The sequence below is a fragment of the Somniosus microcephalus genome, chromosome 6 (genome assembly GCF_052327205.1).
Source record: "Somniosus microcephalus isolate GS21.2 chromosome 6, FLI_Smic_1.0, whole genome shotgun sequence".
NCBI lineage: Eukaryota > Metazoa > Chordata > Chondrichthyes > Squaliformes > Somniosidae > Somniosus > Somniosus microcephalus.
Genome location: NC_140992.1, coordinates 130,608,689 through 130,728,763, shown reverse-complemented (window position 1 = coordinate 130,728,763; position 120,075 = coordinate 130,608,689). Strand labels below are relative to the sequence as shown.

The following is a 120,075-nucleotide window of genomic DNA, read 5'->3' as shown; positions in this document are numbered from 1 at the left end:
ACCATATTAACATATTTTAACAAACATGTAGCCTGGTTTTCCCACTGCCTTTTCAGGTCACATAGCTAACATCCCACCATAGCAACCGATCTTGCACAATGGTCTCCAATGTCTTGCTCGTTTGGTTGAGTATCGTGGGTCTGGAGAAGGTTGTTTCTGCTGCTGGTGGAGAAATCCCAAATCTGTGAAGAGAGCAGCATTTCCAAATGTTCCAGCCCATGAAATATCACCGGTGCAGGAAATTGGCGCATGGGGCGTGGGTTCAGGGGTATCTGGCTTCAGGCGGGTACTTGTCATGTTTCTTCACTGCTCCACATTCATAAGAACAGAAGAAATAGGAGCAGGAGTAGGCCAATCGGCCCCTCGAACCTGCTCCACCATTCAATAAGATCATGGCTGATCTGATCCTGACCTCAAATCTACTATCACTCTACATCCCTCCTGAACCCATGTGATCTCCTGGGAGAGGCAAAAAACCAGATTTAAAAAAAACAATAGCCAATTTGGGAGAAAAAAATCTGGGAAATTCCTCTCCGACCCATCTAGGCGATCGAAACTCGTCCAGGAGATCACTGTCCCTATATTTTCTACAGTACTTCTGTAAAAGGTGATCTCCACCCCAGCCAGGAACAGGAATAGAACCATCTCCTGAAATCTAACATAATTAGAACACAAGAAGTAGGAGCAGAACCAGGCTACACGGCCCCTGGGCCCGCTCCGTTACCCACAGGGCCATGACCGTTCCGAACCTAGACTCATGTCCAATTTCCTGCCTGCTCCCAGTAACCCCTAATTCCCTTTACTTCTAAGAAACTGTCTATTTCTGTTTTAAATTTATTTAATGATGTAGCTTCCACAGCTTTCTGGGGCAGCAAATTCCACAGACCTACTACCCTCTGAGTGAAGAAGTTTCTCCTCATCTCAGTTTTGAAAGAGCAGCCCCTTATTCTAAGATTATGCCCCCTAGTTCTAGTTTCACCCATCATTGGGAACATCCTCACCACATCCACCCGATCAAGCCCCTTCACAATCTTATATGTTTCAATAAGATCGCCTCTCATTCTTCTGAACTCCAATGAGTAGAGTCCCAATCTACTCAACCTCTCTTCATATGTCCACACCCTCATCCCCGGGATTAACCGAGTGAACCTTCTTTGTACTGACTCGAGAGCAAGTATGTCTTTTCTTAAGTATGGACACCAAAACTGTATGCAGTATTCCAGGTGCGGTTTCACCAATACCTTGTACAACTGCAACAATACCTCCCTGTTTTTATATTCTATCCCCCTAGCAATAAAAGCCAACATTCCATTGGCCTTCTTGATCACTTGCTGCACCTGCATACTAACCTTTTGAGTTTCGTGCACCAGGACCCCCAGATCCCTTTGTACTACAGTACTTTCCAGTTTCTTGCCATTAAGATAATAACTTGCTCTATGATTTTTCCTGCCAAAGTGCATAACCTCACACTTTCCAGTATTGTATTCCATCTGCCAAATCTCTGCCCGCTTACTTAGCCTGTCTATGTCCCTTTGCAGGTTTTTTATGTCTTCCTCACTCACTACTTTCCTTCCCATCTTTTTATCATCTGCAAACTTTGATATGTTACACTCGGTCCCCTTCTCCAAATCATTAATATAGATTGTAAAGAGTTGGGGACCCAGCACTGACCCTTGCGGAACACCACTAGTTACTGATTGCCAGTCTGAGAACGAACCATTTATCCCAACTCTCTGCTTTCTGTTAGATAGCCAATCCTCTATCCATGCCAGAATATTACCCTCAATCCCATGATTTTTTTATGTTGAGCAATAATCTTTTGTGTGGCACCTTGTCAAATGCTTTTGGAAGTCTAAATACACTACGTCCACTGGTTCCCCTTTATCCACCCTGTATGTTACTTCCTCAAAGAACTCAAGCAAATTTGTCAAACATGACTTCCCCTTCATAAAACCATGCTGACTTTGTCCTATTAAATTATGTTGATCCAAATGTCCTGTTACTGTCTCCTTAATAATCGACTCTAAAATTTTACCAACCACAGATGTTAGGCTAACCGGTCTATAGTTTCCAGCCTTCTGCCTACTATCCTTTTTAAATAAGGGTGTTACATTAGCAGTTTTAGCAGCTGTTAGAATGCGGTAGTGTTCAAAGCAGAGGAGCCCTGCATCTTGTAGTCTCAATAAATAGGGGTTGTTCAGTTTCCACTGAGCTAGTAATAATTGTATAGATGCAGATGGGAGCAAAAGGAAGGTGTTTTTCACGTGTGTCTGGAATGAGTTCTGTTGCTATGTGCGACTAAGAAGGAAAGTGGCTGTAGTGGAATGAAGCAATGCCGCTCAAAACGTCAGTGTTCTTGCTCAGGCCAACATCCCCAGCATCGAAGCTCTGACCACGCTCAATCAGCTCCGATGGATGGGTCACATTGTCCGCACGCCCCATACGAGACTCCCAAAACAAGCGCTCTACTCGGAGCTCCGGCACAGCAAGAGAGCCCCAGGTGGGCAGAGGAAACGTTTCAAGGACACCCTCAAACACTTTTTCAAGGAGGCTAACATCCCCACCGACACCTGGGAATCCCTGGCCCAAGACCGCACAAAGTGGAGGAGAAGCGCGACCAGAGCGGACCTGCGTGGGAACACTGAGCAGCGGCGACTTTAAAACCGGCAGCGAGGCCCGATCAGAGCGGACCTGCATGAGGAACACTGAGCAGCGGCAACTTTAAAACCGGCAGCGAGGCGAGCAGCGAGGCCCGACCAGAGCGGACCTGCGTGGGGAACACTGAGCAGCGGCGACTTTAAAACCGGCAGCGAGGCGAGGCCCGACCAGAGCGAACCTGCGTGGGGAACACTGAGCAGCGGCGACTTTAAAACCGGCAGCGAGGCGAGCAGCGAGGCCCGACCAGAGCAGACCTGCGTGGGGAACACTGAGCAGCGGCGACTTTAAAACCGGCAGCGAGGCGAGGCCCGACCAGAGCGAACCTGCGTGGGGAACACTGAGCAGCGGCGACTTTAAAACCGGCAGCGAGGCAAGGCAAGGCCCGACCAGAGCGGACCTGCGTGGGGAATACTGAGCAGCGGCGGAGCTTAAAACCGGCAGCGAGGCGAGCAGCGAGGCCCGACCAGAGCGGACCTGCGTGGGGAATACTGAGCAGCGGCGACTTTAAAACCGGCAGCGAGGCGAGCTGCGAGGCCCGACCAGAGTGGACCTGCATGGGGAAGACTGAGCAGCGGCGACTTTAAAACCGGCAGTGAGGCGAGCAGCGAGGCCCAACCAGAGCGGACCTGCGTGGGGAACACTGAGCAGCGGCGACTTTAAAACTGGCAGAGAGGCGAGCAGCGAGGCCCGACCAATTCAACAGCGGGGGAGAGTGGTAAAAAGTAATCAAAGTGTGACGTCACCAGGAAGCAGGTAAGGGATTGGTTGGTGAGTATTTCTCTCTTTTTTAAACTTTAACTCTGGTTTATAGTTACTAAGGTCTCTCTGGTGTAGCGGGGACTGTTGGTAAACCAGTTAACTGTAGTGTAATTAGTGGGATTGATTGATTTAATTTAAATTCAATTAATTAAAGGGTAAGTCATGGCAGGAGAGCCCGACCCCGTTGTATGCTCCTCCTGCGATACGTGGGAACTCGTGTAATGATCAGTAACATGTCATTCTAGAATGGTACACTAGATGGAGCCGTAGAGCTGTATTGCTGTGTATATAGTTGTATGTGTTTAAGACTACACTACCCACGATGCACTAGGCTACCCAGAAGGCAGTAGTCAAGATGGAAGCCTGCACACAGAAGCACACATGCGGAATCTCTACAGATGCTGTACCTAGAGAACGTGTACTGAATAAATAACTAGCTAGAAGCTAGCTGTGTTCATAATAAGAATGCCTAGTTATTAATGAACATAACATGGTACCAGGATTGGTGAAGATCTGCTGAAAATTGTGAAAAGCGACATGGAGAATTTGAGGCCACCGGAGTTTTTGAATCTCACGGGAAATGTCGACTACAATTGGCGGACTTTCAAACAACAATTTGAACTCTACATTGCTGCCATCGGATTCGGTACGAAGCCAGACGCAAGAAAAATAGCGTTGCTGCTCACGGTTGCAGGCCCACAGGCGATAGAGGTATTTAATACATTTGTATTTAATCCAGAGGAGAACAGAGAAAAATTAGACGATGTGCTAAAGAAATTTGATACACGTTGTTCTCCCAAAAAGAATGAAACCTATGAAAGATACGTGTTCTGTTCGAGGACACAGCGGCAAAATGAGACTTTTGATAGCTTTGTGACCGATCTGAAACTGAAAGCACAGACATGTAATTTCTCTGAGCTGAAAGCATCCATGATTCGTGACCAGATTGTGTTTGGTATTCATGATGATAAAAAAAAGTCAGGGAATGTCTGTTGAGAGAAACCGAACTAACATTGGAAAATGCTGTGAAAATATGCAAAGCCAGTGAGCTAGCTCGACAGCACGCGAAGACTTTCAGTGAAATCAATAATGATGCGATTGTAGTAAATGCTGCTGTCGGTGCTGTGTCCTATAAGGGGAAGAAACATGGGCAGAACAGAAATGAAAAGCAATCAGAGGAAGGAAATTTTAATTGTAAACGCTGTGGTTACAAACACCAGTTAAGACAATGCCCAGCGTTTGGAAAAATGTGCACAAAATGTCATGGAAAGAATCACTTTGCCAAACAATGCTTTTCAAAAGTAACAACAAAGAAAGGGCACAAGTCAATATGATTGAGGACACTGATTTAAGTGAGACATTTTTTGTACGAATGGTGTCATGTTACAATGTCAAAAATGATACAGAAAATATGCAGCCCTCAGATATGGACAATGCTGAACATAAAATGAATGCAGTAAAAGAGGACAAATGGATGATCCCACTGCAGATAAATGGAGCATTAGTTACATTGAAACTGGACACTGGGGCAAAAGCAAACTTAATCAGTATGAGTGACATTAAAAACATGAAAGAAAAGCCCAAAATACAGAAAAAGTCAGTACTACTGAAGGAGTATAATGGACGAGAAATAGATAGCTTAGGTGTATGCAGACTTAAAGTGACAGTCAAAGACAAAGTGCATCATCTCATGTTTTCTGCTGTGGCTTGAAGGACTTGATTCACTACTGGGTGACAAAGCTTGTGAGTACTTAGAACTGGTCAAGAGAGTATACCGTATAAACTGTGCCATAAACAGACCAGATGACTCAGTGGATTCTGTAGTAAATAATTTCCAGGATGTGTTCAAAGGATTTGGAGTTCTACCATTCACTTACAAGATCCAGCTAAAGGAGAATGCTCAGCCAGTGGTACATGCTCCACGAAGAGTTCCAGCACCCCTGCGTGACCGGCTCAAGAATGAACTGGACAGAATGACCACACTAGGAGTCATCAGGAAAGTCGAAGAGCCAACAGACTGGGTTAACTCCATGGTATGTGTAAAGAAAAAGAACAATGATCTAAGAATATGCATGGATCCAAAGGACTTAAATGCAAACATAAAACGTGAACACTACCAGATTCCCAAGCGAGAAGAAATCACCAGTGAAATGTCAGGTGCCAGATACTTTACAAAGCTCGATGCCTCACAAGGATTTTGGCAACTAAAACTGGATGAAGAGAGCACCAAATACTGTACCTTCAACACACCATTTGGCAGGTATTGTTTCCTCAGAATGCCTTTCGGGATAATATCTGCATCTGAAATCTTTCATAGAGCGATGGAACACATAATTGAAGGTCTGGATGGAGTTCGGGTGTATGTTGATGACATCATCATCTGGGGCTCCACACTGAAAGAACACAATGAGAGACTGACTAAAGTGCTACAGAGCATACGCCAGAATGGACTGAAGCTCAACAAAGCCAAGTGTCAGTTTGGCGTCCAGGAAGTCACTTTGCTGGGAGATAATCTATCTGGTAAAGGAATAGAGCCAGATATGGAAAAAGTAAACGCCATACTCGACATGCACCGACCCACTGATAAAAAAGGAGTGCTACGCATCATGGGGATGATAAACTTCATTGGAAAGTTCATTCCTAACTTGTCAGCCAAGACAACCTGTCTGCGAGACCTGCTACATAAAACAAATGAGTTCGCATGGACAGAAAGACATGAACAAGAGTGGATGAATCTCAAAATAGTGCTGACAACCACACCTGTACTCACCTTCTTTGACCCAACAAAGAGAATCAAAGTGTCAACGGATGCATCAAAAGATGCCCTAGGCGCGGTCTTGCTACAAGCAGAGGGTAAAGATTGGAAGCCTATTGCCTATGCCTCCAGGTCTATGACTGATTCTGAGTGTCGATACGCCCAGATTGAAAAGGAATGTCTAGGCTTGGTAGTTGGACTAGAAAAGTTTCATGGCTACATATATGGACTTCCCACCTTCACAATTGAGACAGACCACAGCCCACTGGTTGCCATCATAAAAAAAAATCTGAATGAGATGTCTCCAAGGATTCAACGACTCATGATGAAGCTGCAAAGATATGACTTTGAACTGATCTACACACCAGGCAAATACATAGTGTTAGCAGATGCACTATCCCGAGCACCCACAATGAGTCAAGTGAGCTTTACTGAAGAAGACGTGGATGTTCATGTGAGTATGGTCACTGCTGCGCTGCCCGGGTCAGACACAAAATCAAAGCAAATAGCAGAAGAAACAGTAAAAGATACAGTGTTACAAACAGTAATAGAGAACATTCATCATGGTTGGCCAAAAGGTTCCTGTCCAAAATATTTTCACATAAGGTCAGAATTGAGTGTCGCAAGTGGACTATTACTAAAACAGAACAGAATAGTCATTTCACAGGCTCTACATCAAGACATGCTCAAAAGGATTCATGAGGGACACCTCGGAATTGAAAAATGCAAAACGAGAGCAAGAGACACTGTTTATTGGCCTGGCATAAATAAGGACATTGAGAACATGATAGGCATATGTGAGACATGTCAGAAACACTAAAACAAACAAACAAAGGAACCAATGATAGTAGCTGACATACCAACAGCACCATGGCAAAAGGTTGGTATGGACCTTTTTCATTTAAATGGTAAAGAATATCTAATAGTTATTGACTACTATTCTAACTATCCTGAGATGGTGCTGCTCTCAAGCACCACAGCAAGCAGTGTCATAATGCATGTGAAATCCATCTTCGCCAGACATGGAATTCCCAGGATTGCCATTAGTGACAATGGTCCGTGCTTCAACTGTAAGGAGTGGCAACAGTTTGCAGCACAGTATGACTGTCAGCACATCACATCCAGTCCTCTGTATGCTCAGTCGAATGGTAAGGCAGAGAAAGGTGTTCAAGTTCTCAAGCAGCTACTGAAGAAAGCGACAGAAAGCAAGTCTGATCCTTATCGCGCCCTGCTGAGCTACCGAGCCTCACCTTTAGACTCTGGTTCTTCACCTGCTGAACTACTAATGGGTCGCAAGTTGCGCACCACGCTACCCTGCTGTGCAAATGAAAAGCAAAGTAAGGAACTAAGACAGAGACTTCAACTGTTAAAGCTGAAACAGAAATTATACTATGACAAATCATCCAAAACTCTAAAACCATTGACAAGGGATGATGTTGTCAGGATTGAGGATCCAGATGCATGGAACAGGAAAGCTACAGTTCTTGAGGAAGTACGACCAAGGTCATACACTGTTAGAACTGAGGAAGGAACCGCCGTTCACTCCTGAAGACACAAGAAACTATCCAAGAGCAGATTGATGACAATGCCACAACTGAATCTTGTCATTTACCACCAGAACAATCTCATGCAAACACATCAGACTTACCCGTGCTGAGAAGATCCACACGTGAAGTAAAAAAGCCTGATAGACTTAATCTTTGAGTATAAATTAAAGCTTTGAAAATGTGTTGACTGTTGTGAAAATGTTTATGTTTATAGAGCACTAGCAAAAGTGTTACTGATATCATCTTTATCGTTTTTCTTGAAAGTTGATTGATATTGATTGATGTTGATTTTGTTTAACCTCAAAGAAAGGGGATGTAATGATCAATAACATGTCATTCTAGAATGGTACACTAGATGGAGCCGTAGAGCTGTATTGCTGTGTATATAGTTGTATGTGTTTAAGACTACACTACCCACGATGCACTAGGCTACCCAGAAGGCAGTAGTCAAGATGGAAGCCTGCACACAGAAGCACACATGCGGAATCTCTACAGATGCTGTACCTAGAGAACGTGTACTAAATAAATAGCTAGCTAGAAGCTAGCTGTGTTCATAATAAGAATGTCTAGTTATTAATGAACATAACATCATGGACACTTCCTGTGTCCCTGACAACTACATGTGCAGGAAGTGCATCCAGCTGCAGCTACTGACAGACCGCATTGCGGCACTGGAGCTGTGATTGGATGCATACTGGAGCGTTCATGATGCTCAGGACATCATGAATATCACATTTATGGAGTTAGACACACCGCAGGTAGAGGTTGGACAGGAAGAAAGGGAACGGGTGACCAACAGGCAGAGTACTAGGCGCAGGCAGGTAGTGCAGGGGTCCCCTGTGGCCCTCCCCCTCTCCAACAGATACACCATTTTGAGTACTGTTGGGAGGGATGGCTTATCAGAGGAAGGCAGCAGCAGCCAACTTCCTGGCACCAGGGGTGGCTCTGCTGCACAGAATGGGAGGAAAAAGAGGGGTAGAGCTATAGTAATAGGGGATTCAATTGTAAGGGGTATAGATAGGCGTTTCTGTGGCCGCAAATGAGACTCCAGGATGGTGTGTTGCCTCCCTGGTGCAAGGGTCAAGGATGTCTCCGAGCGGCTGCAGAACATCTTGGAAGGGGAGGGTAAACAGCCAGTTGTCATGGTGCATCTAGGTACCAAATATAGGTAAAAAGCGGGATGAGGTCCTAAAAGCGGAATATAGGGAGTTAGGAGATAAATTAAAAAACAGGACCTCAAAGGTAGTAATCTCAGGATTGCTACCAGTGCCACGTGCTAGTCAGAGTAGAAATAGAAGGATACTTCAGATGAATACGTGGCTAGGGGAATAGTGCCAGGGGAAGGGATTTAAGTTCCTGGGACATTGGAACCGGTTCTGGGGGAGGTGGGACCAGTTCAAACCGGACGGTTTGCACCTGGGCAGGGCTGGAACCGATGTCCTAGGGGGAGTGTTTGCTAGTGCTGTGGGGGAGGGTTTAAACTAAAATGGCAGGGGGTTGGGAACCTGAGCAGGGAGACAGAGGAAAGGGAAACAAGGATAAAAGCAAAAGATAGGAAGGAGAAAAACAAAAGTGGCAGTCAGAGAAATCAAGGCCTAGAAATTCAGTCTGGACACTTTTGGGGCGCTAAAGTCGGGCGTTCGCTAAAGTTAGCGCCCGCCGGAAAGTGTAGGCCACATCGCCGAAATTCAGTAGAGTTGGCCAAGAGTTTGGCCGAGCGCTGAAACTGGCGTTGCAATGCTCTCTTCAGGCGCTAAGCCGGCGATGCGGCCTGATAACGCCGAGGCCGGGCGCAGCGCAGGTGCGGTCATGTTTTGATTGACAGCAGACACCCTGACGCCGGCCAGCTTTTAAAGGGGGAAGGGTCGACTTTGACTGCTGCCACGCCCTGCATACTGGAGCCCTGCAGCTAGGCCTCAACACTGCTGGTGGGCCAAAATAGCGCCTGGAGCCATGGAGAGGGCCCGTGAACGAGCGCAGCGCTTCTCAGAGCATGCTCTGAGGGTGCTGATTAATGGTGTCGAAAACAAAAGAGAGATCTTGTGCCCGGACAGTGGCAAGAAGGCTCCCAGGAGCCAGTACAGGAAAGCCTGGAGGAGAATTGCCCGCAGGATGTCATCCACCTGTGATGTCCCCAGGAGTGCGGACCAATGCCGCAAGAAGTACAACGACCTCACTCGGATGGTGAAGGTGAGTACCCTTTCCAGTGTCCTCCTCATCCTTGCATGTGCACCTCACATTATGGGCAAAGGGACCTCAAAGGACTAATGGGCAGCCCTCCTCCCGCAGCAATGGCACTGGCATGATCATCAATAGCACTTTCTGCACTTAACACACTGGCCAAGCTATTCGACCATGGGAGGCAGTGCACACAGCAACAGGGCACCACACTGGCCAAGCTATTCGACCATGGGAGGCAGTGCACACAGCAACAGGGCACCACACTGGCCAAGCTATTCAACCATGGGAGGCAGTGCACACAGCAACAGGGCACCACACTGTACTTAGAGGCCGTCCTTTCTCTTGCAGACCAAGCTGGCGCGGAATTTGAGGAGCCAGTCTGCCACCGGGGGAGGCCGTCCCCAGTACCAGCCGCTCAGTGAGCTGGAGGAGAGCGTGGCTCGACTCATGTGTGCCCGGGTGACTGGCCCTGTTGCGATCGGAGATGCGGACCCTGTACTGGGACCCACTGGTAAGGACATGACCGGTTGGACCTCTGTCGTTGCCCTTGCGCTTCAGATCTACATCCTTTCGCACTGACCGACAAATGCGCATAATGCCACCACTCAGGCCTCCCTCGCTGATGCCCTGTCCTCACTCTAAAGCTACTCTTGTGCCTTCCTGCTTTCAGCTGGTGAGGAGGAGGTGGTCCCTGAAGCTCAGAGTGCCAGGCCCTTGGAGGAGGAGGACGACGAGGACCAGGAGGAAGGCGGCACATCGGGGGAACCCTCATCCGCGCCAGGGGATGGCAATGGAGGGGAGACGTCTGGCCTGCAGGAGAGCCAGGGGGAAGTGTTGCAGGGGAGGGCAAATCCTGGGTCCAGTGGGCTCGAGGCACGCGGAAAGGGTCGGCCAGCTCGGCGGCCTTCTCCCCAGAGGGAGAGTCCGCCCTCCTGTCCGGAGACGGTCCTCGCCCAGGAGGTGCGCCTCCTCGATGAGATGTCGGCGGCGTCTGAGCGGCGCCACCAGGAGTTCATGGGGGTTGTGCAACAGATGCCTCAGGCCATTGAGTCCCTGGCTCATAGTGTGGTCGCTTTCGGGGAGTCACAGGCCAGGGGGGTGGAACAACTCGCGGCAGCGCATGACAGGGGTGTCCAGCAACTCGCGGCAGCCCAGGACGCGACTCGCGAGATGAGTGGTGCCGTCCAGACACTGGCAGAGCTGATGCGGGCACATACCAGGGCAGTTCGGGCACTCACTTCTGCCACACTCGCTGTGGCGCGGAAGCATCGCTAGGGCACCCGCCGCCCTGCTGCAGCACAGCGGTCTGGCCTCCACCAGATTGCTGCGCTTGCTGCATTGCCAGCCCGGCCGAGTGCCAGTGTCTCTGGCGAGCAGCGCGCGCCTGCCATCAGCCAGCTTGCCCCCATTGGTGCAGCCGACACTGCCACTCCCCCAGCCAAGGTGCGACGAGCTGCTGCTGAGACTGATGCTGGCCAGCCACAGCTGCAGCAGTCAGCAGCCGGCCCCTCCCGGGCTGGGCCTCGTCTAGGCCGACCCCCAAGGGCATCTGCCGACACGCATTGTGGCCCTCATGAGCCTTCCCCCAGCCTTGCCACACACGCAGGGCCCAGGTTGAGGCGGAGCAGCAGGTCGGGCAGGGGCCAGAGAAGCCTGTCTAAGGACTCGCCCTCTCAGCACACCCATTAGAGTGTGGTGATAGCGGTTTTTTTTATATTGGGGGGCTTGTGTTCTGGGGGGGCATTATTTTGGTAAGTCCGAGGATCAAGGCATTTTTTGTTTTTATGGGGGTGTTTGTGTTGTGGAGGGGGGGACTTATTTTTGTAAGGCCGATGATGAAGGCCATTTGGATGGCCAAGTTTTGTTAGTCCTCCCCAGGTTTTGGGAGTGACAGATGTTTTTGACTGTTTTTTGGGGGTCTTGTCTGTTTTTCTGTTTCATGTGGGAAGGGCCCTGAGTTTGTGAAATAAAGCTTTTTATTTATTCAGCATGTCCACGTCTCAGGTTTCAAGTGGTTGTTGCGTTAACCGGCTGAGGGCTTGCGGTGCGGCTGCCTTCAGGTGCGTTCATTGCCACAGCCCATTCCCTGACAGGGGGGCCTAGAAGTGTCGATCAATAAGCCCCCGGCGGACGGCCCTTGGACCTTGTGGCTCCCTTCTGGGCTGGTACTCCTCCTCCTCCTCCTCCTCCTCCTCATGGTCCTCCTGCTCGTCCTCCTGAGGTGGTGGTGCAATGTCAGGTGGCAGTGCCTGAGTCCTGCGGATAGCCAGGTTGTGCAGCATGCAGCACACGACGACGAACTGGGAGACTCTATCCGGCGAATACTGTAGAGATCCGCCGGAACGATCCAGGCAGCGGAACCGTTGCTTGAGGACGCCTATCGTTTGCTCTATGATGTTCCTTGTGGCTTGATGGCTTTCGTTGTATGCCTCCTCCGCTGGGGTCCTGGGCGCGCGGAGCGGGGTCATGAGCCATGTACACAAAGGGTAGCCCTTGTCCCCGATAAGCCATCCCCTTGGTGGAGGCTGTGCCTCGAACATGTCAGCCACAGTAGTCTGGCGCAGGATAAATGCATCGTGGCTGCTTCCTGGGAAGCGGGCATTGACAGCTAGGATGCACTGCCTGTGGTCACACACCAGCTGTACATTTAGGGAATGGTAGCCCTTCCGGTTGCGGTAATCCTCGGCATTGTGGATAGGTGCCCGCATAGCCACATGCGTGCAGTCAATGGCGCCCTGCACCATGGGGAAGCGCGCGATCCTGGCAAATCCGACTGCACGCTGCTCCTGCCTCTGTTGGGTCATGGGGAAGGAGATGAATTGGTGTCTCCTCGCAAAAAGTGCATCGGTGACCTGCCGGATGCAGCGATGCGCGGCGAACTGGGAGATGTTCGCTATGTCCCCAGCAGCGGCTTGGAAGGAGCCACTTGCATAAAAGTTCAGAGCCACCGTGACCTTCACTTCCACCGAGAGAGACGTCCTGCACATCAGCTGTGGACGCAGATCTCTGTGAAGCAGCTGGCAGATCTCTGCAACCACCTCCCTTCTGAAGCGCAGCCTCTTAACACAATGCGCCGCAGTCATGGTGAGATAGGACACCTGCTGCCGGTATTGCCTGAGTGGGTAAGGCCTACGTTGCCGACGCCTGATGGCCCCTCTGCGTCTAGGCATGGCTGGCCCTCTCTCACAGCGTCTGCGAGCCCTTCGCACATAATGCTGCAACTGAGGGTTGGACCCCCATACAGCCCCCATAATAAAGTTGAAAACAGTGAAATCAAATGAATCAAATGTCAAAGCACTGGCCAGAAGCCAAAAATACCCCTCCTATGTTGTCCCAAATCAGTAAGCTCTGTCCCTTGGTCTCTGTCCAGAAATCCAAAGCAGTAAAGTCATTGCAGCAAAATGGCTGGGCTTTATAGGTCAGTGTAAGTGCCCTTTAATTAGCGCTCCCCGAGGCCCACAGGGCCTCTGTTGCGTTCCACTTCACAGTTCTTAGCAGCGCCACGCCCACATTGGGCGGGCGCCACTGAATTTCCGGTTTGGGGCGCACAAACAGCGTTGCACGACGAGATGACGTCATAAGCTGCGCGCGCAGCTGAGCGGGCGCAAACACTTTGCGCCGGCGCTAAATGTCAACTGAATTTGGGCGTTGGCGCAGATCGGTCTGCGCCCAGGCGCTAAGTGCCTAGCGCTGGAAATATACCCCTCTTATGGCGTTACCGGCTGGCGCAACCAACTGAATTTCTAGGCCCAACGGTTTAAATCAAACATGGCCACAGTAAATAATCATTCTAATAGGTCTAAGAGCATTAAAAAAACAAGCCTGAAGGCTTTGTGTCTTAATGCGAGGAGCATATTTAATAAGGTGGATGAATTGGCTGTGCAAATAGAGGTAAACGAATATGATTTGGTTGGGATTACGGAAACGTGGCTCAAGGATGGCCAAGACTGGGAACTCAAAATTCAGGGGTATTCGATATTCAGGAAAGATAGGCAAAAAGGAAAGGGAGGTGGGGTAGCATTACTGGTTAAAGAAGGGATTAACACAATTGTAATGAAGGATATTAGCTCTGATGATGTGGAATCTGTATGGGTAGAATTGAGGAATACTAAGGGGAAAAAAACGTTAGTGGGAGTGGTATATGGACCTCCAAACATTAAGGCGGAGGCTGGGGATGGCATTAAAAGGGAAATTTAAAGAAGCGTGCAACAAGGGCACAGCAGTCATCATGGGTGACTTTAATCTACATATAGATTGGGCCAACCAAATTAGTAATAATACTGTGGAGGAGGAATTCCTGGAGTGTTTACGGGATGGTTTCCTGGACCAATATCTCGAGGAACCAACCAGAGATCAGGCCATCTTAGACTGGGTATTATGTAATGAGAAAGTATTAATTAGCAATCTTGTTGTACAAGGCCCCTTGGGTCGGAGCGATCATAATATGATCGAATTCTTCATTAAGATGGAGAATGAAGTCGCTGAATCAGAGACTAGGGTCCTCAATTTAAATAAAGGAAACTACGATGGTCTGAGGAGCGAGTTGGGTAGGATTGATTGGGGAATGGCACTCAAAGGGTTGATGGTGGATAGGCAATGGCAAACATTCAAAGACCGAATGGATGAGCTACAGAATTTGTTCATCCCAGTTTGGCATAAAAATAAAACAAAAAAGGTGACTCAACCGTGGCTAACAAGGGAAATTAGGGATAGCATAAGATCCAAAGAGAGGACATATAAATCGGCCAGAAAAAGCAATAATCCTGAGGATTGGGAGCAGTTTAGGATTCAACAAAGGAGGACAAAGGGATTAATTAAGAAAGGGAAAATAGAATATGAGAGTAAGCTTTCAGGGAACATAAAAACTGACTGTAAAAGCTTTTATAGATATGTGAAGAAAAAAAGATTGGTGAAGTCAAGCGTAGGTCCCTTGCAGTCAGAATCAGGGGAATTTATAATGGGGAACAAAGAAATGGCTGACCAACTAAATACATATTTTGGTTCTGTCTTCACAAAGGAGGACACAAATAACCTCCCAGAGATGCCGGGGAACATAGGGTCTGATGAAAGGGTGGAACTGAAAGAAATCAGTATTTGTAGGGAAATGGTGTTAGGAAAATTGATGGGACTGAATGCCGATAAATCCCCAGGGCTTGATAATCTACATCCCAGAGTACTTAAGGAAGTGGCCCTAGAAATAGTAGATGCATTGCTGGTCATCTTCCAGAACTCGATAGACTCTGGAACAGTACCCATGGATTGGAGGGTAGCTAATGTTACCCCCCTATTCAAAAAAGGTGGTAGAGAAAAAGCGGGGAATTATAGACCGGTAAGCCTGACATCGGTAGTAGGGAAAATGCTAGTGTCCATTATAAAAGATGTAATAACAGAGCACTTGGAAAGCAGTGACAGGATCGGACAAAGTCAACATGGATTTACAAAAGGTAAATCATGCTTAACTAATCCACTGGAATTTTTTGAGGATGTAACTGGTAAAATAGATAAGGGAGAACCAGTGGATGTGGTGTATTTGGACTTTCAGAAGGCTTTCGATAAGGTCCCACATAAAAGATTAGCGTGCAAAATTAAGGCACATGGGATTGGGGGCAAGGTATTGACTTGGATAGAGAACTGGTTGGCGGACAGAAAGCAAAGAGTTGGAATAAACGGGTCGTTTTCCGAGTGGCAGGCAGTGACTAGTGGGGTACCGCAAGGATCGGTCCTAGGACCCCAGCTGTTCACAATATATATTAATGATCTGGACGAGGGAATTGAATGTAATATCTCCAAATTTGCAGACGACACAAAGCTGGGTGGGAGGGTATGCTGTGAGGAGGATGTCGTGAAACTCCAGTACGATTTGGACAGGTTGGGTGATTGGGCAGAAACATGGCAAATGCACTATAATGTGGATAAATGTGAGGTTATCCACTTTGGCACAAAAACAGGAAGGCAGATTATTATTTGAATGGCAATAGATTGGGAGAAGGGGAAGTGCAAAGAGACCTGGGTGTTCTTGTGCACCAGTCGCTGAAGGTAAGCATGCAGGTGCAGCAGGCGGTTAAGAAGGCAAATGATATGTTGGCCTTCGTAGCAAGAGGGTTCGAGTACAGGAACAAGGATGTCTTGCTACAGTTGTACAGGGCCTTGGTGAGACCGCACCTTGAGTATTGTGTGCAGTTTTGGTCGCCTTACCTGAGGAAGGACGTTCTTGCCATGGAAGGAGTGCAGCGAAGATTCAGCAGGCTGATACCTGGGATGGCAGGAATGACGTATGAGGAGAGATTGTGTCGATTGGGCTTATACTCACTGGAGTTTAGAAGATTGAGAGGGGATCTCATCGAAACCTATAAAATTCTGTCAGGCCTGGACAGACTAGATGCAGGAAGGATGTTTCTGGTGGCCGGGGAGTCTAGAACCAGGGGTCATAGTCTAAGGATAAGGGGTAAGCCATTTAGGACTGAAATGAGGAGGAATTTCTTCACCCAGAGAGTGGTGAACCTGTGGAATTCTCTGCCACAGAGGGCGGTGGAGGCCAGTTCATTAAATATATTCAAGAAAGAGTTGGATATATTTCTTAAGGCTAAAGGGATCAAGGGATATGGGGAGAAGGCAGGGACAGGGTACTGAATTTGGATGATCAGCCATGATCTCACTGAATGGCGGAGCAGGCTCGAAGGGCCGAATGGCCTACTCCTGCTCCTATCTTCTATGTTTCTAAGCATCCGGGAAGGCGCTGAACACCTCGAGTCTCTTCACCGGGAGCAAGCGGAAGCCAAGTGCAGGCAGCGCAAGGAGCGCACGTCAACCCAAGCACCCCACCCGCCCTTTCAACCACCGTCTGCCCTACCTGTGACAGAGACTGTAGGTCCCGCATTGGACTAATCAGTCACCTGCGAGCTCATTTTTAATGTGGAAGCAAGTCATCCTCGGTTCCGAGGGACTGCCTAAGAAGAAGAGGTTCCTTTGGTGGTGAATCAATTTCTCATTTTCTTTTAACTTTCAATGTATTGATGCCTTTAAAGTGAAACTGTCGAATAATCACAGGAAACAAACAAACAAACAAGATCCCATTACAAAAATCATGGCGTCATTACAATGCAGGGGTGGGCTCAGTACTACAGTGTTGTTTAGAGACACGATTAGATAAACATAGATATACTTCCCTCCCGCAATGCTATGGAGTAAGAGATGGCAACGGTCATTGATGGGATAACGAGAGCATGCAACAATCAGAGCCTGTGACTGCTGGTGAGATTCTTAATGATCGAGAAGTTATGGGGACAGCGAGCATCAGGGAAAATGCAGAGGTAGCTAGGATCTGGCAGCGCCCAACTGTGACCCACACAACACACTCGGGTTCAGGCCGCTGAACACTCCTGGCTCTCTGATCAGGTGGGCAGAGCTTGTGCTACCTGTCTGAAGTCAGAAGTTAAAAATTCTGACTCTTCGGACGCACTCCGCCACTTTAACAGTTTCCAGTTTCCTGGCCCCAACCGCTTCCTTTTCACCATGGACTTACAATCCCTCTACACCTCCATTCCCCACCAGGATGGCCTGAGGGCGCTCCGCTTCTTCCTTGAACAGAGGCCCGACCAGTCCCCATCCACCACTACCCCCCTCCGCCTGGCTGAACTTGTTCTCACATTGAACAACTTCTCCTTTGACTCCACTCATTTCCTCCAAATCAAAGGTGTTGCTATGGGTACCCGCATGGGTCCTAGCTATGCCTGCCTTTTCGTGGGATATGTGGAACACTCTTTGTTCCAGTCCTACTCGGGTCCCCTCCCTCACCTCTTTTTCCGATACATTGATGACTGTATCGGTGCCGTTTCCTGCTCTCGCCCTGAACTAGACAATTTCATTCACTTTGCCTCCAATTTCCACCCTTCCCTCACCTTCACATGGTCCATCTCCGACTCTTCCCTTCCCTTTCTCGACTTCTCCGTCTCCATCTCTGGGGATAGGTTATTGACCAACATTCACTACAAGCCCACTGACTCCCACAGCTACCTGGACTACACTTCCTCCCACCCTGCCTCCTGTAAGGACTCTATTCCATTCTCCCAGTTTCTCCATCTCCGCCGCATCTGCTCCGATGATGCCACCTTCCACACCAGTGCTTCTGACATGTCTTCCTTTATCCTCAACCGAGGATTCCCCTCTACCGTGGCTGACACCGCCCTCTACCGTGTCCGTTCTATCTCCCGCACTTCTGCCCTCACCCTTGCCCCTCCCTCCTGCAACCACGACAGGGTTCCCCTTGTCCTCACCTTTCACCCCACCAGCCTCCACATTCAACGGATCATCCTCCGCCATTTCCGCCACCTCCAAAGTGATCCCACCACCAAACGCATCTTCCCCTCCCCTTTCAGCAGTCCGTAGGGACTGCTCCCACCGAGACACCCTAGTCCACTCCTCTATCACCCCCAACACCCCTTGCCCTTCGCCTGGCACCTTCCCGTACAAGTGCAGAAGATGTAACACCTGCCCTTATATCTCCCCCCTTCCCACTGTCCAGGGCCCCAAACACCCGTTCCAGGTGAAACAGCGATTTACTTGTACTTCTTGCAATCTAGTATACTGTATTCACTGCTCACGATGTTGTCTCCTCTACATTGGGGAGACCAAACGCAGATTGGGTGACCGCTTTGCGGAACACCTCCGTTCAGTCCGTAAGGGTGACCCCGAGCTTCCAGTCGCCTGTCATTTTAATTCACCGCTCCATTCCCACTCAGACCTCACCGCCCTTGGCCTCTTGCATTGTTCCACGGAAGCTCACTGTAAACTCGAGGAACAGCGCCTCATCTTCCGATTAGGCACTTTACAGCCTTACGGACTTAATATCGAGTTCAACAATTTCAGATCATAACCTCGGCCCCTATTACATTTTTACTTATATTTTTTATCCACACCTTTGTTTTGGCCTTTCCCCCCACCCCTTTTTTTTCCTCTCCCATATGGCAGCTGTCTCCCACTCTGCCAGTGCATTTCACACCTAATCTAGAGCTGTCTTTTGTCTCTACTAGTCCTATCTGTTGTGTCTGTGTATAATAAGACACAGACTGCAGGAGAACGGTACAACAGGTGTTTACTCAACGTGGCTCACACGGGAACTGATCTGTACAGATTACTACTCAGTGCTATATACAGGTGTGGTCACTGCCGGTACTACAGTATACATGAGCTGTAAAAGATAGTTCCCCCCTTAAAGGTATATACATTACAATTCCTCCCCTTTTAGATTAACCGTACCATAACACTCATTTAACAATTAAATATCAAACTAATTACAATTAACACTTTTAACATGCAACATTAGCTGAAAATAGTCTATTTATATATTCAGTCTTTGGGGAGGCTTCCTGATCCTTTCTGGATATCGCCTTTCCCGAATGTCTTGCTCTTGGTGCGGAGGCGATTCTGGCCCCCTGTCGTCGGTTGGTTCATCAGCTTCCGATGCTACTGTTTCTGGGGTAGATGCGACCTGTACGTCGGGTTCATCACCAGGTACGTATGGGCGAGGCATGGGGTTGACTTGTTCCTGTGACTCTAGGATCTGGTCAGCATGGCGTCTCACGATGCTCTCCCCAACGTCCACTGTGTACATTAGTGGGCCCTGCCGTGTGCATATCGTTCCTGGCTGCCATTTTTCTGTTCGGTAGTCGCGGGCCAAGACTGGTTGCCCTACATTGAAGCTCCTTCTTGGCTTCTCATGGATGTGCTGGAATTGCTTACTCTCAACATCTCTTCGTATGTTTGGTCTGAGCAAATCCAGGCGAGATCTTAACCTTCGGTTAAAGAACATCATGGCCGGGGCCTGGTTGGTGACTGCATGTGTCGCATTCCGGTAGGCGAACAGGAAATTATCCACCTTGTGCTGCAGCGGAATGTTGTCATTGTACATAGCCTTTATTGCCTTCTTAAAGGTTTGTACGATCCTCTCAGCCAATCCATTTGTGGCTGGATGATACGGGGCGGATGTGTAATGCCTTACCCCATTCTTTTTCAAGAACCTCCGGAACTCTTCGGACACAAACTGTGGTCCGTTGTCAGAGCAAATCTGTTCTGGCAAGCCATTCCTGGCAAAAATGGTCCGTAGGACTGCAATAGTTTTCTCCGTGGTGGTGGAGGACATTTTGATGACCTCAGGCCATTTCGAGTGCGCAACCACGGCTATTAAAAACATTGAGTCCATGAATGGACCAGCAAAATCAATATGCACCCGTTGCCATGGAGATGAGGGCCACTCCCATGGGTGTAGAGGGGCCTGTGGTGGTGCATTTTGGACTTTCTGGCATCCTGAGCAGCTCTTGATCAGGTCCTCGATTTGTTTACCGATTCCCGGCCACCACACATAAGCCGTGGCTAGGCTTTTCATTTTTACCCCTCCCAGATGACCCTCATGAAGCTCATTGAGCACTCTATCCCTTAACTTGGGTGGAATTATCACTTGGGATCCACACATCAAGGTCCCCCGGCACACTGACAGCTGTTCTCTACTTGTCGAGAATGCTGGCAACAGTGAGTCGCCATGTGCTGGCCATCCCTTCACCGTCAATTCATATACCCGAGACAGTGTCGGGTCATTTCGGGTTTCCTTTTCGATATAAGCGTTAGTCACCGGTAGGTATTCAACTATAGTCGAATGGAATATTTCGACAGGATCCACTGCTGGTGCTTCCTCCGCAGTAGGCAGTGGCAGGCGTGATAGCCCATCAGCATTTCCATGCTGTTTCGTGCCCTTATATTCAATCTCATAGTGGTGCGCCCCTAGAAAAAGTGACCATCTTTGTAGTCGTTGCGCAGTCATCACCGGAACGCCCTTCTTTGGATTAAAAATGGAGACAAGAGGCTGGTGATCAGTCAGCAAGGTGAATTTCTGCCCGTGCAGATAGTGATTGAACTTTTTCACTCCCCACACTAGGTTGAGGGCCTCCCTGTCAATCTGGGCGTAGTTACGCTCGGCTGAGGTTAGTGATCGTGACGCAAAGGCTGTTGGCCTCTCTGAGCCGTCCGAGAATTTGTGCGATAGCACCGCTCCAATGCCGTAGGGTGACGCATCACATGCCAACCGAATTGGTAATGCCGGGTTGTAATGGGCCAATACCTCTTTCGATGTGATTAGTGTTTTGCTCTTCTCGAAAGCTCGTCTACATTCATCACTCCACTTCCATGGCACCCCAGTTTGCAGTAGGGTGTTCAGTGGGTGTAGTATTGTAGACAAATTTGGCAAGAACTTATGGTAGTAGTTTACCAGCCCGAGGAACGACCTCAGTTGTGACACATTTTCCGGTGCTGGAGCCTTGACTACTGCCTCAATCTTCTCTGGGGACTTATGTAACCCCTCTTTATCGATAACGTGGCCACAATACGAGATCTGTTTTCAAAAAAACTCGCATTTGGGGCGGTTAGCTCGGAGCCCATATTCCTGCAATCTAGTGAGCACCTGCTCCAGGTTGGCAAGGTGATCACTGTCATTTTCGCCCGTGACCAGGATGTCGTCCAAATAACACTGGGTCCCTGGGATCACTTGCAGGACTTGTTCCATTGCCCTCTGCCAAATAGCCGGAGCTGATGCTACCCCGAATACCAGCCGGTTGTATTGGTAGAGACCTTTATGGGTGTTGATTGTGAGGTATTTTTTTGATGCTTCTTCTACCTCCATTTGCAGATACGCCTGGGCCAGATCAATCTTAGTGAAGCGTTTCCCTCCAGATAGCGAGGCGAAAATATCTTCAATCTGCGGAAGTGGATATTGTACGGTGTGAAGGACCGGGTTCACTGTTACCTTAAAGTCCCCACAGATGCGAACCTTCCTTGGTTCCCCAGGCGTTCTGCTCAACGACTTTTTCATCACAGGGACGATGCGTGTAGCCCACTCGCTCCAGTCTACCTTGGACAGTACACCTGAACATTCCAGACTCTCCAGCTCTGCTTCGACGGCTGGGCGGATCGCATAAGATACTGGTCTGGCCTTAAAAAATGTTGGGCTTGCGTTTTCTTCCATTTTAATCATCGCTGTCATGCCTTTTAGTGTTCCGAGTCCTTGCTGGAACACTTCTTTCGCGTCAATTAGGATCTTTGACAGTCGCCCAGGTGTGACGTCCTCATCCTTTTTGTCAGCCACAGTCAGTGCCTGTATGGAATGCCAATCCAGTTGTATTTTCCGGATCCATTCACGTCCCAGTAATGGTGGTCCTCCATCTTGCAATATATACAGGTCTAGTTTTGGTGTTTCCTTACTGTTATATATAACGGTCACCCTTATTTTTCCTTTGGGGTAGACTTTTTGCCCCATGTACGTCTTCAAAATAATTTGTGTGTCTCTCAAGGGTATGTGTGAGAATAGCCGCTCGTACGCCCGTCAGCTTATGACTGTTAGGGCTGATCCTGTGTCCAATTCCATCTTTACCTGGACTCCTGCTATCTTGAGAGTGACCCAAATGGTTCGGTGATCCTCCATTGTGATCACATTATGTAGTTTCAGACAACTCAGTTCCCTGCTTTCGGAGTCGTTATGTCTCTTTTGTTCATCTGAACTATTCTCCGTCATCTTATGTACCTTCTTGTACTTTTCTTTGGTAGGTTTCTTATTGCTGGTTTTCTTTCCCGACCTGCAGACTCGTGCTATGTGTCCTACTTTTCCACACTGTCTGCACACTTTGTCTTTGAACCAGCAATCATTCTGGTCGTGTGTTGTTCTGCCGCAGCGATAGCACTTCTCTGTTCCATATGACATTTCGTTTGTGCCATATTCTTGCAGTCTCTGTTGTATCTCTGCAGCGCCCCGTGCTGCTGCTTCATATGATACCGCAATGCTGAAAGCCTTTTCCAGCGTAAGGTCCTTTTCAGATAAAAGCCGTTTCTGGGTTCCCTCACTTTGAAGCCCACACACAAACTTGTCCCTTAAGGTATCTGCCAGTCCCGCTCCAAACTGGCAGTGTTTTGATAGTTTGCGCAGTTCTGTTAAATAATCAGCATTGCTTTCATCCTTATGCTGGTTCCGTTTGTGAAACTTGAATCTTTCTGCTATTAGCACCGATGTGGGGTTTTAATGTTCCTGTAGTATCGTTACTATGTCTTCAAAACTCTTTTCCATTGGCTTTGTTTGGGGTTACTAGATTTCGTAATAAACCATATGTCTTTGCACCCATTAAATTTAACAATACTGACGCTTTCTTGTCATCTAACACCTCATTTGCCTTGCAGTACACCTCTATTCGTTCGACATATGTAGTCCAATCTTCGACTTCATTCTCAAATGCGGTGATACTGCCACTCTTCGGCATTTTGGGTGTGGTTTAAAATGGCGTCTCCCAATGGCTTAAAATGGCGTCTCCCGTGCTTTCCTTCCTCCCCCGCTGCTGCCAACGCCGCTCTCGGCGGTCCTCGTGGCAATGGCGGCGCCCTGTAGGTTTCGCGCGCTTCTCCTGCGCTGCTGCCAACGCCGCTCTCGGCGGTCCTCGTGGCAATGGCGGCGCCTCGCGGGTTTCTGCGTGTCTCTCTCTCCCTCTCTTCGACGCTGCTCGGCCCCTGAACACTGGCTGCGCCCTGTGCGCTCTGCCCTCTCTCTCTCTCTCCCCCGTCGACGCTGCTCGGCCCTTTGCTGTGCCGCTCGGTCGGGCTCTAGCCCGCCGCTGTCCGGGAAGGGTCTGCGCACTATCTGTTACCAGCCCGTTTCGCTGGACCACCTGGACTGGAAAGCCAAGCCTGGCTCTCGACAGCCTCCCCCGCAATTCTCGAGTCTCTGCTGGATGACTGGGCGGTTGCCCGTGGGCGACGCCCGAGTCTCTGGCCTTGACCTCCAATCCACTGACCTCCAGGAACGAATCCCGGGAGGTGATGCAGAGTTGCAGGTAGGTTCGAACTTACCTCGTCGCCAATGTTGTGTCTGTGTATAATAAGACACAGACTGCAGGAGAACGGTACAACAGGTGTTTACTCAACGTGGCTCACATGGGAACTGATCTGTACAGATTACTACTCAGTGCTATATACAGGTGTGGTCACTGCCGGTACTGCAGTATACATGAGCTGTAAAAGATAGTTCTCCCCTTAAAGGTATATACATTACACTATCACCATCTCGTCTCGTTTTGAACACCACTTAATGTCTTTTCTCTTTTATTCTCTCCCAGCCTGGCCCCCTAATCCATTTCATTTCCTGTGCTTCTTTAGTCTTGACAAAGGGGTTTTCACCCGAAACGTTGACTCTATTTTCTCTCTACGGATGTTGCCTGGCCTGCTGAATTTTTCCAGCATTTTCTGTTGTTATTTCGGATTTCCAGCATCTGCAGTATTTTGCTATCGTACTAGTATTTGGTTCACTGCCACACCTCTTCTAGGAATGCCCACCTTGAAGAAGTTCTGCTCTTCTCTTCAACGGGATCTCCATTTGACTCTTCAACCTTGTTCATCTTCATTACTTTCAGTTTCCCTTCTCGTGTTTGATCAGGTATTTGCCAAGACTCGGTTTCACAGCCACATCATTTTCCTCAGCAACTGTCTCCGGTTCCAACTTATTCCACGTGGATTCTAACTAAACGTCCACCCTTCGTGTTTCGGATCCACCCAGGATTACAAATATCTCCAAGATATTCATCGTTCCTCGAACTACTGCTCTCGCTGCATCTTGAGATCCACGCTTAACACCATGCGGCGCCACATGAACACTCTCGACCTCTCTCTTCAGCAGCACCGACGCACTCTATCTCAAAGCTGTCCAGGTCCACAATTCCATTTCATCCTTCGACTCATCCGACGCTTCAACAAAAAACTTTTTTCTTCCTTTCCGATGTCAAGGATCGCAAACTTCATCAACTCTTAAACACCAACCCCCCTCCGGAACCTTCTTCCCCATCACTTTCCTCTGACCCCCCTTCAATCAATCTCACCCCCTGCCGCGTTTTCACTATCCCCTCTGACCTTCCCCTCTCTGACCCCGAACGATCAGTCCTCAACATAGGCCTGAGCTTCATCCCCTTACGTCCCCACCTCAATTAATTTCGAGCTCGACACGATGTTGTGCTCTTTTTCCGCCATCTTCGTCTCCGTGCCCACTTCTCTGGCCAGGAGTCTTCCCCCCGCATGGCTGACACTTTCACCCGCTTTCAGAATTCCCGTTCTACCTGGACCCCTCCCCCTAGCCTCTTACCCTCTCTAGATCTTTTCATCGCTAACTGTCGCCGTGACATCGGCCATCTCCATTTCTCTGCTCCCCTCACTCACTCCAACCTACCTCCCTCTGAACTTGCAGCACTCCATTCTCTTAGATCCAACCCTGACATTGTCATTAAACCTGCTGACAAGGGTGGTGCTGTTGTTGTTTGGCGAACTGACCTCTACCTTGCGGAAGCTGAACGCCAGCTCTCCGACACCGCCTCCTACCTTCACCTGGACCATGACCCCACTACCGAACATCAAACCACCGTTTCCAAGATTGTCACTGACCTCATCTCCTCTGGAGATCTTCCCCCCGCGGCCACCAACCTCATAGTTCCCCAACCCCGCACAGCCCGCTTCTACCTCCTTCCCAAGATCCACAGACAGGACTGTCCTGGTAGACCCATCGTTTCAGCCTGTTCTTGCCCCATGGAACTTATCTCTTCCTATCTCGACTCTATCTTTTCTCCCGTTGTCCAGTCTCTCCCCACCTATGTCCGCGACTCTTCGGACGCACTCTGCCACTTTAACAGTTTCCAGTTTCCTGGCCCCAACCGCTTCCTTTTCACCATGGACGTACAATCCCTCTACACCTCCATCACCCATCAGGATGGCCTGAGGGCACTCCGCTTCTTCCTTGAACAGAGGCCTGACCAGTCCCCATCCACTACTACCCTCCTCCGCCTGGCTGAACTTGTTCTCACATTGAACAACTTCTACTTTGACTCCACTCATTTCCTCCAAATCAAAGGTGTTGCTATGGGTACCCGCATGGGTCCTAGCTATGCCTGCCTTTTCATGGGATATGTGGAACACTCTTTGTTCCAGTCCTACTCGGGTCCCCTCCCTCACCTCTTTCTCCGATACATTGATGACTGTATCGGTGCCGTTTCCTGCTCTCGCCCTGAACTAGAAAATTTCATTCACTTTGCCTCCAATTTCCACCCTTCCCTCACCTTCACATGGTCCATCTTTGACTCTTCCCTTCCCTTCCTCGACTTCTCCGTCTCCATCTCTGGAGATAGGTTATTGACCAACATTTACTACAAGCCCACTGACTCCCACAGCTACGTGGACTACACTTCCTCCCACCCTGCCTCCTGTAAGGACTCTATTCCATTCTCCCAGTTTCTCCGTCTGCGCCGCATCTGCTCCGACGATGCCACCTTCCACACCAGTGCTTCCGACATGTCTTCCTTTTTCCTCAACCGAGGATTCCCCTCGACCATGGTTGACACAGCCCTCGACCGTGTCTGTTCTATCTCCCGCACTTCTGCCCTCACCACTGCCCCTCCCTTCTGGAACCACGACAGGGTTCCCCTTGTCCTCACCTTTCACCCCACCAGCCTCCACATTCAACGGATCATTTTCCACCACCTCCAAAGTGATCCCACCACCAAACGCATCTTCCCCCCCCTCCCCTTTCAGCATTCCGTAGGGACTGCTCCCTCTGAGACACCCTAGTCCACTCCTCTATCACCCCCAGCACCCCTTCCCCTTCGCCTGGCACCTTCCTGTACAAGCGCAGGAGATGTAACACCTGCCCTTATACCTCCCCCCTTCCCACTGTCAGGGCCCCAAACACCCCTTCCAGGTGAAACAGCAATTTACTTGTACTTCTTGCAATCTAGTATACTGTATTCGCTGCTCACGATGTGGTCTCCTCTACATTGGGGAGATCAAACGTAGATTGGGTGACTGCTTTGCGGAACACCTCCATTCAGTCCGTAAGGGTGACCCTGAGCTTCCGGTCACCTGTCATTTTAATTCACCGCCCCATTCCCACTCGGACCTCACGGTCCTTGGCCTCTTGCATTGTTCCACGGAAGCTCACCGTAAACTCGAGGAACAGCATCTCATCTTCCGATTAGGCACTGTACAGCCTTCCAGACTCAATATCGCGTTCAACAATTTCAGATCATAACCTCGGCCCCTATTACATTTTTACTTATATTTTTTATCCACACCTTTGTTTTGGCCTTTCCCCCCCACCCCCTCTTTTTTTCTCTCTCCCACATGGCAGCTGTCTCCCATTCTGCCAGCGCATTTCACACCTAATCTAGAGCCGTTTTTTGTCTCCACTAGTCCTATCACCATCTCGTCTCGTTTTGAATACCTCTTAATGTCTCTTCTCTTTTGTTCTCTCCCAGCTTGGCCTCTTAATCCATTTCATTTCCCGTGCTTCTTTAGTCTTGACAAAGGGGTTTTCACCCGAAACGTTGACTCTATTTTCTCTCCACGGATGTTGCCCGGCCTGTTGAGTTTTTCCAGCATTTTCTGTTGTTATTTTGAAGTCAGAAGTTACTCAGTTTGTGTTGAAATGGTGGTATTTCCAATAGTCGAGGCGGGGCATTCACGTGAGGTACCTCAGTGAGCTAGCCTAATACTTTTATCAATCTGTTAAAATGTTTGTGTTTAACACCCCACACACAGTATTTTCATATATGCTGGCACAATTAATTTATTGCAAGTACCACCACACGGAATTTCAGCCTATAAGTTAGGTAGAGTCCATGATAGGGCAAATTGTAACGTAATCATTGAAATTTACAGCACAGCAGGAGGCCATTTGGCCCATCTTGTCCGTGCAGGCCAACAAAGAGCTATCCACCCTAATCCCACTTTCCAGCACTTGGTCCGTAGCCTTGTAGGTTACAGCACTTCAAGTGCATATCCAAGTACTTTTTAAATGTGATGAGGGTTTCTGCCACTACCGCCCTTTCGGTCAGTGAGTTCCAGACCCCCACCACCCTCTGACCAGTTACTTTAAATCTATGCCCCCTGGTTATTGACCCTTCTGCTAAGGGAAATATGTCTTTCCTATCCACTCTGTCTAGGCCCCTCATAATTTTATACACCTCAATTAGCTCTCCCCTCAGCCTCCTCTGCTCCAAAGAAAACAACCCCAGCCTATCCAGTCTTTTCTCATAGCTAAAATTCCCCAGCCCATGCAACATCCTCATAAATCTCCTCTGCACCCCTCTCGTGCAATCACATCCTTCCTGTAATGTGGTGACCAGAACTACACGCAGTATTCTAGCTGTGGCCTAACTAGTGTTTTATACAGCTCAAGCATAACCTCCCTGCTCTTATATTCTACTACTCGGCTAATAAAGGCAAGTATCCCGTATGCCTTCTTAATCATCTTATCTACCTGTCCTGCTACCTTCAGGGATCTGTGGACATGCACGCCAAGGTCCTTCTGATCTTCTGCACTTCTCATTGTCCTACCATTTATAGTGTATTCCCTTGCCTTGTTAGCCCTCCCCAAATGCATTACCTCACACTTCTCCAGATTGAATTCCATTTGCCACTGTTCTGCCTACTTGACCAGTACATTGATATCTTCCTGCAGTCTGCAGCTTTCTTCTTCATTATCAACCACACAGCCAATTTTTATATCATCTGCAAACTTAATCATACTTCCTACATTCATGTCCAAATCATTGATATATACCACAAAAAGCAAAGACCCAGTACTGAGCCCTGCCACACTCCACTGGAAACACCATTTGACCCTTTGTTTCCTGTCTCTGAGCCAATTTTGGATCCAACTTGCCACTTTGCCTTTGATCCCATGGGCTTTTACTTTCGTGACCAGTCTGCCATGCGGGACCTTATCAAAAGCCTTGCTAAAATCCATATAGACTACCATAAGATGTTAAATGTAATGGTCCTAAGGTGCAATATTGTTGACATCAATTGGATTCTCCTGAAACCATGTACCTAACATTTATCCATAGCACCAACCCCTATCTAGCCTGTCTTGTCCATAACCACATACATTGCACAACCACTACCCGGTCTCTGACTCATCCATTGCCCAATATACACCTCTGAGATCAGTTCTCAGCCACTTTCTTTCAAAATGTTTTTCCAGTCTGTCCTCATAACTCCGTCCCTCACACTGGGGATCAGTCTCCTAGAAGTAGTATGTCTAATCATAGCATTGTTCAGTTAAGCATAACTTCTTCTGACTTATAGTCAACTGTTTTGACTCCATGTATCTACTTGTTTTGGTTGGTGTTGTGCTGTAATTTGACTTGCTAAACCCCAAATCCACTAAAACCTCCAGAAGCCTTTCAGCTTCTCTCTGACATTTCAACACCATTCAGGGAGTATTTATGCTATCCATTTTTTTTACCAATGTGAGTATTGACTCCTGAAGTTCTTAGAAAAGCCTGGATCTCCTGATGAACCATGGAAGTGCCAGCTGCAAGCAGTGAGTGCTCGTACTTAAGAGGGACCTTCATAATGCTTTGAAAGGATTAATAATGGTTCTGGAGGGGGCCAAGGATGCCACATTACAAAAGTGTTTTCGCATGACAGCAGAAATGTTGCAATGTTCAGCATGATCAGTGCCATTGCACAAACCAAAGAACTTATGAGAAAGCAGTTTGTGTCTTCATAACTGAGTCAAAGCCTCATTAGCCAATCTTTACTATAAGCATCGCATTTTGCAAACAAACTTGCATCATGGAAAAGCAGTTTGAAAAATTAATTGCATTCATATACTTCCCTAATCCAAACCCTTTCATAGCCAAGTATTTTTGAGCTGCTGTTGTGTAAGCAATTTGCACACAACAATGTCCCTCAAGGGATCCATAAGGGAAATTGCTGCAGTCATCAGATTTCTGTATTTTTTGACTTTCTAGAAAGAAAGAAAGAATATATAGAACTATGGAGTCTTTCACTGCTTCACAGCCAATGGAGTACTGTTGTGATGTCAGGAAACTTTATTGATGTTTTCTGCAATTCAAGCAACTATTTGACTTTGGGTGTCCATCACCATCTTTTGGAAATTAGAACAGGTGATAACTTAGAGTGTGTCAATAACTGCACAGAAAACATTGAAACCTGCAGTTATAATCTAACAAAGAATACATTCTGAGATTTTGTAACAGGAGCAAAGAGGAGAATGGTGCTAAAGTCTGCGTGGATTCGTTTTGTCAGGGAGCAAGAAAAGCTTCAAATGTGTATGAACTCCCTAAACAGGGATAACCTAAAATGAATGACTTTGATATATATATGGGAAGGAAATCCTAGACAGAATAAAAGGGTTCAAAACCAATAAATCCCCAAGATGTATGGTATTTACACCCCAGAGTGTGGAGAGACTAGGGAAATGATTACTAAGGCATTGGCAGCATGAGTCATTGGACACTGGGGAGGTGCCAGCAGATTGGAAACAGGCTAATGTGGTGGCCATATTCAAAAAGGGCAACTAAACAGAGACAGGCGACTACAGGCTCAATAGTCTTTAATTCAATCCTGTGTAAAGTAATGGAGTCAATGATAGGAATAAACTTGTACAAGAATAACTTGGTGGTAAACAACAGTCAATATGGCTTCACCAATCTTAACTTCTTTGAGGAAGTGACAACCCAAGTAACTTGCAGAAAATCCTACGGGCTGTTTTACCTAGACTTCCAAAAGGCATTTGCCTCACAGTAGGAGATGCCTTCATGGTTGGATTTTTGCCATGATTTCTTATCTTCAGCAAGTTGTTCCCACTAACGGACCTATATTTTGCATTGTTTCAGAGTTGCCTTTAAGCAGTCTTTATATCTCTTTCGTTGACCACCACAAAATCACTTTCCAGTTGTTAATGCGCCATAAAAGATCTTTGGGATTCATTCACAAGACATTTGCACCACATGACCTGACCATCATAGCTATGATCAGAGCATCAATACTTGGCATGTCAGCTTTTTTAAGAACTTGGATCTTGCCAGAGATCGGGGGTCAGGAATCTTGTCTTGCCAGCTGATCCTTATTAGTCATCACAGGCAGCGTAGGTGGAAGTTTCTCGCGGCAGTGCCCATGTACTGCACTCACTTTCGGTGCTAGATAAGAGCGTCATCGGCCATGTACTGCACTCACTTTCAGCCATTGGCCTTATATAATAGTAAGAAGTCACACAACACCAGGTTATAGTCCAACAGCTTTATTTGAAATCACAAGCTTTCGGAGCGCTGCTCCTTCTTCAGGTGAAGTGGAGAAATGCATAAAGACACAGCTTATATAGTCAGAGAATCATGTCAGATGTTTACAGGTAACCTGAAGAAGGAGCAGCGCTCCGAAAGCTTGTGATTTCAAATAAAGCTGTTGGACTATAACCTGGTGTTGTGTGACTTCTTACATTTGTCCACCCCAGTCCAACTCCGGCATCTCCACACCATTATATAATAGTGTCATCTAGCGGCAGTGCCCATGTACTGCACTCACTTTCAGCCATTGGTCCTATAAAATAGCATCATCTAGGAGCAGTGGCTATGTACTGCACTCATATTTAGCCATTGGTCCTACATAACTGTTGCCATCTAACAGCAGTACCACTGCTTTCTGGAGCAGTAAGCGATAATTTGTTGTGAACTGGGTGTCTGAGTGAGCGGACCTACAGGAGGAATGGAGCCAGGGATAAAGGCAGCGTGGAGCAGAGGCCTGGGAGTCTGAGTGAGTGGACCTGCGGGAGGAAAGGAGTCAGAGACCAGGGATAAAGGCAGCGCGGAGCAGAGGCCTGGGAGTCTGAGTGAGTGGACCTGCGGGAGGAAAGGAGTCAGAGACCAGGGATAAAGGCAGCGCGAGCAGAGGCCTGGGAGTCTGAGTGAGAGGGCCAACTGGAGGAACGGATTCAGAGACTGGGGATAAAGGAAGGCAGCGTGGAGCTGAGGCCTGGGAGTCTGAGTGAGAGGGCCAACGGGGGGACCAGAGTCAGAGACCGGGCATAAAGGAAGGCAGCGTGGAGCTGAGGCCTGGGAGTCTGAGTTCTCTGCTGCGGGTTGCTGCGGCCAGGTATCTAATGGTAGCTGCATGTTTAGGTTTTAAAAAATTTTGCGTGCAAGTTGCTGAAAGTGCGAGCTGGCAAGCAACTGTGTATCTCCTTTACCAATCAGATTGAAGGCTTCTGAAATTAACAGCACAAGGACCGAGAAGGAAGTGTAAATTACAGTGGCTGAATTCATAGAATCATAGAACGATACCCCACAGAAGGAAACCATTTGGACTATCGTGCCTGTGCCAGCTCTTTGAAAGAACTACCCAATTATCCCACTCCCCTGCTCTTTCCCCATAGCCCAGCAAATTATTCCTTTTCAAGTATTTATTCAAAGCCCTTTTGAAATTCAATGTCAAATCAGGTAAAGAGAAATAAAGAAAGAAAGATTGGATTAAGAGAGAAAAAGAGAAGTAAAAAAAATTACATTTTTAAAATATCTAAACAATTAATACCTGAAGGAATGAGCCACCACACTTGTAATAGTTAATATTCAGTGCCAGAGGTTGACTGGCAGTAATTGACACATCACATCATTAAGAAGGCACTTAGGCTGAAATGGACAAGACTTAACTTTCTGTGGCAGGTTTAGGTCATATCTACCGTGCAAATACAGTAACTTCACGCCTTTCAATGCATTTCAATGGAGAATGTGCGAGATGCCGTTTTCACGAAGCTAACGGCAGAGCAGCGCAACTCAGACAGCAACTTTTAGATATTTGCATTTAATCACACATCTGCCCTTGCCTGAAGTTGCTGTACCATTTGTGCATGAATAATAGCGAGTGCCATTAGCCTCACCATTATGTTGACAGCAAATTTTGGCTCATCATGTTCTTGAACCAACAAGAGGACAGGCCATACTAGTTTTAGTGACGAGTAATGAGCCAGAATTAGTCAACAATCTAACAGTAAGGGAACATCTAGCCAACAGTGACCATAACATGATTGAATTCGGTACTAGGTTTGAGAGAAGGGTGAATCACAAACCACTGCTATCTTTGAAGGGATTAGGCAGAAATTAACCACAGAAGACTGGGCAGAGCTTTTAACAGATAAAACTACAGATGAACAGTGGGAGATGTTCAAATAAGTATTTGGTACAATACAAGACCTGTAACATAACCCAAAAGGGCAAGAGCTCCACTTGTTTAATCAAACAACCTTAGTCAACAAAAGAGGTGAGAGATAGTATAAAACTAAAGAAAAGGTTTACACAAATATGAAGAATAACAATGATCCTGTGGACTGGGAGAGATATAAAGAACAGCAAAGTCATACAAAGAAAGTCGTAAGAACTACAAAAATGGAATACAAGAAAAAAACTTGAGGGCTATCAAGGGCAATACTAAAATGTTTTACAAGTATATTAAGAGAAAGAGGGTGGCTAAGGGTAATGTGGGCCCCTTAAAGACAGGCGCAGGTGACACTGTAATTGGAAATGGCAGACTTGCTAAATATTTTGTATCATTCTTCACGGTAGAGGAAGAGGATAAAGTACCAGAGATACGAGGAAAACTAAAAATAAATCAAGGGGAGGAACTAACTAGATTCATTACAAGATGGGAAGACTGAAGATAGGCAAATCTCCAGGACCTGATCTTTTAATACCCTGGGGTAGAAACTAAGTAGGTGAGGAAATTGTTGATGTTTTAGTCATGATCTTCCAAAACTCTTGATTCTGGAATTGTCCCCTTGGATTGGAAAATTGCCAATGTCACTCCATTATCTAAGAAGGGTGGGAGAGATAAACCAGGAAATTAGAAACCTATTAGTCGAATGACTGTTGTGGGGAAGTTACTAGAATCTGTTATTAGGGGCTGAGTGACTGAGCACTTGGACAAACATGAATTGATCAGAGAGAGCCAGCATGGATTTGTAAAGGGCAGTCATGTCTAATGAACCTAGCTGAATTTTTCATGGAATTGGAGGCAACCTTTTGCATGGTTAGGGAATTGGGTTGGAGGTAGGAGACAGAGAGTAGGGATAATGGGTATGTACTACAATTAGCAGAATGTGACAAGTGGTGCCCCTGAAGCGTTCTGTACAGGGGCCTCGGCTTTTCACTATATTTATCATTGACTTAGATGAAGGAATAAAGCCGTATATCTAAGTTTGCCGACAACACCAAGTTAGGTGGCACAGTAAATAGTATCCATGGGAGTAGAAAGTTGCAAAGGGACATTGATAAAGTGCGTGGGCAAAACTGTGGCAGATGCAGTTCTACATTTTTCTTAAATCTATTTGCCACAATACTTCTGCTCAATCACACCCTCACCTTTGCTACCCTTGTACCCAGTAAAACCCTCACTCTCACCCACCCTCTTATGTCCAAGGGATGCAGACTTGATCGTTTATGGTGGACAACTGATTTAGTCATTAATTGCCAGATCTGGCTGGACCACATTAAGCACCATCGGGTCCTGCTCGCCAATGGCAAAACTGTTCACTATTCTGCATTCCAGGATGATCCTGGAGTAATGAGCAGTTATCCAGACAAGTTGTTCACTACAGCAAAAGCTTCAATTACCAGGGAACAGAGATCTATCAGTGACTGGCTAAATAAGCCAAGACCTCTTTCTGCTCCCCCCAAAAAATCTCATGTGCAACGAGGCGAGCTTGGCTCAGTTGATAGCACAGTCATGAGTCAAAAGGCTCAAATCTCACTGCAGGACAAAATCTAGGGCAGATCAGCGCAGTGGGGAGGACGCCCTGCATTGCTCAGGTGCTGCCCTTTGGCTGAGATGTTAACCAAGGCCCTGCCTGTTTTGTTCCTGTAGTTCAGCTGACATTGAAGATCCTATGGCACTGTTCAAAGAGGAGCAGTGAGCTCTCCAGGGTGTCTTGGCCAACATTCCTCACCACCAAAAGCAAATTAACTGGTTATTCCCCTATATAAATCCAAGCATGGCAGAAACCAGGCCCATCTTGAAGATGCTGCTGCAAATAAAGCCAGAGACTGCAGGTGGCCCATTCTTATATTTTATTCTTGTCCATTACACGGTTTATAAAACGCGATCCGCAGCTCCAAGAGCACGGATACCCTCCTTCACCATAAATAACTACAACCAAACCTAAATTGGACTTTAAGATAGGTAATAAGTGGGATGAGAGGACCAGGTGTGCACTTGTACACTGTTAATACACGCAGTATACAAACACTGGACATACAGGAACACAATCCCCAGTTTCACTAACATGGCAATGGAGTTTAAAAACTAGAGTTCGTTATGTTCACTCCTTCGTCCATTCAAATGGCAGGTCCACCCCAAGTACAATTCGGGATACAGTGAGGGCACGGAGCATCAATGCATCGATGACTTGCTTTTGTCTCTCAATGAGGCGCAGGCATCTGGAGTTTGGAACTGCAGGCGTCAGACCCGGAGTCCCAAAAGGAAGAGGCTCTTTATGATCACTTTTTGTGCAGGCAATAGCAAACTAAAATCTAAAAACACATTGGGGTAGGTTTCTGCAGATCTCCAGCCATAACATTGAGGTAAAACTCTGAGAAATTAAACAAACGGCTCTTTATGCCGTCTTGCTGGGGATTCCGCCAAAGGCACGACGGGAGATCCCCACGGAAATGCCACCCCTGCAAGATTTGATGCTGGTCAGTTCTTTGCCTGGATGTTACCAACAGTACCTTTAAAAACTGCGGTGTACGTTTCATTTCCCTCTACGTTACAGCTGCAGTTTCCTGGTTACTCCCAGGGCATAATACTAATTTTGTCCACTCTTGGATAATACTGTTCAGTCTTTTCTTTCTAAAAAAAGGTTATACGGGTTGTTGAGGTCCTACACCCATTCCAACCCCCAAATAACCAGCGATCCTCTCGTTTCACTTCGCCCTTTTGCTGTATCCACCTAGTTATTATATCATGGCATTTGTATCAGGCTTTCATTGTACGGGCAGAACAATATGGCTGGCCATATTTCATGGTGTATTGTCAGTCATTTTGTTTCTCTTCCTAACGCAAGGTGTAAAAGCAAAACAATCCGTCTAACTTGCCTTGCCATTTAAGGCTGTACAGAGGATCCATTCAGAATTAACATTGATCCCAAGTTACACAACAGAATCTAAACTGAATGGCTTCCTACTTGCACAATGAAACATTCGTGTACTTACAAGAAAAAAAGCACACAAATTAAGGTGGGACACAGGTTATTATGGTAATTGCTGTCTGCTACATGAAGTGAGGTAAAGAAACTTCCTTTGAAACCAAATGGATAAAACCTGCATCACCAGATCTCAAAGCTCATTTCGTCAACAAATCCTGCTAACGTCAGGGTTTCCCCCAGTTTGTTCAGTAGGAAAGTCCATGTCGATGCCATTAAAGACATTGGCCAACAGCAGTTCAGTTGAAAGACTGAACACAGTTCCCAAGATCTCCTGGGACATGGAGATCCATTGGCGACAGCAACTCACTTGCTGTACAATGGGTAATAGTAATGCTTCTTCAACACGCCTACAAATTCCTGTTCTCTGGAGTACTGACGGTGCGAATCAGAGGGGGGTGGGGTTTAAAATAAAACGTTTTAGGAATCTACCTCTTAAATCTGTCCTTAAACAGTCAGAGTTACACGTTCTCTTCCAGCTGGCCACAGATCATTCATTGCCACTGCCAACCGTTTGGACATGAAGGGTTCAGAGTGAGGGCCGGTAGAGAGGCAGTTTCAGATTCTACCAGGCTTGGAGTTCAGACATCTCATTTTAAATTTCTCTACAATCCAATCCGAGTAACATTCTGGTCCTTTCGCCTTTTGAGTAACACTCCAGGCTGGATCGCCCACAGGAATTGAGATTCCAGGTCAGGAGGCAGTACCTTGATCTCCTCCACCAAACACAGGGTGCAGGAAAACAAAAAGACAGAGAGCCTCGGCATAATCCATGACAGGCGTGACTTGGCTCGATTGGACACAAGTATAAACTGTACCCTTTCAGCAACCCCGCCCTTCAGCATTGTGGAACTGTTCTTTAAGAGACAGAATCACTTCTGCAGGTCTCAGTAAGTTGGAGTCTTAAGAAAGATGTGGGGTCATGTTGCTGTAATCGGTGGCGTTGGGGGAAGGGGAGCGATAATTCTGGTTTAGATTGAGGGATTACTATATACCCAGGAGTAACATTCTTCACATTTGTGTTTTTTTTTTAAATAAAAGATTTTTCACTCCTTTCTTGATCTCGCACCTCACAAATCCTCCCTTCCAGTCAGTCTGAGCTGGTCTTTTCAATTGCTGACCTGAATCTCCTCCTGCAATCTGCTAACAGAGTCAGGTCAGCCTCGCTTCAGTGCAGGGCTCCATCTAACAGGTTGCCGCATATATGAGAAACCTCCTTCGATGGGGCCAGCGAGGTTGGAGTGACTGAAAGAGACAGGCTTCAGAGTCAAGAGACATATTGACTGCGCTGCCAGACTGACCCGAGAGTGAGGAATTCTTCGAATGAGGGTGACCTGACTGATCTAAAGTCTGGATAAGCACCACCACCAACTCCTCTAGCTACTTCCATCTATTCGCTTCATTTTAACTAGCAGCAGAATGTAGTCACATCTTAAAGGAGTGGCTCAGGGAGTGTTATCCACTGTTTAGGACCCTCCATCCTCAATGCATATGATCCACGTTCTTGCACCCTTATAAACGGTGTATTTATTTCTAAAACCATTAAAAAATAATTGACCTTTGAATTCTGAAACAGAACCTGGACAGGCAAGCAAAAGAGATACTGTCTCTTTCACACAGTACATTTCTACTAATACAGTTTGATATACACCATCAATTAACTTTCTCTGTATATAAAGAAATTGTAAAAATATTATAACTTCTAATTAAAACAACAAAAAAAGATATCAACCCCTCTTATTTGGTGCCACCCCTCATGGCGGCAGTGTTAAAAGTAAAACATTTTCAGTTCTGATCCAACAGTGTGATCGAGTCTCGTCGCCATGGCCATGAAGCACTGGCATCGGCAGCCACGGGCTTTCCTAACTGCAGCAGGAAGGGTGTTGTTGGGTGCTGGGTCACAGGGCACTTGGGAAGCCCCTGGAGGTGCCGAGATCCTCACCGCGCTGAATTCTTGCTGGATCCACTTAGCGAATACCTGAGGGAGGGGAAAAGGAAAGAGGAACAAGTCAAAGGAGCAGCTTCAACCCTCTCTATAGATTTCTCATCTACTCATGCAGGTTGCAAATGGCACCCCCTCCACTCCGCCACCTCCCGCCAGAGGGGCTGGCTTTTTCCAGGGTGCACTGTTCAATGACCTAGATAGCAGGCTATTCATCCCCGAGAAGCATCACTGTTAAGCCCGATCCTCGCCCCACAACTAAACGTCTCAGAAGTCACTGAACAGTAATTCCACCCCCGCTCCCAATCCACAAGGTCAGCTGTAGTGCCCCACTACTGCCTTGGTGTAGATCAACCGCCTCAGGATGGGCTGAATATCGGGGTTGTCCCAGTCATTGACTCCAGAGAGAAAAAATTGGACAGAAGAAATGTTAAGTATTGAGACAGCACAGGTTACTAAAGCAGACAATATAAATGGGCTCATGAGATGCATTTCTGGAGAGAGTAGGGATTGAGGGATATGTTGTGAAGAGAGATAGTCTAACAAAAAGCGGCAGGGTTGTTGGTCCCCATGTTCAATCCCTGTTTCTAAAAAAAATGTCTAATCTTTTTGTATATTTCAATAAGAAGGGATCACAGACTCAAAAGTGTCACTGGAGGAATCTGCAAGAAGCCAGAAGAAATGTTCTCTCACAGCGGGTTACTGGCACAGGGAATGATTGACAGCCAGTGGCTAATGAGGCAGAGACTATATCATTTAAAAGGGAATTGGATAAGTATCTGAAAATTAATAAAGAAGCATATACGGGGCAATGCGATTAGAGTAGGCAGCACCGGTTAGTGCAATGGGCCAAATTGACTCCTCCTGTGCAGTGATTTCTAGACATTTTTTTTTAAACTGATGTTAAGATGCCCACTGAAACGCAATTTAAATGCTCTTACTGAAAGCTTTAACATGTATAGTTTCACGGCAGTATTTCAGGATACTAGTTTTAATGGATACACAGAGCACTGCGACAGGATCACCGATGAGACAACTCCATCCTACGTCAATCCTCTAGAGTCAGGGCACTGCGACTTCTTGTGCTCATGGCCACTCTTGCTATCAGTCAGCAATAACAGGACCTTGACTTGATCGGGCTACACCTTTAATGTGGGTCTGAGTGTGGGCACAGCTCCAGCCAAAGGCTGCTTGCCAGGAATTCAGTTCAGGAACCAGTGACCAACTTAACTGCTTAACTATCGGTGCAGGGACTTCAAAAGGGTTTGGGTCATTGAAGGAAATGGAGCATTTTCACATCGATAGTTGATTGGTATAAAGCTAGTTAACCCTTCCATCCCTGTTTACAGCCTGACTTATACTCCTCATTACATCCCCTGACAGACAATTCCATGTTTAATGACTTAACCCTGGAGTACTGTGTACAATTTTGGTCTCCTTACCGAAGGAAGGATATACTTGCCATAGAGGGAGTGCAACGAAGGTTCACGAGATTGATTCCTGGGATGGCGGGACTGTCGGATGAGAAGAGATTGAGTAAACTAGGCCTGTATACTCTTGAATTCAGAAGAATGAGAGGGGATCTCATTGAAGCATACAAAATTATTACAGGGCTTGATAGGATGGATGCTGGGAGAATGTTTCCCTTAGCTGGGGAGTCTAGAACCAGGGGCCACAGCCTCAAGATAAAGGGTAGGCCATCAGGACTGAGATGAGAAGAAATTTCTTCACACAGAGGGTGGTGAATCTTTGGAATTCTCTACCCCAGAGGGCTGTGGAGGCTCAGTCATTGGGTATATTCAAAACAGAAGTCGATAGATTTCTGACTAGTAAGGGCATCAAGGGAAATGGCGATAGGGCCGGTGAATGGAGTTGAGGCAGAAGATCAGCCATGATCTTATTGAATGGCGGAGCAGGCTCGAAGGGCCAAATGGCCTGTGATATACCGATCAATTCCTCCAATAAAAGGCGAAGAGTTACGAAGGTGACTAAAGGTTTTTATTGACTAAATAACAGAGCCCACTCTCGTGGGTGATCCGATCCAAGCAGGAGGAATACCAGCCAGTCGCTCACCTTTATACCTGGCCTGGTGGGTGGAGCCAAGGCGGAGTCGGCAGTGGTCATCCCAGGTATAGCAGTGTGGCAAGAGGCGACCTCGTACCGTGATACAATAGTGGTCAGTGATACAGTTATAACGAACAGTGGTGAACAGTGCTAACTACTAACAGTGATACGATAGTGAACGTGGTTTACCACATTCACCCCTTGTTTAGAATTAAGTCCGGCGGGGTGAAGTGTACTACCAATTCTGGTAGGTCAGTCTGTCCGGAGGCTTCGTAAGCCTCTCCGATCGCCGCAGCGGTGGTGTTGCCTTATCCGGTGCTGGTGCCTTATCCGGTGTTGATGCTGGTGTTTGCGTGGTCGGCGAGGGCTCGTGGGGTTCCGGCATGCCGTCTACCTGGACTGAGGTTGGGGGGGGTGGTGGCGGTGTTTCCGGATCGGCTGAGGGTGCGAGGTCTCGTAGGGAGACAGTGTCCTCCCGCCCGTCTGGGTACGCCACGTAGGCGTACTGGGGGTTGGCGTGCAGGAGGTTCACCCTCTCGACCAGGGGGTCCGTTTTATGGGTCCTCACGTGTTTCCGCAGCCAGACCGGCCCCGGGGCGGTCAGCCAGGTTGGTAGAGTGGTTCCCGTAGTCGACTTCCTGGGGAAAACGAACATTCGTTCATGGGGGGTGGTGTTAGTGGCCGTGCAAAGTAATGACCGGATGGAGTGCAGCGCTGTCGGGAGGACTTCTTGCCAGCGGGAGGTTGGGAGGCCCTTAGACTTTAAGGCTAAGAGGACGGCCTTCCATACCGTCGCGTTCTCTCTTTCCACCTGACCGTTACCTCTGGGGTTGTAGCTGGTGGTCCTGCTTGCTGCAATACCTCTCTCTAGGAGGAATTGCCGGAGTTCCTCGCTCATGAAGGAGGAGCCCCGGTCGCTGTGTATATAGTTCGGGAACCCGAACAAGGCGAAGAGGGCATTCAGGCACTTAATGACCGTGCTACTGGTCATGTCGGGGCAGGGGAAGGCAAAGGGGAAACGGGAGTACTCATCAACGATGTTGAGGAAGTACACATTACGGTCAGAGGACGGGAGGGGCCCCTTAAAGTCGATGCTCAGGCGCTCGAAGGGGCGGGTGGCCTTGATCAGGCTTGCTCGGTCCGGCCTATAGAAGTGCGGTTTGCACTCCGCACAGGTCTGGCAGTTCCTGGTCATGGTCCTGACCTCCTCGATGGAGTAGGTCAGGTTGCGGGCCTTAATGAAATGGTAGAGTCTGGTGACTCCGGGGTGGCAGAGCTGGTCGTGGAGGGTCTGAAGCCTATCGATATGCGTGCTGGCGCATGTCATTCGTGAAAGGGCATCAGGGGATTCGTTCAGCTTGCCTGGCTGGTACAAGATCTCATAATCGTAGGTGGAGAGCTCGATTCTCCATCTCAAAATCTTGTCATTCTTGATTTTGCCCTTCAGCTTGTTATTAAACATGAAAGCCACCGAACGCTGGTCGGTGAGGAGGGTAAATCGTTTGCCTGCCAGGTAGTGCCTCCAGCGCCGTACTGCCTCCACGATCGCCTGGGCCTCTTTCTCGACCGACGAATGTCGGATCTCGGGGCCCTGTAGGGTCCTTGAGAAGAAGGCCACTGGCCTCCCCTCCTGGTTTAGGGTGGCGGCTAAGGCGAAGTCGGATGCGTCGCTCTCCACCTGAAAGGGGATGGACTCGTCCACTGCGTGCATCGTGGCCTTGGCTATGTCTCCCTTAATGAGGGAGAAGGCCGCGCACGCCTCCTCCGTGAGGGGGAAGGAAGTGGCTTTCAGGAGGGGTCTGGCTTTGTCCGCGTAATTGGGTACCCATTGGGCATAGTAGGCGAAAAGCCCCAGGGTTCTCCTAAGTGCTTTAGGGCAGTGGGGGAGGGGTAGCTCCATGAGGGGGCGCATTCTTTCTGGGTCGGGGCCGATGATTCCGTTCTCCACTACGCAGCCTAGGATGGCAAGGCGCGTGGTGTTAAACACGCATTTCTCCTTATTGTAGGTGAGGTTCAGCCGTTGGGCCGTACGGAGGAATTTCTCCAGATTCGCGTCATGTTCCTGCCGGTCGCGGCCGCAGATAGTGACGTTATCTAGGTAGGGGAATGTAGCCTGCAGTTCGTTCTGGTCAACCATCTGGTCCATCTCCCTTTGGAAGACCGAGACCCCATTAGTGACACCGAAGGGGACCCTAAGGAAGTGGTATAGGCGCCCATTCGCCTCGAAGGCGGTATACTGGCGGTCCTCAGGGTGGATAGGGAGTTGGTGGTAGGCCGACTTCAGGTCGATGGTCGAGAATACTTTATACTGTGCAATCTGATTGACCATGTCAGATATGCGGGGGAGGGGGTATGCGTCCAGCTGGGTATATCTGTTTATGGTCTGGCTGTAGTCGATGACCAGGCGGTTTTTATCGCCGGTCTTTACGACTACGACCTGGGCACGCCAGGGGCTGCTGCTCCCCTCGATAATGCCCTCTTTCAGGAGGCGCCGCACCTCAGAGCTAATGAAGGCTCTGTCCCCGGCGCTATACCGCCTGCTTTTGGTAGCGACGGGTTTGCAGTCAGGGGTAAGGTTAGCAAACAGAGAGGGTGGCGGGACCTTGAGGGTGGAGAGGCTGCAGGTGTTACGCGGTGGGCGGTTTAACGTTTGCTGGTTGTTGACTGTGAGTGGGGGGAGGGGTCCACCGTATGCTAGGGTTACGCTTTGGAGGTGGGATTGGAAGTCCAGCCCTAGTAGGACGGCAGCGCAGAGATGGGGGAGGACGAGGAGTTTAAAGTTTTTATACTCCGTGCCCTTAACCGACAGGGTCACGACACAGTAGCCGCTGATGTCCGTGGCGTGGGACCTCGATGCCATCGAGATTCGGCTGCGCGTTGGTAGGACAGAGAGGGAGTAGTGGCTCACCGTGTCTGGGTGGATGAAGCTCTCCGTGCTTCCGCTGTCGAACAGGCAGGTCGTGGCGTGGCCGTTCACTTTGATGTCCATCATTGACTTGGACAGATGGTGCGGGCGGGCTTGGTCCAGGGTGACGGAAGCTAGTGTGTAGCTGAGCGAGTCGTTGTCATCTGCGGGCGAGGCGGTCGGGCGTGGTGAGTAAAATGGCGTCTCCCACGAGGTAGGGCCCCATGAGGCACTATTGGGGTCGGTTGCCTTAATCAAAGATGGCCGCCCCCATGACTCATGTGTGGGGGTGCTGGCCTCAGTTGCCCTAAACGAAGATGGCCGCCCCCATAGTTCGCATGCGGCACTGCTGGCCTCTGAGGATCCGCTCCTGCAGGCCTTGGAGAAGTGGCCTTTCTTCAGGCAGGTTTTACATATGGAGTTCTTGGCTGGGCAGCGCGACCTCGGGTGCTTCTCCTGGCCACAAAAAAAACAGCCGGCGGCCCGATCGCGGATGCCCGATGTCGGGGCCGGTGCCGGGGGTGGCGGGGCCGGTCGGGTCCGGGACGCCGACGCAGAGGTAGGTCCCGGGGGCGGCGCTGGGAAGGGTGCTGTGGTAGGGGTCGGGCCCGAGTCCCAGGGTCGCGAGCAGTACCTGGTGAATGCTTCCTGATCTTGGTGGGCCACTTCCAGGGAGATAGCGAGGGCTTCAGCTTTTTCCATGCTGAGGTCTTTAGCTTCCAGCAGTCTTTGCCGTGAGTACTCGGACCGTAGGCCTTTCAGGAATGCGTCGCGGATATTATCTTCAGTATTTTCGGCTGCCGACACCGATTTAAAGTCACAGTTCCTGGCGAGTGCATATAGCGCCTGTGAGAATTCGGCTACTGATTCTCCTGGCTGTTGCGGCCGTGATCTTAGGAGGTGCCTAGCGTACATGTAGTTTACCGGGGTCCGGTACTTCTGTTTCAGCAGGTTGATGGCGGTCTCGTAGGTAGTCATGTCCTCGATGAGAGTGTATACTCTCGGGCTCAGTTGTGCCTGCAGGACACTTAGTTTGGATGCCTGAGGGACGCTGGATTCTCTCAGGTATGATTCGAAGCAGACCAGCCAGTGTTTAAAGTCTGCGGCTGAGTTTGCTGCTCGTGGGTTCAGGTCCAGGTACGGCGGTCTGAGGGCTCGCAGCCAAGCTGGCTGGTGTGGCTGTGCTCCTGGGAGCTGCGCTGGTGGCTCCTCCGCCGGTTGTGACTCGTTGTCGGACATCATTAAATTTAGTCAATAAAATTGATATACCTATCAATTCCTCCAATAAAAGGCGAAGAGTTACGAAGGTGACTAAAGGTTTTTATTGACTAAATAACAGAGCCCACTCTCGTGGGTGATCCGATCCAAGCAGGAGGAATACCAGCCAGTCGCTCACCTTTATACCTGGCCTGGTGGGTGGAGCCAAGGCGGAGTCGGCAGTGGTCATCCCAGGTATAGCAGTGTGGCAAGAGGCGACCTCGTACCGTGATACAATAGTGGTCAGTGATACAGTTATAACGAACAGTGGTGAACAGTGCTAACTACTAACAGTGATACGATAGTGAACGTGGTTTACCACAGCCTGCTCCTGCTCCTATTTCTTATGTTCTTATGGACAAGAAGGCAGGGAAGCTAATTTACTCCCAAGCCTCTATCAATACAACGCTTAACCACCACAAGCAATGGGTGAGATTGGTGCTTCGGGACTGGGCCTAGGAGAAGCTTAGTTTCTGCTTACGCCCCATCCCCCCTGACTGAGATTGGGAGCTGTAGGGAATCAATTTTTAAACGGAGAAACTGAGGCCAAGGTCCATAGTGCAGGACACCACCAGGTAAATTAAGCAGTGATTAAGTAAGCCATAAACCACAAGTATGACTGTATGGGCCCAGCTTTTACCATCTCAGGAGGGTCAGTGTGTTAGTGCAATTTTATACGTATGAACTAAAAGATTAGAGTTTTGAGACAAATGTGTTTGTGGAGTGCACAGCCAGAGGGAATTGAACTGAAATGCCAGGGGGTAATAGTGAGCTCGTATAAAGCACTGATACAGCCTACCTGCACTACCGTTGTGGTCACTGTACTACAGTGAGGGGATCCTGGCTTTGGAGAAGGTACAGTGCAGGGCAACTAAACCAATGCCGAGGATTAGGCACCTGAGCTATGAGGAGAGGCCAAGGGAACTGGGAATATTTAAAATGCAGAAAAGTCAATTTTCAGGATTATAAGGGGTACAGCTAAACTGAGCTCTAGTAATATCCAACCGGGTGGCATGGCCTAAAACACAGGTGAGGGAAGGTAAGCTGATAATTTAGATTTAACTGCTTTCAGCAAGGATTGGAACATAGAAGATAGGAGCAGGAGTAGGCCATTCGGCCCCTCGAGCCTGCTCCGCCATTCAATGCAATCATGGCTGATCAATCAAATTGAGTACCCTGTCCCTGCTTTCTCCCCATATCCCTTGATCCCTTTAGCCTTAAGAAATATATCCAACTCCTTCTTGATATATTTAATGAATTGGCCTCTACTGCCTTCTGTGGTAGAGAATTCTACAGGTTCACCACACTCTGGGTGAAGAAATTCCTCCTCATTTCTGTCCTAAATGACTTACCCCTTAGACTGTGACCCCTGGTTCTGGACTCCCTGACCATCGGGAACACCCTTCCTGCATCTAGTCTGTCCAGTCCTGTCAGAATGTTATAAGTTTCAATGAGATCCCCTCTCATTCTTCTAAACTCCAGCGAGTATAAGCCCAATCGACCCAATCTCTCCTCATACGTCATTCCTGCCATCCCAGGTATCAGCCTGGTGAATCTTCGCTGAACTCCCTTCATGGCAAGAACATCCTTCCTCAGATAAGGCGACCAAAACTGCACACAATACTCAAGGTGTGGTCTCACCAAGGCCCTCTCCAACTGCAGCAAGACATCCTTTTTCCTGTACTCAAACCCTCTCGCTACGAAGGCCAACATACCATTTGCCTTCTTAACTGCCTGCTGCATCTGCATGCTTACCTTCAGCGACTGGTGCACAAGGACACCCAGTTCTCGTTGCACTTCCCCTTCTCCCAATCTATTGCCATTCAAATAATAATCTGCCTTCCTGTTTTTGACACCAAAGTGGATAACCTTGCATTTATCCACATTATATTGTATCTGCCATGCTTCTGCCCAATCACCCAATCTGTCCAAATCATCCTGGAGTTTCTCGGCATCCTCCTCACAGCACACACGCCCACCCAGCTTTGTGTCGTCTGCAAACTTGGAGATATTACATCTAGTTCCCTTGTCTAGATCATTAATATATATTGTGAATAGCTGGGGTCCAAGGTCTGATCCCTGCAGTACCCCACTAGTCACTGCCTGCCACTCGGAAAAAGACCCGTTTATTCCAACTCTTTGCTTTCTGTCTGCCAACCAGTTCTCTATCCAAGTCAATACCTTGCCTCCAATCCCATGTGCCTGAACTTTACACGCTAATCTCTTATGCGGGACCTTATCGAAAGCCTTTTGAAAGTCCAAATACACCATATCCACTGATTCTCCCTTATCTATTTTACCAGTTATATCCTCAAAAGATTCCAGTAGATTAGTCAAGCACGATTAACCTTTTGTAAATCCATGTTAACTTTGTCCGATCCTGTCACTGTTTTCCAAGTGCTCTGCTATTACATCTTTCATATAAAATGGACTCTAGCATTTTCCCCACTATCGATGTCAGGCTTACCGGTCTGTAATTCCCCGTTTTCACTCTACCACCTTTTTTGAATAGTGGAGTAACATTAGCTACCCTCCAATCCATGGGAACTGTTCCAGATTCCATCGAATGTTGGAAGATGATAAGCAATGCATCTACTATTTCTAGGGCCACTTCCTTAAGTACCCTAGGATGTAGATTATCAGGCCTTGGGGATTTATCGGCCTTCAATCCCGTCAATTTCCCGAACACCATTTCACTACAAATACTGATTTCTTTCAGTTCCTCCCTTTCATCAGACCCTATGTTCCCCGACATCTCTGGGAGGTTATTTGTGTCCTGCTTTGTGAAGACAGAATCAAAATATGTACTTAATTAGTCTGCCATTTCTTTGTTCCCCATTATAAATTCCCCTGATTCTGACTGCAAGGGACCTACGCTTGACTTCACCAATCTTTTTCTCTTCACATATCTATAAAAGCTTTTACAGTCAATTTTTATGTTCCCTGAAAGCTTACTCTCATATTCTATTTTCCCCTTCTTAATTAATCCCTTTGTCCTCCTTTGTTGAATCCTAAACTGCTCCCAATCCTCAGGTTTACTGCTTTTTCTGGCCAATTTATATGTCCTCTCCTTGGATCTTATGCTATCCCTAATTTCCCTTGTTAGCCACGGTTGAGTCACCTTTTTTGTTTTATTTTTATGCCAAACTGGGATGAACAAATTCTGTAGTTCATCCATGCGATCTTTGAATGTTTGCCATTGCCTATCCACCGTCAACCCTTTGAGTGACATTCCTCAATCAATCCTACCCAACTCGCACCTCATACCATCGTAGTTTCCTTTATTTAAATGCAGGACCCTAGTCTCTGAGTCAACTACTTCACTCTCCATCATAATGAAGAATTCGATCATATTATGATCGCTCCGACCCAAGGGGCCTCGTACAACAAGATTGCTAATTAATCCTTTCTCATTACATAATACCCAGTCTAAGATGGCCTGATCTCTAGTAGGTTCCTCGACATTTTGGTCCAGGAAACCATCCTGTAAACACTCCAGGAATTCCTCCTCCACAGTATTGTTACTAATTTGGTTAGCCCAATCTATATGTAGATTAAAGTCACCCATGATGGCTGCTGTGCCCTTATTGCACGCTTCTCTAATTTCCCTTTTAATGCCATCCCCAACCGCATTACTGTTTGGAGGTCTATGTACCACTCCCACTAACGTTTTCTGCCCCTTGGTATTTCTCATTTCTACCCATCCAAATTCCACATCAGAGCTAATATCCTTCCTTACAATTGTGTTAATCCCCTCTTTAACCAGCAATGCTACCCCACCTCCCTTTCCTTTTTGCCTATCTTTCCTGAATATTGAATACCCCTGGATGTTGAGTTCCAAGCCTTGGCCACCCTGGAGCTATGTTTCCATAATCCTAATCAAATCATATTCGTTTACCTCTATTTGCGTAGCTAATTCATCCACCTTATTATGAATGCTCCTCGCATTAAGACACAAAGGCCTAGAAATTGAGTTTGCGCTGCGCCAGGGCTTCAGCGCCGGAAGTTAGCGCCGGCGCTAAGTCCCTTTGCGCGCGCCAAAAATTCAGTAGCGCCGCGCCCAAACGGCTGCCGGCGCTACTGAAGGGTTTTAGCGCCTGAAAACTGGCGCAACGCGCCGCATTGCGGCGCTATGGCGCCCGCTGCGGTGCGGCAGGCTCGGGAAGTGCAGGCCTCCTCCTTCCGTTAAGGAGGAGCTGCCTGCACCCGGCCGCGGCCCGCGCAAATCTCTTCAAAAATGAGCCCGGCACCTCGGACAAGTGCCGGGCTTGCATCTGTTCCGGGGGGGGGGGGGGGGGGGGAGAAGTCCGGGGAGGAAGCTGCGGGCAGGCGGCCGGCGGGAAAGCGGCCGGCCGCCACGGGGCCTTTAATGCGCCGGCGCAAACACAGGTTGGACTCTGTTGCCAGAGTCTTAGTTGCGGCTGCCACGGGCGAGGCGGCCGCAACTGAATTTCGGCGCTGGGGCCCGTCGGCATGGCAACCGGGACGCTGCGCACACCGATGACGTCATCGGTGCCGGCGCAGCGCTACCGGTGCAACGCCGCTTTAGGGCCCCAGGGAATTTTTCAACTGGCCATAACTCTGGCGCTAGTCCCTCTAGCGCCTCAAAAGCGGCGCTAAGGCTAGTGAATTTCTAGGCCAAAGCCTTCAGGCTTGTTTTTTTAACGCTCTTAGGCCTATTAGAATTATTATTTACTGTGGCCATGTTTGATTTAAACCGTCGATTTCTCTGGCTGCCACTTTTGTTTTTCTCCTCGTTTCCCTTTCCTCTGTCTCCCTGCTCAGGTTCCCAACCCCCTGCCATTTTAGTTTAAACCCTCCCCCAGAGCACTAGCAAACACTCCCCCTAGGACATCGGTCCGGGCCCTGCCCAGGTGCAAACCGTCCGGTTTGTACTGGTTCCACCTCCCCCAGAACCGGTTCCAATGTCCCAGGAATTTGAATCCCTCCCCCTTGCACCATTCCTCTAGCCATGTATTCATCTGAAATATCCTTCTATTTCTACTCTGACTAGCACATGGCACTGGTAGCAATCCTGAGATTACTACCTTTGAGATCCTATTTTTTAAATTTACCTCCTCACTCCCTATATTCAGTTTTTAGGACCTCATCCCATTTCTTACCTATATCATTGGTACCTATATGCACCACGACAACTGGCTGTTCACCCTCCCCTTCCAAAATGTTCTGCAGCCGCTCTGAGACATCCTTGACCCTTGCACCAGGGAGGCAACACACCATCCTGGAGTCTCGTTTGCGGCCGCAGAAACGCCTATCTATTCCCCTTACAATAGAATCCCCTCTTACTATAGCTCTACCCCTCTTTCTCCTCCCGTCCTGTGCAGCAGAACCACCCCTGGTGCCAGGAATTTGGCTGCTGCTGCTTTCCCCTGATAAGCCATCCCCCTCAACAGTATTCAAAGTGGTATATCTGTTTGAGAGGGGACTCCTGCACTACATGCCTGCGCCTACTACTCTGCCTGTTGGTCACCCATTCCCTTTCTGCCTGTGCAACCTTTGCCTGCGGTGTGACCAACTCCCTAAACGTGATTGGAACAGATTGGCCAAGAGATGAACAGTGTCACAAAATTCAAGAGGGAGCTGGATAGATTTTTTTTAGCAGAAGATGATTAAAGATCCATTTTTTACATAGAATTATATAGAATATACAGCACAGAAAGAGATAGAGAACCAAAGAGGGAGGGTGTGAGGGACAAAGAGAAAGGACAAGTGGAAGTGGGAATGACCATTAGAGCTATGTGCAGTGGACATGAGCTGCAATACATGACATCCTGCAGCTGTGAGGAATTAATAAGGGATCTAAAAATAGATAAAACAGAGTTGCACAAAGACTCAGTGCATATGCTGTCTGACCACTAAGAATTCAAAGATCATTTAACAGGGATTCACAGAATCCTACCACTGAATGGAACTGTTCAATTAAACACACAACCCATCAAAGGTTTGACTTCTCTATTTCCCCCTATTTGTACCGTACGCAATTGAAAACAGTCACCTAGCTCAAGTTTGTTTTTAAAAAGTAATTTTGATAAACTTCACATTGTACCTCTATCAACAATAATAATTCATACATTAGAAAGCTTCGGTTCAGATCCTTATAGTGGCTAGTGTTTGAGCAATAGATTCAACAGGAAAAGCCGAGATCAGAACTGTTTTTCTCAAAGTAGAATCACAAAGTGAATGGTTGAATGGACACTGGGCGCATCATAAGGTCGTTACAGAAACTGCCCACAGGCACTTCTTACTTAGCCACAACTTGCCCAAAGGTGACGCCCCCTGTTTTACTGCACTTCATCCACCAAGGGTAGGGGAATTTTCCACTTTGGAGGTGCCTTGTCCACCGCAATGGGAACAGTTGGGAGGCTCAGGTACTTACTAACGAAGACAATATACAAATCAAGATGGCACACTCCTTTCACCTCTGGGCCCTCCTTCAAACCACACCAACAAAGAACAGACTTAACATAAGAAGCAGGAGCAGAAGTAGGCCATATGGCCCCTTGGGCCTGCTCCGCTATTCAATAGGATCATGGCTGATCCGAATCTAGACTCGCGTCCAATTCCCTGCCCTCTCCCCGTAACACCTAATTCCCTTATCTGCTAGGAAACTGTCTATCTCCGATTTAAATTTATTTAATGTTGCAGCTTCCACAGCTCTCTGGGGTAGCAAATTCCATAGATTTACTACCCTCTGAGTGAAGAAGTGTCTCATCTCAGTTTCGAAAGGGCAGCCCCTTATTCTAAGATTATGCCCCCTAGTTCTAGTCTCACCCATCAGTGGAAACATCCTCACCGCATCCACCCAATCAAGCCCCCTCACAATCTTATATGTTTCGATAAGATCACCTCTCATTCTTCTGAACTCCAATGAGTAGAGGCCCAACCTACTCAACCTTTCCTCATATGTCAACCCCCTCATCTCCGGAATCAACCGAGTGAACCTTCTCTGAACTGCCTCGAGAGCAAGTATATCTTTTCTTAAATATGGAAACCAAAACTGCACGCAGTATTCCAGGTGTGGCCTCACCAATACCCTGTATAACTGCAGCAAGACTTCCCTGTTTTTATACTCCATCTCCCTTGCAATAAAAGCCAAGATTCCATTGGCCTTCCTGATCACCTGCTGCACCTGCATACTAACTTTTTGTGTTTCATGCACCAGGACCCCCAGATCCCTTTGTACTGTAGCACTTTGCAGTTTCTCTCCATTTAGATAATAACTTGCTCTTTGATTTTTTCTGCCAAAATGCATAACCTCACACTTTCCAATATTATGTTTCATCTGCCAAATCTCTGCCCACTCACTTAGCCTGTCTATGTCCTTTTGCAGGTTTTTTATGTCCTCCTCACTCACTGCTTTCCCTCCCATCTTTGTATCGTCGGCAAACTTGGATATGTTGCACTCGGTCCCTTCCTCCAAATCGTTAATATCGATTGTAAAGAGTTGGGGTCCCAGCACTGACCCCTGTGGAACACCACTAGTTACTGATTGCCAGCCCGAGAACAAACCATTTATCCCAACTCTTTGTTTTCTGTTAGATAGCCAATCTTCCACCCATGCCAGTATATTACCCCCAATCCCGTGATTTTTTATCTTGATCAGTAATCTTTTGTGTGGAACCTTGTCAAATGCCTTTTGGAAGTCCAAATACACCACATCCACTGGTTCCCCTTTATCCACCCTGTATGTTACATCCTCAAAAAGTTCAAGCAAATTTGTCAAACATGACTTCCCCTTCATAAAATCATGCTGACTCTGTCCTATTAAATTATGTTTATCCAAATGCTCTGTTACTGTTTCCTTAATAATGGACTCCAACATTTTGCCAACCACAGGTGTTAGGCTAACTAGTCTATAGTTTCCAGCTTTTTGTCTACTTCCCTTCTTAAATAAGGGTGTTACATTAGCAGTTTTCCAATCTGCCGGGACCTTTCCTGAGTCCAGGGAGTTTTGGAAAATAATCACCAATGCATCCACAATCCCTACCGCCACTTCTCTCAAGACCCTAGGATGTAGGCCATCAGGTCTGGGGGATTTATCCGCCTTAAGTCCCATTATTTTACTGAGAAACATTTCCTTAGTGATTTTAATCGTGTTTAGCTCCTCCCCCCCCCCCCCCCATTGCCCCCTGTTTGTCCAGTGTTGGGATATTTTTAGTGTCCTCTACTGTAAAGACTGATACAAAATATTTGTTCAGCGTCTTTGCCATCTCCATGTTCCCCACCACTAGTTTCCCGGTCTCATCCTCTAAGGGACCAACATTCACTTTAGCCACCCTTTTTCTTTTTATATAGCTGTAGAAACTCTTGCTATCTGTTTTTATATTTTTTGCTATTTACTTTCATAATCTATCTTCCCTTTCTTAATTAATCTTTTAGTTATTGTTTGCTGGCTTTTAAATGCTTCCCAATCTTCTATCCTCCCACTAGATTTGGCTACTTTATATGCCCTTGTTTTCAGTCGGATACTATCCTTTATTACTTTAGTAAGCCACGGATGGCTGTCTTTTCTTTTACTCCCCTTTTTCCTCAGTGGAATATGTTTATCTTGAATTTATATAGCGACTTTCACACCCTCACAATATTCTAAAGCACTTCACAATCAATGAATTGCTTTTGAAGAGCATTCACTGTTATGTAAACAAATGTGGCAGCCGATGTGTGCACAGCAAGATCCCACAAACACCAAGTGAGATGAATGGCCAGTTACTAAGTGGTGTTGGAAGGACAAAGACTCCCTTGCTCTTTGAATATTCCCATGGGGTCTTTTACATCCACCTGAACAGGCATACAGTGACCTGCCTTAGTGTCACATCAGAAAGACAGCAACCCTGGCAATGCAGCACTCCCTCTGTACGGCACAAGCCTAGTTTGTGTGTTCAAGTCCATAGTAGTTCTGACTCAAGAGCTGAGAGTGCCATCAAGTGTGCCAAGCCAACATTTAGGATGAAAGTCTCTTCTCTGACAGCTGTCTGCTCCTGCGTGAATGAGTCTGGACGTTGTCAATCTACCTCCTGTGTTCCCATGGCTAAATCCGGCACCCTTATCCAGACAGTAGTGTCGTTTCAGTACAAACATAAAAGCGCCTTAAAAGATGGAGTGTGTTCCCAGCTTCAGTTTAGCTAGAGACGGGTGAACTGAACAGACAGGTTTGGTGGGCCAACAAGCATGTTGTGTAGGCAGCCACTGGAGGAGACCAGGATTACTTCATGATGAGAATTTTTACTGAGTGGAGTTTAGAGAATTCTTGCAAACCCCATTAAGTGAGTTTAGGTGATCCTACATTTTAAAACTTCTTTTACAGCTGGCAGCTTATAAAATGCAGAGCTGAAATGGATAGAGTGGAGAAAACTGATGGTGAAAAACTGCCCCTTTTCAATTGTGTGCTCTGCCCATAGTCCAGTTACAGCGTGACACCATACTTGATGAGGTTAGCTAGGAACCTACTATTAGAGGGACTGAAAACTTCTTAAACTAAGAGTGTACAGTTTTTCTTAATGTAACGTCAACCGGTTTTTACACTCAGTCGCCAACACCTCTTCAATAGTGCACGTGCAGCCTGTAATACTGCAACACACGTGAAGGAATCAGACTGATACCAAATTAAAATTATACAGAGCACATCATACTTTGTTTGACATTGCATTTGGAAAGTTTAATGGACACAGGTTACTTCCAGTGGTACAAGCAGCTCTGTATAATCCCAACACATCAAAACACTGCAGCTCACAAAAGGTAACGAGGATTCTCTTAATACTGCATGAAAATCTAACGCTCACTCCCTTAATCCTGTGAATATATTCACGCACATGGCTTCCTTTCCGTGTTTCACTCACCTTCGTACCCGCTCCACCATGTGTGCTACCAGTTTATCTGAAATGCCCGGACAGGACTCCTCTGCCAGGTTAAACGCATTCTCCAGCTCTTCTATGGCGCCCAGATTCCCACCGCTGATTTTGTGCTTCTCTTGTAGCTTTACCAAAACAAAACAAAATAAATGGGGAACCTTGCGCCACTGCCAGATGACAAAAGAGCACGCACTCAACAACCTAGCACCTTGTGTTATAAGGGGCAGGACTTCCACTCATCTCTGTCCACCAAGGATCAGAGCCCGTCACATGGAGAATCAGGGTGGGGGGTAACCTTCTTGATATCACTCTGGGAAATAGCACGTTGGTACAAAAACCCGCTGTGCTAAGAGGCTGCCTTGACAAATCTAGTTTGACAACAGGTAGTTAGTTACTCATTACAACTGAAGTCTTTAACTAACAGACATCATACAATGTTAATGGCACCTCAAAAATCCACAGGTGGGTTTGCCAACTAGAAGATAGATCAGAGAAAATACTTATATTTCTTCCTACCCATTTTCTTCCCTAGAATAAGAGTAGAAAATGTACTGAAAATCCAAAAGATGGAAACAGTGCATTAGACACTGACTTTTCTCCTCTGGGACAAATCCAGGTCAGACAGAAGATTGGGGGAAGTAGCCAGTTACAACAATGCTCTCTTACTGATGCAGTTGGGCCATGAATGCAGCCCACGCTGGCGAGATGAAAGCATTTTCTCTCTGCTGACTGTGAGGGTCCCTGTTGAAATTAATTCTTTGATCTCAGCGCTGTGTCATCCATTCAGGACTCGCATAGGGGACAAGCTGCTTTTTGATTGGTTATGCTCACTCTAGTCCTGTAGGTTCCCATACCATACAAATATCTGGGTGGCGGAGGAGCATGGACTTGGCGATGTCAGCAAAGATACACACCGACCAACTCACTCCCTTGTACTTAATTTCTGCTAATCAGTGGGGAAAGAATTTCTTGTGCTCTATGCCTCTAAAGCCAGGTAGTGTAAGCATTTCAGCTGATATATACAAGCAGGCACATACAAACACACTCTGTCACATTCAGTGACTGCGTTACCTCTCTGAACATGGGGTTGACCAGGGTCGTCAAGCACTTTGACTTTGGCTGTCGCTTCATGGGCTCCAAGGGCTTCATTAAAACAAAATACAAAAGAATAGTGAACAAACTGATGGGCAATACTCCTCACCTCTGACCTAAACTACTCTCTCTATGACAGCCGCTCTTGTCTCTATTTATTGCTATGGTCAGTGCCTCTCTGAACTTTACTCTGAGTTCTGAAGGCGCTCTTACCCTTCCCTCCATCTTCACTGTTGATATAAAGAGTTATGACGCTGTTTTGAAACAGATGGAATTCCTTACCTCTTTCTGTATTCCCTTCCTTGTTCAATCTACAGGCTTATAAGACCCCAGTTTGGCGTCACCTACCCGCTACCTAGTCCTCGCAGTAACCTTGCTGGTCTGTACTACTGGCCTTGGGCCATCACCCAGAATATACAGAACATTGTACAATTAACAGTGTGTCATTAGAGTGCTTTTACCCACCTAAAAGCCCATCACAACTCCCACAATTATATTATAACTTAGCTATTTGTTTTAAAAAAACATTTTCTTTTCCCTTCCCAATTTTCTTCTCTCCCTGAAACACTGACTTCTTGTTATGGCACAAAGTCCTTGAACTTGTCACCTCCCAAATCCGTGCCTATTCTTCCTGTAACTCCATGTTTGAATCTCTCCAATCAGGTTTCCATTCCTACCACAGTATTGAAATGGTCCTAGTCAAAGTCACAAATGACACCCTCTGTGACCATGGTGCATTTTCCCTCCTCGTCCTCTCTGCAGCCTTTGACATGGTCGACCACACCACCCTCCTCCGATGCCTCTGCTCTGTTGTCCAGCTCAGTAGGACAGTTCTCGCCTGGTTCTACTCTTACCTAACTAATCGTAGCCAGAGCATCTCCAGCAATGGCTTCTCTTCCTGGAGTCTCCCAAAGGTCTATCCTTTCTATTTCTCATCTACTTGCTGCCCTTTGGCAACACCATCCAATGAAATGTGGCCAGCTTCCACATGCACGCGGACAACACACAGCTCAATCTCTCCGTCACTTTTCTCAATCCCTCCACTTTGTGCTGTCAGACTCCTCTTCCGACATCCAGTCTTGAATGAGCTGCAATTTTCTCTAGTTAAACCTTGGTAAAACAGAAGCCATCACCTTCGGCCTCCACCATGAACGCCGTACCCTCGCCACTGATTCCGTTCCCCCACTCCGGCCACTGCTTCAGGTTGAACTGTTTACAACCATGGCATTCTATTCGACCCCGAGCTGAGATTCTGACCCCATATCTTCTACATTAACAAGATCACTTCTGCAGCATCGACTGCCTCTGCCCTTACCTCAGCCTCAGCTCAGCTGCTGATGAAACTCCCATCCATGCCTTTGTCAGCTCTGATTATTCCAACGCTCTCCTGGCTGCTCTCTTGTCCTGCACCCTCTGAACTTCAGCACGTGCAAAATTCTGCTGCCAGTACCTATCCTGAATCAAGTTCCGCTCACCCATCACCCGTGTCCTCGCTGACCTGCACTGGCTCCTGGCACCCCAATGCCAATTAAAAATTCACATCCTCATGCTTAAATCCCTTCATTGCCTTGCCCCTTCCTATTTCTGTAACCTCCTCCAGTCCTACAACGCCCTCCCCCCCCACCCCAGAACTCTCCATTCCTCAGATTTTCGCCCCTTGTGCATTCCCCCTTCCCTTTGCCCCACCATTTGCGGCCGTGCCTTCAGGTGCCTAGGCCTCATGCTCTGAAATCCTCTCTCTCAACCCTTCCACCTTCCTCTCCTCCTTTAAGACCATCTTTAAAACCCACATCTTTGACCAAACTTTCTACTACCCTTCCCAATACCTCCTCCTTTGGCTCGGCGCCAACTTTAGTCTAATTATGCTTCGGTGGCATTTGGCCTTGGGTTGTTTTTCTACGTTAAAAGCCCTATGAGTCACATCAGTTTGTAAGTGATGTGCCTATGTCCAGTGGGCATTAAAAAACACAGGTGTGAAAATGGAACTTGTATGAAAATCTTTACAGTAAAATATGCTGTAAAATATGGTCATGAAAAGGTGACTACTTCAACCTGAGTAGAATAGGCTGTTCAGTTACAGATTTCCATATCGCAGCACATATAGGGATAGATTTTTGTCTTTAGCACCTGGGTGTAAAGCATGGCCTGAACACAGTGCTTGGAGGAAAGTCAGGCAGGAAAGATTACACTCCTGTAACAAAAACTGCCCGATTTTCCCCTCTCTGCTTCGCCTAGGGACTAAGGATGAAAATCTACCACATTACATTTCATCCCATTACAGCAATAGGAGTACAGGGATGTTACAAAGCAGCTTACAGCACACCCATTACATTCTACTCTGAAAGTTCTCATAAGAAAGAGTGCATCGCCACTGGAAACTGCCTGGACTGCTTATTGCAACAATGCCAGTGAAAGGGTGCTGGAAGTAGACAAATGCACAGACTCACCTTCTGAGAACTCTGTACAGGCATTCCATTCTGAAGCTTGTTGAAGGTGCTGGGACGCACAGTGGGGAAAGTCCAAACTGGGCACTGATCCCGTTCATCTGCATCAGCTTCCCTGCAAACAGATAGTGGGTCCTTGTGAATATGCTCGACATCAATCCCACACAGGGTTCTGCAGTTCATCTTTATAGGTTAGCTTCATTATTTCTAGTCAGTCACACTCCTCTGCTTTCCCTCCACCTCCTCCTAAAGAAAGCTGCTTTGTCTCTGAACTAACTCCCTGGCATCGAACAGTGACTCTTGAACCAACTCCCCGGCATCGAACTGTGACCCTTGGCTCACTGTGGTCCCACTTCACACCAAAGGCATTTACAGACATATAATGGCACTCATGGGGACTTTTAAAGTCAAAGGTCAAGTCACCACTTCTTAATCAATTAGCAGCAAGCTCCCAGGTTCAATTCCAGGTCCATGGCGTGTTAGCTGATGTCAGATCGAGTAGTGGTAGAGGCTGTACAATTGGCCACAGAACCCTGCTGTTAGGAAAGGAGTATCAGAAATAGCTGCACGCCTGATCGCTGTTCAGTCGCTGGTAGTGCGATCGTCAACACTGGGTGAGGATGGGACGAGACTTGGCTGTGATACCCTCCACAGTCGGACAGCCTGCCAACACTCACTGTCCATTCTTATGCAGAAAGGATGGCTTCCGGGACATTCAAATTGTCCATTAGAATTGAAGGAAAAATAAAAAAGAATGAGCTCACTCTAGGAATGCCAGCACTGGAATGAACAACCACCTACTAGAGTTAAAACAGTAAATGTGGCAACCTCCTAGTGATTGCAGCAGCACAGCTAGCCCTTGTCTTACCGAGGGCATCTTTTCCCTCCCTAACTTGCTCTCAATTTTCTTTCCCCCACCACCCCCCTCCCAAAGCCAGTGCTTGGTCCCATAGGTGTTCATCACCTTCTAGGACCTTTCCCAAGCAGACATTCTTCATGTGTAAAACTTGACAGTGAGTATCAACAAGCCAGTTAACCCATGGAAGGGGATGGGGATAAAGACATCCCGGGTTAAGTACAGCTTCCACACACACCCTTTTTCCAGCAGGAATCACTGCATTAGTCAGGACACAGGAATCAGAGTTCATTCATTTTAAAACCACCCTCTTTTGCCTAGTTGTGACCAATTGCCACCCAGTGGAATTCAACTAATTCAGCAGAGTGCGACTTGAAGCAGGGACATTTCTGGTGTGTTCGGCTCAATACCACACGTGGTGCTGCCTTTACCTACTGAATCATCGGGAGAGCTAGAGAACCAACTCTAGTGCTCATCCACACACATCACATTCTCCTTTCACATACCTGGGTGGGGAAATGTGTATATAATGGAAAAACTGGAATGCTGCAGGTGTAGTGTCGAGTCATGGGCTCTTAAAAAACCTGAACAACAAACATTCCCAGTTTGAGGATGATGCAAGGCAAAGAGTAGCATAGACTATCCCGTACTCCTCCCCGAGTGGGGAATGTGTCTGTGATAGGTCAATAGGGAAAGAAAAGTGAAGATGCAAAACAAATACTTTTTAAAAAATTAAAATGAAAATTTGAGTGGTCTGGATGAACAGCCTAATGAGATCAGAGCATTTGTCCGGCAGCACAATTAGCTCAGCCTTCTCTTTTCTAGAGAAAAGAGCCCCAGCCGGTTGAGTCTTTCCTGATAGTTACAACCTCTCAGTGCTGGCATAATGGGCAGCACGGTGGCATAGTGGTTAGCACTGTTGCCTCACAGCGCCAGGGACCCGGGTTCGAATCCGGCCTCGGGTGACTATCCGTGTGGAGTTTGCACATTCTCCCCGTGTTTGCGTGGGTTTTCTCCGGGTGCTCCGGTTTCCTCCCACAGTCCAAAGATGTGTGGGTTAGGTTGATTGGCTATGATAAATTGACCCTTAGTGTTAGGGGGATTAAATATGTGGGGGTTACGGGGATAGGGTGGGATATGTGTTGGTGTAGGGGTTATGGGGATCGGGTGGGATATGTGTCAGTGCAGGCTCGATGGACCGAAATGGCCTCTATCTGCACTGTGGTGATTCTGATTCTTCTGATAATTCTTGTAAATCTTGTTTGCACCTTCTCCGGTGCCTCTATATGCTTTTACAATATGGAGACCAGAACTGTTCACAGTGCTCCAAGTGTGGTCTAACCAAGGTTCAATACAAGTTTAACATCACTTCTCTGCTTTTCAATTCAATGTCTCTAGAAATGAACCTCAGTGCTTTGTTTGCATTTTTATGCCCTTGTTACCTGTGTTGCTACTTATAATGATTTGTGTATCTGTACCCCTAGATCCCTTTGCTTCTCTACCCTACTTAGACTCTTATTTTCCAAGGAGTAGGCAGCCTCCTTATTCCTCCTACCAAAATGCACCACCTCACATATCTATATTGAAATTAATTTGCCATTTACACGCCCATTCTGCAAGTTTAACACGGGTATTTGTCGCGTGTTTATATGGGTTGAGAGGAGTTTGCACTTTGAAACTTATATTTGCTGAGGAAAGAATTATATATTAAAAACAAAATTCTAAACCAACACTCAAACAAAAAGGAGTGGATTACAAAATTATATCAAATGTAACTGTCCAAATAATGAAACATGACCAGAAAGAGGAATTAATGCAAAGCAAAACACATCTTGAAATGATACAGTATCTCTGAGCAGCTACAGCACTTTCAGGTTAGACTAAATACAATAGTCCGATTGCACTGTATCATGGTCAGTCAGGGTGATTCGGTCCGCCGCCCCCCCACCCCACCGGGATCCAGGCATACTTACATGTCAGAGTCTTCGGAGCTAGACTCCTCACCGTGACCCTCAGACTTCCAGCGCTTGTAGCGGTCGATCAGCTCCGTTAGGTAGGAGGTTTTCTTTGTGTAACGCTGGATATACTTGTGTTTCAGGAGCTCCTTTGCTGTTGGTCTCTAGGATTTGAAGGAACAGAAGCTGCAGTAAAGTTTACAGTCCCACGGGATCTTTTTAATCCTCCCAATATCACTTGAAATATTCTCTCTCCACCGGATTACTGTTTCTCACATTCAAGTCACACATTTTTCAATCTTCCTCTTTCTCAGTTTCCGTTGTTCAGAACAGATTTTCTTTTCTCCTTACTCCAACCTCCCAGCTTAACTTTTTCACTCCAAGTTCAATGCTACATACTTATGATGTATGTCTCAGTTGCATCCTTGAAATATATTTTTAAACATTCCTCAGTTGGCAATGTCACCGGCAAAATTATAATTAATTAAATATAATATATAAAGAGTTAGAGGGGAAAGAAAATCCACAGGGAATAAGCTTTGTTCAGAGCACTCGCCATATGACGGCTACCCTGAAAACATATGGGCACACTATCTGACTTCCGGCAGGGTCACCGAGGAGCAGTCTGGATCTTTAGTTAACCAGATGGAACTGTGTTTAATGTGGACTGTCCCTTTAACAGGTATTGCCTGTGGAGAAGTGGTCTAAATAGGTCTGAGGTCAAATGCTACCACCTTTTCAGGGAAAGGCTGTTTATCAAGATCTGGAAAAACAAGCAGGAAATGACTAGCTTTCTTTCTCATTCGTTATATATTTTTGACCTTTTCAAGTATGGCGTCTAAAGTTTGACAGATGTGAGATTAGATGCAAGACTTGTATGCACTCATAAAAAACGTTGTGCGTCTGTCATGTAGGCGACAGGCTTGACGTACACCATGACAATCCGTCAATTCTCCTCTTCCTAATTGGGTAAGTTTTTCTCCTTTCTAATTGGTTACTTTCTACCTTTGTTATGCACCAATCATATTGTGTGAAACCTCTCTCCAATCACATTCCAGCAAGTACAAACTCTTAGACATCCACCATTCACTCGCCCACCACTGTACACTTCTTAAAAATAACATTTTTCACGTTAAAAAAACACGCACTTTGTTGCAACAACTTCACCTGCCCTTCCACAAACACTCGGCGACTACTTCAAGATCCTCACTGAACCAGCTGCCCACACTCCCCACATTAAATGGCCTCATGTAACGGCCCTAGTATAAATAGGCAACATGTGCACGTGAGGGAGTCCACATCTGATGTATAAAAGTGGAGAGAAAGAGAGAGAGAGAAAAAAGAGACAAACCACACTAGTGAGGGGTTTGGCAGGGTGATGTGTTAGCACTAGTTGTGGAGAAGTAGAGAAGGTAAGAGGGCAGCTCTGGCCCTGCTCGGAATTAGAGCGAATAAATATATAAGTTTTGTGTCTAGTACACTTTCCGTTTCAAACTGCCGGTTAGACACACCACCAGTGCTGCCACTGTTAATAAATTGTCATTTTTCTTACTTTACAGAGACTCGCACAGTTCATGGACATGGAGCTATGTGTTCTGCAGAACTCCCTTCATTTTCATTGGGCTCCAACTTTGGATCAGTCTGGAAGCTGTTCCAGAGCCTCCAGACCACAGCAAAACACTCACCACTGACCGATAACTGCCGCTGAAGCAAAACCTAATTAATTTCACAGGAATAAAGGAAGAGTAAGCCATTCAACCCATCGAGACTGTTGCGACATTCAATTCGATCATGGCTGATCTGTACCACAACTCAATTTACCCGCCTTAGCTCCATATCCCTTGCCTAACAAAAATCTATCAATCTCAGTCTTGAAAATATCAATTGACCTGGCTTCCACTGCCTTTTGGGGGGGCGAGTTCCAGATTTCCACTACCCTTTGTGTGAAAAAATTCTTCATGAATGGCCTAGCTCTAATTTTAAGATTGTGCCTTCTTGTTGTGGATTCCCCCACCAGAGGAAATAATTACTCTGTATCTACCCTATCTAACCCTTTTGTCATTTTAAACATCTTGATTAGATCACTTCTAAACTTAGGGGAATATTAGCCAAGTTTATGTAACCTGTCCTCATAATTTATCCCTTTTAGCCCGGGTATCATTCTGGTGACTCTGCACTGTACCCTCTTCAAGGCCAATATATCCTTCCTGAGGTGCGGTGCCCAAAACTGAACACAGTACTCCAGATGTGGTCTGACCCTTTTTGATTACTTTTTGTACATGTGCACTAGCTTTTAGTGATGCTTACATGGACAGCTAAATCCCTTTTGCTCCTCCACAGTTCTGAAAATATTCTGGTTCGTCTTTCTCAGATCCAAAGTGGATGACCTCACACATCCCCACATTGAACTCCATCTACCATAGTTTTGCCCACTCACTTAATCTGTCTATCTCGCTTTGTAACTTCCTGCTCCCAGCTACACAATTTACTGTGTCTTCAAACTTAGGGGACGATTTTCCCAGCCCCGAGGAGGCGGGTTTGGAGGTGGGACAGTTGGCAAAATGGCAAAAACTGAGGGCAGGTTCAGAACCCGTCTCCAAGCAATCTTGTCAGAGGCGGGTTTGATGGGTACGATTCGGTCCCGCCTCCATCAGTCGGGAGAGGTAGTTAAGACCCTTAAAAAGTAGTTAAGGGCCTCTATAATCCTATTTTGACAGGCCTTTGTTATTTTACCACATATTCAGCGTGTTGCACGACCCTCCTAAACCACGCCAGCTAATCCTGGTGGATTGACAAGTGGGTGGCCTCCTCACAGCTGCAGCTCCAGCATTAAAACGGAGCTTTCATCAGGGAGCAGTTGCAGGTGGTAGAACTTTTGTTCCAAAGGTCTTTCAGCACTTTTAGCAGGCCTACCGAAGTCGGAGGTGCTGCAGCTTCTATCTCTCAACTGTGGGACCTCCTTGGAAGACCCTCTCCCCACTTGGACTGAGCGCTTCCCCAACGGAGGTATCTGCCAGCAGCATGGGAACCATTTATTTCCTTTCACCATGGACCTCGGATTCAGATTCGGAGCAGCCACGGTAGCAGCAGAACCAGGCAGCTCAGCAGCAAGAGCCTCAACCTCCTGCTCAGCCACCTGATGCTCCACAGGGCAGAAAGCACCAGCGTTTGGAAGCACGTCGTGCAAGGAATGCACTCATCCTGGCCAGATTTGCATAGGTTGCCCATTGTGGCGCATGAGCTTGGCTCCTTCTTAACACATGATAGACAATGGACATAATTGTCTGGCCTCCTTTCATGCTGACCACCAACCTGACCACGCAAGTGTCGCGGAGCCCGCAATGTGGAGCTGCCTAAGCCGAAATAACAGATGCCATCACGCCAACAGTTTGCCATTTTAATACATTCCCACAGGGATGGCATTTCATCAATAAACAGAATCAATCACCCAATCTACACACAGATCTGGAGGTTATATCCCTTGCCAGCTGGACCCACACAGCCTTGGTTTCTTTGGGAGGCCTCTTCCTCCCAGATGAGGGGAAGAGCACCTCCCTACTAGCTCTCGCCCCCTCAACCAGCATACCCAGTGCCTCATCCGAGAACCTCGGGGAGGCCCTTGCCTTGGAGCTGGCCATTCTTCATCTGAAATTTCTTCACCTACTTCTTTCAATACCCTGGGATGGAAACCATCAGGTCCTGGAGGTTTGTCTATCTTAAGATTCATTATTTTCTCCATATTTTTTTTTTTACTTGTACAGGTAGACTATCCTTTATCCGAAATCCTCGGGACCAGCCGTGTTTCGGTTTTCGGAGAATTTCGGAAGGTGGGTCGGCGGGGGGGTCGTGCGCACGACCCCCCGCCGACCCCGACCCCCCCGCCGATCCCGACCCCCCGGCGGAGCCGACCCCCGCCGACTTACGGTCGGGGTCGGCGGGGGTCCGTGCGCACGACTTACGCTGACGCTCAGCGTAAGTCGGCGGGGGTCGGGGGCGGGGGGGGGGGGTCGTGCGCACGGCTTACGCTGGACTTACGCTGAACGAAAAAACCGTCGGTTTTTAGAGGGTTTCGGTTTTCGGAAGTTCGGATAAAGGGTAGTCTACCTGTATTAAATCCATTAAGTTCCTCCACTTGATTTATTTTTAGGTTCCCTTGTACCGCTGGTATTTTGTCCTCTTCCTCCACTCTGAAAATGGGTATAGTGGACTCAGTTAACACATCTGCCATTTCCTTATTATCCATTACAGTCTCGCCTGCATCGGTCTTTAATGGGCCCACATTTCCCTTTACTACGCTCTTTCTTCAATATATTTATTCAAAGCTTTTCTGTTAGCTTTAATATTTCTTGCAATAGTTTGTTCATACTTCCTTTCCGCCCCTCTTATTGCTTTCTTTGTACCCCATCATTGCTTTTTATAGCTCTCCCAGTCTCCCACATTTCCTTGCATTCGTGCAAGGCTTTTCTTTTGGCTTGATACTGTTTTTTCCCTCATCTTATAGATCACAGTTGCTTAACTACACAAGTTGGGCCATTTTAAACAAAAGTTAGGAAATCTGGTGGTGCAGCAGACTAACTTTCAACACCCATCAGTTGAAAGGAGCTGTTCACAATCAAAAGAAACTGACTGGGTAGTGGGCTCCGCACAGCCCGAGGTACCTAAATGTAATGAGTAACAAGTAAGTCCCACTATCCTCTCCCACCATCATGCACAGCTTCCACACGACCTCCAATTGCTCCCCTTAAGACCCAATGGCCTAGAAATTCAGTTGTTTGCGCCAGCCGCTAGCGCCTTAGGAGGAGGAGAAGTGGGGTGCTAAGCGGCTAGCGCCCAGGCGCAGTGCGATCTGCGCCTCTCGCGAACTTCAGTTAAGATTTAGTGGCGGCGCAAAACCTCTGCGCGCGCAGATCCTGATGTCATTTCGTGGTGCAACGCCCTTTGTGCGCCCCAAACCGGAAATTCAGTGGCGCCGGCCTATTGTGCGCCTGGCGTCCCTAGCGACTGGTAGAGGGGAACGGTTCCCAGTCGCTGCGGGGCGCGCTAATTAAAGGGGACTCCTCCTGCAGTATAAATGGCAGCCATTTTGCACCACTCCTTTGTGAGAGACGGATCTTTAGAGAGAGACAAAGGTAGAGAGCTTTCTGGTTTGTCTCAACACTCGCACAGGTACTTGTGGCTTCAGGCCACAGCTTTGCACTTGTCTTTAACTTCAGAGTCATAGCATTGATTGGAAACATATAATGGGGGCTGCAATGGGTGGAAACGTTGGGCTTCTCCATTGCATTCAAAGGGCTCGGAGACGCCGTGAGAGAGTGCCAGTCATGGCCAGACGGAGAAGGGGCAACAGGCGTCGGCAAAGGAGGCCTTACCCACCCAGGGTATACTGCCAGCAGTTCTCATATCTGAACATGTCTGAGGAGCAGTGTGTTCGGAGGCTGCGATTCAGAAGGGCGGTGGTCACTGAGATCTGCCACCTGCTTCGCGGAAATCTGCAGCCACAGCTGAGGAGCAGGACGTCTCTGTCGGTGGCAGTGAAGGTGGCTCTCAACTTCTATGCCACCGGCTCCTTCCAATCCGCTACTGGGGACATTTCCAACATCTCCCAGTTTGCGGTACATTGCTGCATCCGCCAGGTGACCAATGCCCTTTTCAGAAGGAGACGTCAGTTCATCTCCTTCCCCATGACCGTTGACAAGCAGCAACAGCGTGCAATGGGCTTTGCAGCATTAGCGGGCTTCCCCATGGTGCAGGGCGCCATTGACTGCACGCATGTGGCTTTGCGGGCACCTCTAGAGAATGCCGAGGATTACCGCAACTGGAAGGGCTACCATTTGCTCAACGTGCAGTTGGTGTGTGACCACAGGCAGCTCATCCTAGCTGTCAATGCCCGCTTTCCAGGCAGCAGCCACGATGCCTTCATCCTGCGCCAGACTTCTATGGCAGACATGTTCGAGGCCCAGCCTCACCCACGAGGATGGCTTCTCGGGGACAAAGGCTATTCTTTGTGCACCTGGCTGATGACCCTGCTCCGTGCGCCCAGCACCCCTGCTGAAGAGGGATACAGTGACAGCCATCAAGTAACCAGGAACATCATTGAGCAAACAATCGGCGTGCTGAAGCAACGGTTCCGCTGTCTGGATCGTTCCGGAGGAGCCCTACAGTACTCGCTTGAGCGAGTCTCCCATTTCGTTGTCGTGTGCTGCATGCTGCACAACCTGGCTATCCGCAGGACTCAGCCACTGCCAGCAGACATTGGAGGACCACCAGAGGAGGAGGAGCAGCACAGGAGGGAGGCAGAAAGTGCAAGGGTCGCCCGTCGGCGGCTTATTGCAAGTCGGTTCTAGGCCCCATTTCAGGGAATGGCTTGTGCCAATGGCAGAAGATGAATGTAGCCGCTCCACAAGCCCTCAGTCGAGCAGGGCAACCAGGACTTCCAAAAGAAAGCATGGACAGTGCGATTTAAGAATTTTTTTTACTATGATACCTCTGTGCCCTTCCCACATGACAAACTAATGGAGAGAAACCCCCCCAAAAACACAAATACACCAGTCTCGGCCTTTACAAGTAAAACAAATAGACCAGTCTCGGCCTTTAAATATGAAACAAATACACCAGTCTCAGCCTTTAAATATGAAACAAATAGACCAGTCTCGGCCTTTAAATATGAAACAAATACACCAGTCTCGGCCTTTAAATATGAAACAAATACAGCAGTCTCGGCCTTTAAATATGAAACAAATACACCAGTCTCGGCTTTTATATATGAAACAAATACACCAGTCTCAGCTTTTAGAAGTAAAACAAAACATTTGGCCACACCTTCTACTTTTTCCCCTGCGAGGGTGATCCGTTTCGCTTCCGTGACTGGCCCCTACCCGCCCTGCAGCTCCTCCTCAATGGGACCCCAGTGGCTGCAGCAAGGCTGGGGGAAGACTGCTGAGGGTCAGATGGTGAGACGGCAGATGCCCTTGGGGGTCGGCCTGGACCAGCTCTGGGCCTGAAGGGGCCGGCTGCTGACTGCTCAAACTCTGCTTGGGCGGCAGCAGTCTGTCCAACAGCTGGTGGCAGCTGCAATGGAGGAGTGACAGTGTTGGCTGCAGGAATGCTGCCAACCTGACAGATCACAGGCACTCCCTGGTCGGCTGATACATTGGCACGCGCACAGGCCAGCACTGCAGCATGCGCAGCAATCTGCTGAGGCACAGACTGCTGGGCTGCTGCGGCACAGCGAGTGCCCCGGCGATGCCTGGCCGATCCAGCGAGTGTGGCAGCAGTTAGTGCCCGTGTGGCCCTGGTCTGTGTCTGCATGACAGCAGCCAGTGAATGCACGGCACGACTGAGCACTTGGCTAGAAGCCGCCTGTGCTGCCGCGATGTCCTGCAGACTCCTGGCCTGTGCTGCACTGAATTGTTGCAGACTCCTGGCCTGTGCTGCCCCGAATTCCTGCACACTCCTTGCCAGTGACTCTATGGAGTCAGGCATCCTTGCCACTGCAGCCATGAGCTCAGTGTGCCTGCGCTCAGCCTGGGCGCCCATTTCCGCTAGGAGCCGCACCTCCTCTGCGCTCACCATAGCAAGACTGGAGGCCGCACTCACCCTCCGGGGAGAAGGCCGCTGAGCTTCCCCACCCCCTCCCGCGTTGCTGCAGCCTGCTGGTCCCCGGAGCTTCACTATCCTCCGACCCTTTCCCCCTGCTCCCCTCCAGGGAAGACGTGTCACCATCATGGCCATGGGCTGCCTCGGCTGAGGGTGTCCCTGATGGGCTGGCTTCCTCTTCCTCTATGTCTGACTCGGACACAGTGCCAGCTTGAGGGGCCGCCTCCTCACCTGGCGAGTCACCATCTGAAAGCAGGGAGGCACAAGAGTTGCTTTAGAGTGAGGACAGGGCGGCAGCGAGGGAGGCATGAGTGCTGCTGTGCACTGCATTGGTTCGATAGTGGCAAAGGATGCTGGTGTGAGGCGCAAGTGGAAAGGGAGAGGTCAAAAAGGTGATGACCTTACCATTGGTGCCCAGAACAGGGTCAGCATCTCCAGTGGCGACGGGGCCACTCAGCCGGCCTGCCATGATCCGCTCCACTCACTGCTCGAGATCGCTCAGCTGTTTCAGGTCAGGACGGCCTCCCCCGGTCTGTCGCTGCTGTCTTCTGTTATGTGCCAGCTTGGCCTGCAAGAGAAAGGACCGCCTCTAAGTACAGTGTCAAGCCCTGATCTTGCCTGCACTGCCTCCCATGGTCGAATAGCCCTGACAGTGTCTAAAGTCCTGACTGCGCAAGTGCTTTTCATGACAGTCCCATAGCTGCTGGATGAGGGCTGGCCATTAGGGCTTTCAGACCTGTTTGGCCATAAAGTGAGGTGCACATGCAGGGATGAGGAGGATACTGGAAAGGGTACTCACCCTGACAACCCGAGTGAGGTTGTTGAATTTTTTCCGGCACTGGGTTCGCCCGCCTTCGGTGTTTGCGCCCCGGATCGCCGGCTTAGCGCCTAATGATAGTCGTGCATCGTCTGCTTTAGCGCAGCAGCAACCTCTTGGGGCGATGCAACTGAATATCGGCGAAGGTGGCGCTAAGTTGCGCCGGGCGCAAAAGTTAGCGAACGCCATGCTGTAGCGCCCCAAACGTGGCTATACTGAATTTCTAGGCCAATATATAAAGACACTACTTAGTGCAATACCAAGCCTTGCAGACAAACAGGAACCAAGCCAAAATAGCTGGTGCATTATAGTGTTCCTGTGCTGGAAAGGGTGGGAGGTCACAGAAACAGATCCCTGCTCCTCATTGCTAACTAGTAACTCCTATTGGAAAGTACAGGTGCATGGGCACTGGGTGAGACTAGGACTGGGATACTCCAACTGTGACATGCTCTTGGAAAGGAACTGGAGGGCTGCCAGTACCTGTGGAACCAAACCAAGTGTCGTGAGATGAAAGGGGAAGAAGGGGACTGAAAAATAATCTCCCAAGACTAAGTAAATTTCCATTGTGATTGTCCTGCCCTGATTTTTCTAATACAATCCACATCCCCTTTAAGAAAGATTATTTGTTCATTTATCAAACTGGTTTCTCTACATTTCATGCAAAAACTTCACTGGAATGCACTTCTTTATATGCACAACCACCACACCACTGCAGATCATAGACCTCTTTCATCATTCCCTCAACTTTAAGGTAACAATACTGTGGCTGTTCAGACACCTCCCTATTTAAGCCCTGTTTAACACCACCTTGTGTCAGCCTTGGCTAAGTGGTAGCACCCTTGTCTTGGAGTCAGAGGTTGTGGGTTCAAGCCCCATTCATCTATACATAATCTAGGCTGATGCCTCGGTATAGTGTTGGGGGAGTGCTGCATTGCTGGATGTGCTGTCTTTCAGAAAAGATGTTAAACCGAGTATGCTTGAACCCTCTTCATCTCAGGTGGGTGGAAAGGACCTCACAGCACTATTCAAAGAACAGCAGATGATTTCTCCCCGTGTCCTAGCCAATGTTTCTCCTTCAAGAAATGCCATTAAAACACATTACCTGTCTATTTACCTCACTGCTGTAAGTCGGAGCTTGCTGGTGCAAATTGGCTACCGCATTTCTCTACAACAGTGACTACACTTCAAAAGTAATTCATTGGCTGTGAAGTGCTTGAAGACATGAAAGGTGCTATATAAATACAAGTCATTTCTTTCTTTCTTTCTCCACAAGTATGACCGATGGATGCACAAGTCTGCAAGTGAAGCAACAGCAACAGCTGCACTGAAATTCTGGACCGTGCATACATCTTCCTTCAAAACAGTGCCCTTCTACTTACGAATTTGGGATCCTTGTTTAGGCAGGCCTCTACAAACTCTTTGAAGGGCTTGCTGTGGTTTCCTTCCAGAGTTGGGGGGTTGTTCTTAGGAATCAGGAAAAGAACTCGCATAGGATGCAACTCCGAATTAGGGGGCTCTCCCTTTGCTAATTCAATTGCAGTTATTCCAAGAGACCAGATATCTGCCTGAAAATAAACAAGTCAGAGAATGAGAAACTCTATCCTAAATACAAACACTAAGTATTCAATATAACTCCTGCATTTACATAACATAAGAAATAGGAGCAGGAGTAGGCCAATCGGCCCCTCGAGCCTGCTCCGCTATTCAATAAGATCATGGCTGATCTGATCCTAACCGCCAATCCACTATCACAGAACCATCTCCTGAATCTAACAGAATTAGACACACGAAATAGGAGCAGGATCAGGCTACACGGCCCCTGGGCCCGCTCCGCTACCCACAGGGCCATGACCGATCCGAACCTAGACTCATGTCCAAATTCCTGCCCGCTCCCCGTAACCCTTAATTCCCTTTACTTCTAGGAAACTGTCTATTTCTGTTTTAAATTTATGTAATGATGTAGCTTCTACAGCTTTTTGGGGCAGCATATTCCATGGACCTACCACCCTCTGAGTGAAGTAGTTCCTCCTCATCTCAGTTTTGAAAGAGCAGCCCCTTATTCTAAGACTATGCCCCCTAGTTCTAGTTTCACCCATCATCGGGAACATCTTCCCCGCATCCACCCGATCCGACCCCTTCACAATCTTATATGTTTCAATAAGATCGCCTCTCATTCTTCTGAACTCCAATGAGTAGAGTCCCAATCTACTCAACCTCTCCTCATATGTCCACCCCCTCATCCCCGGGATTAACCGAGTGAACCTTCTTTGTACTGACTCGAGAGCAAGTATGTCCTTTCTTAAGTATGGACACCAAAACTGTACGCAGTATTCCAGGTGCGGCCTCACCAATACCTTGTACAACTGAAGCAATACCTCCCTATTTTTATATTCTATCCCCCTAGCAATGAAAGCCAACATTCCATTGGCCTTCTTAATCACTTGCTGCACCTGCATACTAACCTTTTGAGTTTCGTGCACCAGGACCCCCAGATCCCTTTGTACTTCAGTATTTTCCAGTTTCTTGCCATTAAGATAATAACTTGCTCTACGATTTTTCCTGCCAAAGTACATAACCTCACACTTTCCAGTATTGTATTCCATCTGCCAAATCTCTGCCCACTTACTTAGCCTGTCGATGTCCCCTTGCAGGTTTTTTATGTCCTCTTCACTCACTACTTTCCCTCCCATCTTAGTATCATCTGCAAACTTTGATATGTTACACTCGGTCCCCTCCTCCAAATCGTTAATATAGATTGTAAAGAGTTGGGGACCCAGCACTGACCCCTGCGGAACACCACTAGTTACTGATTGCCAGTCTGAGAATGAACCATTTATCCCAACTCTCTGCCTTCTGTTAGATAGCCAATCCTCTATCCATGCCAGAATATTACCCCCAATCCCGTGATTTTTTATCTTAAGCAATAATCTTTTGTGTGGCACCTTCTCAAATGCCTTTTGGAAGTCTAAATACACTACGTCCACTGGTTCCCCTTTATCCACCCTATACGTTACTTCCTCAAAGAACTCCAGCAAATTTGTCAAACATGACTTCCCCTTCATAAAACCATGCTGACTTTGTCCTATTAAATTATGATTATCCAAATGTCCTGTTACTGTGTCCTTAATAATGGACTCCAAAATTTTACCTACCACAGATGTTAGGCTAACCAGTCTATAGTTTCCAGCCTTCTGTCTACTGCCCTTTTTAAATAAGGGTGTTACATTAGCAGTTTTCCAGTCTGCCGGGACCTTTGCCGAGTCCAGGGAGTTTTGGAAAATTATTACCAATGCATCCACAATCCCTACCGCCACTTCCCTCAAGACCCTAGGATGTAAGCCATCAGGTCCAGGTGATTTATCCGCCTTGAGTCCCATTATTTTACCGAGTACCACTTCCTTAGTGATTTTGATCGTGTTTAGCTCCTCCCCCCCTTTAGCCCCCTGTAGTGTTGGGATATTCTTAGTGTCTTCTACTGTAAAGACTGATGTAAAATATTCAGTGTTTTTGCCATCTCCATATTTCCCACCATTAATTTCCCGGTCTCATCCTCTAAGGGACCAACATTTACTTTAGCCACCCTTTTTCTTTTTATATAACTATAAAAACTATCTGTTTTTATATTTTTTGCTAATTTACTTTCATAATCTATCTTCCCTTTCTTAATCAATCTTTTTGTTATTTTTTGCTGTCTTTTAAAGACTTCCCAATCTTCTATCCTCCCACTAGATTTGGCTACCTTATATGCCCTTGTTTTTAGTCGAATACTATCCTTAATTTCTTTACTTAGCCACGGATGGCTGTCTTTTCTTTTACACCCTTTTCTTCTCAGTGGAATATATTTTTTTTGGAAGTTGTAAAATAACTCCTTGAATGTACACCACTGATCATGTATCGTCTTACCCTTTAATCTATTTTCCCAATCCACTCTACTCAATTCCGCTCTCATACCTTCATAGTCTCCTTTATTCAAGCTTAGCACGCTTGTTTGAGATCCAACCTTCTCACCCTCTAATTGAATATGGAATTCAACCAGGTTATGGTCACTCATTCCAAGGGGATCCTTTACTGGAACATTTTTAATTAATCCCGTCTCGTTACACAGGACCAGATCTAAGGTTGCTTGCCCCCTGGTCGGTTCAGTTACATACTGCTCAAGAAACCCATCCCTAATACACTCAATGAACTCATCCTCAAGGCTGCTCTGCCCAATTTGATTTGTCCAATTAATATGATAGTTGAAATCCCCCATAATTATAGATGTTCCCTTATTACAAGCCTCAACTATTTCCTGATTGATACTCCGTCCAACAGAGTTGCCACTGTTCGGAGGCCTATAGACTACGCCCACTAGTGTTTTTTTCCCCCTTATTATTCCTTACCTCCACCCAAACTGTTTCATTATCCTGATCTTTTGACCCAATATCATTTCTCTGTATTAGTGATTCCTTCCTTTATTAACATAGCCACCCCACCTCCCCTTCCTTCCTGCCTGTCCTTCCTGATCGTTAAATAACCTGGTATGTTTAATTCCCAGGCATTGTCACCCTGCAGCCATGTTTCTGTAATGGCCACAAGATCATACCCATATGTAGTTATTTGTGCCATTAACTCATCTATTTTGTTACGAATGCTACGTGCATTCAGATAGAGAACTTTCAAAGATGTTTTGTGACACTTAGTTCCTGCTTTTGCCCTTTTTATTACTTTACCTTTTACTCCATACCTTCTGCCCCTTCCTGACACGCTCTGGTTTTTAATTTCCCCACTGCTACCTAAGTCTATTACCTTCTCTGTTGTCATTTTTATTATTTGCTCTCTAGGAACCTCCCCCCCACTAGTTAGTTTAAAGCCCTCTCTACAGCCCTAGTTATATGATCCGCCAGGACTCTAGTCCCAGCACTGGCCAAGTGAAGCCCGTCCGAACGGAACAGCTCCCTCCTGCCCCAGTACTGGTGCCAGTGTCCCAGGAAGCAAAACCCATTTCTCCCACACCAGTCTTTGAGCCACGCATTTAACTCTCTAATTTTATTTGTCCTAGCCAAATTCGCTCGTGGCTCAGGTAATATTACCCTTGTGGTTCTGCTTTTTAATTTGGCCCCTAGCTGCTCAAACTCCCTCAGCAGAACCTCCTTCCTTGTCCTATCTATGTCGTTGGTACCAACATGGACCACGACAACTGGATCCTCCCCCTCCAAGTTTCTCTCCAGTCCAGAGGAGATGTCCTTAACCCTGGCACCGGGCAGGCAACACAGCCTTCGGGACTCTCGCTCTCGGCTGCAAAGAACTCTATCTATCCCCCTAACGATACTATCCCCTACCACTACAACATTTCTTTTAACTCCCCCCACTTGAATGGCCCCCTGCTCCACGGTGCTGTGGCCAGGTTGCTCATCCTCCCTGCAGCCCCTGCTCCTGTCCCCACAGGGAGTAAGAGCCTCGAACCTGTTGGACAAGTGCAAGGGCTGCGGCTCCTCCAACACTACCTCCTGGGTCCCCGTACCTGCCTCACTTCTAGTCACACCATCCTGACCCTGGCCACGGACTACATCTGAATTAATTAATCTAATTGGTGTGACTACCTCGTGATACACAGAGCCCAGGTAACTCTCCCCCTCCCTGATGTGTCTCAGTGTTTGAAGCTCGGTCTCCAGCTCTTCAACACGGCCTCCATTATAAGTCAACTCGTAAGATACAATGCAAATCTGAGGTTAGCAGAATTAGTCTAGTTACCTCCATCACCGCTTATGCTTGGTGAATTTTTCTACTCATCCAGGTGATGGCACTGGAGGAGCAGGGAGGCATGTCGCTGTAAATTCACTTTTGTTTGTGAATTTGCATAATAAAAATATGAATATTGGCATTTTTAAAACTGGTACTGTCTCAGCTTTTATAACAACACCAGGCTGCGGAAGTCTTGCAGCAGCAGGAATGCGAGACCTCCCAATGGCGTGGCATTTCAAAATCTACCGACTGTCTTCCATGTCACTCTGGCTTGCTGTTGCAACAAGTGCCTTGCAGCCACTAAATTTCCACATAGGTGTAGACTTGTCAGGCGTCAAACCCAAAGCCTCACACCGATTCTCAACACGCACTGCTGCCTTCAGGCTGAGGTCAGAGCAGAGAAGCACTGCTGATTGTAAAGGACACTCTTTTGCTGCTGTTCCTACTCTTTCCTACTTGTTGCCATCGAATGAATTTAAGCACTGGCCAGAAGCACTGCTACTGGTTTCAACCAACTGCCAAAAAGGGTAAAATGATTTAACTGTTGTAGAGATCCAGTTAAAACCATTATGCAACCTGCCAGATAGATGAATAACAGAGACAGAGAGAGAGCGAGCACACCACAGATACTCAAAGGGAAAAAGAGAGAACCACAGATACACACACAGGCAGGGAGAGGAAGGGATGATGAGAAAGAAACCAAGACATAAGAAACAGAATCAGGAATAGGCCACTTGGCCCCTCGAGCCATTCAATAAGATCATGGCTGATCTAGGGCTCAAAGCCACTTTCCAGCCCACTCCCCATAACCCTTCACTCCCTTATCTTGCAAAAATGTGTCGATCTCCACTTTAAATGTATTTAATGACCCAGCCTCCACAGCTCTCTGGGGCAGAGAATTCCACAAATTTACGACCCTCAGAGAAGAAGTTCCTCCTCATCTCAGTTCTAAAAGGGCGACCCTTTATTTGGAGACTGTGCCCCCCGAGTTCTAGATTTCCCCATGAGGGTAAACATCCTTTCTGCATCTACCCTGTCGAGCCCCCTCAGTGTCTTATATGTTTTGATAAGATCACCTCTCATTTTTCTAAATTCCAATGAGTACAGGCCCAGCCTGCTCAACCTTTCCTCATAAGTCAAACCCCTCATCTCTGGAATTAACCTAGTGAATCGTCTCTGAACTGCCTCCAATGCAAGTATATCCTTCCTTAAATAAGGAGACCAAAACTGTACGCAGTACTCAAGGTGTGGTCTCACCAATGCCTTGTACAGTTGTAGCAGGACTTCCCTGCTTTTATACTCCAACCCCCTTGAAATAAAGGCCAACATTCCATTTGCCTTTTTGATTACTTGCTGTACCTGCATGCTAACTTTTTGTGTTTCATGCACAAGGACCCCTAGGTCCCTCTGAACTGAAGCATTTTGTAATATCTCTCCATTTAAATAATAGTTTGCTTTTTTATTTTTCCTGCCAAAGTGGATAACCTTGCACTTTCCCACATTATACTCCATCTGCCAAATGTTTGCCCAGTCACTTAGCCTGTCTATATCCCTTTGTAAATTCTTTGAGTCCTCTGCACAACTTGCTTTCCCACCCATCTTTGTATCATCCACAAACTTGGCTACATTACACTCAATCCCTTCATCCAAGTCATTAATGTAGATTGTAAATAGTTGGGGCCCCAGCACCGATCCTTCTGGCACCCCACTAGTTACCGTTTGCCAACCAGAAAATGACCCATTTATCCCGACTCTCTGCTTTCTGTTAGTTAGCCAATTCTGATGGACTTCATCCTAGGGTCGTAAAAGAAGTAGCTAGTGAGATAGTTGATGCGTTTTAATTTTCCAAAATTCCCTAGATTCGGGGAAGGTTCCATTAGATTGGAAAATAGCAAATGTAACTCCTTTATTCAAAAAGGGAGACAGAAAGCAGGAAACTACAAGCCAGTTAGCTTAACATCTGTCATAGGGAAGATGTTAGAAGCTATTATTAAAGATGTTATAGCAGGGCATTTAGAAAAGTTCAAAGTAATCAGGCAGAGTCAACATGGTTTTGTGCAAGGGAAATCAGGTTTAACCAATTTATTGGAGTTCTTTGAGGAAGTAACATGTGCTGTGGATAAAGGGGAACTGGTGGATGTACTGTACTTAGATTTCCAGAAGGCATTTGGTAAGGTGCCACATCAAAGGTTATTGCGGAAAATAAAAGCTCATGGTGTAGGGGGTAACATTTTGGAATGGATAGAAGATTGGCTAGCTAACAGGAAACAGAGAGTAGGCATAAATGGGTCATTTTCTGATTGGCAAAATGTAACGAGTGGTGTGCCACAGGGATCAGTGCTGGGGCCCCAACTTTTTACAATTTATATAAATGACTTGGATGAAGGGACTGAAGGTATGGTTGCTAAATTTGCTGATGACACAAAGATAGGTAGGAAAGTAAATTGTGAAGAGAACATAAGGAGGCTACAAAGGGATATAGGTAAGTTAAGTGAGTGGGCAAAGTTCTGGCAGATGGAGTATAATGTGGGAAAATGTGAAGTTGTCCATTTTGTCAGGAAGAATAAAAAAAGCATATTATCTAAATGGTGAGAGATTGCAGAGCTCTGAGATGCAGAGGGTGTCCTAGTGCATGAATCACAAAAGGTTACTATGCAGGTTGAGCAAGTAATTAGGAAAGATAATAGAATGTTATCGTTTATTGCGAGGGGAATTGAATACAAAAGTAGGGAGGTTATGCTTCAGTTGTACAGGACATTGGTGAGACCACATCTGGAGTAATGTGTAGTTTAGTCTCTTTATTTAAGGAAGGATGTAAATGCGTTGGAGGCAGTTCAGAGAAGGTTTACTAGACCAATACCTGGAATGGGCGGGTTGTCTTATGAGGAAAGGTTGGAAAGGCTAGGCTTGTATCCGTTGGAGTTTAGAAGATTAAGGGTTGACTTAATTGAAACATAAGATCCTGAGGGGTCTGGACAGGGTGAATGTGGAGAGGATGTTTCCTCTTGTGGGAGAATCTAGAACTAGGGGGTCACTGTTTAAAAATAAGGGGTCGCCCATTTAAGACAGAGATGAGGAGAAATTTTTTCTCAGAGGGTCGTGAATCTTTGGAACTCTTTTCCTCAGAGGGCAGTGGAAGCGGAGTCTTTGAATATTTTTAAGGCAGAGGTAGATAGATTCTTGGTAAGCAAGGGGGTGAAAAGTTATCGGGGGTAGGCGGGAATGTGGAGTAATCAGATCAGCCATGATCTTACTGAATGGCGGAGCAGGCGCGAAGGGCCGAGTGGCCTAATCCTGCTCAGAGCAGCGGCGGCAGGCAGGCGAGCCTGCGAGGGAACGAGGCGACGGTTTAAAAGCGGCTCCGAGACCAGGTAGTCCTCAGAGCAGCAGCAGCAGCAGGCAGGCGGACCTGCGAGGGAACGAGGCGGCGGTTTAAAAGCGGCTCCGAGACCAGGTAGGCCTCAGAGCAGCGGCAGCAGGCAGGCGGACCTGCGAGGGAACGAGGCGGCGGTTTAAAAGCGGCTCCGAGACCAGGTAGGCCTCAGAGCAGCGGCAGCAGGCAGGCGGACCTGCGAGGGAACGAGGCGGCGGTTTAAAAGCGGCTCCGAGACCAGGTAGGCCTCAGAGCAGCGGCGGCAGGCAGGCGGACCTGCGAGGGAACGAGGCGACGGTTTAAAAGCGGCTCCGAGACCAGGTAGGCCTCAGAGCAGCGGCGGCAGGCAGGCGGACCTGCGAGGGAACGAGGCGGCGGTTTAAAAGCGGCTCTGAGACCAGGTAGGCCTCAGAGCAGCGGCGGCAGGCAGGCGGACGTGCGAGGGAACGAGGCGACGGTTTAAAAGCGGCTCCGAGACCAGGTAGGCCTCAGAGCAGCGGCGGCAGGCAGGCGGACCTGCGAGGGAACGAGGCGACGGTTTAAAAGCGGCTCCGAGACCAGGTAGGGCTCAGAGCAGCGGTGGCAGGCAGGCGGACCTGCGAGGGAACGAGGCGACCGATTGGATGCATACTGGAGCGTTCGCGATGCTGAGGACGTCGTGAATAGCACGTTTAGGGAGTTGGACACACCGCAGGTAGAGGTTGGACAGGCAGAAAGGGAAGGGGTGACCAACAGGCAGAGTAGTAGGCGCAGGCAGGGGTCCCCTGTGGACATCCCCCTCTCAAACAGATATACCACTTTGAGTACTGTTGGGGGGGATGGCTTAACAGAGGAAGGCAGCAGCAGCCAACTTCCTGGCACCAGGGGTGGCTCTGCTGCACAGGACGGGAGGAGAAAGAGGGGTAGAGCTATAGTAATAGGGGATTCTATTGTAAGGGGAATAGATAGGCATTTCTGCGGCCGCAAACGAGACTCCAGGATGGTGTGTTGCCTCCCTGGTGCAAGGGTCAAAGATGTCTCAGAGCGGCTGCAGAACATTTTGGAAGGGGAGGGTGAACAGCCAGTTGTTGTGGTGCATATAGGTACCAACGATATAGGTAAAAACCGGGATGAGGTCCTAAAAGCTGAATATAGGGAGTTAGGAGGTAAATTAAAAAATAGGACCTCAAAGGTAGTAATCTCAGGATTGCTACCAGTGCCACGTGCTAGTCAGAGGAGAAAGAGAAGGATATTTCAGATGAATACATGGCTAGAGGAAAGGTGCAACGGGGAGGGATTCAAGTTCCTGGGACATTGGAACCGGTTCTGGGGGAGGTGGGACTAGTTCAAACCGGACGGTTGGCACCTGGGCAGGGCTGGAACCAATGTCCTAGGGGGAGTGTTTGCTAGTGCTCTGGGGGAGGATTTAAACTAAGATGGCAGGGGGTTGGGAACCTGAGCAGGGGGACAGAGGAAAGGGAAACAAGGATAAAAGCAAAAGGAAGGAGAAAAACCAAAAGTGGCAGTCAGAGAAATCAACGGTTTAAATCTAACATGGCCACAGTAAATAATAATTCTAATAGGTCTAAGAGCGTTAAAAAAATAAGCCTGAAGGCTTTGTGTCTTAATGCGAGGCGCATTCGTAATATGGTGGATGAATTGGCTGCGCAAATAGAGGTAAACGAATATGATTTGGTTGGGATTACGGAAACGTGGCTCAAGGATGGCCAAGACTGGGAACTCAACATCCAGGGGTATTCGATATTCAGGAAAGATAGGCAAAAAGGAAAGGGAGGTGGGGTAGCATTACTGGTTAAAGAAGGGATTAACACAATTGTAATGAAGGATATTAGCTCTGACGATGTGGAATCTGTATGGGTAGAATTGAGAAATACCAAAGGGCAGAAAACGTTAGTGGGCGTGGTATATAGACCTCCAAACAGTAATACGGAGGTTGGGGATGGAATTAAAAGGGAAATTAAAGAAGTGTGCAATAAGGGCACAGCAGTCATCATGGGTGACTTTAATCTACATATAGGTTGGGCTAACCAAATTAGTAACAATACTGTGGAGGAGGAATTCCTGGAGTGTTTACGGGATGGTTTCCTGGACCAATATGTCGCGGAACCAACCAGAGATCAGGCCATCTTAGACTGGGTATTATGTAACGAGAAAGGATTAATTAGCAATCTTGTTGTACGAGGCCCCTTGGGTCGGAGCGATCATAATATGATCGAATTCTTCATTAAGATGGAGAATGAAGTAGTTGACTCAGAGACTAGGGTCCCAAATTTAAATAAAGGACACTACGATGGTCTGAGGTGCGAGTTGGGTAGGCTTGATTGGGGAATGTCACTCAAAGGGTTGACGGTGGATAGGCAATGGCAAATATTCAAAGACCGCATGGATGAACTACAGAATTTGTTCATCCCAGTTTGGCATAAACATAAAACAAAAAAGGTGACTCAACCGTGGCTAACAAGGGAAATTAGGGATAGCATAAGATCCAAGGAGAGGACATATAAATTGGCCAGAAAAAGCAATAATCCTGAGGATTGGGAGCAGTTTAGGATTCAAAGGAGGACAAAGGGATTAATTAAGAAGGGGAAAATAGAATATGAGAGTAAGCTTTCAGGGAACATAAAAACTGATTGTAAAAGCTTTTATAGATATGTGTGAAGAGAAAAAGATTGGTGAAGTCAAGCGTAGGTCCCTTGCAGTCGGAATCAGGGGAATTTATAATGGGGAACAAAGAAATGGCTGACCAATTAAATACATATTTTGGTTCTGTCTTCACAAAGGAGGACACAAATAACCTCCCAGAGATGCCGGGGAACATAGGGTCTGATGAAAGGGAGGAACTGAAAGAAATCAGTATTTGTAGGGAATGGTGTTAGGGAAATTGACAGGATTGAAGGGTGATAAATCCCCAGGGCCTGATAATCTACATCCTAGGGTACTTAAGGAAGTGGCCCTAGAAATAGTAGATGCATTGCTGATCATCTTCCAATATTCGATGGAATCTGGAACAGTACCCATGGATTGGAGGTTAGCTAATGTTACCCCACTATTCAAAAAAGGTGGGAGAGAGAAAACGGGGAATTACAGACCGGTAAGCCTGACATCAGTAGTGGGGAAAATGCTAGAGTCCTTTATAAAAGATGTAATAGCAGAGCACTTGGAAAACAGTGACAGGATCGGACAGTCAACATGGATTCACAAAAGGTAAATCGTGCTTGACTAATCTACTGGAATATTTTGAGGATGTAACTGGTAAAATAGATAAGGGAGAACCAGTGGATGTGGTGTATCTGGACTTTCAGAAGGCCTTCGATAAGGTCCCGCCTAAGAGATTAGCGTGTAAAGTTAAGACACATGGGACTGGGGGCAAGGTATTGACTTGGATAGAGAACTGGTTGGCAGACAGAAAGCAAAGAGTTGGAATAAACGGGTCTTTTTCCGAGTGGCTGGCAGTGACTAGTGGGGTACCGCAGGGATCGGTCCTTGGACCCCAGCTATTCACAATATATATTAATGATCTAGACAAGGGAACTAGATGAAATATCTCCAAATTTGCAGACGACACAAAGGTGGGTGGGCGTGTGTGCTGTGAGGATGTCGAGAAACTCCAGGATGATTTGGACATGTTGGGTGATTGGGCAGAAACATGGCAGATGCAATATAACGTGGATAAATGTGAGGTTATCCACTTTGGTGGCAAAAACAGGAAGGCAGATTATCTAAATGGCAATAGATTGGGAGAAGGGGAAGTGCAACGAGACCCTGGGTGTCCTTGTGCACCAGTCACTGAAGGTAAGCATGCAGGTGCAGCAGGCGGTTAAGATGGCAAATGGTATGTTAGCCTTCGTAGCGAGAGGGTTTCAGTACAGGAACAAGGATGTCTTGCTGCAGTTGTACAGGGCTTTGGTGAGACCACATCTTGAGTATTGTATGCAGTTTTGGTCGCCTTATCTGAGGAAGGATGTTCTTGCCATGGAAGGAGTTCAGCGAAGATTCACCAGGCTGATACCTGGGATGGCAGGAATGACGTATGAGGAGAGATTGGGTCGATTGGGCTTGTACTTGCTGGAGTTTAGAAGAATGAGAGGGGATCTCATTGAAACTTATAAAATTCTGACAGGACTGGACAGACTAGATGCAGGAAGGATGTTCCCGATGGTCAGGGAGTCCAGAACCAGGGGACACAGTCTAAGGATAAAGGGTAGGCCATTTAGGACAGAAATGAGGAGGAATTTCTTCACCCAGAGTGATGAACCTGTGGAACTCTCTACCACAGAAGGCGGTGGAGGCCAGTTCATTAAATATATTCAAGAAGGAGTTGGATATATTTCTTAAGGCTAAAGGGATCAAGGGGTATGGGGAGAAAGCAGGGACCGGGTACTGAATTTGAATGATCGGCCATGATCGCATTGAATGGCGGAGCAGGCTCGAGGGGCCGAATGGCCTACTCCTGCTCCTATCTTCTATGTTTCTATGCTCCTAATTCGTATGTATGTTCTCTATCCATGCTAATATATTACCCCCAACTCCATGAGCTCTTATCTTATGTAGTAACCTTTTACGTGGCACCTTGTCGAATGCCTCTGGAAATCCAAATACGCCACATCCACTGGCTCACCCTTGTCCACCCTGCTTGTTACATCCTTAAAGAACTCCAGCAAATTTGTTAAACATGATTTCCCTTTCCTAAAACCATGCTGACTCTGTTTAACTGCAGTATGTTTTTCTAAATGCCTTGCTACTGCTTCCTTAATGAAGATGTTCGGCTAACTGGTCTATAGTTTCCTGCTTTCTGTCTCCCTCCTTTCTTAAATAGGGGTGTTACATTAGCGCTTTCCAATCGGCTGGGACCTCTTCCAGAGTCCAGGGAATTTTGGTATATTGCAACCAATGCATCCACTATCTCTGCAGCCACTTCTTTTAAGACTCTGGGATGCAGGCCATCTGGTCCAGGGGACTTGTCGTCTTTTAGTCCCATTATTTTACCAAGTATTATTTCCTTAGTGATAGTGATTGTCTTTAGTTCCCCACTCCCTGTGGCCCCTTGATTATCCATTATTGGGATGTTGTTAGTGTCTTCTACAGTGAAGACAGATGCAAAGTATTTGTTCAAAGTCTCTGCCATTTCCCCATTCCTAATTCCACAGTCTCATCCTCTAAGGGACCAACGTTTACTTTAGCTACCCTCTTCCTTTTTATATACCTGTAGAAGCTCTTACTATCTGTTTTAATGCATGAACAGAGAGTGTATTTTTGGCCAATGATCGATGTGGACATGTGAGGTGGCTGTACACAAATGCAGGTTACAGAATATAAAAATAAAATAATTTTGCTCCAGAACATTAGGATTTTCCTCCAGCGGAGTTGGATTAAGACCCATGACCCATAGGTGAAAGGTCAGAGCTCTAATGAGTTCCCATTTTTTTTATTTTTTATAAAAAGGTCAGAAAATTTCAATGCAGCTCATTATGGTGTGCTCACTCATTTCTGATAAACAGTCTTTTTTCAGTAGGTTGGTTTATTTTTCAAGGGGTAATTGCAGAACCAGTAAAATTAGGGTTACTTATTAATGCCAAACAGGAAGGGGGAGCTGCAAACAACAAAAAGCGAACAAAATAGAGAAAGGAGTTTGGATAGACTTGAAGTTGTTCTTAGCAAAGTCAATTATTATTCAGTGTGGATAAATGCAGTGATGAGATCGGGGAAGGGATTTAAATAGCAGAAATACAAGTTAAGCAGGGATAGTCTACAGGACACAACACAAGAGATGGATCTGGGCGTACAGGTAGATAGATTGCTGAAACCATAAGCATAGTAGGCAGCAACTGGAAAGAAACCAAAGATGATCTTGGGGTGCATAGGCAGAGGGATAGGGCATACACTTCTGTGAAGCGCCTTTGCGCTTTTTCCTCGATTAAAAGGGCTATATAAATGCTGGTGGTAGTAATAGAAATAGTAGTACTCGGAGTGATCCTGAGTTTGTGGAGACAATTAGTGCGGTATTGTACAATTCCAGTCAATGAACTACAGACGGTATAGTAAAGGGTGACTAATTTGATACTTGTGGTTAGGCACCTGGGCTACAACGACAGGCTATGGTAGCTGGGAACTGAAGTATTCAGTATCCTAATGGGAGCAGACAAATTCTCAAGGGGGCATCACTTAAGCTCAGAAGGAATCACGAATAGTTTAGATTTAATTACATGACACAGAAGTGGTGAATGTGTGGAATGGACTGCTCTCAGGGCAGGGGCTGATAGTGTTAGTAAATGCAAGGGGTTACTGCATAGATATTTGGTGGGGAAAGAAATTGAAGAGTATGAAATTAAAATGGTGCAATTTTTTGTACTTTATAACTGACCTGATGGACTATGTTGCCTTTCTCAGCCCTGCACTTTCCTAAATACACAAATGTTTGCAGGTTTCTCTCTTTTCTCATTTCCACATGGCAGTGCCAATTCAAGTAAAACCACTCCAGGATGTCAGGCAGAACTTGCCTCCAGACCAAAAGGTCATGGGCTCAAGTCTCAGAATGGATGCACCTTACATCAATCCCTTTCTCCTCTCACCCTGCTCCCCACAGCCACCAATATCTCAGCCGGGTGGGTTCATTCACCCAGGCCCCTAAACAGAGCATCACATGAATGCACCATAGAGTGGGGTCAGGGAGGCTGAGGAATGTTAATGGACACTGTTCAAATGCTGTTCCTGGAATGATACATCCTGTCAGTCAGAGTGCCAGGCATTAGTTGTGTTTGAAGCCCAATCCGTGTTCTTCGTTCCACGTACGCTGCAGGCGAATGTCTGGTCGCATGTGAACAGCAATGGGAGTAAACCTGGTGGAAGTGACGGAACACAAATCTGTGGAGACCGAACTCGCGTACAGTTGCTCACTCACTTTGAAATCGTATGCAGATTGCTTGATGACTTCTGGTGCCATCCAGAAGGGCGTCCCCACAAAAGTATTTCTCTTTATCTGTGTATCTGTTAGTTGGCCAGCAACCCCAAAGTCTGCGAGCTTCACGTCACCTTGTTCTGACAGTAATACATTAGCAGCTGTGGAGGGATGACAAAATAGGGCATTAAGACTAACTGGTTTCTACTGCAGCCACCTTATCCCTGCTTCAGTTAATGTGTGAAAATGAGAGTGCGTTTGTATATTTATCCAGACTTGTAGACAGGTCAGTCAAGGAAAACAAGACTCACAAAAAGAACCCAAAAAATAAACACTCAAAACTGTTCTTTTTCTGTTCCTGTCTCAGTTGCAAGGATAAGTGTGTGTAAAATATATTCACTGTACAAAAGAACTTCTACAAAAAGTGAATTTTTGCACTCACTGAGTTAAGAATCTCAGTGCTGGGGAAAGATAAATTACTACCATGTAAGGTTTTCATTATTCTTCAAATGATAGACGTCCTTCAGAGGTTAAAAATAAATTGGTGCAGGTCCGGGGGCTTAAACAAGGCAGGGGCAGGAGGTCATGAGTCTTCGCTCAGCATGGTGTCACGATGCACATCTTAATGAGTTTGCCCAAAATTAATGAAGCTTGACTAAGTTCCAATCATGTGCGAGAAATGTATGAATGAAGAATGGAACATTTTCCACTTTTTGCCTCATTGTCAAAAACTCTCGAGCCAGCTTTAGCACAGGTTGTGTGACATTCCCCCACTTTGCTTAGTCAAGCACTCCAAGCTCAGCTTTCTCTGGTTACCTCCCCCACTCGCTCTGGATACCTCACTCACTGATCTAGTCCATTTGTATTTTTTCTATCATTTTTTTTTACAAAAAGTCAGCGCATGCAGCAAGATTGCAGCCAATACGTGTCAGGTCAGAGGTGGGTGCGACAGCCGGGTGGGGCGAGGCTGGAACTGGAAATGGGAGGCAGCAAAGTTAACCCACCCCAGCAACAAGGTGACTCTCTTTTTCTTGTGCCATTCCCCAACAACAGGATCTCTCTCTCTTGTTCACTCCTCTCTTCCCAACTCCCTTCTGAAATACCTCGCTTTGCTCAGTTGGTCACTACTCTCTCTCCTGAGTTAGGTGCTTTGGGTTCAAGACCCACTTCAGGACTTGAACATAGAGACTGGAATTTTGCCTACCTCGGCGGGTCCGGTGCGGGCGGAGTCCGTGGCAGGTCGCGACCCCGCTGCCGGGTCCATCCAGCTGGTGAAAATGAACTTACCTTAATGGGGCCTATTAAGCCTGTCCAGCATGTTACCTGGCCTAATTAGATGGAGTGGGTCTGGTGACGTCATTCATGGCGTGTTTTCAACCGGAATCTTTAAAGGGACCATGGTCGCATTAGATTTGAAGTTTAATCTAACATAGTGCTGTCAGTGTACTACAGCATTGGAGTGCTGCAAACACTGACAATGACTGCTCAGAGGCAGAGGGCTGCATCCGATGACTCCCTCCATATGCTTGTGGAGGGAGTCAGAGCACGCAAGGGAGTCCTCTTCCCTTCCGATGAGCGGAAGAGACCTCACCAGGAGACCAAGACAGCCTGGTTGCAGATTGCAGAGGAGGTCACAAGCAGGGATGTGGTCACAAGGACCTGGGTGCAGTGCCGCAAACATTGCAATCATCTCATTAGATCAGGAAACGTTAGTACAAAGCCACACTCAATGTCATCCTGCTGTGCCTTTCATCACATCCCCATCACTCTGCCTTCCCTACCCTACTCCTGCACATCCTTCCTCACACCAACTTACCCTGCACCTCCACCCATCTTTCTCTATCTATCTACATTATCACATCCCCATCTCACTAGCCACCCCTCACACTCACCCTCATGCAATCATACCAACTAGCAACACACAAGGGTAGCCACTTGGGTGTTTTATCCAATGTTTATGTAAAGTTTCTGTTAATGTGGTGTGAAACATAAAAATCTTTATTTTCAACACTTTCAGATTGAGATTTGTGCGCACCTTTGGAAGTGGCTTAGTGAGTTGCAGTGAATGGTGAGACATAATGGTACCCCCCGCAATGGTGATGAGTGTGAAAGGAATGGCTTGGTCATTGTAGAGATCCTTTTATGGTGTTAGTGTGGGGTGGTGCCAACCTGGCGCATCATGTGGCAGCCATGTGGGTGTACAGTGTCAAGTTAACTAAATCTGGCCATGATGAGGCCATCCCTGACAGCAATGTGCTCGGGTGCTGATGCCCTCTGTCTTGTGCAGCATCAGGTGATTGCGGAGAAGGTTGGTGTTGTTGTTGGTGCTACTGGTGTGCCTGGTGATGCTGGTGTTGGGGCTCATCGTGGTCAGATTCTGAGGACCAAGGTGAGACAGTATAAACAGCACCCATGTTGATGGACTAGATGGCAGAAGCAAACTGTCAATGATGAGAGAGGTTCTTTCAATGAGATGACACTGGATGGAGGCATTGCTTGAAAGACTTGCAGCCTGCAGAAAGCTCAATCTGTATTGCAAATGCAGTGAGAAACAGCTTCTGTCTGAGGAAAGTGACCAGCTGTCAGGTGGGAGCTTTTATAGTACATTTCATCCTGTCAACTAATCAGCTGGAGCAATGGTCATTCAACTCCCGCCTCAGGTTTACAGACATGCTTCCCGAGCAGTGTGGTCCCCTTGGGCATCCAGTTAAATTTAAAAGTTAAGTTTAAAAACACTTGTAAGTGTTTGACAAGAAGCTAATAATTGTTTAAATTGGGTCGCCCGCCACTGCTGGTCAGGTCGGCTCCGCGATGACAGACGCACCTAGGGGAAAGGCGCGTGGGAGCGAGATGATAGCGGGTTCCCGACCCGCTGTCAAAAACAACAACGTTCCCACCCGACCCGCCACCGATCTCGCCCGCTACCACCCTGGAAAATTCTGGCCATAATCTAGGCTGACATGCCTGTGCAGTACTGAGGGAGTACTGCATTCTCAGAGGTGTGATATTAAACCAAGATCCTGTCACTTTGAGAGGTTTTTGAGATGTGATAAAGCAATGTCTTCCTTTCCCAATCCTTTCATCAGAAAGAGTTCCTGATGGTGCAAATTCCCTGCTTTCAGAAGAATCCTGGTGTTGTCTCTCACTCTTTCCTCCTCCCCCTCTTCTAAGCAGTAATTTGGAAATCAAAGCACAGTAGTTATAATTTTCCAAAAACGAAGAAGAGTTGCTGCCCTGCTTACTGCAGAGCATCATGCTGGACAATCCCATCCCTCGTGGAGCTCTTACCTTTAATGTCTCGATGAATTTTCCGTTCCGAGTGTAGATAGTCTAAACCTTTAAGGATTTCCCGTAGGATTGTTGCAATGTAAGTCTCCTCCAGAGGGCCTGGTTTCAGCTGCAAAGACCACAACTGTCCGTTAACAAGCTCCCCTGATGGGCCAGGAAGCGTATCCAGTGAGTAACGGAGCTATATTGACCAGAAAGGTCTTCAGTTCAATTGCCAGCCTGCACGGAGTTAGCAGATCTCAACTGGCCCTGGGTTACAAAGGGTGAAAAACAGCCAGGGTCGCCTGGTCATTCATGACTACTGGCCAATAACCCAGCTGCAAGTGCGTGTGTAGGTAGGGGTGCCAGAATCAGACTCGGCTGTGATGCTCCACTGGTCAAATACCATTAATAAACATCATCAAGGTTCATGCATAAGGGCCACTTGCGTGAGGCAGCAGAGGGTGAATACTGCCTGTGGGACCGTACCTCGGCAAGTAGTGAACGTTTTTCCAGGGAAGAGGAAAAAATTGGCAAGAAAAAGGCTTAAGAAAATATAGGGGCAGGAAGAAACTCAGGGAGATTATTTTGAGATTACAATTCTCTCTGCCCAAGGCTGCTCGAATTGTCTCTATCAGGGCCACATGGCGTAAGCGAACTGTTATTTTTAGCTATTCAATATTTTCTGTCAATTTTCTCTTCCCCCTGCTGAAGGCATGGACTTCTCACTGAAATACGGTTCCACAAAGGTCAGGCATCCTCAGGTACCTCATCCAAGTGGCCACTCATCAAGTGCGAGCTTTGACAGCGAGGGTCAGCATTCCATTCAACATCCTACCACCCTGGCAGAGATCAGCCAACTCGGCAAACACCAGGTGTTGAACCAGTGAAACTCCTGGTCTGTTTGGTCAACTACTAAACGTGCAAGCCCACTAAACAATTGAGAAAGCAAACTTTTAAATAGCGAATGTGATTTATGGGGTGGGGGGGGGGGGGGGGGAGGGGGGTAAATGGGGAGGGGGCGATGGAAGTTGAGATTGCAAATGCAGCTGTGGCGAAAATGCACAGCAAATTCAAAGGTCACCCAATAACTGCTCAAATCTATTGCTACAAGGCTGTGAAGCATGCTTAACCACTTCTTAACCAGGCACAAGAGAGCTTTAAAGATAAATAATTGACAATGTATAGTTTATTTAGATCAAGAACCCAGGACTTGCATAGTAGGTAAAGGTAAAGCTGCACTGAGTCTGGGATTCAAATATATATCATCTAGTTGAGAGCGGAGAGCTCCAGTGATGCAGTTAGCAGACTAACGTGGGACTGGGGTGCAAACGAAACTGGGATTGAAGCCCAAATCTGCAGTTTATAGCTCAGTGTCCTAATGTTGTGCTATTTGATTCCTGAGTTAGGACATATTCAAACAAAGTAAAATGGCATTACGATCAAAAACAGTACTCACCAAGTCTAACGCAGAGCCTCCACCCAGATATTCCATGATTATCCACAATTTTGTGCCCTGGAGATTGAACGAACGAACAAACAACATTACTGCAATTAGAAGTCAGAAGCCCTTTATATAACCCACTCAGAGCTCTCCCCAAAATGCAAATGGTCCTTAATACAACTCAACTTCCAAACCTTGTTGAGCCCTGTACCTATCACTGAGCTAATAAACAGTCCAGATTGGGAATAGCAGATCCAGTCATAAGGAACAGCAAGATTAGAAGAGTTTAAGTTCAAGTTAACTATCATTTCTCTAAGGATGTAAATAAACTCCCGGGCACCAGTACGCTTCAGTGACAACAAAATGTCCAGTACCAATGCCCTGAAATCTAGTTTTCCTTACAGACCTGAACTCCAAACTGATGACGTTCGAAGTGTCCAAGAGTATTCCTAACTTTGTGATGAGTGTGATGTGGAACAGGAATAGAGAATTAGTGTGAGCAAGGTGTTTCACTGAAATGATGAAAAGACTGAGACACTAATAATGATGTTTTTGAAAGGATGCAAGACTCCTCCTTGGAACCGGGACGGAGACTGAATGATTTGAGAAGATGCCCCTGTTGTTTCAATGTTTCTTTCTAATGAGTATTAAATGTTTTAAAATCTCCCATGCCATTGCTCACAGTGAGTTAGAGGATACAGCAGTTTATAAGGATAAAAGCTTTGCATCATGCAACACGCAAAGTTGATCTCTTGCTCACAGACAAAAGTTATCACTTTTATCATCATCGTCCTTTTTCCACAGGACAAATTCACTATCTCACAAAATTTGGTTATCGCTAAAGTTATTTTCTAATCTCTGCCTCTCCCCACCTTCTATTGGGAGTCTTAATGCTTCTTTTCCACTCTAATTCTTCATGTCATGTTCTCGGTTGTTGTCTTTCACCTTCTCTCTCTCTGTATGGCTTTTGAACATTTTTTCCAATGTGATGTCTGTATTACTCTGTCCAGCTCTTTTCCTCATTGCTTCAGTCATTCTGTCATCTCTCCTCTATTGTCTCTTTTACGTATTCCCAGTGCTTCTTTGTGTTTCTCACACATGTTCCTTCACTGGTGCAGTCAAAATCTCTCAGCTTTAATGCTTAAGGTACACAAGATGTACAGGTTTGGGGGTGGAAGAGGGGAGGAGGCAGGTGCCTGGAAATGGTCAGGGGGTGGGATGAAATAACCAAAGGAGAGGAGAGGATAGAGGTCAGGAGGACTCAGGAGATGGGGGTCTGAGGGAACTCAGTTGCTGGGGTCTGGACAATCAAGGGCTGGTTAGGAGGAATGCGGGGCCAATAGGAAACACTCTGACATGGGAGGAATACGATTGACTAGGGGGCTTGGTGTACTGGAGAAGAACAGGACACCGTGGAGTATCACAGGTGTAAAGATGAGGGCTGGAAGCACCAAGGGAAGGATGGAAGCACCAAGGGGTCGAGAAGTTTTGTGGGACACTGGCGAATGGAGCTGGAAGCACTCAAAGAGGCTTAAAATACTTCTGCATTCTGTCCAGCAGCTTTTAGTTTAAAAAAAAATTAAAATGCACAAACAACTCTGTTTCTCAGGCACTCAACATAGCTGGGTGCAATTAAAATAATCACTTTATTCAGCCAATTTCATCGAGATGAGATGAAAAGGCTGTGACAATAGCATACATTTATATACTGTCTTTAATTTAGAGAAAAATCCCAAAGTTCTTTGCAGAGGTGTCACCAAAAAAATGAACTGTAAGTCAAAAAAGTTTGGTCAAAGAGATGGGTTTTAACAAACCTGCACCAAGTCCCGCTCACCCATCACCCCTGACCTATAATGACTTCTGACCCCCACACCTCAAATTTAAAATTCTCAACTTTGTGTTTAAATGACTTCATGGCCTCACCCCTCCCCATCACTGTAACTTCCTCCAGTCTTGCAAACCCCCTCCCTAATTCTTCATACCTTACTCTGGCCTCTTCTGTATCCACCCCCTCACATCACCCCACCCTCAACAGCTAATCCCTCCCCAAAAGCCCCTCCACCTCCTTTAAGATCCTCCATTTTGATGATAAAGTCGTTTTTTTTTAAGGTAATGTAGCTTTAAACATTAACATTTTGCTTACAGTTCCTCAGGAGAAGTACAAAATACAATATTTTTTGAATATAAGTTACCTATCTGTTTTCAAAAATTGAGAGTGGCCGATCACAGGGGTTGTAAACATCATACAACTAACGGACTTATCTTGATATTTTAGAGTTTGATATTTATAGCAAAAAAATATGAATTGAGAAGATTAAATAGAATTGTACCTTTTCTTTGACAACAATAATGAGCATAACTAAAAGGTTTGTCTTAAGAAATCATTCTAAATTCAGAATCTTCCACTAAACTTGAATACTCTTTCTGCAGGATGTTTGAGAATACAAAATAAAACACATCCTGTCCATCACACTTCTGCAAAAAGCAAATTTCTGTGTCACACTTATAATTTATTCCAAATCAATCTAAATTTTTTCCACTTGATTACGCCAAGTTATTATGATTCAAATTTATTAATTGTAATTCAGTTATGCACACATTTCTTAGCAAGGATAAGATGAACCAATCGAATGCTCCAATCATTTAGTTGAAATGTTTCTCTGCCATTTTTTGCCGTCAGCTTGGCAAGCAGGGGCTAAACGGAAGGCATCTGATATAATGAAAACAGATTTAAAAAAAAAATCACATTTCATAATTAATATGGATTAAGTTAAAGCTGTCTGTGTGTTTGAGCACCATAATTAATGTTTTTGCTTCAAGGCCGCAGCCTCTTTCATTCTCTCTCGGGCCTGGATTTGGCCTTGATTCTACAGCACCCCCGCCCCCACCCCCAGAGTGCCAAGATATTTAAATTTCAAACTTGGCTTAATATTTTAAGAAAAACTTTATAATTAAAACACAGAAGTTTAATATAGTTTAAGTAATATGGGTCAGACAAACTATGAACTTTTGGGACTTTTATCTGAGGTAAATGTTTGAAATTTTTAACATTGACTGAAAGGTTGGTCAATAAGATAGAGTTGCTGTTTGTAGGAAAAAGGCTTGAAATGTGGGAGATAAAAAACTTTTTTTTGCATAAAAAGCCATCATCAGGTTTTAAATGGGAAAAAAAATACTTTGCAACTTTTATCGGAGTTAAACAGTATTTTCTGAAGTAAATTTTGTAAATGTTAGGACTCGCAGTTGCAACATTTGGTTAGTAAGAATACAATATTTATTTTCCAGGAACCAATGAAAAACAGTTAGTTCAATGTGTCGGAGAAGAACTCAGAAAGCACCCCCCCTACCGACCCCCCAATGCTACCTAACCATAAGCACCTCCTGTTGTGCTCAACTACCGATTCCATGTCTGGCAGCGTACCTGCTCTTTCCCGTCACGCAGTCGATGGGGCGAGGCTGTCCACTGGTAGCACATACTTGGAAAATAGGCTTCAATAGCCAAAGAACACTTACTTCGCTATCTTGCACCAGAATTCTGACTTTGTTCCAGATTCCTTCACTGGAGATGTACACCACTCCTCCACCTCCACACCCAGCACCAGCATAACCACTGAGTCATGTTAACACTCAACAGTTAGTCAATCTCCTTCCTTCTCTGGTTCATGACGACACGTTTCGAGTAAGCACAAGACACTTGAAGGAGTATATGGAACAGACTTTATTGATATCCAGTATAGGTGATCGATCTATACTGTACACAGAGTGGCTTTCGGTTTCTAGTTCTATCTTTTGATCCCTCTGAAGAACTGTTGAAACCAATGCTCCTTTATACATCATATATATATATTTTGCCTACAAAGGTACATGTCACAGATAAGATCTCATGACGTATCTGTTCCTGAATCCTTTGAAAAATCTATTTACATTTGTTTATTTCAAAGCTATTCAAATAAGTCTTCGTGACTTAACGGTCTTGAATCCTTTGAAGAACAGGCTTTATTAACCGTTATCTTTCTATACTATGGTTAATAGATCCCTCTAACTATGTTTATAACATTAGATTTTGTTCCAGTCACTTATTTCCTTGCACAAGCATTTCTCATAGATAATACGCAGACATTTGGAGCAGAAGATAAGCTATGCTTTCTTCTCATGGCACTTTGAAGCCATCCTGTTTATATTGGAAAGCCTTTTGCTCTATGATATAAGGAAGTTTGATTTATTAACCCTCAACTCCCCATGATGTCCAACATACAACTCTCCAGGATGTCAAACAACTCACCACAAGCAATCTGCTGCACAAAGGTAAAAGCAATGCAGCTGCCTTAAACATTTATAATAACTTACAAAATATAAACATTTCACAAATGGGCAGAGGCCTGTACAGTAGCTAAAGGGAACAAAGCAAACAAACACCGGGAAGGTGTAAACTCAAGACCTTAGCTTCTAAAAAATACAGAGGGTGAGCCTCAGGGCCAAAACCTATTGGACAAATTTCCAAGAGAAGACAATTTTATTTATATTTGGTACGCTATTGGATCTTATCGAACCATCTTAACATGCAGGTATAGCAAGCAATTAGGAAAGCAATTACAAAAGGATTGGATTAAGAGCAAAGAAGTCTTATTGTAATTATAAAGGTGAGGCCACACCTGCAGTACTGTGTACAGTTTTGGTCTCCTTACCTAAGGAAGAGTATACTTGCCTTAGAGGGAGTGCAAGTAAGGTTCAGTAGGTTGATTCCTGGGATTGGGGGGGGGGGGGGGTGGGAATTGTCCTATGAGGAGAGATTGAGTAGACTATGCCTATATTCCCTAGAGTTTAGAAGAATGAGAGGTGATCTCATTGAAATGTATAAAATTCTTAAGGGGCTTGACAGGGTAGATGCTGGGAGGATGTTTCCCCAGGCTGTGGAGTCTAGAACCAGGGGTCACAGACTCAGAATAAGGGGTCGGCCATTTACGACTGAGATGAGGAGAAATTTCTTCACTCAAAGGATTGTGAATCTTTGGAATTCTCTACCCCAGAAGGCTGTGCATGCTCAGTCGTTGAGTATATTCAAGACTGAGCGATAGATTTTTGGATACTAAGGGAACCAAGGAATATCGGGATAGTGTGGGAAGATGGAATTGAGGCTGAAAGAAAGAAAAAAGACTTGCATTTATATAGCACCTTTCATAACCTCAGGACATCCCAAAGCGCTTTACAGCCAATTAAGTACTTTTGAAGTGTAGTCACTGTTGTAATGAAGATCAGCCATGCTCGAAGGGCCGAATGCCCTATTCCTATTTATGTTCTTTCTTGCCCTAGATTATTTTGATTCTCATAACTTAGATCACTCTCATGGGCAACCCCCAACTACCATACCTTTGACAATGTCTATTCTTACCTTGAGATCAGGTAATGTGTCCAAAAAACAAAGAGCACTGATATCTGTTTTAAACTACTAGACTTGTTTTATTCCTTCATTCTTCGTCTTCTTAGGCAGTCCCTCGGAACCGAGGATGACTTGCTTCCACATTAAAAATGAGTTCTCAGGTGACTGATGAGTCCAATGCGGGACCGACAGTCTCTGTCACAGGTGGGGCAGACGGTGGTTGAAGGGGCTGGTGGGTGGGGTGCTTGGGTTGACGTGCGCTCCTTGCGCTTGCTCCCGGCGAAGAGACTCGAGGGGTTCGGCGCCTTCTCGGATGCTTCTTCTCCACTTTGTGTGGTCTTGGGCCAGGGATTCCCAGGCGTCAGTGGGGATGTTGCACTTTTTCAAGGAGGCTTTGAGGGTGTCCTTGAAGCGCTTCCTCTGCCCACCTGGGGCTCTCTTGCCGTGTTGGAGCTCCGAGTAGAGCGCTTGTTTTGGGAGTCTCGTATTGGGCATGCAGATGACGTGACCCGTCCATCGGAGCTGATCGAGCGTGGTCAAAGCTTCGATGCTGGGGGTGTTGGCCTGAGCGAGAACACTGACATTGGTGCGCCTATCCTGCCAATGAATTTGCAGGATCTTGCGGAGACAGCATTGGTAGTACCTCTCCAGTGCTTTGAGGTGTCTGCTGTACATGGTCCATGTCTGAGGCATTCAGGAGGGCGGGTATCACTGCTGCTCTGTAGACCATGAGCTTAGTGCCGGGGTTGAGTTCCTGGTCTTCAAACACTCTTCCTCAGGCGACCGAAGGCTGCACTGGCACACTGAAGGCGGCGTTGGACTTCGTCATCGACGTCTGCCCTTGTTGACAGTAGGCTCCCGAGGTATGGAAAGTGGTCCACGTTGTCCAAGGTCTTGTCGTGGATTTTGATAATCGGGGGGGGGGGGGGGGGGGGCAGTACTGTGTGGCGGGGCAGTTTGGTAGAGGACCTTTGTCTTACGGATGTTTAGTGTGAGGCCCATTCTCTTGTACGCTTCGGTGAAGGTGTTGACGATGGTTTGGAGTTCGACCTCCATTATGAAATGCCTTCATAAGATCTCACTGTTCATCAAATGCGATAAGAACATCACACAAGATGAAACAAGCAGCCATATAATATAGTTCCACATACACAGTAGACAACCTTCTACCTAATTCCTCGAGTGGATAAAATTATAGAGATTGCAATGCTAAGAAACAAGCTAAGCTTCTAAATAACTTAAAAAATATATAGCGTTACTTTCAAGAATATCCAACTGGCCAGTATTGACTGCCTGCTTTTCTGAGATTTCATCCTACCTCCTTTCATGGGATTTTCCAACTGCTCCCAATTAAAACAGAACCGTCTTTTCATATCCTGGAAAGCAGTTACTTTGAACTAATAATTAGATGTCAGCCTTGGCTCAGTGGTAACACTCTTGCTCAGAGGTCATACGTTCAAGTCCCACTCCAGAAACAAGAGCACATAATTTATACTGACACTTCAGTGCTGAGCAAGTGCTGCATTGTCGGAGATGCTGTCTTTCAGATGAGATGCTAAACTGAGGCCCCATCTGCCCTCTCGGGTGGACGTAAAAGATCCCACAGCACTTTCTAAAGAAGAGCAGGGGAGTTCTCCCAGTGTCCTGGCCAACATTTATCCCTCAACCACTACCACCAAAAATGATTATTTGGTTATTTCTCTCATTGTGGTTTGTGGATTCTTGCTACATGCAAATTGGCTGCTGGGTTTCCCTACATTGCAACAGTGGCTACACTTCAAAAGTACTTCTTAGGCTGTGAAGCACTTTGGGACAATAACCAGTTAGTGAAATTCGCTATATAAATGAGAGTCTGTTCTTTAACATTTTTTAAAATTCGTTTATGGGATGTGGGCGTCGCTTTTATTGCCCTTCCCTAATTGCCCTCGAGAAGGTGGTGGTGAGCCGCCTTCTTGAACCGCTGCAGTCCATGTGGTGAAGGTACTCCCACAGTGCTGTTAGGTAGGGAGTTCCAGGATTTTGACCCAGCGACGATGAAGGAACGGCGATATACTTCTAAGTCAGGAAGGTGTGTGACTTGGAGGGGAACTTGGAAGTGGTGGTGTTCCCATGCGGCCTGCTGCCCTTGTCCTTCTAGGCGGAGGTGCTGCTGAAGAAGCCTTGGTGAGTTGCTTCCGTGCATCTTGTAGATGGTACACACTGCAGCCACGGTGCGCCGCTGATGGAGGTAGTGAATGTTTAAGGTGGTGGATGGGGTGCCAAGCAAGCGGGCTGCTTTGTCTTGGATGGTGACGAGCTTCTTGAGTGTTGTTGGAGCTGCACTCATCCAGGCAGGTGGAGAGTATTCCATTACACTCCTTGTAGATGGTGGAACGGCTTTGGGGAATCAGGAGGTGAGGCACTCGCCGCAGAATACCTAGCCTCTGGCCTGCTCTTGTTGCCACAGTATTTATGTGGCTGGTCCAGTTAAGTTTCTAGTTAATGGTGACCCCCAGGGTGTTGATGGTGCGGGATTCAGTGATGGTAATGCCGTGGAATGTGAAGGGGCAGTTATTAGGCGCTCACTTGTTGGAGATAGTCATTGCCAGGCACTTCTGTGGTGCGAATGTTACCTGCCACTTATCAGCCCAAGCCTGAACGTCGCCCAGGTCTTGTTGCATGCGGGCATGGACTGCTTCATTATCTGAGGAGTTGTGAATGGCACTGAATACTATGCAGTCATCAGCGAACATCCCCATTTCTGACCTTATGTTGGAGGGAAGGTCATTGATGAAGCAGCTGAAGATGGTTGGGCCTAGGACACTGCCCTGAGGAACTCCTGCAGCGATGTCCTGGGGCTGTGATGATTGACCTTCAACCACCACAACCATCTTCCTTTGTGCTAGGTATGACTCCAGCCAGTGGAGACTTTTCCCCCCGATTCCCATTGACTTCAGTTTTACTAGGGCTCCTTGATGCCACACTCGGTCAAATGCTGCCTTGATGTCAAGGGCAGTCACTCTCACCTCATCTCTGGAATTCAGCTCCTTTGTCCATGTTTGGACCAAGGCTGTAAGGAGGTCAGGAGCCGAGTGATCTTGGCGGAAACCAAACTGGGCATCAGTGAGCAGGCTATTGGTGAGTAAGTGCCACTTGATAGCACTGTTGATGACACCTTCCCATCACTTTGCTGATGATTGATAGTAGGCTGATGGGGCGGTAATTGGCCGGATTGGATTGGTCCTGCTTTTTGTGGACAGGACATACCTGGGCAGTTTTCCACATTGTCAATAGATGCCAGTGTTGTAGCTGTACTAGAACAGCTTGGCTAGAGGCGCAGCTAGTTCGGGAGCACAAGTCTTCAACATGCTAGCCGGGATGTTGTCGGGGCCCATAGCCTTTGTTGTATCCAGTGCGCTCAGCCGTTTCTTGATATCACGTGGAGGGAATAGAATTGGCTTAAGACTGGCTTCTGTGATGGTGGGGACCTCAGGAGTAGGCCGATATGGATCATCCACTCGGCACTCCTGGCTGAAGATGGTTGCAAACGCTTCAGCCTTGTCTTTTGCACTCACGTGCTGGGCTTCACCATCTTTGAGGATGGGGATATTCATGGAGCCTCCTCCTCCAGTTAGTTGTTTAATGGTCCACCACCATTCACGACTGGATGTGGCAGGACTGCAGAGCTTTGATTTTGAATATCTGATCTCTCAAATTCAAAAAGGAACAGTCAGTCAAATGAAGTCTATCAAGTTTTTAAAGTGACAAAACTAGCAACACTGTATTGGGACAGGCCTGGCTCATTTCTGGCATTAACTGGCTGCAAAAGTTCCATACGTGTTAAAACTAGGGACAACGAGCAAACCAACAACTAGACAAAAAAAAATAATCCAGGTGCCTGTAAATCCCCAGTTCCCGCCCTTGGAGACCGGCTAAGATCAGGGGGAAACAAAGGAAGAAATGATAGCTTTAAATTGTTTTAATATATTTTTGACAGCTTGAAGTTTGACAGTCAAGCACTAAAATGGAAGACTTTCATGGATAAATAGTACTCCTGGCCGTATTGAAGAATCACCACCAATTTCAAACTACCTGAAATTTCTGGAACATGCATCTGAACCAATGTGTTGTGATGGCAACCCTCTAGCAGTATCACAAAAAAATTGAAGCCTCCACGGCTGGGTGCCTCCCCCAACTCCTATCTCAAGCCAAAAATGATTTACACAAGCTTCTCCCAGAAGACAGAAATATGGAGCACTGAAGGGAGTTTTGTGAAAGTACATGATTTTTGTAGGCTCACAGTAAAAATGCTTCAAATACATATATACTTAAAAAAACATACAACATGTTAGCATCATTGGCTAGTCCCCAATTAGTTTTCCCATTTTCCATACCATCCTCCGATTCCACACAGGCTGTGGCTGGTCTGGCTTCCCAGAGCTCAGCAAGCCCATCCCTTCACACCACCCCATCCTCACGGTGTTAATATGCCTACTGTTTGAATTCTCTATATAGTGTCTGTCAGCTCGGAAGAGGACACCGGAACAGTTAATAGCTTTTAAACTAAAAATGCAATAGTGGCAATAAATAAGAAAGCTCAGTGTTGCGGACTCGATGAGTACAGGTGTATAGGTGTTAATGGAGAGAAGCTGCTATCTGATTTAACCATTACTCCAATCCCCTTACTTACCTTTAAGTAAGAGCCATAGTACTTTGTGACATATGGGCTATCACACTGGCTAAGCACTGTAATCTCCTGTTGGATGTCTTCGATCTCATCCTCTGCCTCCTCTAGGTCAATGATTTTAATTGCCACAACTTCCTTACTTCTGTTCTCTATTCCTTTGTAAACTTCACCGAATGAGCCTTTCCCAATCCGCTCCTGCTTCGTAAAGAGCTCCTCAGGGTCCATGCGAGCATTCTGTAAGAAAATAAAAATAAGATTACATTTCCTTTACATTCAAAAAACACTCAGTAAAACTCTGTTACGGTATGATAGCATTAGTAAGCAATTCCAAAACACTTCTTGTCCCGGGTTCCACACAAGTTATAGCAATATACCAGATACGAAGTAGAACAAAAAGATAAATCTGGAACTCTGTTTTAAGTTAAACTACAAGTGCAGGGCAAGGGAGCCGAATGGCCTTCCTTCTCCGTGTTTAATATTTAACTGAGGGATGCAACCTTGTTCCAGGCACTGTGAAACATAGAATGGGAGTAGGCCATTCAACCTCTTGAGCCTGTTCCGTCATTCAATAACATAAGGGCTAATTTAATCTGTACCTCAACTCCATTTACCTGCCTTTGCTCCATATCCTTGATACCCTTACCTAACAAAAATCTATTGATCTGAGACTTGAAAATTTCAATTGACACAGCATTCACAACTTTTTGGGGAGGGAATTGCAGATTTCCACTACGTATATATGGTGAAAAGCAGAGGCCCCAGTACAGATCCTTGAGGAAAATTCCTTTGTCATATCCTGCCAACCAGAGAACGAACCCTTTATCCCTACTCTGTCTTCTACCACCCAACCAATTACCAACACACATCACAAAGTTATTTCCAATTCCATGTGCTCTCATTTTTGCTAATAATCTCTTGTGTGGAACATAAGAAGTAGGAGCAGGAGTAAGCCATAGGGCCCATCGAACCTGCTCTGGCATTCAATAAGACCATGGCTGATCTTCTACATCAACTCCACTTTCCTGTCCTATCACCATATCGTTTGATTCCCTTAGTACCTAAAAAATCTATCAATCTCAGTCTTGAATATATTCATCGACTAAGCATCCACAACCCTCTGGGGTAGAGAATTCCAAAGATTCACAGCCTTTGAGTGAAGAACTTTCTCATCTCAGTCCTAAATGGCCGATCCCTTATCCTGAGACTGTGACCCCTTGTGCTAGACTCTCCAGCCAAGGGAAAACAGCCTCTCAGCATCTGCCCTGTCTGTTTCAATGAGATCACCTCTTATTCTTCTAAACTCCAGAGAATATAGGCCCATTCTACTCAATGTCTCCTCATAGGACTGCCCTCTCCTCCCAGGAATCAGAGAGAGAAAAGTTACAGAACTTTATCAAATGCCTTCTGGAAGTCCATATAGACGCCATCCATAGACACTCCCTTGTCCACCATGTTAGTGACCTCCTCAAAAGATTCAACTAGATTTGTCAGACATGACCTATCCTTTACAAATCCATGCCAACTCGCTTTAAAATCAACTGATACTTGTGCAAGTGCTCATTCACTCTGTCTCATGATAGATTACAGTAACTTCCCTACAATTGATGTTAAACTGACAGGTCTGTAGTTACCTAGTTTCTCTCTCCCCCCCCCTTAACTAATGGAGTGACATTTGTAATTTTCCAATCCAAAGGCACAATTCCTGAATCCTTGTGCACAGAAGATGGTGTTTTGATACGAAAGTTCAGTATTAAGTTTTCAGTCTTAAATGCTTAGTTTAATTCTAGTTTTTTAATATTTCTTGCAGCAATCTTTGTAGTCCCTAGGTATGATTACCTTGTCTAGTATATGTAGAAAGGATTTTCTGTAATATCAGAATGTGCATCACCAAGAGAGAGAGAAAAGTTACAGAAGTTAAGGTTGTATGGCTATATCAGGCAGATATGTGTGCCACTTAGATGTACAAGGTTCCCAGAGATCAAGGGAGGTGAGATTTAAGACAGCTCATCAGATACAGCTACCAACACAGAATGTGAATTTACACAGGAGCAGAGGACTCAGTAGCATCCTTACAGACAGGAGGTTCATCACTGATGTCTCAGAAGGCTGTCCTCCCAAAGAAAGGTGCGCCAGCCAGTGTATCCATGGCAGTTCATAGGGATGAGGTTGTGCAAGTTCTGGAAACAGTGCTAACTACAAGCAAATACACTTTAATCTATTCAATAGACTGACTATCTATGCTGTTATCTTGTCAGCTATCAAGAAAGTCTAATCCGAAATCAAGATCACCAATTTATATCAATCTCAGACACGGATCTCAACTGTATAAATGTATAAATCAGTCAACATATACTGTTGATTTACCGTAGCATTACTCAACAGCCTTTATAACCTCTTACCTATTTTGTCAAATAACTTTATCAACTAATTATTTGCATACTCAATGTTTCATAGAATAGTACACCACAGAAGGAGGCCATTCGGCCCATCGCGTCTGCGCCGGCTCCTTTGAAGAGCAATCTAGTTAATCCCTCGTTTAAGTACTGTTAACTATGATTCTAATGTTAATAAACAATTATTAGTTCATGACTATGCTGTCTGACTACGACTTTGATAATTGGCAAGAACAGAGTAATTAATTCACTCTGTAGCTTTTGCCAATCCTGCTATAATCTGAACTGGTTGTTATAAAAGTTTGGCGAATCAAACTGCTAGGCATAAATTGGGTGGTAAGCCCCAGACAGTTCCTTGACTAGGAGTTAAGGATTTGTCTGGTGCCCTTGATGAATATTCTTGTCAGGGTACCGATCCCAGTAGGCTGAATCCCTTATACATGCCTTTGTCACCTCTAGTCTTGACTACTCACATGCTCTTCTTGCTGGCCTCCCATTCTCCATAAATTCACACTTGTCCAAAACTCCGCTGCACATATCCTGTCCTGCACTAACTCCCGCTCACCCATCAGCCCCGTCCTTTCCTGACTTAATAAATGTGTTGGTGGACAGGGAAACAATTCAAAATCATGGACTTCCTCTGTCAATCCTTCCATGGCTATCACACTATCTCTACATTTTCCTCTAGACCCATATACCTTTCCCTTGCTCGGTTCCTCTGAATTGAAAACAGCCCTGTTGGCACCCTTGATAACCTCCAAATCAAGCACCAGGGAACTCCAGCACCTAGAGATGCCAGATCACTTGTTTACTCCGTAGCCTCTCAGGTCTTTGCTAACAAAGGGATCACACACAAGTCCTGATAATGCAGAACATCTTTATATCCCCCCCTTAACAAGCCACCTGTGGCCTCATAGTTCCCCAACCCCGCACAGCCCACTTCTACCTCCTTCCCAAGATCCACAAACAGGACTGCCCTGGTAGACCCATCGTTTCAGCCTGTTCTTGCCCCACGGAACTTATCTCTTCCTATCTTGACTCTATCTTTTCTCCCCTTGTCCAGTCTCTTCCCACCTACATCCGCGACTCTTCGGACGCCCTCTGCCACTTTAACAGTTTCCAGTTTCCTGGCCCCAACCGCTTCCTTTTCACCATGGACGTACAATCCCTCTACACCTCCATCCCCCACCCGGATGGCCTGAGGGCGCTCCGCTTCTTCCTTGAACAGAGGCCCGACCAGTCCCCATCCACCACTACCCTCCTCCGCCTGGCTGAACTTGTTCTCACATTGAACAACTTCTCCTTTAACTCCACTCATTTCCTCCAAATCAAAGGTGTTGCCATGGGTACCCGCATGGGTCCTAGCTATGCCTGCCTTTTCGTGGGATATGTGGAACAATCTTTGTTCCAGTCCTACTCGGGTCCCCTCCCTCACCTCTTTTTCCGATACATTGATGACTGTATCGGTGCCGTTTCCTGCTCTCGCCCCGAACTTGACAATTTCATTCACTTTGCCTCCAATTTCCACCCTTCCCTCACCTTCACATGGTCCATCTCGGACTCTTCCCTTCCTCGACTTCTCCGTCTCCATCTCTGGGGATAGGTTATCGACCAATATTCACTACAAGCCCACTGACTCCCACAGCTACCTGGACTACACTTCCTCCCACCCCGCTTCCTGTAAGGACTCTATTCCATTCTCCCAGTTTCTCCGTCGTATCTGCTCCGACGACGCCACCTTCCACACCAGTGCTTCAGACATGTCTTCCTTTTTCCGCAACCGAGGATTCCCCTCTACCGTGGTTGACACCGCCCTCGACCTCGACCGTGTCAGTTCTATCTCCCGCACTTCTGCCCTCACCCCTGCCCCTCCCTCCCGGAACCACGATAGGGTTCCCCTTGTCCTCACCTTTCACCCCACCAGCCTCCACATTCAATGGATCATCCACCGGCATTTCCGCTACCTCCAAAGTGATCCCACCACCAAACGTATCTTCCCCTCCCCTCCCCTTTCAGCATTCCGCAGGGACCGCTCCCTCCGAGACACCCTAGTCCACTCCTCTATCACCCCAAACAGCCCTTTCCCTTCGCCTGGCACCTTCCCGTGCAAGCGGAGATGTAACACCTGCCCCTATACCTCCCCCCTTCCCACTGTCCAGGGCCCCAAACACCCCTTCCAGGTGAAACAGCGATTTACTTGTACTTCTCGCAATCTAGTATACTGTATTCGCTGCTCACGATGCGGTCTCCTCTACATTGGGGAGACCAAACGCAGATTGGGTGACCGCTTTGCGGAACACCTCCGTTCAGTCCGTAAGGGTGACCCCGAGCTTCCGGTCGCCTGTCATTTTAATTCACCGCTCCATTCCCACTCGGACCTCACCGTCCTTGGCCTCTTGTATTGTTCCACGGAAGCTCAACGTAAACTCGAGGAACAGCACCTCATCTTCCGATTAGGCACTCTGCAGCCTTCCGGACTCAATATCGAGTTCAACAATTTCAGATCATAAGCTCGGCCCCCATTTCATTTTTTCTTGTAATTTTTCCACTCCTTTCCCCCCCCCCCCACCCTTTCCTTTTGTTTCTCTCTCACACCTGGCAGCTATCTTTTGCCCTGCCAGTACACTTTACACCTAATCTCAGCCTATTACCATCTCGTCTAGCTTCTAATCTCTTTTACTTCTTTTGTTTCTTTTATCCGATCGCAGCCCTGCCTGCGATCCAGTTTCTTTTCGTTCCAGTTTTGAAGAAGGGTTCGACCCGAAACGTCAACTCAAATTTCTCTCCACGGATGTTGCCTGACCTGCTGAGTTTTTCCAGCATTTTCTGTTGTTATTGTGGCCTTAATGGCTTGTTTTCTATCCCTGGTAAGGAATGTTTTATTTCTACAAATCTTCATGGTTTAATTAGCATAAGCCCTTTCCTTTCCTAGCATTCAGTCTGACCACTGACTTCGTTTTCAGGACCAATTTAAGGCAATTCTTAGGGCATTTCTCCTACAGTTTTCTGTGTATCCTCAACTCCCTTCAACCTACCAATGGTGGCAGAGCTTTTAGCCTTCTCTTTGGAACTTTCTCCCTATACCTTTCTGCCCCTTCATCTTTATCTTCACCTTTTAAAAAAAAACTTCCTCAAAACTCATCTTTTTGACTTGGTCTTTGGTCATCCTTTCTAACCCCTTCCTTGCTCAGCAGTCGTGCTCAATGTGCCTATCTGAAGTGCCTTGGGACGTTCTTCATCGCTAAAACAGTTTAGTTGGCCATATTTCCCATTGCTGTTTGTGGGACCTTGCTGTGTCCAAATTGGCTGCCGCGATTCCCTACATTACAACAGTGACTAACACTTTAAAAGTACTTCAATGGTTGTGAAGCACTTTGGTACATCGCAAGGATGTGAAAGGCACTATATAAATGCATGTGCGTTCTCCCTTTCCAACAGTACCTGGGGGTTCTGATGGATGCTAAATGTACTTGATCAATTCTTTAGGACGCACACCGAGATGGGATGAGGGGCCTTCTGCTCTGTCTTGTCCCTCTAATGAGAGCAAGTCCCAAAGCAAAAGAACGAACTTGCATATGTCTCATTATGTTTCTAAAACTTCTATAAGCTCATCACATTATGCATTTAACTATTGTGATGTGCGTAAACATAGTAGTCACTTTCAACACAGCGAGATGAATGACCAGTTAATCTGTTTTTGAGGATGTTTGAGGGAGGAATGTTGGCCAGGAAACTGGGAGTACTCGCTTCTCTTGTTCAAACAGTGTTTATGGGATCTTTTAAGTGTATATGAATCACCGGAATAGACAGATGGGACCCTGATTTAATGTATTAGCCAAAGGTTGACCCCTTGTACAATGCAGTGCTCGCTCAGGCTGAATTAGGCCCTCAAGTCCTGGAGCAAGGTTTGAATCCATAAATCAAGCTTGTTGTGTATAAGACGTGTGCAAATAGTTCTCCTTCCTGGGTTGGAAGAACATATTTTGGTCCATGTGCGGGATCCAGGATAAATCTATAAGGATTTGTGGTAAAAAAGGAGAAATTATTACAGAGAGGGAGTGTTCTGGCTGACCACCGACCTGTCACTCAGCACCCAGGAGGAGGGGGTGTCCAATAGAATCTGGTGGGGTACACCAGTCATTGGGGTCTGAAATTCTTCCCACTCTGCTCCATAAAGCCTTGCAAGCCAGTGCCATAAGAGGTAGGATGTGTAAGATTTGCAAAATTTCTGCATTTCCCCGAAGGCTGTTATTAATAAACGGGACCCTGCGTGGACTTTTTAAATCAAAAAGGGGTACCCAAGATGGCGTCCGTGCCTCGTGGCAGAAAGCCTGTGAGATTTTAAAATGGACTCTGCAACGCAGACAGCTTGTGGATCGAAACCAAAGCTGCAGTGTCTGTGAAGAGAGACTTTGTATTTTGAAACCAGACAGGACTCTGAATTATGCATTAGACCGAATTGGAGACAAATCTAAATTCAGTTTAGGCCTATAGTTAAGGCAATCAAGCAGTCTACATATATTATCGGAAACAGATTAACAGAGCCATCGAGGCTGGACAGGCCCATCAAGGAACTTTCATGACAATACAAGTCAATTATCGGGCCATGGTAGATGCAATTACCGGCCATCTAAAAACAGTTAGTATGGATTGCTACCATTATTTAAAATAGCCCGCCAAGATTAAAACAAAGAACGAACCTGATTTGGCGCGCAGATAAGGGTTTTCGACAAAGGTATAATTGAGGGCCCCCGGGTAGCAATCGGTGTGGTGGGTGTTCTCTGTTGGTTGGTGTGCTAGTGCTGCTGCTCTTCAGCCCCTCGCCCTCGTGGCTGCCACTCTTTCCCCGTCCCGCGCTTACCCCCTGGCCTTTGCCCGTGCCTTTTCCCACTCCATCTGGAACTAGCCCCGGCACCGGGTCGGGCGGACACGGACAATTCAGGCCAGGCAAGGCGGGACGCGACGAGGGGAGGAGGGAAGACCACCGGAGGGAAGGCCACCCGAGGAAGACCGGCTGAAGAAGACCAACTGAGGAGACGAACTAAGGGGAGGCTTCGAATTATCGGGCCTGCAGCCTCAGCCGACCTTCGAATATCTGCACACCAACTCAATCTGGTGGCTGTTGATAAAAAATCATCCCTGCAAGGTAAAGTACCCAAACAGAGACTTTAACTTTGGGGTACTCGAACCTGGACAACGCCCTTGCAGCGCTCGGAGGCCAAGTGACGACGGCAGGCTCCAGAGAGCACCAAGAGCGAACCCCGAACCCAGTCGCTGTTTTGAGTCTAACAAACCTTTTGATTGGTGAGCATGAAGTTCTGACCCCTCAGCTTAATCTAGTTAGGTATAGGGGTGGGATAAGGATAAGGGGATTGTTAAGATAGTTGTTTTCCCTCGATGTGCCGTGTGTTCCCCATTCCCTGTATAAGTATAGTTATTATTCTTCTTTTGTATTTTTCGCCTGTAGAAGTGTACACTAGTAATTTTTCCATAAGATTGTATCAAGCTTTTCCTCTTCAATAAAATCTTGGATTTTGTTTACATCCAACCACCTGTCTGCTTGAGTCTTCTCTGTACCGCCGCCTTGTACCTAAGTCCGGTGTCTAGAACCCAGGGGCGTGGGAGCAATTCGAACTGCTCACAAAACAGTCAGGGGCATAACTGACTGGGCGCACGCACGCGCCAAACAACACCACACGCCACCCCCTACAGATGGTCCCAAGCTGGACCAGCAGTGGGAAGCTGACTAATGCTCTGTGCTGGTAAGCAGCACATTTTAAAACTGTTTAAACCCCAGGAGTATCTCAATACACACTTGGGGGACCCTAGGCCTCGAGTCTTGCCGACTCGCACCCAAATTCTCTGGGTTTAGATAAATAGCGTATTCCAATAAGGAGAGAGTACACGCTTATGTCTATTTCACAATGGTTTAGAGACTTAATAACACTGATGGGTTTCTCTACATGTCACTCAGTAAAAATAAACCTCTCCCTAGTTATAATGTTTGGCCCTGACAATGGCAGCATTGTATTTCTATATGGATGAGCCGATTCTGAATTTTTTCCATTGGCTTACTGCAACGTTGAGACATATATAAAAGTTCAAAAAGAAACTGCGTACATGCAGTTCTGATCACCCTCTAGGGATGCTAGGGTCTACACCGAGAGCTGCAGCAAACCCAGAATTCCATCAGATGCAGCACAATGATGGACCCATTATCTTCGCTACGGCATTAGAAGCCTGGCGACAATTGAACTAAAGCTTGAGAAATGGTGCAGTGATGGGAGAAGGGGGCAAGAGGAAGAATCACTTGTTGCCCTGTTGCTCTCTGAATAAGTGCACTGCGTGGCATGAAACTAAGCCAGAGGTTTGATGACCAGTCTGTGCTGAGTTAGTTGATCCTAGCAGTTGGGATGCTACAATGGCTTCAGCATCCTCACAGAGAAGAAAAATGAGCCGAGGTGCTCAGTGCAGCTGATCATGTAGTGGTCCCTGCTGGGAAGTGTGAGAATATGTTTAGGCTCAGATGTAATGCCCTCCATTGGTGAAAGGTTTGCCAAGGCTCGAACACACAAGACAGACCCCTTGGGCGGGTATTTACAAGGCCCTTTCTCTGCTCTTATTTCATAGATTTTACTCTTTCTTTCATAGTTCAATACTCCTTCTGCAGTACATCCTTTGAGTTCCACACATTTCCAGCAATCAACATCCCCCATTACACATAAAATTACTTTCAAACGCACAGGTAAGGTGGAGTTTCCATCTTATCAGCTCTGCTGTCTGAGATATTCTGTTCAGATAAGACATCAAAAATCCACTTAGAGTGAAATGGAGAAGCAAACAGTCTTTAACACTGATTTTGAGTAGCTCCAACTAAGGCCAGATCCCAGAGAAATAAAATGTTTCACCTGCACTAGACAAAGGGCAAACATTTGATAGGCTTACCTTTCATTGGCCAGCCTTTCATCACCGTTTCAGGATCAGTCAGCCCGAGCAGGAACTGAACACTACATCAAAGGCACATGCAGGCATACCGGTGGGTTCAGTTAATAGGAACAGACGGAGAACCAGGCTGTGGATACTCTCAGCCAGTGACTATTACCCAATATAAACTGTAACACAGGGTACTGTTAGAAACAACAGACACTACTCATTATACAGGCTACCAAGGATTACCCTATGGTACAGTGCTGTACCAAAAAGTGCTCAGAGACGGTGAATACTGCCCACTGCACCAAAAGGTATTCAGACAGCAAATACTAGTGATTATATGCTGTATCACAGGGTACTTAGCGTTAGTGAATACTAATCATTCATGCACTACCAAAAGGCACTCACGAGTGCTGACAATTACATTTTTCCATATGATCATCATATTTTGGCTATTATATTCTGCACTAAAGGGTACTCACAAAGACAGCAAAACACCAGCCATTTCATATAGTATCAACGTGTACTCCAATACAGCAAATAGTGACCATTATACACTGTTCATGTTGCACTCAGACAAGAAATTCTGATCATCATATAGTGTGCCACTGGGCACTCAAAGGTACCTAATATTGCCAATTACACACTACCTTATAGCACTCAAAGACAGCAAATCCTGGCCATTCTGTCCCTAGAGTCACTCTCAAACAGCAGATACTGGCCACTATAGGCTATACTACAGGGCACTCAATGAATGTTGCCCATTATACCGTGCAGTGCAGGGTTTTCCCAGAGACAATATGCTGGGAAGATGTTTCCACTTGTGGAGGAGACCAAAACTAGGAGCCATAACTATAAGATAGCCACTAATAAATCCAACAGGGAATGCAGGAGAAACATCTTTATCCAGAGAGTGGAACTCGCTACCACAAGTAGTTGTTGAGGTGAATAGCATAGAAGTATTTAAGGGGAAGCTGGATAAACACGAGGGAGAAAGGAACAGAAGGTCATGCTGATAGGGTTACATGAAATGGGGTAGGAGGAGGCTTGTGTGGAGCATAAACACCGGCACGGACCAGTTAGGCCGAATGACCGGTTTCTGTGCTGAGCATTCTATGTAATTCTATGCAATATAATGTGTCAGTGATTTGACAGCCAGGCAGGCATCCTCCCCTTCTCTCACAGCCGCATGTGCCCCGCCCGAAGTTCAGCACGCTGTTGTAGAGGACAACACCTATAAGAGGGCCAGCTGCATGCCTGAGACTTTGTGACGTAGCTGCCCCCTTGTCAGACCAAACCGCCAAGGCAGAAAATACAGTTTGGGCTGTTCAATCCAGACACAGCACAAACTCTTGTACAACAAGCCAAGCTCAATTGCCTGCTGGCCCATTCTTCATCCATTCACGTTCCTAAATCGGCTTCCTCTAATGCAACTGACAATATTGCAGCAACAATTTTAAAATCCATTGACGTGCCCTTGTAATTGATTTCACTGTGTCCTTGGAAGAATTCAACTGATGGATCAACAGCAATCCTGAAATTATTTAGAATCTATCTCTTCTCGAAACACTGGTCTGAAAACTGTACAGAACATTCATTCTGGTCGCTCATGACAAATTGCCTATTCTTTAACAAAGGTTTGTGAACATGGACCCAATGGCTCAAACTAATGCAAGGGCAAGGATTTGCTGAGTGAGTCTACCAAACAAGCGCAAATACAAAAGCAAAATACTGCGGATGCTGGAAATCTGAAAAAAACAGAAAATGCTGGAAATGCTCAGCAGGTGAGGCAGCATCTGTGGCTAGAGAAACAAACAGAGTTAACGTTTCAGGTTGACGAAGGGCAACGACCTGAAACGTTAACTCGGTTTCTCTCACCACAGGTGCTGCCGGACCTGAGTTTTCCTGGAATTTTCTGTTTTTATACCCAACAACCTCACAGGTTTTTATCCTTTATATTTCTGTGGTTCAGATTTTAAAAGAATTAAATGCTCAAAGTAATGTAGTGCTTAGAAAATCGTTTCAGAAGCATGATTTCTGAATCTCTGGAAGAGGAGCAAAGTTGATGTCAAGGGTAGAAATTTAATCTGCATTATATTTAAGAATTATTGCTGGTGGACCAGACAGTGTAGTTGGGTGTTGAGGTAAAAATGTTCAGTTTCGAGTGCACATTTGGGTCTTCCACTCTCCTCAGAGCCTGATCGGAGTCAAATTAAGTCTGGATTATGCCATACAGAGGCTTTAGTGCCTCCTGGTGAGGGAAGGGAATGGGCAGTGTGACAATTCACATCATCCAGAAACTGGTCAAAGGGGGTACTGTTGGAGCTTGAGAAGATTTAAAGCCCACCTTAAGGATGGAAGGTGCCACGAAGGAACAGAAGGCAAGCCAGAGAGAGGAGGAGCTTGCTCGGGGAGATGGATTGGATGAGTTTATTGGTAGATTTCTGATAGTTTTACAACTATTGAGTTTTCATGCATTATGTTAGGGTTATACAGTGGGAAGGGTGGGGACCAACATAGCCACTCAAAGTCTTGGAATTACGCCCCCCCCACCCCCCACCCCCCATGTGATTTTTTTTTGTGAATAGGAATTTGGAGAATTTGAATAACCTACAACACTCTCCATCTATACTCACACATGAAGAATGGCCACTTGGGCAAGGGACTGGACGGCTGCCGGAACCTGTGGAATGGAACCTTAGAAAGAGTCAGTGCCTACAGGAGAGAAAGATAGAAAAGTGCAATAAACAAACAAAAAATAGTCCTACTGCAAGATCAATCCACACAGGATGCAAGAATTACAGGGGAATTTTTTTTTTAATACATTATTTGTGTTTGGAATGAGGGCACCAACAAGAAATGTAGTGCGAGAAAAAAAGAGTCACATGTAGGCCAGACAAGAGAGGGGTGGCAGGTCCCTACCTGAGATACATTAGTGACCCAGCTGGGTTTTTAACGACAATCTAACAGCTTTGATGGTGCCAGCCCACGAATTACCAGTTTTTAAAATTCCATTGACTTTTTGAGATGAACTCAAGACCTCTAGGCTGCAAAGCAAGCACCATAACGGAGTAAGGGTTAAAAGGTATTTACTCAGACAGGAGGAAGGTAGGAAGTGGTGTTCCACAAGGATCGGTGCTGGGACCACTGCTGTTCATCATTTACATAAATAATTTGGACTTGGGAATCGGAAGAGCTGATGACACCAAATTTACTGAGGAAGACTGACAAAATACAAGAAGACGTTAACAAACTTGCAGAATGGGCGTGTAATTGCCAAATTAGTTTCAATATAGATATGTGTGAGGTGGTGCATTTTGGTAGGAGGAATAAGGAGGCTGCCTACTCCTTGAAAAATAAGAGTCTAAATCGGGTAGAGAAGCAAAGGGATCTAGGGGTACAGATACACAAGTCATTCAAAGTAGCAGTGTAAATTAACAAAGCCATAGAAAGTGCAAACCCTTCACTGGAGTTCATTTCTACAGGAAGTTATATTAAACTTATATAGAACCTTGGTTGGCACACATTTAGATAACTGTGCACAGTTCTGGTCTCCATATTACAAAAAGGATATAGAAGAACTGAGGAAAGTGCAAAAAAGATTTACAAGGATGATACCAGAACTGAGAGCGTACAACTATCAGGAAAAACTGAACAGGCGGGACTTTTTTCTCTAGAAAAGAGAAGATTGAGAGGTGACCTGATAGAGGTTTTTTAAATTATGAAGTGGGCCAATAGGGCAGACTTAGGGAAGATGTTTCCACTCGTGGAGAGTCCAAAATATGAGCCATAATAAATATAAGATAGTCACTAATAAATCCATAAGGAATTCAGGAGAAACTTCTTTACTCAGAGTGGTGAGAATATGGAACTCGCTGAGACGAATGGCATAGATACATTCAAGGGGAAGCTGGATAAGTACATGAGGGAGAAAGGAACAGAAGGATATGCTGATAGGGGAAGATGAAGAGCGGTGGGAGGATGCTCGTGTGGAGCATAAACACCAGCACAGATCTGTTGGGACGAGTGGCCTGTTTCTGTGCTGCAAATTCGATGCAAGCTACTGTAAAAGTGTGGTATAACTTGCATGTCAAATTATTACGGGTGCTGGGAATCAGTAACAAAACTTGAATTTAATTGTGGGGTTGAAGGGACATCACAAGTGAAAACCAGGATTATGAACCCAGCGATTAAATTAACTAAATTATTTGCTTTCAAACTACCATTTTAATATATTCAGTACACTGAACATAATATTTCCCAAACACACTCCAAACACTAATTCCTCAATGTGGCAGATAGAATTTGGGTGGGGCATGTAACAGAGATACAATTTTACCACAAGGTAGCACCCATAATGATCAAACTACATTTATTCCTTAAATGGCTGTTATGACAAAAGCAGAATTTGCATTGTTGAATTTCATTGAAATGTATATTAGATACGCGTATATATCTTTCAGGTACTGTCCCCGCCTCTCCTTCAAATCTGCCGGCATCATCCATCTCCTCAAAAAAACAAACCCTTGACTCCGCCATCCTTGCAAACTACCGTCCCATCTCCAACCTCCCTTTCCTCTCCAAAGTCACCTCCCAAATCCGTGCCCATTTTTCCCAGAACTCCATATTTGAATCCCTCCAATCAGGTTTCTGCCCCTGCCACTGTACTGAAACGGCATTTTTCAAAGTCACAAATGACATCCTATGTGACCGTGACAAAGGTAAACTATCCCTCCTCTGAAGCCTTTGACACGGTTGACCATACCATCCTCAGCTGCCTCTCCACCGTCATCCAGCTGGGTGGGACTGCATTTGCCTGGTTCAATTCTTATCTATCTAATCGTAGCCAGAGAATCACCTGCAATGGCTTCTCTTCCCGCTCCGTTACCTCTGGTGTCCCCCAAGGATCTATCCTTGGCCCCCTCCTATTTCTCATCTACATGCTTGCCCCTCGGCGACATCATCCGAAAACACAACATCAGTTTCCACATATACACCGATGACACCCAGCTCTATCTCACCACCACCTCTCTAAATCATCGAACTGCTTGTCCAACATCCAGTACTGGACGAGCAGAAATTTCCTCCAACTAAATCGTGGGAAGACTGAAGCCATTTTCTTCGGTCCCTGCCACAAACACTGTTCCCGAGCCACCAACTCCATCCCTCTCACTAGCAACTGTAAGGTTGAACCAGACTGTTCGCAACCTTGGTGTCATATTTGACCCCAAGATGAGCTTCCAAGCACATATCCGCCTATTTCCACCTCTGGAAAATTGCCCAACTCTGCCCCGCCTCAGCTCATCTGCTGCTGAAACCTTCACTCATGCCTTTGTTACCTCTAGACTTGACTATTCCAATGCACTCCTGGCTGGCCTCCCATATTCTACCCTCCGTAAACTTGAAGTTATCCAAAACTCTGCTACCTGTATCCTAACTTGCACCAAGTCCCAATCACCCATCACCCCTGTGCTCACTGACCCACATTGGCTCCTGGTTAAGCAACCCCTCAATTTTAAAATTCTCATCCTTGTTTTCAAATCTCTCCATGGCCTCGCCCCTCCCTATCTCTAATCTCCTCCAGCCTGTAAGAATTCGCAATAATTTACAGTTCTGAAGATTCATTTTTTTTGGATTAAAGTATCCCTGGGCGACGTGCTTTTAAATTTCCTGGGATAAAAATGGCAGTCGCACCACATGGCCGAATGACAAAAAGGCTTGGAATGCAGCTTTCTGTGTCTGGAAGTAAGGTTCAATGAAGACAAAGGACAATGCTTTGTTTACAAAGCAACTTAATGCTATTAGCATTTGTTTGTATATCGAGTGGATACAAAGGAAACTGCAGAAGAGACTTTTGCACCTTGAATGGGTATCGTTCAAGATTTGAATGGATTTTAAATCACCCAGCGCTGGACAATAGAGCAGCTGTATCTCCCTTTTGTTTCAACCCATAAGCTCCGGAAGACACATTAGGCCAGTCTAACCACTTTGAGTTAGCCAATCACAGCTTTCTCTTGTGTAGTGGACCCTTTTGGGTGGGGAATTTTGCACACAGCCTTGCAAGGCAGGACGGGAGGGGCTCACCAGGTATAAAGATAGGGCTGAGAAGCCAGCTCTCTCTTGACTTCCTGGGACCATAGGTGAGCTCTCTCTCTCTTCGCTGGACCACATGTGAGCAGAGTTTCTGACTCCTCAACCAGGCAACCTAGCAGGAGTTAAGGGGGGGATGGTGATTTAAGGGAATTGCTAAGATTGTTTAAATAACATTGTAGCCATTGTATCCCTCGTTTTCACCATCTGCAACCCCCCTGTTATATAGTTGTACAATATTACTGTGTTTGTGTGGGATAGTTTGATATTTTGATTATAGTTTCTTTTAGTTAATAAAGCCTGAATTTTTTCTCTTATCCAAACCACGTGTTCCGTTTTAATATCATTAATTATAAGTTCCTCCACTCAGAACTAAATGAGGGGTAGCGATTCGAAACCGCTGTTTGTAAATTGGTTTAGAGTGCAGCAGCAAAAAGACTGCTGGCCAGGTAGATTACCTTAAACCAGTTAAAAGAAGCCCCCAAAATCCTTACAATGGCGAGCCAGGTAGGAGTGGAGGCAGTTTTTGATTTAATAAGTGGTCTGGGTCTGGAGAAAACATCAGCTCTTGTCTCTCTCGTTTTCAGTATGTGGGTAGCCCTGCGAATTTTAGCGGCAGTGTGTAGGCTGACCTATCGGGGTATAGGTGGCTGGTTTAGGAAGGATGAGATGAGGGAGCAGGAGGAGGTTAAGGAGGCCAAGAATTGGGAGTCCCAGTTTGAAAAATGCCAGGCATTTGTGGAGCGCCTGGTGCAGGAAGTCACTGAGACCAGGAAAAGTGAGATGAGACTGCGGGAAGAGAATGCCTGCCTCATCTCAGAAGTAAAAGAGCAGGAGGAAAGGTTTAGGGAAGTAAGGACAGCTTATAAGCTGGCCTGCGCCCAAAGTTTTAGTGAAGAAGATCATGGCCCCTGTAGGGCAGAGATAGAAAGCCTTAACATTGCTTTAAAAGCAGCAAAGGGGACGATTTGTGTGATCAGCCCGAAGGCAGGTCAGCTGGATTTTACTGGCAGCCCAAATCGAACCGCCCCACAGGCAACACCCAGGGAAAGGCTGGCTAGTGAATTAGAGATCCCAAGACAGCAGCCCACAGCTCCGGGTTTTGAGGAGCTCTGGCAGCAAGGAGGGGTGGACAATGGGGTGGTAGGAGAACACCAGCAGGTCCCGCCAGGCAGGCGGGGACCAGGACCAGTGTACCCCCTCCAACAACGGAGGTACGGTCCGCCCGTGAGGAGTGAGCCTGAGAATAGGAATCCTCAGCCCACAGCATGTTCGAGTTCACAGGCAAGCACTGTGGCTTGTGTGGGGGGAGGAGCCATTCATATCCAGAGTAAGCTGTTTAAGCCAGGGAACAGGAAAGGAGAGTTCCGGGACCCCTGTAGAGCAGATCCAGTAGCAGAAATCCGAGACAAGGGAGGCACACGGGATAGCTTTGGCCCCAGACGAAAGGCAGGTCCAAAATTCCCCAGTTAAAGCCACCTGGGTGAGGGAACATGAGTTTGCTGTCCATGCAAGTTCAAGTTCACAGCCTACAAAAATAGGAACTGTGACTTGTTTCCAGGGAAGAGCAGACAAACCCAGAGAGAGTTTTGCACCGGCAGGCTGCTGGGTACATTATACAGTGCGGGCTCTTTGGACATGGGGGAGAAGGCTCCCAGCCAGCTGGGGCTGTGACCCAAGCTCAGGGTCCGCCAGCCAAAGTTTCCCCCATAGAGACACCCCTCAGAAGGTCTCAGCGGGTGCCCCAGCCTAAGAAAGCATGGTCACCCACTTCACAGTGGAGTAGGGCGGCCTCCCGAGCCAGGGAGAAGCCAGAGAACAGGGGTCCCCACTCAACAGCCATAAGCTGCGAGGGACCAGAGACAGGAAACAGTCCAGCTTCGCTGCAGCCAGCAGCAATCTGTGACAGTGCCAGAGATTACACTGGCCGTCCGGATACGGGCAGCATTTGTATTATAGCTATGTGTGTGTGTATATAGCTTGCTTTAAGGTGTATTTAAAGTTTTGTTGATTTAACTAGTTTTAAGTTAAAGTGCAAAGAGTTTAAGTTCACGTGTGCCAAATGTTTGTGTTTTGGTCCGAGGTCAAGGGACCCGACCATGTCTCCACCTAAGGCAGCAGGTCAGTGAGACCCGGCTGCATGTCCTTTTAAGTTTTTGCAGGAGATGGGAAAATGAAGCAGCCATGTTCGCCCAGCCCGAGCTGGACATCGAATGAAGATACGGAATGTTGGGGATCACCTCGCCACTGGACGAATCCAGGAGACCCCGCAGCGGTCTTCGGGAAAATCCGGACAGAGTCTGGAGGAACTTGCCTACTCCTCCTACGGGGAGGAGATGGCCCCAGCTGGGTGGGGCATGGCCCCCAACCCAGCACTATCCTGACCGAAGTTCACTTGCGGGAGACCTCGCTGTCGAGGAGTCACGATGGGGAAGCGCGGTTGCCTGTTCATAGGGACGCGTTCCTCGGGGGTGGGTGGTGATGGCCCGGGAATGATTGTATAGAGGAGGGGGGAGACCCAAGAGTCGCGTGGGTGCGGTCGGGGGAGGGAGGAACTCACCCGGGGGCCCACGGGCAAAGAAGATAAGTGTGGCTGGGAAGGATGAGTGGGTGGCCGGATCAGTGTGGGGCCAGGGAGAGCCACCACACAGGCACCCATCATTTTCTGCAGCCAGTCGAGGGAAGACAGGAGGGGGAGGGACTGGGAGTCATGAGATCCCATACTCCCCGGTCTCGGTCTGTGCCAAGGTAATTTTAAACGTGAGGGGTGCCCCGCCTCCACAAAGGGACCCGGGAACGGTTTAGTATTTGGTACCCACCGGTCAGATGCTGTACCAAGGGGTACACTACACTCCCCATTCCTGTACCTTCCACTGTTCACCTCACTGTAAAAGAGAATTTCACGGATTTGCAGCGATTTGTTGCGCATTTTGGTTATGTCATTCCCCCTCTCCCTGAACACCTCACCAAGATTTTAAAAGCCGTAATAGTCTCACAGAAGCATTTTTACACACTAGAGCAGAAGACAGTGGAGATAGGGAAAGACATAGTCACCCCACCATGGTGGGACCTGTTCACTAATATAGAGATCCCGCCCTGGATTAGAATAGCATCCCACATCCTAGTAGTGTGTCAGGTTTTGATTGTAATATATTTACTGTTCGTGCATTGCAAGAGAGGCAAACGCCTCCAGAGGCACGAGAACACAGGAGAATGGAGAGAACGCTATGTACGAGTGGGTGAAGAGACCCCCGCTTAGGCTGCTATGCATTAAAGGATAAAGCGTCCCTCCACTCTTGGTTTTTGGTTACTATATGATTTAAGTGTATGAATACTGTTGTGTTATAACCGTTGATCGGTTTTCTATTTTTGATTAACAAAATGTGTATGCAGGTGGTGTAAGGGGTATCGGCCCCTTCACATCTGAAAGATGAATGTGTTATAGTTTGAGGTAGTACTGCCTATGGTTGTCCAACTGTACACAGTGTAATTTTTCTGAAATGGGAACGCATGTGTCGTGGGGGTCATAGTTAATTACCAGGAATGTTTGGATGTGGGGAATCAGGGAAAATTTGCTCACCAAGGGTTATTGATACTTTAAGCAAGCTATCAGTATCACAGGAGGGACTGTAAGATTCGCAAAATTTTCATTAAATAATCATGTAGGAACATAGGGTTAATAAAACAGCTTTATTGACCAAAAGAAGCTTATACAGAGAAACCTTTGATAAAAGGGCACAAAAATGGCCGCCAGACCTCGTGACCAACTTCTGGGACCATTTGAATTTCTGTTACTGCAAGCCAGACAGGCTTGTGGATTGAGGACATTAAAAGCCCGCGAAAACCAGTTTCGGGAAGCCGAAACTCATGGAACTAAGCATACATATTGATTAGATTATAAGTACAGGACAGATTTGGGTGGCAGGATGAGACCCATCATGAAATGGGCGGACAATTGAACGAACGCTTAAACCCATTACACTGTACAAAGAGAAGCCGTTTAACAGCCATCCAGGGCAATCTCCAGACCGATCAATATACAAACCAAGTTACGGTAACAAAGCAAAGACATTATCGGCCCAGGAAGGCCAGTTAAGCTATCACCGACTCCTGTTATGAAGGCAAAACACCCCTGCAGAGAGTTCTACCCGCCAAAATTATTACAAAGACAGGACTATGATTTGGCGGGAGATAAGAATGTTCCAAAAAGTATAACTGTGGATTGAGTAAAGTCTATCAGTTAGCTCTCTTCTTCGGTTAGGACCTTCGGAACAACTTCGGTTCGGAACGTGTTCGGTGTTCGGCCAGGCAAGGCCCGGCCACGACGAGAAGAATTCGGCTCGGAAGCCAGCTCGACCAGGCAAGGCCCGGCCACGACGGGAAGACGACGAGGGAGGCCCGGGTACTTTTGTCGGGAGATCATCGACGACCCAGGCCGGAGAAGACGACACTCAGGGCCCAGGTACTCCAGTTCTGCTCCACCGTCGGAGAAATCAGAAGGACAATTCTGACTGTATAAAGAGTCATCGGGAGATCATCGACGACCCAGGCCGGAGAAGAAGACACTCAAGGCCCGGTACTCCAGTTCTTCAACATCACATCGGCGAGCGCTCATCGCAGGAGAACCAAGAGGAAAACAAGCTGCGCCAGAAGCTTCCAAACCCACGTGACGACGGAAAGCTGTGTCGAAAGGCTGCAAAGCCTTTTTCGCAATTCTTAAAGTGGTTAGCATGATCCCGAGTCCCTCAAATCGAAACTTAGTTAGGTTTAGGGGAGGGGGTTAAGGGTAATTGTAATGTGTTACCCCTTTTACGATGTGCCGTGTGTTCCCCATTTCTATAGAGTTAAGTTTATAGATGTGTGCATGCTTGTAGTTGCTTTAATCTGTGCATATGACATGTATTTTATAATGCTGCAAACTGTTCAATAAAGGCATCCATTTCGTGCTATTCGACCTGGTCTATTGAGTTTTTCTCTGCACTACAGCTCCCTGCACCTAAGTCCAAGGTCTAGAACCGTAGGGGCGAGTGGGTCGAACCACTCACGGGTAATTATTGCAAGAAGCCTGGCAGGAGACCAGAGCAAGCAAGAGAAACCCCCTACAAGCCCCACAACCCTCCGATATCTGTGTTCCTCTAATTCTGCCCTCTTGAGCATCCCCGA

The 120,075-nt window shown here is 46.8% G+C and overlaps 1 protein-coding gene across 3 annotated transcripts; it reads right to left on the bottom strand.

Annotated features, from left to right (window-relative positions):
• Positions 1–34,808: 34,808 nt before the first annotated feature.
• stk25b (serine/threonine kinase 25b) lies at positions 34,809–111,559 on the bottom strand. Of its 3 annotated transcripts, XM_085990776.1 has the most exons (11): positions 111,459–111,558; positions 99,503–99,733; positions 89,472–89,528; positions 88,034–88,142; positions 84,749–84,906; positions 70,133–70,318; positions 60,359–60,504; positions 57,533–57,644; positions 55,065–55,136; positions 53,982–54,118; positions 37,750–37,934 (listed from the first exon to the last, which is right to left on the bottom strand). In XM_085990776.1, the coding sequence occupies exons 2-11, from the start codon at positions 99,722–99,724 to the stop codon at positions 37,895–37,897; spliced, it is 1,239 nt and encodes a 412-aa protein (XP_085846902.1). In that variant the 5' UTR covers positions 99,725–99,733; positions 111,459–111,558; the 3' UTR covers positions 37,750–37,894. The 3 variants fall into 3 exon arrangements, with proteins under 3 accessions (XP_085846901.1, XP_085846903.1, XP_085846902.1); XM_085990775.1 differs by lacking the exon at positions 53,982–54,118 and having other exon boundaries at positions 34,809–37,934; positions 111,459–111,559; XM_085990777.1 differs by lacking the exons at positions 53,982–54,118; positions 70,133–70,318 and having other exon boundaries at positions 34,809–37,934; positions 111,459–111,559.
• Positions 111,560–120,075: the final 8,516 nt, after the last annotated feature.

Excerpts from the sequence above, each read along its gene's own strand:
- stk25b (XM_085990775.1), bottom strand. The coding sequence starts at position 99,724 with ATGGACCCTGAGGAGCTCTTTACGAAGCAGGAGCGGATTGGGAAAGGC. Across the intron at positions 84,907-88,033 it reads AATTCATCGAGACATTAAAG|CTGCTAATGTATTACTGTCA; the intron begins GTAAGAGCTCCA and ends ATCCCTCCACAG. Across the intron at positions 70,319-84,748 it reads AATCTGCATACGATTTCAAA|GCAGATATCTGGTCTCTTGG; the intron begins GTGAGTGAGCAA and ends GTTTATTTTCAG.